Source organism: Polypterus senegalus, chromosome 10 (genome assembly GCF_016835505.1).
Source record: "Polypterus senegalus isolate Bchr_013 chromosome 10, ASM1683550v1, whole genome shotgun sequence".
Taxonomy (NCBI): Eukaryota; Metazoa; Chordata; class Cladistia; order Polypteriformes; family Polypteridae; genus Polypterus; species Polypterus senegalus.
Window position 1 is genome coordinate 17908386 of NC_053163.1, and position 135012 is coordinate 18043397.

The window sequence follows — 135012 nt, forward strand, 5'->3', positions numbered from 1 at the left end:
ACAGATTTTCAGCCATGGCCAAACTCTTTCCATTTCTTAATGATTGATTTAACTGGATATTCAGTGACTGGTGTTTTCTTGTCTCCAACCCCTGACTTATGCTTTTCGATTCCCTTTTCACAGAGCTATTTGGAATGTTCTTGCATGTTGGTTATGTAGGGTAGTTCACCATACCGGCTGACTGCAAGTTAGCCCCTTCAGATACAGAAATGCATTGAAACCCCAGACAGCTGATCTCCATTGAATTAATTTTGTGACTTCTAGCTGAGTCTAAAAACAAAGCTTCTGGTTTCCTGTTGCTCCCCATTGGACTAATTCTGTGATTTCTAAAACCAATTAGTAGCACCAGTGATGGTTTAGGTGTGTCATATTTAAAGGAATGAATACTTACAGTAGCACTGATTTTATTCTTTATATTTTATATTCCAGTTCCAGTTAATCTTAAATGCTGCTGTAAGAATTATTACAAGAACAAAAAATACGAACACATGACTCCAGTTTTTAAATCCTTACACTGGCTCCCGGTTAAGTTTAGGGCAGATTTTAAAATCCTCCTTTTAACATATCAAAACTAAAATGGCCAAGGTCCGGCTTACTTGTCTGAACTCATCATGATTTACAAACCAGAATGTACATTTAGTTCTGAAGATGCTGGTCTGTTTATGATGACAAGGTTTATTAAAATAAAAGTGGGAGGTTGTGCTTTTAGCTACAGGGCCTCTAAACTGTGGAATGGTCTGCCTGCTACTATAACAACAACAACAACATTTATTTATATAGCACATTTTCATACAAACAGTAGCTCAAAGTGCTTTACATAATAAAGAATAGAAAAATAACTATTAGAAAAATATAAGAGATGCCCCTTCGGTCTCAGCTTTCAAATCCCAACTGAAGACTCACTACTTCAGTTTAGCATACCCTGACTAGAGCTGCTGATTAACTGTGCATTCTGCATCTCTGTTGCTAGTCATTAGCATTAAAATATAAGTAATATGGTAGTTAAAATTTGCTACTAACTCTTTCTGTTTTATCTTGGTAGAGTAATATATATTGCTCTACTTTCCCCTATTGTATTATTAATATGTAGCCTTAGAATGCCTAATCTCACAGACTTACCACTGTTTATAAGGTATTATTGTATATAACTTAACCCCACCTTCCCTCCTATATCTACTGTATAACCTCAGGCAATTAGATGTAGTAAAAAGACAAGCAGGAGTTAAGTTACACATAAAATAATGTATTACTGATAATATTCATAAATAATAACAAAATGCAAAGTACATTTGAATATTGGCAACCATACAACCTGATAAAATGATGTGTAATTCAGGTGGCACAAAGACTTGAAGTTACTTAAAATGTCTCTAGTTAAGGCATCGTTGGTGCTCAGCTTTCAGCCACATGTTTTGCCTAGATTACAAATAAAGACATACAAAACATTTATTAAGTTATATGCAAAATCTTACATCACAACACTCACCTATTCTGTTTCTCTTCTCAGTACTCAAAAGTGGCACTTGGTGCCATGGCCCACCTGCCAATTTGTTTTGCCTGCCTAAAGTAAAGTCATCTCTGATGAAGGATCGCAGAAATTGTCGGGTAGAGAGGTCCTTTCATCAGATTGCCTGGCCCAGTGCTGACTCAGCCCCGGAATGGCCAATAGGGGGAGGCAGCTTGATGGACAAGGTCTCCAGGACTCTGAACAAATGCAAATCATATTATGTGAAATCATCTACTGTTGAATTCTGCTCTGCACTTTTAATATTTCTATTATATTGAGGATTACCTGTGTTCTGTTATGTGTATTATATTGAATTTACCCCCTTTGTTTTGACACCCACTGCACGCAGGGCCTGTTAAACCCATTGCGGCACTTCTTGTGCAATTTTGGGCTTTACAAAATAAATTGTATTGTATTATATTCAGACCATTTTGCAGAGATCTGTTGTCACTTTGACGTTATAGAGTCTTTTACTGTTGGTCAGTGTCGACAAAAATCCAAAATCCACTGTGATTCAATGTTCTATAACAATAAAATATGAAAACTTCCAAGGGGGAGAATACTTTTAATGGTCACTGAAGTACAGTCAATCAAATTAACCAGCAAATCTTTGAGAAGTGGGTGGAAAAAGCCGTGCCCAAAGACAAACCCACTTGAACAAATGAAGAACATGCAAATTTGGACCCTGGTCCTTCGAGCTGTTCATCTAATCCATATAAAATTCCTTTTGGAAGTCGCAGAACTTTATGGTACAACAAGAAGCCCAGACAGATGGCAGCTCAACCCTGACTCACCCTGCCTGATGGCGCACAGCGGATTCACAGAACTGGCAGAGCCCAAGCCGGAGGAGGGGAGCAAACACTTCTTACAAAGTACTGCTGACGCAGAGACGCCAGACATGACTAAGATGAATCCTTCAAGTTCAGCGAGGCGGGTAACAGCAAACTACATGTTAAATCACCCTGATGACGGTGAAGAGGAAGACTGACCAGGTAGCAAACTTTTCTAGCAAAATTAAAAGCCAGATGGTTGATAGTTTCAAGCAGGGCATAGGAAGAAGAGGAGGCCACAAAATGAAAGAAGGAACAAACAAAAATGGAAAAACATTAGGTGGAACTGATAGAATTTGGAAACTCCACAGGGCACTCCGGTTCATAAAGCCTCCAGAGCAGCCTGACCTGTCTGTGTGGACGAGTCCAGTCCCGCGGCTCTGCTGGCGACAAAGTACAAGCAGCTTGAATTCCTAGGCAGGTATCCAAAGCTCCCATTTCTCAGAGCTCTTGGCAAGCGCCTGCTGAGAGTCTGAAAAAGTGATTCATCTTAGCTTTTTTATGCACGTGATGTCTTGTTGATAGGTTAGAAAGAAATAGACAGCTTAGTTTAAGTTCAAGCAAGGTGGCCTACCAATTATAGGTTTCAACGACAAATAGATTTAAAAATAAAAGAGTCCACAAAATCCATCCGTCCTTGTTAAGTTTGTTTATCCAGTTCAGGGTCACTGGAAGGTGGGACTTGATATGGCAACACTGTGCACAAGGTGCAACCCCAAAACCTCTGTAAGGAAACTTTTTACACCCACACCCACATTCTGCCAGACAGGGTCAGTTCATTGAGATGAGTGCAAAATAATAATCTTATGGTCCTGTCACATTACACATCTCTTCCAGTGATTTTCAGTTGTAGACTTTATTTGCATAATCTTAGCTAGTCAGAGGTGGTGACATCTCGTGAATTCCAGTTGTGTAGCCTCAGTCCAACCAGTCTGCAACCCACCCCGACAAAATCAAAGAGGTTATAAGTGACAGGAGTGGGCTGTGTGCGTGTCAGAGTGGAGAATCTATGATCTCCCTATGCCTATAATGGAGTGACAAGGAATTAGGAATATGGGTGTTTTGGACATTGTAAACAAAAGAGAGACTCGGGTGCCTGATATCTTGCATTTCGCCAAGCATGACAGAATGAAAAAGAAAATTTGGGTAAGGATTGATGCTGAACTTACCATACATGTAAAGCCTTCAGAGAGGCACCGGTTCTGTCAGGCAGCATGTCATTGGTTATCAGATAAAGGGAGGAGCTCACAATACTTTGGAAATGTGAGTCTGTGCCGGACGGTCATTACGCAGTCATCTCGTCTGATATACCCGCGGTTTAGTCATGTAATATGACATGCTCAGTCAACAAGATCAGCGAATGCAATTGACAGGTTTCACTTGCTGCATGGAGTTGGCATGTTCTACAGTTATCTGTATTCAATAGAGCTGGGACTGGAGGATATACTGGAAGCACCGGACACAGGTAAATTAGCAGTACATTTACATAGGGTTAAATTGGAATTATTAGTAAGCCTAACCAGAACATATTTGAGGGTGTAGGGGAAAACATGGGAGTATCCAGAGGAAGACCTAATTAGACACTGAGATAATTTGCAAACTGCATGTGAGCAAGCTGATGATGGGAGAGGAAAACAGAAAACTGCATTTGTGGGACAGCACTGTTGCCCACTGTGCCACTATATATTTACTAGCCGACGCTTGCCGTAGCATACGGCTGTGTAAGAATAGTAACGGAAAATGGTGAGAAAGGAATTCAGAAATCAAGAAGAAAGAGCTCCAGATATTGCCATGTATTGATAGTACTCCCGATTTGTTGTGATAACTCGACTTGCTTTGGAAAGAACAACAGGAAGAACGTCTTCAAATCTGTCCCAATGTGATGCAATGAAATCTACTGACCTATGTCATAGTGAGAGTGCATTGCCTTCGTCAACTATTTGTGTCAAGAAATAACTCACTGATAGGAACTGGCAGTTGGCAGATCCTAGAATACAGATGATGTTGTACAAAAACCCGTCGACAGAGAAGATACTGTTGTTCATTTTATAACACAGGCTTAGGAAGCAACCGTCGCAGTATAACGAAAATAGCAAGGAGCGAAACCAATGCCAATGGTCGAGAGAGTACCTTCCTGTAGCAGGCTACGGAAAAGACTACCAGGCACAGACATGGCTGAAGTGAAAGGTCACACGGTCAGGCTAGATATAGGGTGGTGACATGACACCAATAGGGTCATGAGAGAGGAGCGGGGACTGCGGTAGTCCGAAGGAGGAATAGGAAGTGAGAAAAGTGGCATGGGGGTGTATGGGAGGCCGCAGGCAGCATGGGGAAGGGTTTGGAAGAGGAGGAATAGGAATCGAGAAATGCCATGTGGACTGCATGTGTGGGGGGTTGGGGGGACCGGGTTTGAAGTGAAAGCAGGATGAACCAGAAGAGAAATATATATAAGAGATATCAAACAGACTTTGCCCATTCTGCTGCTTCAATGTTTTCATTGAATATATAAGGAATAATATATTCTACAAAATATAAATAATAACATTAACATTCAATATGCAATAGTGTCACATCTCACACATTACATGTGGATATGAGCATATGTTAATAAATTGGGACTCTGGTCTTCTGGTCCCTGCCATCCAAGGACCTTCAGTTGAGAGTTGTCAAGTTGTTTGTACTGTATACAGGCTGAGTATCATCTATCTATCTATCTGTATCCTGACTCAGGAATCTAGCTTCGTAGAGTATTTCACGAAACTGTGTTTCACCGTAAGCCACATTCACACCATTAGCACATAATACACTATATGGACAGAAGTATGTGGACATCCCTCCAAAATATTGAGTTCAGGTGTTTCATTGGTGCATAGAATCAAGCTTATAGCCATACAAACATTGGCAGTAAAATAGGTCATACATGGCACTGTCATAGGATTCCAGAAGTCAGCATGTGACATCACTGCTCTGATAGATCCTTCCTAGCATACTGTAAGTGAAGCCATGAAGCAGGAGACCATGAAAATTCATAGAGCATGGCTCCCGAGTGCAGAAGTGTATAGCACATAAAAATTGCCAACCCTCTGTGGCATCACTCACAACCACACTACCCAACTGCCTCAGGAAGCAACATCTATATAAGAACTGTGTGCCAGGAGCTTCATGAAATGGATTTCCATGGCCGAGCAGCAGCACACAAGTCTAAGAACACCATGCAAAATGCCAAGCTTTGGCTGGAGTGGTGTATGGACTATGGAGCATTGGAAACATGTTCTCTGGAGTGATAAACTACTATCTGGAAGTCTGTTGGGTGAATCTGGGTTTGGCATATGCCAGGTGAACACAATCTTTAGGACTGCAATAGTCCTACTGCAAAGTTTGGAGAAGAAGGGATAATAGCAGGGTTTGGACAAGGCCCCTTGGTTCCAGTGGAAGGTCTGGTTTATGCTATAGTACACAAAGAGATGTTGGACATTTGTATGCATATAACTTTGGGCAGCAGTTTGGGGAAGACCCTTTACAAGATGTCAGGTGTTATCTCTGACCTCAAATGACACCAATCTTTAACCTTAATTGTTAATGTTAGGGAACTCTAAATTGGTCCCAGTGCAAATGTGATAGTGTGTGTGTCTTGTCCAGTTTTGCCTCCTGCCTTGTGTCCAGTACTAGTCAGGTAGACCCCATCCATCCACCCATTATCCAACCCTAACCCTAATATCCTAAATACAGGGTCACAGGGGTCTGCCGGGGTCAATCCCAGCCAACACAGGGCGCATGGCAGGAAACAAACCCCGGGCAGGGCATCAGCCCACCGCAGGGTGCGCGCACACACACACACACACACACCAAGCACACACTAGGGACAATTTAGGATTGCCAATGCACCTAACCTGCATGTCTTTGGACTGTGGGAGGAAACCAGAGCCCCCAGAGGAAACCCACACAGACATGGGGAGAACATGCAAACTCCACGCAGGGAGGCAGCTAATGCTCCTAACTGCGAGGCAGCAGCGCTACCACTGCGCCACCCTTCCGCCCCCAGTTCCTTAATTAGGTTAAACAGGTTTAAGAAGGCATGCTTCTTTTTTTTTGCCTGTATGGTGCAATAATTAGCACTGCAGCTTCATGGACCAAACATCCCAGATTTGAATCTTTGTGGACTTGACATGTTCTCCCCATGTCTGCTGTGATTCTTCTCCAGTTTAAATGCAATTATAAATTTACCCCATGTGGGTGTGTTTGCGGAAAGGACTGGCACCCCACCTAGTGTTATGACCCACGAACGGGAACTTATAAAGATGTGAGGAGCATTTGGCTAAAGCAGGCAGAATGGGGTGAGGGGGTCTCTCATTTTTTTCCATTCACGATGAATTAAAGGGTTAAAGCAGAATCATTTAAAATGCTGCATATATTTTACAACCTGGTTGGCTAAGGGCATGGGCAAAGTGGCGCCAGCCTGCCTATCAAACTAAAGAACTAAGCCTAAGCTGGCAGTTGGCTACAAACAGAACATAAAGCACTCAAGCTTGAAGAGCATACACAATGGTTATTAATATTAATTATGATTTACTATTAAAAAATGCCTAAAGGATTGTTGATTGTGGTCCCAAAGCAATGGCAAGCATCTTGTTACTTCCAAGTAGGGGCAGTGCCTCATTTTTATGCGATTCCCGAGTGACTGTTTAGTTTTTCTGCTTGCACAAGTGAAAATAAAGAAATAAATAAATCATCTCAGCAATTGCTTATAGTGAAGGAAAGGCGTGGTGGGCTTCAACTCGACTGTTCATTCTGAAGATGGATGCCTGTGAGGAAATGGCTTTGTGTTAAGTGGCTCAGGGTAGGAAGCTCAGGTCACCTATAAAGTGATAGATGTTTAGCAGCTCATATCAAGTAAATACATCGGCAATGGACTGGCAGACCATCCAGGGATGGTTCCTGCTTTCTGACCCAGGGCTTCTGTAATTGGCTGTGGTCTCCCACAATTCTCAGTTGGATGAAACACATGTATGAGTAAAGTAGGCACTGCACACCAGCAAAGAACTGTCAGCACATTCAGGGCAGATGCAGTTCTTGCTTTCTGATCTGGTGTTGTTACAATCAGCTGTACTCCGCCTTAAGCTTGAACGGGAATGGACTGCCGGACCTCCTAGGAATGTTTTTACCCTTCTGATCTCATCCGACTGGGTCTCTCAGTTGGACTAAGTGGGTTTGATAACACTGGCCAGAGAGCGCAGGAGTACAAACAAGTGAGAGGGAGAGAGTGTGGGAGTGCGCGAGCAAGCGAGGGAGAGAGAGCACGAATGAGCGAGCAAGAGAGAGAGCGCAAGCAAGCGAGGGAGAGAGAGCGAGCGAGTGAGCCCAAGCAGAAGAAGTAAACATTACAGAATTACATTTCCTCATGTATGACGCGCACCTGATTTTCTAATGCTAATTTTCGGGAAAAAATGTGCGTGGTACAAGCGTAAATACGGTATTTCATACCAAAAGTATAGATTTATGATGCAAACTTTCCACTCATTTCAACACACAAGAAGCTCCATTTGTAAGACGTCTGAGAGTGGGATATGCCAGATAAGATTCCAATAATAGTCTGCCATCATGTGTGCATCCCATTTTCCTTTGTATCTGGTTTTCATTGTTTTTAAGTCTTGGAGAAATCTTTCACCTTGCTCTTCGCTTAAGTCACTAAGGTTCTCTGGAAAGCGATCTAAGTGACTATGCAGATAATGGACTTTTGACTCTCATGTTACAGCCAAGCCTGTTGAAATGAATGAGCATATCCTCTACTAGTCGTCTGCCTTCTTGTTGCCATGAAAGTTTTTCACAACAAGAACAAATGAAGGCCTGGCATATGATTAGAGTTCTTTTATCGATGCTGTTGTGATGTGAAATTTTGCATACAACTTGATAAATATTTTTTATATCTTTATTTGTAACTTAGACAAAGCAATGTAATATTAGTGTTACATTATAGATAATAACAGCAATGGTTTGATGGTTTAAGAACCCCTTCCCCCTTTTTAGGAATGAGACTCTTTGTACTTTTATGACAGGGTTGGGGGAAGTGCCTCAAACAAGTTTGGCGAATGTTTCTCTGCAGTCAACACCAAAAGGAAACCCTGGCTGCCTAACTGCCAAGCTTTACCTTAACATATGGTTTGGGGGGCAGGTGTGAAGGTATTCTGTGCCCCATTAGTCTGAAGTATGGCTGTTTGGAACTGGCTTGTATCAGAAGCCTTTAAGTACCATGACATCCTATTGGCTCTAGGGGTTGGACAGAACATCTATAAATTTGCTTGCTTTACCTCCCTCTCTCTCTCTCTCTCTCTCACCAAATGATGAAAGACCATCTCATTAAGACCAGGAACTGAAAATGACAACACAATGAAGAGCACAGCTCGGCAGCCATATTGAGACAGGCATGCGGCCTGTTCTGAAGAAAGCTGACCACAAATGATGCCTTAACTTAAGACATTTTAAGTAACTAACAAGTCTGTGTGCCGCCTGAAACTACACATCCATCACCATTTATCAGGTTGTAGGGTTGCCAATATTCAAATGTACTTTGCATATTGTTATTATTTATGAATATTATCAATAATACATTGTTTAAATTGTAACTTAACTCCTGCTTGTCTTTTATTACACCTAGTTGCCTGAGGTTATAAATGTAGAAGGGAAGGTGGGAGAAGTTATATACTATAATTCCTTATAAACAGTGGTAAGTCTGTGAGATTTGAGGCATTCTGACAAAGGCTACATAATAATACAAAAGGGGAAAGTAGAGTAAAATAATACTCTATCAAGACAAAACACATGTTTGGGAACTGGTTTGCGATCAGCCGCTCATATACTTGAAGTATGGCTGCCAAAGATGAAGGTTTGGTTAATATTAAACTGGTCTTAACAGATCTCATTCCACAAAACAAACAATCACACAGGCAAACATGGCAGTTTTAAAGTCTGAAGAAAGCTGACCACAAATGATGCCTTAACTAGAGACTTTTTAAGTAACTAACAAGTCTGTGTGCCGCCTGAAACTACACATCACCATTTATAAGGCTGTATAGTTGCCAATATTCAAATGTACTTTGCATATTGTTATTATTTATGAATATTATCAATAATACTTTGTTTAAATTGTAACTTAACTCCTGCTTGTCTTTTACTACACCTAATTGCCTGAGGTTATACATGTAGAAGGGAAGGTGGTGAGAAGTTATATGGTACAATACCTTATAATATACTGCACTCCTCTAGACCCTCTACTCACATGACTGTGCCCCCAATCACCATAGCAACAAGATCATAAAGTTTGCGGATGACAAGACGGTGGTCGGACTCATCTCGGGGACAGGGTGAGCTGGCATACAGGGACGAGGTGGAGTGGCTGTCAGAGTGGTGCAGAGTCAATTACCTGCTCCTCAACACCATAAAAACGAAGGAGCTTGTTATTGACTTTAGAAGAAACAGAACTGACATCCAGCCACTCATCATTGGCGGGGCTTCTGTAGAGAGGGTCCTGGTATTCAGGTTTCTGGGCATTGAGCTGGAAGATGACCTGGCCTGGAGCGCCAACACCAAGAAGCTGCCAAAGAAGGAACAGCAGAGACTGTATTTTTTGAGAATCCTCAGAAAGAACCATTGCCCCAAAAATCTGCTCCTTGCCTTTTATCTCTGTTCCATCGAGAGTGTGCTTATGTACGGACTGTGTGTGTGGAACGGCAGCTGCACTTCCTCAGAAAGGAAAGTGCTCCACAGGGTCATCAGGACAGCAGAGAGAACAACTGGTTGTACCCTCCCTACTCTGGAACAATCTACACCTCCCGATGCCGCAAAAAAGCAAAAGAATTTTCACAGGATTCATCACATCCTGGTCATTGCCTCTTCCAGCTTTTGCCATCGGGCAAGAGGTACAGGGCAATGAAAACCAGGAGAAACCGCCCTAAAAACAGCTTTTATCCAAAAGCAATCATGGCCCTGAACTCAGAATAAAACCGTTCCATATCATTCTCCCAACATGCAATATAGACCTTAAGTCGACCAGCAGTGCAATTTGTACATTTAACCAGTGCAATTTTTACATTTTGTAAATACTTTTATTACTATTTAGTTTGTTATTATTTTGTCTCTTCTTGTCTTTTTAACTCTTATGCCTCACACTGAGTCGACTGCACCTTCAATTTCGTTGTTCCTTTGTAAATATGACAATGACAATAAAGATCGATTTATCTATAAACAGTGGTAAGTCTGTGAGATTTCAGGGCATTCTGACAAAGGCTACATATTAATAATACAAAAGGGGAAAGTAAAGTAATATATTACTCTACCAAGACAAAACAGATGCTATGAAATGTGGGAGATTTATAAGTTGTCTGATCTGTGGACCATCAAAAATTCCTGCCTTCAGTTTTTCCATGGTAAATCCAGGTGACTTACGTGCTACGTATGCAATGTCTTTATTCAAAGCCTTTACAAATTATTTCATCAGGCCTAGCTATATATGTAACAGTGGCAATATGATTCTATCTCGTGCTACCAAAAGTTAATTGATTACATTTTTCCCTCCAACCACCATATATTCCCAAGGCCAATCTATTCTTGCCCAATGTTCATGTTTAGCTCTACTATCCCAACGGCATAAAAAGCAAGGATATTTTGTGTAGTCACTTTGTTGACCAAGAAAAAAATTAACTATCTTCAAGTCTACACAAATCACCCATTGATGTTCTTGGTAATTTATCGTTTCCATGACTGAAGAGATGGCTTTGTACTCTTCTTTCATCTTGGTAGAGTGACCAATTCAAACATATCTAAGAAACTAGAGCTGATGCTGTCTATCAAATGCAATTTTCTGAATCAGTGCCCCAAATAACCCCAGGAACAAGCCTAAAAACCAAGACGCCAAGAACTTATTTTTTTTGTTGTTGTTTGGCTGTGTAAAGCATTTACTCTGCATCAGTAGATGACCAATATCCTGTACAGGGTTTGTTCCTACCATGTGCTTGGTGCTGCAAGAACTGGCTCTGACCTGCCAACCTGGAATTGGAAAAATCCAGCATTCAAAAATGAATAAAGAGCAAAATCAGTTTAATTGAAATATACACTATACATATATATTTATTAAAAAAAAACAAAAAACATGAGCATTGTTGTTGTAATGGAGTACGACCACCGATAATGGAAGACAGGACCACTTTGTGGGGTCATTGTTCTGAATGTTTCATATGCATGCACTGAGCAGGAGTCCCTTTCACATTTCTCTAGCATGGGTTCAGATCATACATTCTTACCCTATGAAATTTTCTAAAATCCTGCAGTTTAGAATTAGTTTCCTGTACGTCCCTCTTTGGCTAGGCATGAGTTCACAATTGTTGAAATCTCAGTGGGCACATCTCATGGTCTGTTGGCTGCAGTGATCTGGAATTGCATAGGAGGTGATGCAGTGATTCTGAGGCCGAATGTTGTGAACCTCTTGGCCAGTATTGTGTTCAACTCTAATTGGCATCACACCCATTAAAATAAGGATGAGTACTTTGAGGGTGTGCCAGTCATCACCACGTAAAAGATGCAAACTCTGAGATTCATCACAATTTCAGAGATGAGGACTTTGAGGCTATGCCAGTCATCCCCATTTCAAAGTTAAGGAATCTTGAGGGTGTGCCAGTCATCACCATTTTAACGATGTAGACTTTGCGGTCTTTGTTATCAAACTATAAGTGCCCAGGAGGATTACCCCACTAAGAATCATCTTGTACCTTCTGGTTTCCACATGCACTGGAAGCAGGTTAATCCAAGGGCCTATTCCTCTTGACCCAGGGGACAAATCTCATTTAGATAAGTAGATTTGATGAAATCTGAAACAAAGGGTAATTGATTTCTGAGGCTGTCTGCTCTAGGTGAGTCTGGCTATCATTTTATTACAGGCCCGGGAAGCCAGGTATAATGGGAAGAGCTGGTAAAACAGTTCATAAAAATGAAGTGGCAAATTTGACCCTTAGTTTTCAAAAAGGAACATGGGGTAGTTTTGCAAATGTTCACATCCCTTCCAAATCTTCCCTTTTTCATTCAATACATTCTATGGGCTAACAATTTCGATGTTGCCAATTTTACTGTTAACAAATAGTATGTCCGAAAAATAAAATATCATAAAACCACTATCCAAAAAGACAGAATGCATTAAAATTAAGGCAAATTGCTACAAAAAGGGCGGAGCCTACCCTGACAGCATCCAATCAATGGCCTACACCTTACCAACATACTCAGTGTGCAGCCAAGGACAAGAAAGGAAAATATTTGGGTAGAAGGAATTTGTTTCTTGAAGAAAGAGCCAAACTGCACAGCCATCTTATGACTTCATGAGGTAACCAGCCGCTTGGCTGTAGACGTCTGACAGTTAATAATTTAATAGTCGATAGGAGAAGGAAGACGGGCAGAGAGACAGAGAGAGCAGGTGATAGTGTGGCTCAAAGAGAATACCATTCATCCCCTTGTTATCAAAATGCCTGAAAATAATGAAGCTGAAAAGGGAAGTAGTTGATCATCTTTTCCTCCCGGGCAAAATCTTGAGCTTATGCTCATGTGTGTGATGTGCCCATTAATCATGCACACACACACACGTGTGTCACAAAGTGGTTCATGGCATAAGCTGACATATGATCCATCTCATTTAACATCTTTCTGGTGTAGAATCTCCCATCAAGTCAAGGATAAGAAAAAAAGAGAAAGTACCATTGCTGGAAATTAAGGGAAATAAAGATTTGAGGGATAGTTTTGGGTAGGAAATATGCACGAGTTCAACAAAGGAGTCCAGTCTGGTTGTCTAGGAGCACTTCCACACGCAGACTGCCAAGCTCCCTCCAAAGAACATATACAACAAGTTCTTGACTTCATGGGTAATTTCGAAGCCGAAGCCCTCCCCGATGACTACATGCCATGAAGACCCAAATTTCTTGTCCATCGTCTCCTTGATCATCTTTGCAGCATTCTGGGGAGACACAAATGCCCACATATACATAAATTAAAGCAAATTTTGGTAGGTCAAAATTTATTGGACTCTGATTGTGACCCTGTTTATTCCAAACATTTTTCCTGTCCAGGGAAAAGAGCGGTATTGACATAAAAGCAAGCTAATCACCAACACCTGGGGCATCTCAATGGATGAGTACTAATTTTCTCAAACTAAATAAGGAGAAATCGGAAATGTTAGTGATTGGCAAAAATGGATATAATGAGGTTATCAGAAATAAAGTTGATCCGTTAGGCTTAAAAGTCAAGACAGAGGTAAAGAATTTAGGGGTAATTATTGATTCTGACCTAAACCTTAAATCACATATTAATCAAATTACCAGGACAGCACTTTTTCACATAAGAAATATAGCAAAAGTTAGATCCTTTATAACTTTGCAAGGTGCTGAAAAATGATTTCACGCTATTGTTTTTCGTTGACTAGATTACTGCAACGCACTCCTCTCAGGACCACCCAAAAAAAGACATCAATCTAGTGCAGAATGCAGCTGCCAGAATCTTAACTAGGAAAAGAAAGTCCGAACATATCTCTCCAGTTTTGATGTCACTACACTGGTTACCTGTGCCAATACTTTAAAATACTGCTTATGGTTTATAAAGCCTTAAATAATCTGACCATCCTATATCTCAGAATGGCTTTCACCTTACACTCCAAATCGTAATCTTAGATCTTCAAATGAGTGTCTGCTTATAATTCTAAGTCGTAAACTTAAAAGAAATGGTGAGGTGAGCTGCTGTTATGCACCTAAAATCTGGAATAGCTTACCAATGGTGGACCACTTTAAAAAACTGCTAAAAACACATTACTTTAACATGGCTTTCTCATAGCTTCATTTTACTGTAACCCTGATATTTTCTATCTGAATTAATTTTTTTTTACATGGTTCCGAAATCCATACTAACCCCTACTTTCTCTGCTGTTCTTTTTCCAGTTTTCTCTGGTGGCGTTCTGTGCCACCACCACCTGATCAAAGCACTGTGCAGTCCCTACATCGATGGATTGAAGGCCAGAGGTCTACATGACCATCATCATCTAATTATTCTACGTGAAGCCTGAAAATCATGAGGACTGATTGAGATCATTGATGGTAGGTAGAATGCTTAGAGGGGGCCGAGTGGTCTCGTGGCCTCGGAACCCCTGCAGATTTTGTTTTCTTTCTCCAGCCAACTACAGTTTTTTTTTTTTGTTTTCTCTGTCCTCCCTGGCCATCAGACCTTACTTTATACTTTGTTAATTAGTATTGCCTAATTTTATTTTTTTATTTTTTTTTTCTTTCTTCATTTTGTAAAGCACTTTGAGATACAACATTTGTATGAAAATGTGCTCTAGAAATAAGTGTTGTTGTTGTTGTAGTGTGGGGCACAAGATAGGCAAGAAAGATCTGCAAAAAAACATGCATTTAACAGAGGAGGAGACAACCTTGTTAAGAGATTATAAGTTAATTAAACTATAATGCCTAATCATGTGCTATCGGAGTATTCAGTGCGTTCACGTGAGCTTTCAGTCAGACTATCCAAAGAAATACTAGGTTGCTGTGGATTTGTTACATGCCCTGTATTATAAGAAATTAAAGAAACTGTACATTTTTTCGTGAAAACAAAGTGCAAACTAAACATACTAAAGATGTATCACTTCACTCTAAATGTAATTTGTTTGTATTGTACACAATTCAGTAAGGTGAAAAGTCAGTGTGATGCTACAACTCGTAGCCCCAAGTTCATAGAGTATTCATGTGCAAGTACCAACTTGGAAACTTGTACTTACCGTCTGCCCAACAGCATGCAAATGCAATATAAGATCCCACTACCCAAGGGAATTACGCTCCAACAGCATAACTAGCTTTCTAACATTCTTTGTTTTGGCACAGATCATTTGAAAATATTTCTTATAAAATAAATGAACACCTGTCAGAACTTGTGAACATTTTACTTTTGCTGAGCACACGTGTCAGAGTTGAATTTGAACCCTGGTCCAATGTGCACCAAGCATGTGTCTGAGTCTCACATCCTTCTGAGCTTATGCTTAAAAGCCAATGCTGTTATTTTATTATTCACTATGATAAATGCATTTTTTGTTATTTTTATATAACACTTAAGAGAAAATGTTATATTTTAAGGTATAATCATTGTTCCATTGTACTGCGTAAGTAATGGGTGCAGAATTGGCTCAGACACAGGAAGGAGAGGGTGATGGTGCAAGGAACCTTATCAGAATTGGCTGATGTTAAGAGTGGTGTTCCACAGGGGTCAGTGCAGGGGCCGCTGCTGTTTTTAATATATACAAATGATTTAGATAAGGGTACAAGTAACAAGCTGGTTAAGTTTGTTGATGATACCAAGACAGGTGGATTAGCAGATAATTTGGAATCTGACAGAAGAACTTGGATAGCATACAGGCTTGGGCAGATTTCTGGCAGATGAAATTTAATGTTGGTAAATGTAAAGTATTACACATAGGAAGTAAAAATTAAAGTCTGAATACACAATAGGCAGTCGGAAAATCGAGAGTACACCTTATGAGAAGGATTTAGGAGTCACAGTGGACTCTAAGCGATCGACTTCCAGTGTTCAGAAGCCATTAAGAAGGCAAACAGTCACAGGAGGTTCTGCTGAAACTTTTTAACATACTGGCGAGGCCTCATCTGGAGTACTGGGTGCAGTTTTGATCTCCAGGCTACAAAAAGGACATAAAAGCACTAGAAAAGGTTCAGAGATGAGCGACTAGGCTGATTCAGGGCTACAAGGGGATTAATTATGAGGAAAGATTAAAAGAACCGAGTCTTTTCAGTTTAAGCAAAAGAAGATTAAGAGATGACACGATTGAAGTGTTTAAAATTATGAAGGGAATTAGTCCAGTGGATCAAGAGTGTAATTTACAATGAGTTTCCACAATTGTGACGACCCAGAAGAGAGCCTACAAGCCCACTTCCCACACTACCACTTTGAGTTCCTGGAACACACAACACTGAATACCAACTCCAGTGTTGTCAATTTGGACCACTGAGTGACAGAGGCACACTTCTGCGCCTGAAGCACAAGTTCTTGATGATGATAATGATTATTTTTTCTTTCTTTCTTTCTTTCTTTCTTTCTTTCTTTCTTTCTTTCTTTCTTTCTTTCTTAACATCACCCAACAGCAATAAACAAGGTTTTGTACATTTTGGAATCCCAACTATTTTTGCATTTCTGTCTTCTTTAATTATAATGGTCATAAAGTTGTATGTATCACAAATAGGCTAAGTACGAGGGTCATACCAAAATGAATGAGAAACCATTTTTTAACAATTGGAAGTTTTGATGCTTGAAAACCCAAGTAGAATATCTTAATGTACACACCTTAATTTTTTTCTGCAATACAACCATTTTTTGGATACATTTTCCCCATTGCTTTCATAGCATGAAGAAAGCTTATGAAAGAACGTTATTCTAGCCACCCAGAGACACTGACATACACCCCGCTGGATTGCCTCGGTTTGCTTTAGTGTCACCCTTATATCTGGGCTTTTACAATTCCAAATAGATGGTAATTGGAGGGCGCTAGATTGAGAATCTAATAAATGTTTATTTTTTTAAAACACTCATTCTTTCGTCAATTATACCTCAACACATATTCATTCCTCTTTCAGTTACTGAAGCCTCTTCATGAAGTCATGGAAACCAACAGAATGAGCCAAGCATTTTTAAATGTGGTCGTAAGTAATTCACATAATATCAAGCTTAAATCTCTATGACAACACTACAGTCAGCAGCACCATTTTCTCCATGTATCCTATAGTTTCTCAGTTAACTAAAGTGTACAACAGTTCACGATCCCAAGAATGGGATCCTTATCTGTGGTTTCCAATGTAAAAATAGAATACAACAGAAAAAGTGTTGTAGATTTAGCTCCCTGGTTTTAAACCCTGCCCATGGCCACCCCCTGTCTAAAGTGTGCTTCTTTTCCCATTTCTGTGTGCATTTTTCTCTGGGTTCTCCTTTTTCTTTCTCTTGCATCCCAAAGATGAGTATGCTACAATAATCAGTGACTCTAAATTGGTCTTTTGTGGGTTTGTGCAAGAGGGCTGAATTCTGCCTTGTGCCCAAACCGCTTTGAAAGGCTCTTCCCCCTGACAATTTGTATATGGATTAAGTGGCTCTGATAATAATTGCGTTTCCATGCAAGCTCAAAACTGAGATAAGATTTGCAACCCAATTAGGGAAGAAACACGATTTCTTAAAAACCTACATGTGCGAGTACACCTATGGAGTCCTTTCTTGCTCAAACGTTCCAACATCATTAAACTGATCAAATAAAGAGTTTAACATCATCATTGGCTGCCATGAATCTGAAAACAAGCATGGACCCTTTGTCCCTGGAGATTGTAATGTTCATCAACAGAAATATAGTGACTTCTGAAAGTGCTGAGTCCTGAGTACTCACTTCGCAGAGACTAACACAGTGTAATACTGTGCAGAGCACAAAATCCTTAACAGTAACCCACTTAAGTGTTTACACGGCCGAATAACCAGGTTACTACTTATGTAGAAATCTACTTCTGTTAACCTGGTTTCTCAGAAACTAATAACTTGGTTTCTCTAATCAGAATAAGGGCTTACATGGCATTTTAGAAAATTAGGTCTCTGTGAATAACCTGGTTATTAAATCACATGTAAATGCACTATCACACATGTGTGAGTAGAAGGCAACTAAAGGGCCTGAGTAATTGTAATAAAACATCCGACCAGGGTGCGGACTGTCTTTCTCAGTTCCCTACATACCTTTCCCGGGAAATCCTGCAAGGTTCTGGCGCCTCAGAAGACATCACTTTCAGTGCCAACCCCTTTGCTGACATCACTTCCGAACCAGAAAACATCACTTCCGGTGACGGGGGCTTTCCTGACGTCACATCCGGTCCAGAAGACATCACTTCCGATTCCAGCCCTTTTGCTGATGTCACTTCCTGTATGGGCCTTTAACGCCTCCATTTTGATCTATGATAATCAGTTCTCTTTGGGACTCTGTTCTATGCACATCGTGCTCCTAAAAACGCAAATTTTGTAGCCAGGAAAACAATATACGGGTGGCTACCCCAAATCTTTATGATGTCTTTGTCTAATTCTTATCACGGCACCAAATGTTGTGTTATTTGTAAATGAAGCATTATTTACTGTTTACAGAGATAATTATTATTGTTGTTCTACTGTGGTCTCAGAATTTTTTACTTTTGTATATAGCAGGATGTCAGGAAGGGGTTGATGAACAGGAATTTAAGTCATAATAAAGCAATTCTTTCTGCAAGATGAAGAAAGTAAAATGAAATACAGCTCAAATTAAATTTACTTCCGTTTGGGGTAGAAGGTTCTTGTTTTTCAGATAGGAAACTTTGCTTTGTAACTAACTAAAACCAATCCTAAAAAAAGCTGCAAGTCATCCCACTTCCTGCTGAGCCAATCACAAATTTTGATTGTAAGAGAGTTTATAAACACCCCATGTATTCACTGTGAGTTCTGAAGTGCTTTGATCCGTCGAACTGTGAACTAGCCTTCTGCCGAAGCAATTACCCGATTAACTGGCCTCTGAACTTCTGTGGCGTTCTTCATTTGCACCACTTTTAGGGGAGGGATGGCAATGCTTTAGAGGAGGTACCCAGACCGCTGATCATCCCGTTAACGAAGAGAGCTTAAGCAAGATGAGCATTGTTATAATTGCCATTCACTGTAGGTCGGAGCCAGAATCTTTATGTGTCAAGTCTATAACAAAGGAACAACAGTGCACGGTGTATTACTGGAACTCAAAAACCCTGCTAGGCACAGCATAGGATTATTATCCTTGGTGATATTTTTGATGGCTTGAGACTCTGAACGTTTCAAATTGTTGTTTTTGTTTTCCACTTTCTTCATATTTCTTTTTGCTCCAACTCTAGCCTGTGTTTTTTTTTTTCTCAAATCAAATTTTATTTGTCACATACAATTAAACATATAGTAGAAAATTTAGTTAAATACTTATCAGGTCTTGAGGTATGTGCGTCTTCTTCACTCTCCTCTCACTCTCTTTTTAAGTTTTTCTCACTCTTTGTGCTCTAATACAAAATCTGCAACTGCTGCCTAAACCTTTTATACCTTCTCGTATACAAAGTATAGGGAAAGTATTGGAATCGTCCAAAGATTCGATGTCAAAATTTTGATGAATCTTGACATTTTAGACCTCCCTCACTTTGTCATATATGAAGTATAGGGAAAGTATTGTAATCGTCCAAAAATTCCATTTGAATTTCGACAACTTAAGACTTCCTTGAGTGCGAAAATACCATTTTTGGGATTATACGTGTGTGTGTGTGTATATAAACATGATAACCTGAGCATGTTTTCACAGGTCAACCAAATTTTGCATGCAAATATTAGGTACAAAACGTAGATTTCTATCAATGTTTGGGCTATTTCCGCTAACCGGAAGTGGTACTTTACCTTTTATTCATGAAGCTGCAGAGTCCAATTTATTCAACTTTACATTTATAATAATTGTTCACTATATTATTAACTTAATTTGGTTTGTTTGTGATGGTTCTTTAATGTAAATCATATAAAAATATAATCATTGTCTTGAGGTTTACTCCTCAAATATCTATCTCCATATCTGAGTATATGAGAATGTCTAGGGGAAGCCACTCCCGATTTTATTGAATGTGAACTGAATTATAAAGGGCTTCTAATTTCATTCTGCCACTAATTGCAAATCTACATCCACTCCTAGTCATAGTCCAACTTCCTCTTTCGTTACTCTTTGCTTAGTGTAAACATTAACTTTTCTTTCACTTCTTTTGGCTTCTCATCAGTGGTTAATGTTATACGAAGTATAGGGAAACTACTAGAATCCTCCAAAAATTCCATATTGAGATTCTGATGAATCTTGACATTTTAGACCTCCCCGAATATGTCTGTGTGTGTGTATAAACATGATAACCCGAGTACACTTTCACTTAGGTCAACCAAATTTTGCATACAAGTATTAGGTACAAAATGTAGATTTCTGTCAACTTTTGGGCTATTTCCGCAAACTGGAAGTGGCACTTTACATTTTATTCATGCAACAACAGAGTCCGCTTTATTCAACTTTACTTTTATAATAATTGTTCAATATATTATTAATTTGATTTGTTGTTGATGGTTCTTTGATGTGCATAATATAAAAATATTATCACTGTCTTGCGGTCTTTTCCTCAAATATCCATCCCCATATCTGAGTATACGAGAAAGTCTAGGGGAGACAACTCCCGATTTTTATGCAAGGCTGCCTTCAAGCCCTTGACCAGTCAGTCAGTCTGGGAATGAGATATATAACAGTCTATTCCTCGTAGTTGGGACCCGATTTTTAAGAACATCACTTTTGCTTATAAAAATCCAAATCATCAATGTATATATTTCAGATTTCCGCATCTCATGTATTTCACCGTCATAAATGTTTTGCTTTGGGCCTTTCTAATATTTTCTATTGTTCTCCTAAACCCCAGTTTTATTTTTTTTTCACCATACACTATATGGCCAAATGTTTATAGACATCTGACCATCACACCTATGCGAGAGCATGTTGGAAATCCCATTCCAAAACCATGAGTATTAATATGTAATTGGCTAGCCTTTGCTGCTATAACAGCTACTGCTCTTCTGGGAAGGCTTTGCACAAGATTCTGATCTGTGTCTGTGAGAATGTGTGTCCATTCAGCCAAAAGAGCATCTGAGAAGTCAGGTACTGATGTTGAACAGGAAAACCTGTCTTGCAATCAGCATTTCAATTGATCCCAAAGATGTTCAAAAGGGTTAAAGTTCAGGGCTCGCTACAGACCACTTGAGTTTCGTTGACGTTTTTATGATCATCTTTGATTTGCCATAATTTGATAACCTAACAAGTAAGCATCGATGGGTATGTACTTCAGTAGAGTACGGACTTTGGAAAGTTCTGTAGCATGTTAAGTAAGTAAAGAGAAAATAAATCTAGGGCATGAAGTTGAGTGTTATCTGCAGCCTGTTGTCAGTAGAGGTGCGGGATTGTCCAACACTTTAGTAACATAGCATCAAAGACACGGAAGAGCTCCTTAAAAATACCATTGTTTTATCATTCTCAAATATTGTGTTTTGATAAATGGGACGATCTGGCCAGTGTCAAGAATTATTGTTATTATTATTATTATGTACATTTAAGATACAAACATACATAAATACCTTTCCAATCTTTCTGTTTTCCTGGCTTTTCTCTTTCTGTTTTATTTATTGTTGTCAAGAATCGGACAATCAGTTACAGATTGTAACGTGACAACATAATTGTTTTGAACCTCTTAATCATGTTGAGAGTAATGGTTGGGGGGCTAAACCTAAGTTTAAGTTACCAGGTTTAAGGCAGAGTCCAGCCCTGAACATTGCGCTTCAGCAATAACTCAAGCCTGTATCCTTGCAGGCAAAATGATGCGAATGTGCTCTGAAAGTATAAAGTCGTGATGTGTTCAGATGATTTCTACACCTAAAAGCTAAATATTAGAAAATCTTGCATTTTAAACATGTCAATAAACTTCTCCAGTTTCAGGATGCCGAGTTCAAATTACAGATAGGACACTGTCTGGCTAAAGAGATACGCTCTCCTCGTCTTTGGGAGATTTATTTTTTTGGATAGTCCATTTCTTCTACACACATCCCAAAGATGGACATGTCAGGTTAAATGGAGACTCTGAATCAACCCAACGTGACAAACTATGCATGTGCCTGAGAGCGTGTTCTGCAATGGACGGTTGTCACATCCTGGGTTTGTTCCCTGCTGCTGAACTGAATGATGTGGTGTCACACACATGCGAATAGGAGGCAGCTATAGGGCTTGAGTAATGCTAATACTACACCAGACCAGGGGGTGGCAGGGTGTACTGACTGTCTTTCTCAGTTCCTTGCAGGTCAGTCCCAGGAAATCCCACCAACTTCCGGTTCCAGAGATGACATCACTTCCAGTTCGGGCCCTAATGACGTCACTTCCTCTATGGACCTTTAAAGCCGCCAGCTTACCTCCAGTCTGAAAGTTCTGATTTGGACTTGATCTTGCGAACACCCTTGTTCAGATAGTTAAAGTTTTGCAGCTGGGTTATAATATATGAGTGGCTGCCCCAAACTTTTATGATGCCTAGAGTGGTTGACTTATCACAGTGGATTTAAGAAATGTAACAGTTCAAATAAGTCTGTATGCTCTAAAGCGTTCATTTTGCAAACCTGACCCCCTACAATCTCATTTACGTCATATTCAGTATTACAATAACTAATGTGAATCACTTTAGTTATACATGGTAACAAACTAACATAAAATAAACTCATCGAATGCCCTACAGACAAAATGGAGGTTTACCTCATTGTTTGTAGCAAATTTTTCACAGGCGGTGACGCACAGTTCCATTGTTTCCACCCTCATTTCTTCTGGCATGTCTGTGTGCTGCAGAGGTTAAAACAATAAATAAATAAACTATTTATATGCTCAGCACATGACTTCCCCACATAAAGCTTTACCTTTAGCAATAAAATCTTACAGTCCATCAATCCATTTTCTAAACCCACTTTCTCCTGAGCCGAGTGTGCACCAAAAACACAATCATTCTCTCTATAGTGCATCTACTGCAGCAATTTTGCTCAAAACCAATAGGCTTCTAACATCTGGCAAAACTAATAACTGGGTTGAGATCCTTTCAAACTGAGGTATTTGCTTTTGAATTATCCTGTTCATGGAACCTCACTCTGAACCACATATACACTGACAAGTCGCTGGAAGTGGTCAAACTGCATTCGGGGAGGCCTAAAAAGTGCAGACCTGTTCAAAAGTCTAAATTCTGAACCTGTAAATACTAATACACATGCACTATACCTTTCCAAGCTTTGGCTCACAGGGAGCTGGAAACATTTGCAACAGCACAAGATGCAAGGCAAGAAATACCTTAGCTCATTGCTGGGCAGGATCCATTCACATTAACACAAGTCAGGTCAGGTCAGGTTAGGTTGGGGAGCATGCGCTGCCACACCCACCACATGACGAAACAGCTCAGGATCTTAAGACCAAAGTGCTGCCATGCAGCGGGCGACGCCTTAGCACCACACCAGTCTGATCTCCAAAAGGCCTGACCTCATTGGCTCTCCAACGGTTTCGACTCTTTCAGGGATGGGGTTCCCCGAGGGCTTTCCCCCATCAACTATCCCCTTCATGATGCAAGCAGCCTTCCACAGCTGCAGCAGAGGAGTCCTTTCTGTCGTCTCACAGCTGTGTGAAGTTATTTTTACCCGCTGGCTGGGCTGCCAGTCCTACCACCAACCCCAATGATTTCCCCGCAATTTGGAGGACCGCTTGCAGGGCCGGATGCAGTTTAACGCTATACCCAGGACAATAACACTGGGGCCAATATGAAATCACAGAGTTAACCAGACATGCATGTCTTTAGAGAGTTTGGAGGAAAACCTAAATACCCTTACAGACAACAACCAGAGGTGTGACTGGAATTCAGGACAGTGCTAACCACTGTACCACCACACCAACTTTATATTTTATGTATCACTATAGAAGGAACTTGTGAATCATCCACAAACTCAAATAATGCAATGAGGGAGGAGGCTAACATTATTTTAAAAATGGGGTTTATAACAAAGGTATGATAATAGAAGAGAAAAAGGGGACAAATTAAAACTTTTTATGTCTTATTGGGCCTACCAACATAGGGGACGGTCTGTTAATACTTTGTGAGGTGTCAAGTCCACTCACCGACAAAAACACAGAAAAGCAGTTGCTAAATCTTCACCTCCAAACTCACTAGTCTAGTAATTGAAAGGGACGAAAAAATCCACCTAAAAATTATCTTTTTTTTTTTTAAAATAAATATGTTACATACCCAATGTAGATTGTACTGACAATTTTAATCTCACGTTTTCATGTAGAACAGAGATAAAGTTTGTGCCATGATGGGTGTCTATGGTGACGAAGTACTCACATGAACTCAGAAAAGATGCAATTGTGAGGAAAGCAAACTTGCAAGCCAAAATCTGACATCTCGATATTTTCTTCTAAATTTTATTTTTGAAGAGAACACCACAATAAATTCACTGAATTTTAAAAGTCTTACTATATTACTTGAATAGAGTCTAACATGACAGGCAGGAGAAATCAAACATTCATAACACATTGAAATATGACAAAAATGACATTGAAATCCATTCACGCATCCAGTTTGAAAACCTTTCTTGTAATTTCATGGCCATGGTGCTGGATGAAGGGCTTGAACTAACCCAGGACTGAGATTCACTTAATCAGAACCTTTTAGTTTCCAAAGAACCCAACATGTCATTGGTAAATGGGAGAAAAATCTGAATTTCCCAAGAAAGACTCTCCTGGACACAGTAAGAACATGCAGACTTCACACAGACAGTTACCTGCGTGGGATTAAAACCCACAACTTTGAAGCTGTGAGGCAGCCACTACACCAATAATACTGTATACCATCTCACAGAAACATGATAGAATTCTTTTTTATTTCTATTTTCCCCTGCCTGCAGTGTTATATATAAAAGCTGGTATATTATAGCAGCCAACCAAAGCACTGCCCCCATCCCCAAATCCAAAGCCTGTTTTCGCTTTGGCACAAACGCTAATGAATCTCATGACAGCTGAGCCTTGCATTTCATGGTAAGTGTGCCATTTTTAAAACTGAAACCATTTTAAAATCTGATTACACTGCAATTTAAAAAAACATTGTCTACAGTGAGCAGCATGTACACTTTATGCCTCCCTAATTGGCAAATGGTTTTAGCATAACAAAATGTAACACTCTCAAACCTGCTAAATCCAATTCAGGGTCGAGGGAGTGCTGAAGGCTAAAAAAAGAACATCGGATGTCTCTAGCACATGACGTTCCTTACATAGAACTGCAATTTTTTAAAAATTGTCACCCCGGCACAACAGTTTTCCTGTATAGACTATTTAACTGCAGATACCATCTCTCTCTCTTTTATATATATATAATATATGGTTTTGCGACTTCTCTCATTGCGCTAAGTATCATAGTTTGCTTGCAGGAGCGATATATTCACGCTAATCTAAGATAGAGGCTGCGGGCCAAGGGGAGAGGTGAAGCATTACGTCAGGAGTGGGCAGTCGGTCTACCTCTGCGTTTTGGAGTGTACCTTGCCTCCGCTTAGCTAGTGATACCTTTTAGTTTATTAATTGTTAAAGTTTGTCCTGCTTCACTACTACATGGGCCTATACAGAGGTACAGGGTCTACTGGGGTGATGTTGGTCAAAATTAGTAGGCTTCCAGCTTTTTGCAATGTTAAAAAAATGGGCCAAGTTTCATTCCAACTAAGTAATTACATTTTCATTTAGTGCCTTCATGGATTTCAAAACTGACACACAGAAATTAGTCAAATTGTCCTCAGAGTTGCCATATCTAAGATAATGTTCACATTTTGAGCCTTACATATTTTATATTTTATTTTATACATATAAAATCCTAAACCTAAAAGTGCAACGGTGACATTTTTATGTCACGCTTTAAATCAGGCTTATTTTAAAACCTACATATATATGTTTGGTATCATTCTTTTCAGAATTTATCGAATTTTAATGTGATGTTGATAAATTTTCAGATTTTTATTCCGTTTTTAAATTATAAACTAGAAATATCAAGAAATCACATCCCCTGAGATGAGACTTTGTGCCAAAAGATTTAACCAGGCCCAGGGCCGGAAATAAAAAACAAAGAGGACAGCTGCTGTACAGGCTTTTGAATGTTTGGAGCACTGTGCGAGATACAGATCATACAGCATGGCAGCAGCAGCAAGCCAGCAGCTGATCAAGTAAAGAGGAAGTAAAAAAAAAAAAAAAAAAAATATATGTTTCCCATTGTATTACCGTTTAAGAGGGGGTTTCAGAGGAGCGACAGCATGTCCTTAGGGTGCGTTCAGCCCCCCTCTTCACAACGTGAGAAGCAAAGACGCAAGGTGGCTGAAAAGAAAATCAAGCAGAGGGGAACCCCATAGTGTGTGTGTGTGTGTGTGTGTGTGTGTGTGTGTATATATATATATATATATATATATATATATATACACACTCACCTAAAGGATTATTAGGAACACCATACTAATACGGTGTTTGACCCCCTTTCGCCTTCAGAACTGCCTTAATTCTACGTGGCATTGATTCAACAAGGTGCTGAAAGCATTCTTTAGAAATGTTGGCCCATATTGATAGGATAGCATCTTTCAGTTGATGGAGATTTGTGGGATGCACATCCAGGGCACGAAGCTCCCGTTCCACCACATCCCAAAGATGCTCTATTGGGTTAAGATCTGGTGACTGTGGGGGCCATTTTAGTACAGTGAACTCATTGTCATGTTCAAGAAACCAATTTGAAATGATTCGAGCTTTGTGACATGGTGCATTATCCTGCTGGAAGTAGCCATCAGAGGATGGGTACATGGTGGTCATGAAGGGATGGACATGGTCAGAAACAATGCTCAGGTAGCCCGTGGCATTTAAACGATGCCCAATTGGCAGTAAGGGGCCTAAAGTGTGCCAAGAAAACATCCCCCACACCGTTACACCACCACCAGCAGCCTGCACAGGGGTAACAAGGCATGATGGATCCATGTTCTCATTCTGTTTACGCCAAATTCTGACTCTACCATTTGAATGTCTCAACAGAAATCGAGACTCATCAGACCAGGCAACATTTTTCCAGTCTTCAACTGTCCAATTTTGGTGAGCTCGTATAAATTGTAGCCTCTTTTTCCTATTTGTAGTGGAGATGAGTGGTACCGGTGGGGTCTTCTGCTGTTGTAGCCCATCCGCCTCAAGGTTGTGCATGTTGTGGCTTCACAAATGCTTTGCTGCATACCTCGGTTGTAACGAGTGGTTATTTCAGTCAAAGTTGCTCTTCTATCAGCTTGAATCAGTCGGCCCATTCTCCTCTGACCTCTAGCATCAACAAGGCATTTTCACCCACAGGACTGCCTCATACTGGATGTTTTTCCCTTTTCACACCATTCTTTGTAAACCCTAGAAATGGTTGTGCGTGAAAATCCCAGTAACTGAGCAGATTGTGAAATACTCAGACCGGCCTGTCTGGCGCCAACAACCATGCCACGCTCAAAATAGCTTAAATCAGCTTTCTTTCCCATTCTGACATTCAGTTTGGAGTTCAGGAGATTGTCTTGACCAGGACCACACCCCTAAATACATTGAAGCAACTGCCATGTGATTGGTTGATTAGATAATTGCATTAATGAGAAATTGAACAGGTGTTCCTAATAATCCTTTAGTTGAGTGTTATATATATATATATATATATATATATATATATATATATATATATATATACACACACACACACATATCTATGGTATTCACTCAATAACTACTTTTTTTATTTTTTTTATTAATTTTATTGCACTCCATACAAAGCAATCAAGTTTTTACAAAAAGAAAAATAGAGTTAAGAACAGATCGATCCCCACCCTTGAGAGAGAGAGCAAGCCGAACGGCATAAAATTTTACAGCTTTTAAACATACCTAAATTAATAAATTCTCTATGCTTCATGAACTTATTTTAAAATATTACTGATTAGATCCTGCCATGTTTTGAAAAAAGTCTGTACGGATCCTCTAACTGAGTATTTGATTTTTCCAATTTCAAATAATATAACACATCGGTTTCCACTGACTTAAAAGAGGAGAGTTTGGGTTCTTCCAGTTTATCAGAATAAGTCTGCGTGCCAACAGTGTAGTGAATGCAATCACAATTTGTTTGTCTTTCTCACTTTAAACCCCTCTGGAAGAATCCCAAACACAGCTGTTAATGGGTTAGGAGGGATTGTGAGTCCAAGGCTGTCTGACAGGTAATTAAAAAAGTTTGTCCAGAATATTGTTAATTTGGTGCAGGCCCAGAACATGTGACCCAGTGAGGCTGGGATTTGGTTGCAACGTTCACAGGTTGGATCATGCCCTGGAAACATTTTGGAGAGTTTTAGTCGAGACAGATATGCTCGATATATAATTTTGAGTTATATAATTGTATGCTTTGCACATATGGAGTTTGAGTGAATTCTCTGCATTGCTACTTTCCACTCCTTTTCTGATATATTAATTGAGAGATCTTTTTCCCAGTGTCCTCTTGGATCTTTGAAAGGGAGGGATTGTAAAATGATTTTATATATTGTAGAGATGGAGTCTAAGTCCTTGAGATTGAGCAATATTTTTCCAGCATGGATGAGGGTGCAAGATGAGGAAAATCTGGAAGGTTCTGTTTAACAAAGTTCCTGATTTGAAGATAGTGAAAGAAATGTGTAGCTGGAATGTTAAATTTGGAATGTAATTGTTCATAGGAAGCAAAGACGTTGTCTATATAAAGATCTCTAAGCAAGTTAATTCCTAATTTTTCCAGATATTAAAAACTGCATATGTTTGTGAAGGTTGAAAGAGGTGGTTCTCTTGCAGAGGTGCCACAGATAGAAGCTTCTCCGTCTTAAAATGCTTTCTACATTGGTTCCAGATTCTAAGTGAGTGGAGCACAATTGGGTTATTTGTATATTGCCGATAGCGTGTGTTTATTGGAGCACAGAGCAGGGAATACAAAGAAGTACTGCAGGATTTTACTTCTATTGCGGTCCAAGCCTGTGTATGTTCTTCTATTTGTGTCCAGGTTCTTATCGCCTGTATATTTGCTGCCCAGTAATAAAACTGGAAGTTAGGTAGAGCCATGCCACCTTCTGCCTTTTTTCTGTAAGGTCGCTCTTTTGATGCATGGATGTTTTGAATTCCAAAAAAATGAGGATATTGTTGCCTAAAGAATGATTTATTAATGTATATTGGGATGTTTTGAAATAAAAAAGGAGTTTAGGAAGAATATTCATCTTAACAGTGTTAATTCTTCCAGTTAGTGTGAGATGAAGGGTTGACCATCTATGCATCTAACTACTTTATTAGGTCTACTTATCTTGTACCAGGTATAACGTCCCTGTTGCCTCTAAACCTCAGTTTATTTGAGTCATGGATTTGACAAGGTGCTGAAGATATCCCCTAGGGATTCCAGCCATCACACAGTTTGGCTAAAGAATTTGCAAAAATTTCCACTTCACTGCAAAAGTGCTCTACTGAAGTGAGATTTGGGGACTGTGTAGTCTTTTGGAACAAGCTGAAGTTGCTGGCATGTTCATGTAACAAGCTTGAGATGATGCATGCTTTGGGACTTGGCATATTAATTATTGGAAAAATAATTATTAAGTGGCAATTAAGAGATTCATGTGAAAAGCAACATTGCTTAGGCCGTACTGTGCCACTAAAACTGGTATTCGGTGACCTTAGGTGTTCCCCACACCACTATAGTACCACCATCAGCAGTCTATCTTGTTGACGCAACACAGGGTATATGCATCAACTTATGCTGCTTACATCAAATCCTAAACCCAAAATCTGCATGTCAAAAGAGAACTTTGAATTCATTAGGATGGGTGATATTTTTACAAATTTAGAACCTAAAAAGCACTCACTGTACGTATGAAGGTAAAGTAGTAAAAAAACACAGAATTAGTTTACACTGAACTTCATATGGGTGTCAATGTGGTACTGAAGTGAGAGCTGCTTCAGAGTTTTGACCAAATCCCTGCCTGCTTATCTCCTTCCTGGGCTTTGCTCTTTCTCACCACATCTGTGTTGCTGTTCTCCAGGAATAAAGTCATTCTCTACTCTATTAAAGACACACATGCTGAATTTATTGGCATTTCTTAAACTGGTGGATGGTAAGCATACTAGTGTGCAAGAGAGAGAGAAAGGTTAGGAGCCCACACTGATACAGTGCATTGCCGCACCCACCACACGACAAACCAACTCAGGATCCCAGATTAGGACCTAATTGCAGCCATGCAATGGGTGATACCTCAGCACCACACTAGTTCAGGTTACTCAAAAATGTATGGGTATCTCATTCTTTCCACCTTGAGCCAGATTCTGCTGAGACAGGCAAGCTGTAGTTCTGAAAGACAATATTCAAATCGGAAAAATGGATACATGGAGCATTTTCACATGATCATCCACTTAACCAGTTGGACATATCCCAGCAAGACAGAAACTACAAATGGACAATGAGCCAGTCTACACACCAGTATAAAGTCAAAAGAATTTGTTTAGCCAGAGATACTTAATGATCAGAGTACTCAGAGGACTATCCATGAAGACACGGGGAGGAGCTGCTTTACCAAACCCCAAAGATATGCAGCTTAGGCTGAGTGACACCTCTGAATTGGTATACTCTCTATACAGGGAGATGGAATGGATTATTTTCTGTCTTGCTGCTGAGATAAAATCAAGTGACCTGTGACTCTGAACTGGATTATGCAGGCTTTAAAATGGATGGATAGACAGATGACTTCTGGAGAACAAGACCATGACAATACATTCTGGCAAAGTTATACAGTAGTCCAAAGTAAATGAAAGTCAAGATTGCTTGAGAGAAACAGAAACTTCAGTACAAGGAAGTTTAGATTTTATGCTGACCCATGAAAGAATATGATCTGATCCTTCTTGCTGGGCTCATGTCCAGTGCTGTACAACCTCTATTACAGTGCAAATGACTAGAATGGGGAAGACAACAAAACTACCTTAAAAAGCATGAGAGAGAGAGAGAGAGAGAGACAGAGAGAGTGAAAAACAGAAACAGAGAGGGAGGGAGGGAGAGAGAGAGAGAGAGAGAGAGAGAGGGAGGGAGCAGAAAATAGAGAGAAAAAGAGGGGGAGACGGGGGGAGGTGTCCATCCGTAAACTGTGCACTCTACTGTGCAACTGAGAAACACAATCCAAAGTGGGCCAGCAAGCCCTCCTTTGTCCAGTACTGTGCCACCTCTATTACAGTCACACTTTGTGCAAAGGACCAGAATGGGAAAGACAATAAAACTACCTCAAAAACCATGAGGCAGAGAGAGAGAGAAAGAGAGAGAGACACATGTAAAAAGAAAGAGACACAGAAAGAGAGAGCGACAGAAAGACAGAGAGACACGTAAAAAGAGACAGACACACACAAAAAAAGAGAGAGACACGTAAAAAGAGAGAGACAGAAAGAGACGAACAATGAGAGTGTGTGTGTGGGGGGGGGTTAGTGATGTCCAGCAGTAAACTGTCCACTCTACTGTGCAACTGAGAAAAACAATCCAAAGTGGGCCAGCAAGCCCTCCTTTGTCCAGTGGCGTGACCACTTACCCGGATGAGAGGGAAGCTGTGCACTCTCTTGTAATCTGCCTCTTCTTTTTTTGGCTCTGTCGGCTCGGCCATCCTACAGACAACTGAAATAAGCACATAAACTCGTGATTTTTATCAAACAACAAAAAAAAAACACCAACACCTCTATCTCCCCATATACACATGCACAGAAAATTTAACAGATCTTCTAAAAATATGCTAAAGGTGCGTTCACAGCAATGACTCAGATAAATGTAGCAGTACATAAAAAAAAAAGAATCCAGCCAAGGCACACAGCGACATGGCACATGCAAGCTTCAACTTCACTTTCACCTTGATGTGGGCATGCAACTTGCAACTGCAGTACAAACCATGTGAAGGGCTGGCATGCCGGGATACATCCAGTGCTGCCAGGTTATATTCTTGCACCCTACAACTATGAATTGGGGCTCACCAAGTCTAAGAATGTTATATTAGAGGACTCTCCCAAAGGATATGCAATCTATCCAGGGTTGCAGTTGGGGTTGGCTCCAGCTCACCGCATCCTTGGATTGCATTACGTACTGTAGGTTTAAGAACATTACGTTATGTTAAAGTACAGATTGTACCCTGTGATGGACTGGAGCCCAGTTCTGGGCTGGCTGCCATCTTGTGCCCAAAAGTGTACCAGCTCCATGTAACCCAGGACTGTATAAGTCATTTAGAAAATGGATGGGTGAATAATAAAACATGTTGTAATATTGCAAAATAGAATAAAAAACTTTTTTTTTTTTTTTTAACATTTTAAGAATCAAATTTACTCTGAAACACTAGCGGGCTGCACAGTCTAAAACTTGCAGTGACGGAGGAGTACGTGACATGGCAACAGAATGACTACACATGATGCTGTGGCTGGATTTTTTTTTCTCATGGCACGCTGAAGTCAGATCTTTTGGGGCCCAAAGAAATACACCAATTTCAGTTTCCCCAATCTCTTTATTTCAAGCCCACTCCAGCAGCACCCTACATAGGGTACCAGTCAGAATGCCTCCAACGTAGCCGAACTGAGCCAATTTAAAACAGGCAGACAACCCAACCTGTCGGATCTGTAACTGAGGTACGTAAAGATAAACCCACAAGGAGAGAATTCTAAAGGAGGACTGCAGAACTTAGAAAAGAATACACTTGAGCACAGGCATTCTCTTTAAGTTCAACAATGAGATCTCCTTTAAAATTTTAAGAATAAAATTCACCGTGCAGTCAGTTCATTCAAATATCTCAAATCTGCGGCCCGTTTACTGAATGTGTTCAGTTTGCACATTCTCTCAGCGTAAGTTTTCCTTAAGTGTCTCGAGCTTCCTCACAAATCCCACCAACTTGCTGATGAGGTCGTTTGGCAACACTAAATCGACTTGGTGTGACTACGCCTCTGCCATACTGTCTCTTTCTCCAGGGTGTGAGCCATGAGGCAGCAGCCGTAGCCACCCCAACAGCGGGAATCCTATTGACGGCTAGTGATCCAAATAATTACCTGGTATTAAATTCTTAACTGATTGCAAGGCACCTTTTCAAAGCATCATGATGCACCAACATTGATGAACTGAAAGCCAGAAGTCTACGTGACCATCATCATCAGGTCCTTCCATGAAAACCCTAAATCCAAAGAGGACTGTTTGACTTATGTTAGGTAGATTGCCCAGAGGGGACTGGGCGGTCTCGTGGTCTGGAACCCCTACAGATTTTATTTTTTTTCTCCAGCTCTTGGAGTTTTTTTTTTTCTGTCCACCCTGGCCATCGGACCTTATTTATTCTATGTTAATTAATGTTGACTTATGTTTATTTTTTATTGTGTCTTCTATTTTTCTATTCATTTTGTAAAGCACTTTGAGCTACATTTTTTTGTACGATTATGTGCTATATAAATAAATGTTGATTGATTGATTGATCCCGCAGTTGGATTGGTAACTTAACCTCATTGCTCTTTTGGATTTATACAGCATCTTTTGATCCCTGATGTGTAAATTCTGTCAGGTATATGTCAAATATCCCCCTAGATCCTGTATGCCAATGGTGGCTTTCTTGATTCTATTATGTAGATTTAAATTTGCAGTTCAATTGACAACCACCAATGCTAAATGGTGTAACATACTACCAACCCACCCCAAAAAATTAACATCTTTCAAAACTCAAAAACACAAATAAAAAAAAAGTAGGCGCAATAGCCATAATGTAGACAAAATTTACTGTAAGCTCTTACAGACCGCAGAATACCTTCAGCACAAAGCTGATTCACACACCAGGCTCTAGGAGGCGCTAGCACAGGCTTCATTTTAACAATAGATACTGCAATATCTCTTTTGCTCAGGCCATTTTTTTCTATGCAACTTTAATGAGCTGAACTAAATTATATATTATTGAATGCTATTTACCTGGCCGTTTTATCTTAAATTTATTATGTGCACATTCTGTGCTAGAAAACTGCAATTATTTCATTGAGATCAATTAAGTATTTAATCATCTATGTAAAAAGTATATTTTTCTTCATTAAAGATATTAGATATATTCCCTTACATATATAACGAACAGCTGATTGATAAGGCTAATTAAATTATACTAAGTAAATATGTCAATCAGTGGTTTAAATAATACTAAGGAGTTTATCAGCAGGCGGCACGGTGGTAGCACTGCTGCCTCGCAGTAAGGAGACCTGAGTTCGCTTCCCGGGTGTGTGGAGTTTGCATGTTCTCCCCGTGTCTGTGTGGGTTTCCTTCGGGTGTTCCGGTTTCCTCCCACAGCCCGAAGACATGCAGGTTAGGTGCACTGACGATTCTAAATTGTCCCTAGTGTGTGTGCCCTGACCGTGACTTGCACCCTGTGTTGGCTGAGATTGGCTCCAGCAGATCCCCGTGACCCAGTAGTTTGGAGATAGCAGGTTGGATAATGGATGGAGTTTAGCAGCCAAGACAAATGTTTTGCTTTCTTTTAAAATAAGATGGAATCTGAATATATTCTTGTTTAACATGTTGTTGGTTGGACACTGAAGTCCATCTGTCCAGGATCTGGGGATCACCATGCACAAATATTGGGCACAATATGAAATGTTCTGTTTCATACTGCTGGTGTATTCAAGTGGGCCCTAGGAAATCCAAGTACGTCCTCTTAGTTCATTACGTCAGCTGTTTGGAAAGTAACAGAACACTTTTTTTACTCCCGTAAAAAATGACATCGGCCAATCAGTTTGGTTCACTGTTGGTAGTGAAGAATTGATCAAAAGTTGGGATAAGAGAATACAGAACATGTGCAGCGGAGAAAGAAAACGAACTGCCCCTACAGCACTTGGCTATGGAAAAGATGGTAAAGGGAAAGTATATCTTTAATGAATCGCATGGAACTCACCATAACACTTCCTCGCAAGGAGTCGCAGTGCTGGTCACGGAATTACTTCATTGCATTGCAATAACCCGAACGCACTAAATGATCATCTCCGAAATATGTGAAAAGAATCCAGATCTGATTTATCCAGCAGATCATTTACCACCCTCTTATAATCTTATTCCAGTTAGATTTTATCAACAGTACCTGTGACAAGCTTTGATAGTTACACCCCTTTCGTGGAGGGTCAGTATTGAACGTTTGGTCTCAAACACTGGTGTATGTGTTTGCCGGAAAAGGACTAAATAAATGTTCATTTAAAGTTCACACAAGTCTGAGAGTGCAGACTTGGACAATGCGATGAATTCCAAAAATACCCATGCGAGCGAACAAACCAAACAATGGTGGACCAAAATGCTAGAAACTTTTTCAAACTCCCCATATCTCTAAATGACTTTCCTGCAAACGATTCGATCACAATCAATAATGAAGAAGAAAAAAACACAACATCTGGATTAACTCTGATATTTGTGTTGCTCTTTCTTCAGAAACACAGCTCGACATTATTGAAAAGTCGCTTCAAAACAATGCACACTGCTAAGAAAAAAATAAATTCGAAAAATAAATAAAGCATAACTGCCCGTTGCACATACCTGAAAATTATTTTTAAAAGTACGTTATGACTGATCCACAGCAGCTACCCTCACCAAACGAAGTTTACAGCCAAAATCTTTTCAGGGTTCTTGCGGTTCCTCGTTGTCAGGGAGACGTACCAACCTTAGCAACCACGAGCGGCGAAGTGGCCCCGCCCTACTTTACAATTATTGGCTAAAACCGAAAGCGAACCAGAAATTTCACTTTATGTTTGGATAAAAAATCTGTCTGTCTACCTTCGTCTCGTTGAATCCCGCCCAGGGGCCTTTATCGAGTCCGGAATCTTTTTTTAGGAGGTTACAAAAACGCCTGTATAGATTGACTGTTTGGCGGAGACTTTAAAACCATTTAATGTTCCACATGGCTTTTTTTTTCTATGGTTAGCTTTGATTTTTTTTATCTGTCACTGTGTACGCGAAAGTCAGACTTAAGTGGCACTGGTCATGTCGGACTTAACTGCCCTGGATTCTGAGTCCCAAATGTATAAATCTCGACACAGCGACGCGGGTGACCATGGAAATTGTAAAAAGTGGACAAACGGAGAGCTAAACTAAATGTGATTTAAAAGCAGGTGCTTCCCTAACAATTTAGTGGAGGGATGAAAGTTACGCTTGATTCTTTATTGTTATGGTTAATTATATTTAAAGATATACTTCACTGGTTGTGTGAAATGTCCATAAAAATGTTAAAAAGGTAGCTGAGGAAGTCTTTTAGAAAAGGCACAGGGTGCCATACATAGGTGACTACATAAAGCATTTTATCAATCCAGTCAAAATACTTATTTTAAGCCTGGATCAGAATATCTTTTTAGTGATCCCACTTATCACTTAAAGTTGCTGAGCTTTTTCTTTCCCATTTTGTTTTCTAGATGATTCCTCATCCACAGCCTTCCGCAAATTACAAGTCTGTGTTTTTATGTGTATTTGTGCATTTTCAAAGGCGATTTTCACATTTTAGAATGTTGTGACTATTACTTAATTAATCAATAACTTCTGTTTTTATTATTCTGTCTTTATTGACAAAAAAATTAGATCTAGACGAGCATCACAACACATCGGCCTGGTAACAAACTGGGTGAGAAAACTGAAAAGCATTTGAGTTTCCTCCTTTGAATTTCAGATAGAGGCTTCTGAATGAATGTTTGGAAACTTAAAATCTTCTGTCAGTACTGTATAATCTTTTAATGCATGTCTCTTATTTGATTAAATAATATGTTATTACCAGAATATCAGAATCTGGCAGCCTATAGTACACTCCAGTCACTAAATCTCTGGAAGTCTTTCTTACTAGCGTAACCCACAGTGATTCTGACACGTTCTTTTCTTCTGCCAGGATATTATTTTTAACATATTGTATTGCCCCCCCCTTTCTGTCCTTGTCTATGTTACCTGATGCACATATAGCCACTAAAATGGTATTCCTCTCCGTTACTCTTATCTAGCCAATGTTAACTTGCACCGGCAGAGAGATGTCAGACAGACAAAACAGGCAAGAGAGTCCTTCAGATTATACTAAGGAAGTGGCAAAAATAGAAGGAAAGTGGGAGATGCACAATAAAAGATTAATCATTCCACCCTTCATAATGCTGTTATTAAGGACCCCTGTTATGGGACCTTTTGATTACAATTTGGGCCAACAGTCTGGCAAGAATACCTGTGTCTCCCAGAAGGCGCCCTGGGCAGACAGCCCTTGAGGTTCTGTAGCAATATGTCTGGCCTGGATGTGTTTCGGAGGAGACCAGAGGTGAGATCAGACTGTGTTCATGTGCTATTGGACAGTTGATAAATATGAGTTTCCCAGTCACAAATTCCATCTGATCATCCAGTAACGACGTGTATCCACTTTGTTACTACACATCACCAACCTCGATGGACTAGCACCCTGTTTGGGGGTCTGTTTCCCTACCCTGCCCCATGTGCTACTAGAATAGGTTCTGGCCCTTGTGACCCTAAATTGAATTCAGCAGGTCTAATGTACCCCTCACATGCAATGAATCATTGGCAGTAAGATAAAATATTGACATAAATGAAAGAGCACAGGGTTTCTTCAAAAAGGAGATGATTTTAAAAAATCTTTTAAGGTGAACCAGCTTATTTCTTATTTTTTTTATTGCTGATTATGCATTTCTTATATATGAACGTCTACGTGCTTAAGTGTGTCTGTCTGGCCAAGAAGTGCAAGGCTACAGCATGAAGCTCAAAGAAAGCGACTCTGTCACCAAAGTGAAAACTCCAAGAAGAGAGAAACTCGCTTAGCTGCTCATACATAAGCGAGGTGAGCACATCGGCAAAATGAAACCTCCGAGAAGAGAGAAACTACCTTAGCCACTGACTGACAATGGAGGCAAGCACATCGACAAAACGAAAACTCAGAGAAGAGAGAAATTCGCTTAGCCACTAATACACAAGTGAGGCAAGCACATCGGTCAAACGAAACCACCGAGGAGAAAGTAACTTGCTTAGCCGGTCATATACAAGTGAGCCGAGCGCATCGGCAAAATGAAACCTCTGAGGAGAGAGAAACTCGCTTAGCTGCTAATACACAAGCGTGGCAAGCACATTGGTAAAATTAAACGTCCGAGGAGAAAGAAACTCACTTAGCCGCTAATAGACAATGGAAGCGAGCACATCGACAAAACAAAACCTCAGCGGAGAGAAAAACACGCTTAGCCACTAATGCATAATCGATGCGTTTGATTTATTTGAAGTGCCAGAATGTATGGTTTCTAGGAGCCTGGGAGTTTTACACCACGGGCTTACACATCTCTTCTCTCTATTATAAAAAAAAAATCTTGGGATGAGACAAGACTTTTCCCGGCGACGAGACGTGATCTTTTGAAGAGAGACAGAAAGACACTTTCACATCCCACGTGACGGTCAAGTCACGTCATAATTACAACCTTTGGAAGCAAGTCCCATGAGGCGGTGACTTTTGCAAGTCACGCCCTACTTCCAACCATTTTCAAACCCTAACCTCTCAGTTGTTGGAATGCTTTTGGCAGACACACTTCCTGTGCTCTCAGCTCTTAAATATTTTATACGTTCTAGATGACACGTCAACGACTAAGTGAAGAAGAAAGAGCAGAGCTTCGAAGACAGACCTAAAAGCATTGGAGAGAAAAGTATGCAAAAAAGAACAAAAATAATCTATGTGCAAATTCTGAAAATAAGGAAAGTAATAACCAGACCGTCCCGTGTAGACTTTGTACCAAGAGATTTAACCACACCCAAGGCCAGAAAAAGACAAAGTAGAATCCATCCATCCATTATCCAACCTGCTATATCCTAACTACAGGGTCACGGGGGTCTGCTGGCGCCAATCCCAGCCAACACAGGGCACAAGGCAGGAAACAAACCAAAAAAAGAATGTCGTACAGAATTCAAAAACAACAAGCCAAACATGCAGCTCTCCAGCAGCAGCAGCAGAAAGAGAGCAGATGATCCGACCGCATCTCATTAGCGTGCATACAGCCCATACAGAAGCCTCCCCCCCACTTCATAACGTGAGCAGCGTTACATGCGTCACAGGAAAGAGATTTAACCACACCCGGGACAGGAAATAAAGGACAAAAGTAGAAGTAGATGACAAAGTAGAATGTCGTAAAGAATTCAAAAATGTTGGCTCGATACACATGCAGAGCAGGTTAGAAATAATGGAAGTAGGATAATTTGAAAGTCTCAAAAAAATGATAGTAAAGATTGTATTAGCACAAACAAACGGAAAATATTACTTGGTGAAATAACGGAACAGCGAAAAGAGATTGAGAAGTGTTTGAGGATGTCTGGGGAAGAAGAGGTAGGCAGTGAGACAAAAGGACAGCTGCTGTACAGGCTTTTAAACATTTGAATTGCCGCATGAAATGCCGATCACGCGACACGGCAGCAGCAGCAAGCCAGCAGCTGATCGAGCAAAGAGGAGGTAAAACATTATATATTTGTTTTCCATTGTATTATCGTTTAAGATGGGTTTCGGAGGAGCAACCGCATCTCCTTGGGATGTGCTCAGCTCCCCTCTTCACAACTGTGCATAGCACAGGTGGATGGGATTTTGGCGACCAAAGTGAACAGGGGGCGAAACCTCCTAGTCTAGTACAATATAAATGTTAGCAGACTAGAACAGAGTAATCTGTCTTGCCAGCTCACCAGGGTTGGCATTGAGTTAAGGCACATCCATCATGATGGACTCTTAGTTGGTTTTCCTGCCTGTTCAGGCTGCCTGAGTGAGAGTTCGCTTGGCCACAACCAATAACTGCCCCTCCCACACCCCCTCAAAAAAACAGAGTTTTCCTGACACAAACTTAAAATCTCAAGCACTTGCCTGGAATGGTTAAATCAAAAGTGCTAATTGGTAAGCGGCCTTATACATCTTTTGAAATTTTGAAATACCATCTTTATGTTCAGAATCCTGAAATCTGAGGACGCTCATTTCTCTAAGTCTACAAAGAGCACTTAAATTCCAAACCACTGGAGATTCTGCACAGAGGCTTTTATTTCAGTCCATGTGGGAGTCAGCCATCGCACCGAGTGCCCATGGAGGTCACAGTCCATTTATGAGATTCAGTTTATTTTTTGCCCTCCCCACTGACCCACATTCTGCACTTTCCCAACAGCCAGATGTGCCCTGCTGAAGTCAGTGCAGAGTGCGGGATATTCATCTAATGTCTGCATCAGGATTAGAGATTAATAGAAGTAAACGGCTTTCAAACGGACCTCAGATTCTCCAATGTTTATTGATTTCTGCATGTTTAATCATTTTTATGCTAGATATTAAAAAAAAAAACCATAAAACAATGCTATGGTTGTTATTTTTTTTGGTAGAGCGAAGCTTAATCTGCATCCTAACATCAGGTCACAAAATTTATCCTATTTAAGACATTCTTCCAAATTATTGTTGCAGGATTATCATTCCATATTGGATCAAGTTCATACTCTAAAATGTTAAGTTCAATCATTCATTGAGGATGCAGTCTCATTCGCTCTTCATCACCTCCATGTTCAAAAGGCCTCACTTTGTTATATCATCACAAGTGCTTACTTTTCTGCCAGTCTTTGTCTTCACTTACGTCTAAGTATATAAAAACAGTACCCAGCTATGCCAGTCCTACCAGCACATTAAACATGAAAACGCATCAATATAGACTAAAAATAACACGGTGCTAAATTATGAATGTCTGGGACTGCAGCCATCTTGTAAGACAGGCATGGATGAGCTGTGAAAGGCCCAACTGTTCCTTTTTCTACAACAAAGAAAATCAAATTTTGTATTTCAGCTGAAGAGGACTTAAAACCAAGTCTGGAGATTCTTTAGGAGTTTTTACTAAATTGTGGAGCTGAAATATGCATACGTTTTCTGAATCCTTTTATTTCAACACAAAGTTAAAAGAAGCTGGAGCTAATCCCTACAGTGTAGAGTACTAAGGCAGGATGCCAGTCCATCACAGAGCGCGCTCACCTATAGCATTCAAGGTTTGAGCTGCCAATTAAATCAATCTGTACACCTTTAGGATATTCAAGGTTCAAGATAAAGAATCTTTATTGGTCTTTTGTAGAAATGCACAGTCTGTAGGAGATCTTACTGCATCGTTACAGCTAGACACATGAAATGTAGCACAGGTCACCCATGAAAAATATACGACAAAACGAATGTAAGACAATACAAATACAATACAGAACATTTACATGATTAGCTACAACATTAAACCGCCTGCCTATTGTCATAAATACGACAAAAGTGCCACAAAAAGGTTTGCGGCAGCCACCCATATATTATTCCAGGCTGCAAAAATGAATATTAATAAGTTACAGAAGTGTACAGACTGGAGTCCACAACAGAACTGATTTGCTAGGACAAAGGTGGCGGCTTTAAGGGAGAGTGGAAGAAGTGATGTCATCCATAGGGCCGGAGCTTAGAAGTGGCATCATTGGGGCCGGGGACAGAAATGGCGACATTAGTTGGGTTCAGGAAGTGATGTCGTCAGTGGGGGCGGAACCGGGAGTGATATCACCAGTGGGGAGGGGGGCTGACACCTCTGAGACCAGAACCAGAAGTGATGTCAACAGTGGGGTGGGGTGCTGACACCATTGAGGCCAGAATCGCACGTGACGTCACCAGTGGGATGGGGGTCTGACGCCATTGAGGCTGGAACCTGAAGTGACATCACCAGTGGGGTGGGGGGTTGACGCCATTGAAACCAGAAGTGACATCACCAGTGGGGTGGGGGGCTGACACCATTGAGACCAGAACCAGAAGTGATGTCACCAGTAGGGTGGGGTGCTGACGCCACTGAGGCCGGAACCAGAAGTGATGTCACCAGTGGGGCGGGGGCTGATGCCATTGAGACCGGAACCAGAAGTGATTTCACTTGTGGAGTGGGGTTCTGACACCATTGAGGCCAAACTGGAGTGACATCACCAATGGGGTGGGGGGGCTGACGCCACTGAGGCCTGAATCGGAAGTGATGTCGCCTGGGCCAGGTGGAATTTCTCGTAACTGGCCTGCAGAGAAGTGAGAGAAAGTTAGTGCACTCCGCGACCCCCTGGTGCATTGCTCTCATTCAGGCCCTTTAGTTGCTTCCCATGTGCACATGTGTGACAATATATAAAACAAGACCTCTGAAGATGTCTTGTGGTATCTAGCAGAGCAGATCGCTCACCGCACATCAGCTGTAAGATGGTGAAGTGGTGAGAGACATAGCCAGTTAGAGAGAGGGGTCCAGAATGACCAGACTAGCCAACTTTTGCTTATCAGTCAGGTAGAACTTAAACTATTGGTGTACAGTGCCAAAGGTACCCAAAATGTTCTCCATCCTGGACAGTAGAATGTGTATGTAGTATCAAATGCTGCATTAAGGTTGTAGCACCGACACATTAATGTATTTTCCTGGATTGTTTTTTGTCTTTCTGTTGCGGTGTCCTTGATATAAACCCTATATAAATATAAATATATAAATGAACAACTCAATTAAAAAGGCAGGCTCAGTTGTAGGACACAGTCTGGAACTCTTGGAGGTTGTAGCAAAGGAGAGACTTAAAACAAAACTGCATGCCATTATGAGCAACACTACACATCCTCTCTCTGGCACACGAACACTGAGGACGTTCAGCCAATGAATCGTTCAGCAGAAGCGCGTCAAGAAACGCCATGGCAGCTCCTTTATACCAACATTTTTATGTCTAGGTAATGCCTCACTGTGACGATGACTGCCATATCAGAAGTCTTCTTCCTTTTTAATTTTTTTTTTTGTAGTCATTCTGATGTGTGTTCAGACCTTAGTGTGTGCGTATAGATTTATTCATGTACTGAGTTATCTACCTATTTATCTCTCTCTATATAAAATCCAACATCTGTCTGTCTGTCTGTCTGTCCGCTTTCACAAGAGAACTACTTAACAGATTTAGATCAGGTTTTCTTCTGTCATTTTCTTGAACATTACAGTTGGATTTTATGACTTCTGTCATCGTCCTAAGTATCATAGTTCACCTGCGGTACCAATTTACCGAATCCGAGAGAGACGCCATGGGCCAAGGGGAGGCCTCATCACTCGCACGCCAGGCTTGGGGAAGATCTTACCTCAGCTTAGCTAGTGAATGACAAAACTACATAATGGATTTAGATTGGGCTTTTTTCTAGAATTTGCTTGAACATTCCAATTGATTTTGTAACTTCACTCATTGCGCTAAGAATCATAGGTCGCTTGCAGGAGCGATATATTCACACTAATCTGAGACAGAGGCTGTGGACCAAGAGGAGGGGGAAGCGTGAAGTTAGGCAGGGCCCTCCTCACTGTCCTTTTTCACTAATACGCGGGCGGAGCTGTGGGGCACGGCTAGTGTATATTTATGAATTTAAAGAGCTTCTGTGAAAAGCCAAATTTTCCACTGGGGGCAAATACAGTTCTATCTATCTGACCCTTTCTCCGCCCAAGCATGTAAAAAAATTGGAAGGAGTAAATCAGGTATTTTGGAAAGATGGCAACAATGAAAACATTCAGAAACATCTCCTAAAGCAGGGATCTCAAACTCCAGTCCTGGTGGGCCGCAGTGGCTGCAGGTTTTCATTCTAACCCTTTTCATAATTAGTGATCTGTTTCTGCTACTAATTAACTTTTTTTGAATTCATTTTATTTAACTTGCTCTTGAAGAGGCACCCTGCCCGGGGTTTGTTTCCTGCCTTGTGCCCTGCGTTGGCTGGGATTGGCTCCAGCAGACCCCCATGACCCTGTACTTAGGATATAGCGGGTTGGATAATGGATGGATGGATGCTCCTGAAGATTGATAGATAGATAGATAGATAGATAGATAGATAGATAGATAGATAGATAGATAGATAGATAGATAGATAGATAGATAGATAGATAGATTCTTTATTAATCCCAAGGGGAAATTCACAACTCACAAACTTTAATTGTTTCTTTTTCCATAATTAGCATCCTAACAATAATGAGGTACAAAATGAGCCAAAATGTGACCAGAGAACTGTGACCATCATACAATATCTGAAAATGAAAAGGGTGGAGGTCTGAAGAGAGCTTTTAGAAAAGAGAAAATCAGCAATTCTAGAAATGTCTGCTATTGCACAATGAGAGCAGCAACAGGCCATGGAATTAATGAACGGTTTTAATTAATAATGAGATGGCTTGGAGTAAAATTGGTTGGAGTTTGAAGCCCTGACTTAGTAGGTCTTCTGTTGGCTCACTCACTTCACATTTCATTTCTGTTTAAGGAAAGAATGAAGAAATTCAGAAGAATAATTCCATGGAACAAATCAAGTGTTGGAATGAAAATCTGCAGCCACTGCTGTCCTCCAGGAGTGGAGTTTGAGCTCCCTGCTTTAGGAGATGTTTCTGAATGTCTTCACTCTTGCCATCTTCCCAAAATGCCTGATTTACTCCTTCCAATTTTTATACATGCTTGGGCAGAGAAAGGGTTAGCTAGATAGATAGATAGATAGATAGATAGATAGATAGATAGATAGATAGATAGATAGATAGATAGATAGATAGATAGATAGATAGATAGATAGAACTGTATTTGTCCCCAGTGGTTAATTTGGCTTTTCACAGATCCCTGTTCTAAACTGTGATGAATTAGGGGAGAGGAACAGCAACTCTGATACTGGACAGAAAGGCCTCCATCAGTTTATTACAAGTTGAGTAACTGCTGAGTTAGGAGACCACAACACACTCAAGATACCCTTAGACAGAAAAGGTAAGAGAGACAGGGTTGAAAATACGTCTCACTCACCCAGCATATGGGATCTGCGTCATTCACTGTCACTGTCGTCTGTTAATTCTTTGAAATGAGCCAGCTGTCACACTGGTACATGAACAGTTTAAAAAACACAAACAAACAAATAAATAAATAAAATGGAGGTGTTAATCTGTGTGAACATCAGTAGGGATTAACTGGTCAGCCCAACCACAAACCCATTAATGTGATTGGATTGTTTGAGGTATCAGAATCCCAAATCCTGGCCGATCCCATCACAGCTTATCGATTTTCAAAGCTTGCAGTTCCCTGTAGCAATGGCGAAAGTGAGGTCCATCAAAGTGAGGAATGGAAGAGAAGGAGGAGGAGAGGATGCCAAAGTGGAGCAGGCAGAGTGGCACTTGCAAACCCACAACTGTTCATGCTTCCTTTTCTGGCACAGACAGTTTTGTTTTGCCATCCTATAGCATGGCTGATTATTCTGCTTGGATCAAACGGTGGTGCTCACCCGTCAGTCCAGGCTCCTTTACCTGCTTTGCTTTCTCACATCCCTACATGAGCAGACAGACAGCTTCCTGTTTTTCATTTTTGCGATGTGCTTGTACACATAATGACATCCAATACAGGAAAAGAGCAAATCACAAACCAGAAGATCACTATGGAGTGCATGGAGGAAAGTCACATGTTCATTATTCCTGCCTGGCTGTAGCCACAAAAGGCCCAATATAGCCAAGTGTGTAGATATTTTATTCTACGCCCCACCAAGAAAGTAAATAATTAAATAGGCTGCAAAAATGAAAGCTACTTTGTTCAGACATGAAATGAATATTTCATCAGCATTTGTGCCTGAGATTCCCTACACTGTACTCTGTTATGTTGTGCTCAAGGAGGTAAGAAGGAATGAGACACAGAAAAGAGAAAGAATAAGAGTGTAACAAACTGTCCAGGGTCAGAAATAAACCACAAATCAGCCATTGTGCTGCAGCGCCCTAGCGAAGGAGATTTACCACAAGCTCTCCAGTAAAGAAACTGAACTGTAAAAAGTGGCAGGCTGGTGTCTTTAAACATTTATGGTATCGGACACTGTACATAAGAAATATGTTGGAACCTTCGGCAGAATGTGACTTAGACTTCAAGTGGTCTGCCCTTGGGATTAGCTTTATTTGACGTGACAGGTGTAGCAGGCTCCATCCCATAATCCGTTCTGCTAATCTGCCATTTGTACATAACTTCTGCTTATCTACTGGCAAACCTTAAGCCGTCTGCACTTCAGCGTTTAGGTATGGCAGTAGCTGGTCAGCAATGTGAGAGCTGACCCTGGAAGATGAGGCAACAATGGGAGTTGGGCTTTCAGAGAAAAATTAAAAAGATCTCGATAGATAGATAGATAGATAGATAGATAGATAGATAGATAGATAGATAATTTTAATAGATAGATAGATAGATAGATAGATAGATAGATAGATAGATAATTTTAATATAGTAGGCAAGATAGATAGATAGATAGATAGATAGATAGATAGATAGATAGATAGATAGATAGATAGATAATTTTAATTTTAGTATAGTAGGCAAGATAGATAGATAGATAGATAGATAGATAGATAGATAGATAGATAGATAGATAGATAGATAGATAGATAGATAGATAGATAGATAGATAGATAGATAGATAGATAGATAGACTCCTCCTCCGCAGCTTCTCCTGCTGCCACCACGCTGACGAAGCCCCACAGACTGGCACGTGTCTGCCACCGACACGGGTCCGGGCCGTCCCTACCTGCAACAGAGAACGTAAGTCCGACCCCACAGAGCCAACCACCGTTGCTGCTGCTGCGCTGCACTGCCCACAAAATTAATTTTAATGATGGGTCCCCGCCTTGTAACAGGCGGAGAGTTCCATCTGGAATGCCTGTGGAGAACAGCCCAGACACAGACAGGTAGACATCACTGATTTCAACCCACACACGTTTATTTACAATAATATTTACAAAGGTGCACACACGATGCAGTGCCGCAGCACCAATCACCCTCAGAGCAGGCCCTCAACACAATGCCTTTCTCTTCTCCTGACCGCCTCCACTCCTCTCCTCTGAACTCCATCCTCTTCCACCCGACTCCAGCCAACGAAATGGAGGGAGTCGGCCCCTTTTATACCCACCCGGACGTGCTCCAGGTGCCTCCCAATAATCTTCTGCTGGCACTCCCAAGTGAGGCGGAAGTACCGGCTGCGCACCTGGAAGTACTCCGGGTGTCCCTGGTCTTCTTCCCCCCAGCACTTCCAGGTGTGGCGGAAGTGCTGAGGGCCAGGGCTCCTCAGGCATTGGGGCACCCCCTGGCGTTGACCACAGGCCCCTGTAGGGTTGAGCTTCTATGCTCTGTTCCGCTGGTCCCCAAAGCCACCAGGGCGGCTGCCCCCTCGTGGTCTGGAGGAGGTGTAATCCCTCCTCAGGTCCTTCTGGGCATCCCGGCTGGGTGCCACCCCCAGCCGCTTGCCACACTCTTCACAATATTTCATCACAGCATTGCACATGAGTTGGTAAACTAAATAACTTGAAGCGTTTTAAGCTGATTATAAAGCTGACCAGGCACTTACAGTACATTGGCAGTGGAATATTAGGATATCCAGGAACTGTCCATTCAGATGTTTACCCCCATTTCCCTGATAATACCTTCCATTCTAACCACCACCTTAAGCATGCTGCCCCCCACACTGTGGCAAGTGTTATTATTTTCCAGGCCCTCTAGCACATACGGAGCACACTTGCACATTAATCCACAAAACTTTATTTGGATTCACAAGCAATGTTGGCATCCCGGGAAGTTTGCAGTTATTCTGCACCTTAGAGATGCAAAGGGTGCCATGTCAGATAGAGTATTAACCAAGTAGGAAGAAGAATTGTTTTTCTTGCTGCTAGTACCCAGTACCGTTGTGTTTTTCCATCACATCTCCCAAAACACACAAACCGCATTTTCAACATTAAATCATTTCATTAACAACCTTGTCAGGTTTGTAGTTCTGCCCGGAGAAGTAGTGGAAGGTGTCGCTTGTGAATCTGCCCTTTGGTAAGGTGAGGGTGGGCACATATAGACCTGTATTATTAATTTTAGTATAGTTGGAAAGACAACATATATAGAGAGATACTCTTTGAATATAGTAAGCAGGATATCATAGATAGAAAGATTTAAATTTTAGTGTAGTTGATAGGACAATACAAACAGTATGATGTATCAGGCTGAACTCCCACTTTCAAGAGCCAGTTCAGTTACAGAGAAAGCACAACTTTACTCAGACAGAATCAACTGTAGTCATGCACAAGTCTCATATCTCAAGGTAATAAAAACCTTCAGAAGTGATTGGTTGTCTTGCACAATCACTTCCTTCCTGGGCTGGGGATTTTTGTGTCTTGCAGACCACTCACAGAACTTGCAGCCCTGCCCTTCTGCACCTTAAAGGTTCTGAAGACAACACCTTTCCATTCTTTTAAGACCAAAATAGACTGAAGTGTCTCTTGAAGTTTATTAACTTTGCTGTTGTAGATCTCCAATGCTGTTTCGACAAGTTCAAGAATAAAATGTGATAAAAAGGACTAAGTTAAGTTCAATATGTGCAATTTTGAACCCTATATGTAAAAATTGATCGATTAATAAATACTTTATACAGTATATCCTGTGGAGCCGACCCGGACACAGACAGGCGGACATCTTGTTTGTCACCACCACACGTATTTTATTTACAAATTATTTACAATAACTGGTCACTAAGACCCAGTCCAAAGTAGTGCACAAACCCCAAACACAGTCCTGGCCACACAATGCCTTCTTCTCGGCCGCCTCCACTCTCCTCTCTTGCCTCGTCCTCTTCCACCCGACTCTAGCCTCAAATGAAGAGAGACGGCCCCTTTTATATTCTCCCGGATGAGCTCCAGGTGGTTCCCGGCATTCCCTTGTTGGCCACGCCCCAGCGTGGCGGAAGTGCCGGCTGTTCTCCGGCAGCTCTCCGGGTGTCCTTCCAAATCTTCCCCCCAGCACTTCCTGGTGTGGCGGAAGTGCTGAGGTAACAGGTCCCTAAGGCATTGGGGCGCCTCCTGGCGGTGACCACGGGCCCCTACAGGGTGGGGCTTCCATGCCCTCAACCCGTGGCCCCCAGAGCAACCAGGAAGGCGGCCCCCACATGATCCAGGGTGGGCGCAGACCCACATCCGGTCCCTCACGGCATCCCGGCTGGGTCGTTGCCTCTGGCATCCCTTACAATCCCCAAGTGGAAACATAGCCTTTATAGAAGGTCCAGAAAAACAGAACTATTATAATAGACAATAACAGCCCTTCCTTGAAAACATCCATCCATCCATTATCCAACCCGCTACATCCTAACTACAGGGTCACAGGGGTATGCTGGAGCCAATCCCAGCCAACACAGGGCGCAAGGCAAGAAACAAACCCTGGGCAGGGCACCAGCTCACCACAGGGCACACACACCCCAGGGAAAATGTAGTTTCGCCAATGCACCTAACCTGCATGTCTTTGTACTGTGGGAGGAAACCCAGACAGACAAGGGGAGAACATGCAAACTCTACGCAGGGAGGACCCAGGAAGTGAACCCAGGTCTCCTAACTGCGAGGCAGCAGCGCTACCCACCGCGCCACCATGCCGGCCAATGGAGATATCCATCCATCCATCCATTACCCAACCCGCTATATCCTAACTACAGGGTCACGGGGGTCTGCAGAGGCAAATCCCAGCCAACACAGGGCACAAGGCAGGAAACAAACCCCAGGCAGGGCGCCAGCCCACTACAGTCCCTTGAAAACATACAACAAATTACAAAATAGAAGAAAAAAGTGTTTCTTGATACATTACTGCTCAATAATTTGTTGGCTGAAAGTACTCAATGCTAGTGTGTCAGAGAAAGGATGTGGATGAAGCATTGTTCCTAATGGCCATCCATCTTGTCTTTACTGTCTCCTCCACTGCTACCTCCAGTGTTCCATAACTGAGCCTGCCTTCTTTATCAGCTTTTGCAGTAGGTGGGCATCTCTCAAAGTGATGCCACCGGACGAGTACAACGCACTGGCCATCTCAGACTTGTAGATCGTGAAGGTGGTGGTGGCTGCAGGTTTTTTGTTCTGACCCAGTTTCTTAACGAGAAGTCCGCTTTTGATGATGAAGCACTCAATGCCTCATTATAGTGGTCTCACTTGTTCACATTTTCCATCCTTAATCATTCACTTTAGTCTGAAACAACTTCATTCACTGTTTTCAAGTGCTTCTTATTTGCAGTAAGATGCAAACGACAAAGGAACCAGAAGCTCTCCATCTATTTTGTCTCCTTACACACTATGTTTATTGATTGTGAATTATTTGGTTTAATAAAACATTTGGAAGAAAACTAAAGATAAAAATCGGGAGTGGTCTCCCCTAGACTTTCTTGTATACTCAGATACGGGGATGGATATTTAAGGAGTAAACCGCAAGGCAATTATTATATTTTTATAATAATTAAAGAACCATCAACAACAGTTCAAATCAATAATATATTGAACAATTATTAATGTTGAATTCAAGTTGAATAAATCGGACTCTGCAGCTGCATGAATAAAACATAAAGTATCACCTCTGGTTAGCGGAAATAGCCCAAAAGTTGATAGAAATCTACGTTTTGTGCCTAATACTTGCATGCAAACTTTGGTTAACCTAAGTGAAAGGGTACTCAAGTTATCATGTTTGCATACACACATACAGACGTAATTCCAAAAATGGTACTTTCAGATTCATTAAAGTCTAAAACATCAAAATCGATCAAAATCTCAAAATGGGATTTTGGAGGATTCCAGTATTTTCCCTATACTTCATATACAAGAAAGTCAGGGAGGTCTAAAGCCTTGAGTTTCATCAAAATATCGACATCAAATTTTTGGACGATTACAATACTTTCTCTATATTTTGTATACAAGAAAGTAAAAAAGTGAAGGAGTGAGAAATACTCATCTGTTTATAGCTACAAGTCATTTGGATCATATCCTTGGAATATAAAACAGTCTATGATAAACTCAGCGACTGTGTATGTCAACAATAATGTTTTAAAAATCCAAATAACTTTCCAGATCTTCATTGTAAACGGTTTAAACAATGTTTTCCATGCATGTTCAGTTAACCATAATCAATGAATTAACATGCACCTGTGGAATGGTCGTTAAGACCTTAACAGCTTACAGAAAGTAGGCATTTAAGGTCACAGTTCTAAAATCGCAGGACATTAAAGAGACTTGTCTACCGACTGTGAAAAACACCCAAAGAAAGATGCCCAGGGTCCCTGCTCATCTGCGTGAACGTGCATTAGGCATGCTGCAGGGTGGCATGAGGACTGCTGATGTGGCTAGGGCAATAAATTGCCATGTCCGCACTGTGAGACGCCTAAGACAGCGCTACAGGGAGACAGGAAGGACAGCTGATCATCCTCGCAGTGGAAGACCACGTGTAACAACACCTGCACAGGATCGGTACATCCGAATATCACACCTGCGTGACAGGTACAGGATGGCCACAACAACTGCCCAAGTCACACCAGGAACACACAATCCCTCCATCAGTGCTCAGACTGTCCGCAATAGACTGAGAGAGGCTGGACTGAGGGCTTGTAGGCCTGTTGTAAGGCAGGTCCTTACCAGACATCACCAGCAACAACGCCGCCTATGGGCACAAACCCACCTTCGCTGGACCAGACAGGAGTGGCAAAAAGTGCTCTTCACTGATGAGTCACGGTTTTGTCTCACCAGGGGTGATGGACGGATTCGTGTTTATCGTCGAAGGAATTGAGCATTACACCGAGACCTGTACCCTGGAGTGGGATCGATTTGGATCGATGGCTAGGGCCATTCCCCCCCAGAAATGTCCAGAAACTTGCAGGTGCCTTGGTGGAAGAGTGGGGTAACATCTCACAGCAAGAATTGACAAATCTGGTCCAGTCCATGAGGAGGAGATGCACTGCAGTACTTCAAGCAGCTGGTGGCCACACCACATACTGACTGGTACTTTTGATTTTGAGCCTCCCTTCATTCAGGGACACATTGTGAAACATTTTTAGTTTATGTCTTATGGTGTTGACTCTTTTAGTGTTCATACAAATATTTACACATTAAGTTTACTGAAAGTAAAAACAGTTGAAAGTCAGAGGACGTTTCTTTTTTTGCTGAGTATATAAGAATGACCTGACATGGCAGAGTTAAAACTCTAACAAGCTACGGAATTAAATTAAACTGATTGTTGGTAAGGATTAGTTTATAACTGAGCCACTGGTTGAAACACAGTCCTGCAGCCACTGCGACCCTAAAGTTCTGACGTTGCTTATAAAAGCTGAAGAACATATAAAGGATGTCACAACCCACAGTAAACTATGCAGTCTCCATGTAAAGAACAGCCTGCTCTGACCTTTCTTCTGCAGTTCCTCATTGTTGCAAGGCCTGTCCAGCCTGTTATTGATGTGGACCCCCAAGTATTTGTCTCAGTGTACCAGTGGTGAGTGCATCAGGAGTCTTTTCTTTATTTAGCTTGAAGCTATGCCTTTGGATAAACAATGTCCAGGCCAATTCTAAAGGGAGGTGATTGGCTGTAGGGAAACTCCGCCTCCCACTCTGTAAGCATGTGATGAAGGCCTGGAGATTGGTTCAGTGAGCTTGGAGGGAGTTGGGACAGGAGGAGAAGGCATCAGAGGAAACACACAGAGAATAGTCAGAGAGAGAGAGAGGTAGACTATGGCTGTTAGAACCTGAGCTGATACACCACCCTACTCAAACGTTGCTTTTAGCTTCAGTCCAAAAAGGTTCAAATGGCTCCAATAAAACAGGCCATTTTGTTTTGTTTTGCTTGTACTCTTCAGGATTATGGGGGCTCATTGATTCTTTGTTAAATAAAAAATATGTATAAGGGTAAATCTTCTTTTTTTATTATTTTAATGTACAAAATACAAACTTCAGATTAAGAAAAAACAGTTTTTCATGCCACGGTAAAGTAACAACACATTGACAAACAGCTCAAGTCCAAGCATATTTATTTCATTTCACCGTTTCACTGTGTGGTGCTGTTACCGTTCTTTGGAGAAAGTGTCCAAAAAAAGCAAAAAGTGAATAAAAACATAAAAATTCTTACAATTCTTACAAGTTGGCACCTGAGGTGCCAGCAATATGTACACAATGATCACAGAGTACTGTACAGATAAATTACATTAATCATGACTTATTCCTTTATTATTTTTTTTAACCTTAACATGTTTTAAAAGTGATGTGCCCTTTTCTGATTGAATGACAACACGACAGAACCTCATCCAAAAAATAGGGCATCTGGGAAATCAAATTAGAGTGTCATTCAAAAACCTCAACATGATAGATAGATAGATAGATAGATAGATAGATAGATAGATAGATAGATAGATAGATAGATAGAAAACACTATATAATAGATAGATAGATAGATAGATAGATAGATAGATAGATAGATAGATAGATAGATAGATAGAAAAGGTGCTATATAAAATATGTGCTAGAAAATGAATAACTAATACTTTGATTAATAGATAAGTAGACCTTATACTGTATAGTATTTTTTGTTATTCAAGGCTTAAGATAGGTCAATTCTACATATCTTTTACTTTCCCTTTTCTAACCATGAGTCTTGTTTAGTACCTTTTAATATCTTCCAGAAAAACAGATTAATTTCATGTAGTGCTTTTTTATTAAGACTCACTGGAAATAGATTCTAACTATCTTTTGTAAGCACCTTTTGTATCCATGTACTTTATGTGTTGCAGCCTTTCAGAGCAGGCTAATATAGTGCCATTACCTTCATTACCTAAACCTTTCTATAGTTTCCACATTGCCTTTTATATCCACTTATAATATATGATTCTTTTTACATCTACCCAATAAACATATAAATCTCATATAGCACATTTAATCCAAAGCTTAAGATAGATTCTAATTATCTTATGTTGCACTTTTTCTATCTGTATGTTTTATATCATCCCTTTCATATGTCATGTATTGGAGACATGTATCAGATCATATAGTTCCTTTCATTATCTAAGGCTAAACATACATAAATAATATTTATCTGTTACATTGGCTTTTGTAACCATGTATTTTTATGGTGTCTTTCATTACTATCAGATAAATATATCAAATAGTACCTAGATAGATATTTTTAGTGTAGTAGGCAGGATAGATAGATAGATAGATAGATAGATAGATAGATAGATAGATAGATAGATAGATAGATAGATAGATAGATAGATAGATAGATAGATAGATTGACTTTCATATGTTGTTTTCCACCTCACAATATTTCATCACAGCATAGCACATGAATTGCTAAACTACATAACATGAAGGGTTTTAGGCCGATTAGATAACCGACCAGGCACTTTCATGGGCGGTGGGATGGCAGAATATCCAGGAACTGTGCATTCATTCATCTACCCAAGTTCTCTGCCAAACCCCCTTCCCCATCCTCACAACCCCCAGATGACCACATTCAGCCTCCATCCCGAATTGCTGTGACGAGAGTTATTAATATTTCCCAGGCTGTCTAGCACATAAGAGGCACACCCGCACATCCACCCACAAGAATTCTATTTTTAGTATAGTAGGAAAAATAGATAGATAGATAGATAGATAGATAGATAGATAGATAGATAGATAGATAGATAGATAGATAGATAGATAGATAGATAGATAGATAGATAGATAGATAGATAGATAATAGCTCTCTCCTAAGCACATTGTATTTTATAACCTGCTTTTTCTATTTGTCAGATAGACAGAGGCCCAATGACAGAACTCTGAAATATTATATTGTCAGGTGATTTCCCAGTCGTGTGTCAAAGCCACACAATTGACTGCCCTGGTTTCTGGACCAGAGTAGAGCAGATCTGATTTATTTGTCACCTTCATGATTAGTATAGTGCACTGTTTCAGCCATAACTTTACGACCCTCATTTCCCCTTTGCAGCACTTCTTCCTGATACTGTCTGCCTTTCTCCTTATCAGGAGGAGTCTGGTGTCACTTCTACAAATAACACCATTTTTCATTTCTGTCCTGCCATTTTTCTAACACTGTTTCCAACTCAGAGATTTATTTTCCTTGCAACAGTACAAGATAAATGTGTTGTTACTGCATAAAGGCATTAGCAGTGTCGATAACTGGAACGGTACAATTCTAAAGACGCACAAGCTAAAACAGGTTTATTTCATTTCAATAACCAGGACTTCTATGTATTAAATCACGACTCAGCCTGATTGTATTCACAGTACTTTAGCTACTGGTGTTTGCTTTAAACACATTAAGAAGCACAAAGTTGAGAAAGAAGTCAAAAACGACCATATTTGGCTCACTAACCGTAACACTTGCAGTGATGGTAAAGGCAGCTGGTGCACTACACGCGTGAACAAATCTCACTTTTCACCACAAAAATTGAAGCTGCAACATTCAACCATCTACTGACACTGTGAACTTGGACAAAAGTGTTCACAGCTTGATTTGGTTATTACTGGCACTGTGCTCTCAAATAAAAAGTAGAAAAAGGAAACAGTCATATTCATCAATGAAATTAGAATAATGGGTATGAGATCACTTCAAAAATTTTCTGCACTTTTTGTGTCCAAGCCATTTTTGGTGAGAAGGCCCGCTGAGACTTTGCATGGTTAAAAGTCTTTGTCTGCTGGATTGGTGTCCTGCTGCCCATCTGTATGTTGTTTGCAGGGCTTTGCGTTGTGAGAAATGTCAAGGTGAGCATTGAAAGAGTTTAAAATCACACCTAGTTCTACACACAATATGGGAAGAATGCGTTACCTTGCCAGAGTGGATAGATGTCAGCGACAGACACAGCATAATCATCATGGCAGCCCACAGCTAAAAAGCTGTCACTGCGGAAAGTGGATGGGGTGGAGACAGATATGGGTGGAGTCAGATGTCAGGCTTTTACAATATGAAAGGAGGTTTTACCTTCCTTAAATAGCAAATGTCTAACATCTGACTCCACCCACATCCGGCCGTGCTCAATCCAACATTCCACCAGAGGGTTACATGATAACATTAACCATTGATGAGAAGCGACCAAAAGTGAAGCAAAAGTTAATGTCTACATTAAGCAAAGAGCAATGAAAGAGGAAGTTGGACTATGACAAGGAGTGGATGAAGATTTGCAATTGGTGGCAGAATGAAATAAGAAGCCCTTTATAATTGGGATCACACTCAAAAAAATCGGGACTGGTCTCCCATAGACTTTCTTGTATACTCAGATATGAGGGTGGATATTTGAGGAATAAACCGCAAGAAAATGATTATACTATATACATTAAAGAACCATCAACAACAAGTCAAATGAAATTACAGGTAATAATATATTGAACAATTATTATAAATGTAAAGTTGAATAAATCGGACTCTGTAGCTTCATGAATAAAAGGTAAAGTACCGCTTCCGGTTAGTGGAAATAGCTCAAAAGTTGATCTAATCTGTTTTGTACCTAATACTTGTATGCAAAATTTGGTTGATCTAAGTGAAAGCATACTCAAGTTATCGTGTTTACAAAAATAGACACACAGACGTAATTCCAAAAATGGTATTTTCACACTCAGGGAGGTCTAAAACGTCGAGATTCATCAAAATCGTAAAATGGGATATTTGGAGGATTCCATTACTTTCCCTACACTTTGTATACAAGAAAATCAGGGAGGTCTAAAACGTTGAGATTCATTAAAATCTCGACATCGAATTCTTGGACATTAGAATACTTTCCCTATACTTCATATAGGAGAAAGTAAAAGAAATATGAAGGCATTCAGAACTTGTAGATGACTGGTATGAGTGTATTGAGAAAGTTTGACAATATACTAAAATAATGAACTTGAAATATTACATTAATCAAAAAAATATAAAAAATAAAGTATAGAATTTTTTGAAGGTCTCTCATAGATAGATAGATAGATAGATAGATAGATAGATAGATAGATAGATAGATAGATAGATAGATAGATAGATAGATTGACTTTCATATGTTGTTTTCCTCCTCACAATATTTCATCACAGCATTGCACATGAATTGCTAAACTACATAACATGAAGGGTTTTAGGCCGATTAGATAGCCGACCAGGCACTTTCATAGGCGGTGGGATGGCAGAATATCCAGGAACTGTGCATTCATTCAGCTACCCCAAGTTCTCTGCCAAACCCCCCTCCCCATCCTCACCACCCCCAGATGACCACTTTCAGCCTCCTTCCCGACTCGCTGTGATGAGCGTTATTAATATTTCCCAGGCCGTCTAGCACATAAGAGGCACACCCGCACATCCACCCACAAGAATGCGGTTGGATTCACAAGCAGTTGTGGCAGCCTGGCAAGCTTGCAGATATACATCACTCTAGGGATGCAGAGAGAGCCATGTTAGATAGTATGACAACAACACATGAAAAAGAAAAAAGAATTGCTTTTCTTGCTGCTGGTTCCCAGTACCATTGTATTTTCCTTCACATCTCCCAAAACCACACAACCCACATTTTCAACACTAAATCATTTCATTAATAGCCTTGCCAAGTTTGTAGTTCTGCCCAGACAAGTAGTAGAAGGTGCTGCTTGTGAATCTGCCCTTCAGAAAGGTGAGGGTGGGCGCACGTGGGCCCATATGTTTAATTTTTTTTAGTTTACTTCTTCATCTGGTTGGCCCCTCTGACGGCGCTCTTGGCAGGACTCAAAGGGCCATTTTGTGGCCCCTCCAAATACGTCAATATGCCTGTCGTCCCATGACGCCACGTTGCCCATGCTAGTCTCCGTGCAGTCGGCCAGGCTGCGTATCTCAGAGGGGGTGAGGACTCTGTCCCACAGGTTGAATTGGGCAAGCTCACCTACCAGGGCTTGGGTAGCATCAAAGCGTCCTCCAAGTGTATCCTGCAAAAGAGGAGGAAGAAATCAGTGCCATACATATGCACCAATGCCTCAGACACTTAAAATATGTGAATGACTAGCTCACAGTAACTTATCCATCTGCCATTTCATTTCTTAATATGTCCAATCTAAACCAGAGACACAGACAGCCTGGGACAATGTGTGACATCACAAGGCATGTTCATACACAAACCCCAAAGTTCTCAAAAAGTAGGTCAGTTTAGAGCCACCAGGTAACCAAAGCGTTGATTGTGTGAGAAAACAGAAGTGGTCTGAGTAAAGCCCATGTAGACAAAGAGAAAACAGGCAATACACATTGAGCATGTCACAATTGCAGCACATTTTAATTTTCTAATAATTGTTGTTTATCATGTAGCTAATTACTTTTTATAACTTTAGTTCTTTACAATAGCAAGACTGTTGCATCACCATTTTGGATTTTTGATTGCTATTTACACCATGTCTAACTTGGAGGACTGTCCCATGTACAGTATACATGAGCTTGTGACATTGTGGTGGCGGGGTCACATTGTTTAGTCATCTTATTTACTTAACTGTCCGATATTTACTTTGATAAACAAAAGATTGTTATTTCTTTTTCTTTTAGAGAGAGAGAATTTTTCTTTGTTTGGCAGTTATTAGCTTGGTTTTATTGCTTCTTTTTGGCATTTTAACCCCAAACCAAGAATGTTTTTTCTCATACTTTTTTGCTCTATCCATTTTCTGTTTATTTTCTAAATGTTCTGCTATGGTGAAGTTTGCTAGTTGCAAGCCCGAATTAAGACCCTGCCCTAACGGCTTCTGGGTGACTTACTGTAGCTCCTTAACTTAGTTGAACATATGTGTGTAAATCAGAAACTAAAGGCAATTTCAAAATTATGCAGTGATCACAATGGACAGAAGTTGAAACAATAAAACACGTTTGAATGGGTAGTTCGAACACAACAGAGCAAGCACAATGCTCTGACATTACTCAAGGTGAAGGCAAGCTCAAATAAACATGGTTGTCAGCTACCAAAAAATACAAGGAGAACGTTGATGCACTGATGTGGGATTGCACCACTGTTGAACAACGTGCTTTGGGCTGAGGGAGTCAGACCTGCTGGGTATTGCCTTTTTTTGGAGTAGTCGGCGAGATTATATAATTAGATATATAGATAGACTTTAATGTTAGTGTAGTTGGCAGGATTAGATAGATAGATAGATAGATAGATAGATAGATAGATAGATAGATAGATAGATAGATAGATAGAAAAGGCACTATACAGTATAATAGATAGATAGATAGATAGATAGATAGATAGATAGATAGATAGATAGATAGATAGATAGATAGATAGATAGATAGATAGATAGATAGATAGATAGATTTCAAAATGTTGCATTCTTCTTCACAATATTTCATCACAGCATTGCCCATGAGTTGCTAAATTGCATAACTCAGTCTGAGCTGAGGGCAGAGGAAAACCACACGGGAACAAATCTTCATATTAATAAGATGGCTATTCAATTTAGGTTTATGTGTTTTTCCCCAGCTACCTATTGTTATAGTTGAAGCATATAAAGAAGAACTTGATTCATAAATAAAACATTTAAAATCAATTTTGTTGTTCCAGAAAAGACTAAATGAAAACAAATGTAAAAATACAAATGCCTTTGATACCTGTTCCTGTCCCAGAATGAGCACTCCTCCTGGTTTGATAGGATGCCAAGGCGCCAGGTTCTCCCCCTTTCCTTTCAGTTCTCCATCCTGGTAGGCTTGCCAGACTCCATCCCGGATGGTCCAGGTCACGCAGATGTGGTGCCAGTGTGCATCTGCCAGCTGCAGTGGGAGCTGAGCCACCTGGAAACAGGAAAAAGAGAGCAGAGTTGAACCTCAGTATGTATGTCAGCTGGACACTAAAAGAGGCATCAGAAGAAAAATAAATCCTTTTGAATTAGGATTAAGGAGCAGTATAATTAGAAGCCAACTGTATGATTCTGCCTTTTGGTAGGTTTATCTGGCACCTACTTTCAGGCACCACACCTTATTGCAGCCTTTTTGTACAGCAACTCTATCTTTTTTTACTTTGATAAACTTTATTGTTCTTACTAATTATAATTTATATTAATTATCAATGTTAAGTTTTGTCCTATGGCTTCCTGTTATAAATTGCTATGATTTTTCAATAGATTTAAAATAGCCAACTGTGTGATTGTGCCTTTTGGTAGGTTTACCTGGCACCTACTTTCAGGCACCACACCTTATTGCAGCCTTTTTGTACAGCAACTCTGTCTTTTATTTTACTTTGATAAACTTTATTTTTCTTACTAATAATTATTTTTATTAATTATCAATGTTAAGTTTTGTCCTATGACTTCCTATTGTAAATTGCTATGACTTTTTAATAGATTTTTAAATTTAGGATATGCTGCGGTCATCGCAGACCTGAGCTTCGGCTCTTCTGAGCTGCCTTTCTGAGGAACTGTGAAGTTCAGAGATGTCACAGGGAGAGCATTGAGGATCTGAAGGCCACCTTAGATCTACAACATCTGAGAGTGTAAGCGACTCTGAGGAACGTAAAGTGGGGTATATTAAATAACCCTGCACTTAGTTGGTAGCCCTGCGATCACGGCCACCTAAGGAGCTCTGTTACAGCTTATCAGAGGAACAGCTCGAGCAAAGATGGCAGGGGTGAAGATCCAGAGTGGGGATAAAAGTAAGCTAAAAGTAAGCTAGGCAACTCTATATTGCTTTTTAACTTGAAAGAACTATCACAACTCATAGAGAGTTTCAATAAGTTTAGGTGTTGTAGTATTCTGGGTATTGCAGAGTAGAGAGAGAGGGGTTGGGAACACTGATACGGCTCATTGCCAAACCACCTCAGGATCCCAAATTAGAATCTGAGCACAGCCGTGCAACGGTTTACACCTCAGCACCACACCAGTTCGAATGGAGTGGAACAGAATGAGGCTTTTTTTACAGTGGCTTGAGTGCAAATCCAAATTTTCCCTGTAAGTTGGAGGACCTGCTTGCAGGCCTGGATTCAGGTTACTTTCATACCGAGGATGGAGCAATTGCAGGTTAAGGGCCTGTTAAGGTTTAGGATACCCAAGTATCCCCATATCCACGTTGACGTTATGTGTGAATGTCACCTAGGCAGATTTTCACCTTCAAAAGTAATTAAGTCACCGCACATCTTCAGAAGGTCATGTCCTTATCATAGCAGAGCTATTTCAATAATGGCAGGATTTATATTATTTTAGTTGGAGGTGTGAGACGGCAGATGGAGCTTCTAATTACAATGCCTGGCATTTCAGGATTGTCAAGCAGATCTTGTTACGTCTGTATTCTTTTTATGAGGATCTTGTGGGACCTTCATATTTAACAATCAAGATGACCAATACATTTATAAATAGTAAGTTTTTCCGGATGACAATTAAGTCACCAGTTGAATTGTTAAGTCGAAGATCTTGCTGCATGCTGTGGTGTAAATCTGCTTATATACACAGTACAAATCACATCCATAGCAACAGACAGGCTCAACAAAAACAAGAAAAATATTTCTGTAATGTCACATTTGTTATATAATTTGTTCTTTGGTATGCAATTAATTGCTGCTAGGTTATGTCAAATATATTCTGAGATATTTCAAGTAGGGAAGAGAGAATTTTCAAGGTAAGGTTATTCTACTTACTAATCAATGAAGATATGATGCATGTTGATTACCCCATGCAAGGATGAATTTCAAAATTTTCAGTACATGTAACAATAACGACCATGTAAACCCATGATGTTACATTTCAGAGCATGTGCGTTGAACCATTGAGATCTTTCCATATGCAGAGAAGATTCAATATGGAAAATAATGAAATAGTGCAGTAGGGATGAGGTCTGGGTGATGCAAAAAGGGACAGGAGATCAGCAACTAAATCACATCCGCCAAACAAAACTTGGAATTTCTGAGTATGAAATCAAAGTTAAAACCTAAGACTAGACATGAAAATGGCATAAAAACAGCAACATTCAGCATCCTAATGACCACACTAAACAAAGGACGATGCCATCAACACACAACCTGCCACTTATAAAAGATAAACATCACACAAATTAAAATGTTATAATGCCCCACAAGTGTGTAGTAGTGACACCTGAAATATAAAAGTAGGACACCTGATGACATCCAAAGAATCTCACATGGGCCCATTGGTGACTTTAACTTTCCAGAATGACAGTCCACCTGCTGTTAGCCCTCATCTTCTGGGGTACACTTCAGGATGCCCACAAGCCCTAAATGGCATTTATTTCAAATTAATTTCAGAGCAGCAGACAGGCAATTAAGTTTAAAACGACAACTTTATAGAGTCATTAACACAACCAAGGGCCAATAATATGAGGTATCATTTTAAGAACTAACAAAACCAAACAACTTTTAAATAAATAATTAAAGAGAAAATAGGAGAAGGGAACAACAGACGCAGAGAATAACCCAACGCCCGGGACCTGTGCAGCCTTTAAATTGGGCTGATGATGGCAGCACTGGGAGGCCCCGCCCCACTAGGCTCAACATACAATATAATACTGTAGAGGCAATTCTATGAAGTGGACTGTAGATTATTGCCCAGAAAACCCGATGGAGGCCAGATAACGGTGCATACTTCATGCAGATATTCCTTACTGCACTGCAGCTTTGTGGGGTCAAGCACTGTCCTGTCCAAACTTGTTGGACTGATTTTGCACAGGTGTTGATGCTGATCCTGGTTTCACCAGGGTACAGAATGTTGTTTCTCACAATGTGAGAGTCCTTTAGGTGCCTTTTTGCAAACTCTACATGGGCTTCCATGTGTCTTTTAATGAGGAGAGGCTTCTGTCTGGCCCTTCTACCCCAAAGTCCTGATCTGTGGAGTAGTGCCATGATGGATGTCCTTCTGGAAGTTTCTCCCATTTCCGCACAAGTTCTCTGGAGCTCAGCCAGAGTGACCATCAGGTTGTTGGTCACCTATCATTCTAAGACCCTTCTCCCACAATTGCCCAGATTGGCTGAATGGTCAGCTCCGTTCGATGTTAAGAATGGTGTTCCACAGGGGTCAGTGCTATATATTTTTAATATATACAAATGATTTAGATAAGAATATAAGTAACAACCTGGTTAAGTTTGCAGATCATACTAAAATAGGTGGATTAGCAGATAATTTGAAATCCGTTATATCATTACAGAAAGACTTGGACAGCATTCAGGCTTGGGCAGATTTGTGGTAGATGAAGATTAATGTCAGTAAATATAAAGTATTACACATAGGAAGTAAAAAAGATAGGTTTGACTACATAATGGGTGGTCTGAAAATCAAGAGTACACCTTATGAGAAAGAGATAGGAGTCATTGTGGATTCTAGTCTAACTAATTCCTGACAGTGTTAAGAAGCCATTAAGAAGACAAACAGAATGTTAGGTTACATAGCGCCTTGATGTGTGGAGTACAAGTCACAGGAGGTTCTGCTCAACCTTTATAACTCACTGGTGAGGCCTCATCTGGAGTCCTGGGTGCAGTTTGGATCTCCAGGCTACAAAAAGGACATAACAGCACTAGAAAATGTCCAGAGAAGAGTGACTAGGCTGATTCAGGGATACAGGGTATGACTTATGAGGAAAGATTAAAAGAGCTGAGCCTTTGCAGTTTACGAAGATTAAGAGGTGACATGATTGAAGTGTTTAAAATTATGAAGTTAATTAGTCCAGTGGATCGAGACTGTTATTTTAAAATGAGTTCATCAAGAAAACAGGGACACAGTTGGAAACTTGTTAAGGGTAAATTTCGCACAAACATGAGGAAGATTTTCTTTACACAAAGAACAATAGACACTTGGAAGAAGCTACCAAGTACTGTGGTAGACAGTAAGTCTTTAGGGGCTTTCAAAACTCGACTTGAAGTTTTTTTGAAAGAAATAAGTGGATAGGACTGGCGAGCTTTGTTGGGCTGAATGGCCTGTTCTCGTCCAGATTGTTCTAATGTTCTAGAAAAAAGTTGTTGTTGTTCCAAACTTCTTACATTTAAGAATGATGATGAACACAACATTCTTAGGAACATTCAGTGCTGTGAGAAGACATTTTTTGGTAGCCTTCCCTGATCTGTGCCTAAAAACAATTCTCTTTTTAATCTCTGCAAACAATTCCTTTGACATCATGGCTTGGTTTTGGTTCAACTGTGGGACCTTCAATAGGCAGGTTTGTGTGTCTTTCCTAATCATGTCCAATTAATTGAACTGTCCACAGTTGGACTCAAAACAAGGTGTAGAAACATCTCAATGGTTATCGGCAGAACGGTGTGACTTGTCAGTCAAATCTTCATCAAAATTCTGTTTTAAGTTTATCATTCTGGGGTATTGAGTGTTGCTTACGTTGCTTACATAAAAATGAATGTAAGCAATTATAGCAGAAGGCTGCAACAGAACAAAATGGGGTAAAGGTGAAGGGTCTGAACACTTTCTGAATCCACTGTAACTGGTTAATATTGTGACAATTTCCATTTTGTGTTTGACATAGTCAATCAGGTGAAGGTGATAAGAAAAGCAGTCAGACAACCCCTTCTGTGGATTTAAAGGAGGACGGCAGTATTACTGGAAAGACAAGAAAGCTCTGTACAATTTGTTGAACGTTCCCCGATTAGCAGCGGTGATGCAGCCACAGTAAATGCTTCACCTTTGCACAGCCGGACCTTTGGAGGCTGCTCTATCATATAATGATGGATCTTTTTATTAGTAGTAGGAGTGGGGTCCAGCAGTAATGATTTTCCACAAACCCTAAATTCATACTGGCTGACAAGTTACATTAAATGTTAGACAAATTACACAAGCACTTGCACTTGCACATCCCCTCATTTTCAGCTCTGGCCAACACAAGCAAGAAGCTCCCATGCATTGCCCACCTTGTCATTAATGAGCAGCTCCACTGGATTGTGTACTCCTTGGAGGAGGACGATCTCGTTGGCCTGTCCAGGAACAGAATAAGAGAAGGGCGTCCCGATGCCAGTGGCAGAGCGTGGAAGGAGCCACAGGCAAGCAGTGAAGGCGTACAGCTCTGGAATGCTGTAGCGGACCACTGCATACATGTAGTTGGTGCGCACAGGGAAGGAGATCTTGTAGCCTTCGGGCAGCTTGTATTCTGAGGCTGGAAAAAAAAGACAAAAACATAGCTTGTGATGGGCACTTGAAATGCTAGGTTTGGAGCAAGGAAACAAAAAAAATCAAAGAACCCTGGAGAAAAATCCCAACTTTGAATTAGAGGAGTGGACCTAAGGGTCTTCCTTATATTCTTGTTACTATCTTTTTCCATGGTGACTTACAGGATCAGAATACAGGTCAGGAGACATGCTCAGAGTTGTACAGTGACCTAAACATGGAGGTTGAACTGGCAACCTTGTGCAGTGCAGTGCCTTAGACCACCAAAATACACCGACTGCCTTCTGATGAAGAGTACACAATAATGAGAGAGACACCTCACTAAGAGTGATTTTGCCATGCTGGACACTCACACTGAGAAAAACTTGCAAAGGATTATTTTTGCCAACGTTCCCTCGGGAAGATTACCCTACCTTTCTCCAGCTCAGTCACTCGATGGTGCAAGGTGTTGAGCCCCTGGTCAATCTCGTGTCGATTGTGTTCCGAATCTTTCAGCAAGGAGGTCCTCTCTTTTTGCAGCTGGAGCATCTTTTGTTGCAGCTGACCTTCTAGATCTTCCACCTTCCAATGCAGTGAATCAGCCGGTGGCCAGGGGGCTCCAGGGAGGTGAGTGGATGAGTTTGCTTGAGACAGCAAATCCTGCTGTGAAGTGAAAGGAAAGACAAAGATGAAGGAATGAGAGAATGTGAGGACGGCCTTCTTGTTGGTCACTGCACAGGATATATTGATGAGGAGAGCATGATTAGATCAAGCAGAGAAAGGTGGTTGAATTATTATTATTATTATTATTATTATTATTATTATTTCTATTTGTCATGTCTTAGCCAGGGTTCCTTCCCTGGTTGAAGTTCAAATGTATGCTTTGTGTCTCATTTGTCCATTTTGATTGCTTTATTTATTTTGATTATGTGCATCTTTCTTAATTTTCGATTTATGCTTTGCACCCATCTTTACCATAACCTATCATCTATAGGGGAGGAGTGAAAGCTTCAGGTTCATCAAAAAGTTTGATCTCCAGTTTTCTATAGATCTCGACGTTTTAGGGTCCCTTGATACTGAAAACATCGTCATCTCGATGATGGCTGTGTGTGCGTGTCGCAGTTTCTTGAGGACAGTCAAAAGCTAAAATGGCTGAATGTAAAATACCAATTTTGAACCATAAACCTGTTATGAGATGCCAATGTTTTGAATATTTTTTGTGCCACTGAAAGAGGCAGCACTCTAGAGCAGGGGTGTCGAACTCCGGTCCTGGATGGTCGCTGTGGCTGCATGTTTTTATTCGCACTCTTTTCCTAATCAGTGAGCAGTTTTCACTCCTTTTTCCTTCATTTTAGTAGCCCTGTTTTTAAGGATTCAGTCCTCTCAGTTGATTCGTTTCTTCATTAAATGACAGCCATACAAAAATGAGAAGTGAAACGAGCCAACAGATGAACAGCTAAACTGGGGCTTCAAACTCCAACCAATTTCACTCCAATCACTTTCTTAAAGAGAAGCTGATTTTTCTTGCTGTTAATTAAACCCGTCATTTAATTCCATGGCTTGTTGCTGCTCTCATTCTGCCACAGCAGACACTTCCAAAACTGTTGAGTTTGTGTTTTTTCTAAAGAACATCCTCACAATGTGTTGGTGACCTGAGAGCTCAACCTTACTGAGACCGTCACGTTTCTTTATTTTCAGATACTGTGGTTAGCGGGTAACATTTTGGCTCATTTTGTGTTTCGTTATTGTTTGGGTGTTAATTAAGGAGAAAGAAACAACTAAGGGGCTTGAGTCCAGTTAATTAAAATTAAGGCAAAGGAAGTTAATTAGCACCAAAAACTGGTCATGAATTAAGAAGATGGTTAGAATGAAAACCTGCAGCCACTGCGGCCCTCCAGGACCGGAATTCAACACCCCTGCTCTAGAGGAACCCTCAAATACTGTAATTCTGCAATTAATTACCCCATATAAAAAGTGTTGTCATTTCTACAAAGTGTGACCAAAATGTATCAAAATTCCCTTAAATGAAAGTCTGTAGTGTGCACTTTAATCGTGTTTGAATTGTTTGATTCGTAATTTTAAACTGAGAAGCAGAGGGGGAAATCGAGAAAAGATGTGTCTTTGTCCCAAACATTATGTGTATAAAGATTGATTAGGCCAGTGGTTCTCAAACTGTGGGGAGGGCCCCCCTAGGTGGGTATGAAGTAACAGAAAGGGGGCGCGAACATGTTAAAAAAAGAAACCAAGAATCAAAAATATGAAAGAAAATCTATTGAAACCAAAATAAATTAACTTAAACTACATTCTGATACTAGAAAAATAAACATAGAGTTAGATAAATGTCGATAAAAGTTAAGTACGTATAATAAAATATGCATCTATGATATATCATTAATTAAAAAAAAACAAATTGGTATTAGTGGGCTCCTTTCAAAAAAACGTTAGAGGGGGCGCGATTAAAACTGTTATGAAAACTTGGGTCTCAAATTTTTAAAGGTTGAGAAACGGTGGATTAGGCTGTCACACACGTGCACATGGGAAATAGCTAAAGGGTTCAAATGAAGGTAATTATACACCAGACCAGGGGATGGCAGAATGCACTGATACCTTCTTTTTTTCATTGGCAGACCAAACATGGAAAATGTCACCTGGATTTGATGACACCACTTCTGGTTGCGCGCCCGAGGACATCACTTCCAGTTCCAACCCCAAGGATGTCATTTCCGGTTCCTGCCCCGATGACATCACTCCCCCTGCCTGACTTTAAAACCGCCATGTTTTCCTGTCTGTTTGTTCGTTTTGTGGAATGAGATCTGTTAAGACCAGTTTAATTTGAACCAAACCTTCATCTTTGGCAGCCATACTTCAAGTATATGGGCGGCTGACCCCAAACCTTTTCCTGTGTTGTCTGAATCTTTTCACAGGGATAAATACATATCTTAAAAACACAGGGCAGTTTAGGTTTAATTGTACTTTATCTAGTGATTAGTCTCTTAAAAGATTTGCAAAGAACTTGGCTTGTCATGTGTTTTGTCTTGATAGAGTAATATATTACTCTGCTTTCCCCTTTTATATTATTAATATGTAGCCTTTGTCAGAATGTCTCAAATCTGACAGACTTACCACTGTTTATAAGGTATTATAGTATATAACTTCTCCCACCTTCCCTTCTACATTTATAACCTCAGGCAATTAGGTGTAGTAAAAGACAAGCAGGAGTTAAGTTGCAATTTAAACAATGTATTATTGACAATATTAATAAATAATAACAATAAGCAACGTACATTTGAATATTGGCAACCATACAACCTGATGAATGGTGATGTGTAGTTTCAGACGACACACAGACTTGTTAGTTACTTAAAATGTCTCAAGTTCCATTTATCCATCCATTTCCTAACCCGTTGAATCCGAATACAGGGTCACGGGGGTCTGCTGGAGCCAATCCCAGCCAACACAGGGCACAAGGCAGGAACCAATCCTGAGCAGGGTGCCAACCCACCACAGGACACACACAAACACACCCGCACACCAAGCACACCAAGTTAAGGCATCATTTTGTGGTCAGATTTCTTCAGAGCAGGCCGCATGCCTGTCTCAATATGGCTGCCCAGTTGTGCTCTTCATTGTGTTGTCCTTTTCAGATCATGGTGTGTGATGGTCTTTCATCAGTTTGGTAAGAGAGAGAGAGCGAGATGAAGCAAGCAAATTTATAGGTTTTCTGTCAACCCCTACAGCCAATAGGGCATCATGGTACTTAAAGGCTTTTGATACAAGCCAATTCCAAACAGCCATACTTCAGACCAATGGGGGAACAGAACACCTTTACACCTTCCCGCCAAACTATGTGTTAAGGTAAAGCTTGGCAGTTAGGCAGCCTGGCTTTTCTGTGGGGGTTGTCTGGGAGACTTCAGCAGAGAAATATTAGTCAAACTTGTCTGAGGTGTGGCGGCTAGAACCGGAAAAGGGGGGTTTAGAGGTCAGTGTGAGCTGAAGATACATCCTGCTACATTGTTGTCATACATAAAACATTGACTAATGGAAGAAAATGAGAAGAAAGGGTAGCACCTGGACAGGACTGGTGAAGAGGCCAGAGGAAGGGTGTTGGCTTCTACTCTTCAAAGCCCTGTTGACCCAAAAATGCCACAGGAAAGTGTGAAATGGATATAAATATGAGGGCAAATCTATCGTTTGTTCCCTCCACGGCCGCTGAAGCTCAAGGCCCTGCCAGAAAGACTGACCAGCTTGGTACGTAACACGAGAAGACATTCCATCTGAGCACTAGGCACATTGGCTCCATGGCCTTTAACAAGAAGCACTGCAATCTATCCAGGGTGTATTTGGGGTAAATGCCACAGCAATATGTAACAGCTTTGCTTCAGCTATAGGCATATTCCAGGACTTTTTTTGGTTATACTATAACAGCGGTTCTTAAACTGTTTGGTTGTGTGGGTGTTACTGAAGCTTTACAAGGGGGGCATCGAATAAATGAACAAGACATCGAAATATTTTTTTTCAGAGTTTGAACTCCAACTGACAAAATCTCTAATGTAACGCAGTCACAGCGACACAGCTATGAACTAACTGACGTGCACCGCCACTGCTGCTGCTTTCATAGTCCTGTATTTTCAATCCAGAAAGTTTGATACGTATCGGCATCTGTTGTGAACATTCAGGTAACAGTAGATCAGGTGATAATGCGGCGCGACTGCACCACATTGGCAGCACAGCCAATATCGCCAAATTGAGCTAAATAATTTACTGCGTATTGGGTTATTCTCATGATACAATTAACAGTGGTATAATATATGTCAGATGAAAATACGTTCGTCTAGCGCAGATTGACTTCATCTGTGTCCTCGCTTACGAGATTTTAAAAAATTAAAACATATTTAATAGTTTCTTTACATAAAAACTAATTATATAAGAATAAATAATTTATTCTTTGCTTTTGGGATTAGAATTACTACCAAAAAGCACACATACATTTTAACAGTTATTAAAGCACTATAAAAAAAATAAATTGCAAATATTTCATCGAATTTAGCCGAACACATGCAAATCTTATGAAAGTAAAAATGATAGGATACCACGACACCGCACGAGTATCATACCTTTGTTAGTTGTATCAGGGGTTATTCTCATCTATCTTATATTATGCAGGGGGTGTAGAATTATTCCAGGTATAAAAGGGGGGGGCGCAAAATACGAAACTTTGAGAACCTCTGTACTATAATGAGTGAATTAAAAGTTGTTCCCGCTCCCCGGCTTGAATGAAGTACCCTCTATTAACTGTCTCTGGGCAGGTTATTGATCAAGGACACAAGCAGTCAATCCTGGTTTGGTTTGTTTATGATTGGCATCAGTGAAAGATAGAGTGCATCCGGAAAGTATTCACAGCGCATCACTTTTTCCACATTTTGTTATGTTACAGCTTTATTCCAAAATGGATTAAATTCATTTTTTTCCTCAGAATTCTACACACAACACCCCATAATGACAACGTAAAAAAAGTTTACATGAGATTTTTGCAAATTTATTAAAAATAAAAAAATTGAGAAAGCACAAGTACATAAGTATTCACAGCCTTTGCCATGAAGCTCAAATTGAGCTCAGGTGCATCCTGTTTCCCTGATCATCCTTGAGATGTTTCTGCAGCTTAATTGGAGTCCACCTGTGGTAAATTCAGTTGATTGGACATGATTTGGAAAGGCACACACCTGTCTATAGAAGGTCCCACAGTTGACAGTTCATGTCAGAGCACAAACCAAGCATGAAGTCAAAGGAATTGTCTGTAGACCTCTGAGACAGGATTGTCTCGAGGCACAAATCTGGGGAAGGTTACAGAAAACGTTCTGTTGCTTTGAAGGTCCCAATGAGCACAGTGGCCTCCATCATCCGTAAGTGGAAGAAGTTCGAAACCACCAAGACTCTTCCTAGAGCTGGCCGGCCATCTAAACTGAGCAATCAGGGGAGAAGGGCCTTAGTCAGGGAGGTGACCAAGAACCCGATGGTCACTCTGTCAGAGCTCCAGAGGTCTTCTGTGGAGAGAGAGAACCTTCCAGAAGGACAACCATCTCTGCAGCAATCCACCAATCAGGCCTGTATGGTAGAGTGGCCAGACGGAAGCCACACCTTAGTAAAAGGCACATGGCAGCCCGCCTGGAGTTTGCCAAAAGGCACCTGAAGGACTCTCAGACCATGAGAAACAAAATTCTCTGGTCTGATGAGACAAAGATTGAACTCTTTGGTGTGAATGCTAGGCGTCACATTTGGAGGAAACCAGGCATCGCTCATCACCAGGCCAATACCATCCCTACAGTGAAGCATGGTGGTGGCAGCATCATGCTGTGGGGATGTTTTTCAGCGGCAGGAACTGGGAGACTAGTCAGGATAAAGGGAAAGATGACTGCAGCAATGTACAGAGACATCCTGGATGAAAACCTGCTCCAGAGCGCTCTTGACCTCAGACTGGGGTGACAGTTCATCTTTCAGCAGGACAACGACCCTAAGCACACAGCCAAGATATCAAAGGAGTGGCTTCAGGACAACTCTGTGAATGTCCTTGAGTGGCCCAGCCAGAGCTCAGACTTGAATCCGATTGAACATCTCTGGAGAGATCTTAAAATGGCTGTGCACCTGCGCTTCCCAACCAACCTGATGGAGCTTGAGAGGTGCTGTAAAGAGGAATGGACGAAACTGGCCAAGGATAGATAGGTGTGCCAAGCTTGTGGCATCATATTCAAAAAGACTTGAGGCTGTAATTGCTGTCAAAGCTGCATCGACAAAGTATTGAGCAAAGGCTGTGAATACTTGTGGTTTCTCATTTTTTTTATTTTTAATAAATTTGCAAAAGCCTCAAGTAAACTTTTTTCACGTTGTCATTATGGGGTGTTGTGTGTAGAATTCTGAGGAACAAAATGAATTTAATCCATTTTGGAATAAGGCTGTAACATAACAAAATGTGTAAAAAGTGATGCGCTCTGAATACTTTCCGGATGCACTGTATCACTGCCTGATACCTGAGCAATGGATAAACAGAAATAAGTCAAATTGGGGATTTTATGGGTGAACAGGGGTCCCTCTATGACACCCAATAAACATACCAGACAAAGTAATAAACATACCAGACAAAGCTTTGGATTATTGGGGCACAAAAGCTGGAAACCCCATTTTATAATTTAAATTTCTTTCATGGTAAAAAATGGACAGACCACCAATCCTTCAACAATTTTCCTCTAGCAAGTATGGCCTCTATGGGCTCAGGGTGTGAAATGAATTGCAGCTTCTGGTGGCATCTTGTTTTATATGCAGGTGGGGACAGAAGAGGAGGAGCCTCCACCTGAGGGACAGAAGTGACATTATTTTTCACCTACTTGGGAAAACAACATGCAGGTGCTTAGTGACTTCCATCTTTCCCCTTCTGTGTTACCTGCTTCCGCAGGTTCTGTGTGTGGTGAGGACTACGTGAAAAAGTGAAGATATCAGTGTAGTCAACTCTGATGGTGAACACAAATGGAGTTACAGACTGCAGGCTACAGACTGGTAAGTTTATATACTAAGAACGTGGGTCTACCGGTTTGGGATATTTAGGTCTACAGAGAAAAGAGTCATAAAGTGAGAAATGGGGGTAATCAAAAGATCTCAACATGTTTGTAAAGTGCTTCCATACATTGCTTAGAGGATGATAAGATGGACACCATAACTAACCCTGTCCCCCTAAATCATCTTCAAGGCTTAAACGGATGCCTTATGACTCAAACTCTGTTTAATTCTACAGTAACATCTTGCTCTGGCCTATTTTTTTTCAGCACAACCTTTTTCCTCCATAAATGAAACAAGACCACTAGTTGTTTCATTTACAAAATAATTCATCAAATTAACCTCATAATTACAACACACAATTCTTCCCCAAGAGGCTCCAATATTTTTTTGTAGGATTGTCTGTGCTCTATTCAGTATTTCTACAGATACGAGGCACTTCGGGCATCAAGTTCATAAATGTTTTTTTTTTGTTCCAATAAATACACATCATTTTTCTAACTTCTTCCAATTTCTTGCAATCATCTAAGGCTACGGCTACGTTTTCATCATCAGCTGCATCGGATTTTATGGCCGGAGCGCTGAAACTTGACATATTGATATATTACACAAAGAGGCCCCAAATTTCCGTTAATCGCGTTCTCCTCTCCGAGAATGATTTCTATGATATTCCAGACACGTGTTGATCATCCATTTGAATAAATGACCCATTTTCACAGGTGAACCTCTGATACATTACAAAAATGATTTGCTCAGACTGCACTCGTGTGGCTTTCTGGCGGCCTCATTCACTCTTTTGCATAATTACATTTGCTGCAGAGCCCATAAAGCTTTCCTGAATTCTGCAGGACAGGTAATAAAATATTCAATATCAAATTTAAAAAATAACTGAACACAGAGCGAAAGGGGAAAATGCAATTAACAATTATGGCGGCTCTCGCCAAAGCCCGAGTGACAGATAAAATAAAGCGGGCTGACTCTGTACGATTCCATTTGTCTCGCCTGATAGTAATACAGTAAGCGTTACTGCGCCGGGTCACCATTTGAAACAACTGACATTATTTACACCACTTGAATTTAAAGAGATTCAGATTTCATGTAAAAAGTAATCGATTTTAATACACAGTTATTCAATTTATTCATTCAGCTGTTTCCCTTACTTGTACTGTACATACTGTAAAACAATTCTAATAGGCCATTCTACACAGTAGGGTCCAACAAGCCCCTTCAACACAACACAGCATTACATAACAGAACAATCGTCAAATTTAGCGTCATGGGGGCCAAGGCCTATCCCAGTAGCATCAGGATCAATGGTGGAATCACTCACAAATACACACACTCACCCCTTTTATAACGCACTGTACGGTGTTGTGAGTCGTTTGTATCACACAACTGTCACCAGTCTGCGGGAGATATACAAGTAAGAGTCTCATTGCACTATGAGTGCCCACCACTGTACACTTTGTAAGTGTTTTAAATCTATTGAATTCACAACTATAAAGACCCAAAAACACCCAAAATGTCCGGCCATTACAGAGGGCAAGCTCAGGATGATTATAAAATAAAAAAATGTATTTTTCCAAAAATGCCCTGTGGCACAAAAATAAAAAGTGTATTTTAAGCAACAAGGCGATCCAATACAGAATCCAAGAGGTGAAGTTTGAATATGTCCAAACGGTACAAAATAGTTCACAAAAGCAAAAGTGAAGGTTAAATAAAAAAAAAAAAAAAACTAACTGAAAATTTAGAATCTGGGGCTTAAGGAACCCCCCCAAAAAATGAGTGTTCAGTTTTAAGTTAAAGCAGAAAAAGGCCCAATTACAGTCTGGTGGATAAGCATTTGGGCATTGATACAATTTTCATAATTTGGTCTCTGTGCACCACCACAATAGATTTGAAATGAAGCAATCAAGATGTGCTTGAAGTGTAGACTTCCAGTTTTAATTCAACGGGTTTAACATCTCACCTGAAGAAGGGGGCTGAATTGTCTCGAAAGCTTGCATATTGTAATCTTTTTAGTCAGCCAATAAAAGGTGTCATTTTGCTTGACTTCCCACTACATCCAAAATGGCTAACACGGTACAACACTCTAATACTACAAAAACATTGTATTTAGGAAAGACAGCCATTTTTATACATGGTCCTCACATTTTCAGGGGCACAGAAGAATTGAGACAGACTAACATAATCATAAATTTAATGGTCATTTTCAATGCTGGGTGGCACGGTTGCGCAGTGGTAGCGCTGTTGCCTCACAGTTAGGAGACCTGGGTTCAGTTCCTGGGTCCTCCCTGCATTGAGTTTGCATGTTCTCCTCGTGTCTGTGTGGGTTTCCTCCAGGTACTCCGGTTTCCTCCCACAGTCCACAGACATGCAGGTTAGGTGCATTGGTGATCCTAAAATGTGACTGGTGTGTGGTGTGTGTGCCCTGTGGTTGGCTGGCGCCCTGCCCAGGGTTTGTTTGCTGCCTTGCGTCCTGTGTTGGCTGGGATTGGCCTCAGCAGACCCCCATGACCCTCTAGTTAGGATATAGCGGGTTGGATAATGCATGGATGGATTTTCAATGCTTGGTTGAATATCCTTTTGAAGCTTTCTCCAAGTGCTGGGTTTCCATTCTAGTGATGCTTTGCCAGGCCTTTACTGCAGTGGTCTTCAGGTGCTGCTTGTTTGATGGACTTTCTGCCTTTAGTGAAATGTATGTCCAGTTGGGTTGAGGTCAGTTGATTGACTTGGCCTTTGAAGAATATGCCACTTCTTTGCATTGAAAAGCACTTGGTTTTCTGTCACAATATATGTTGGCTAATTGTCCATCTGTACTGTGAAGTGTCGTCCTATCAGCTTTGTGGCATTTGTCTGAATCTGAGCAGACACTATTCAGAACTTCAGAACTCTTCCTACTTCTTCTTCCAGCAGTCATATCATCAATAAACACCAGTCACCGACTTCCATTGGCAGCCATAACACTGCCTCCACCATGTTTAACAGATGAAGTGGTATGGTAAAGATCACGAGCCATTCCTTCTCTACTCCATACTCTTCTCTATCCATCATTCTCATACATATTGATCTAAGTTGCCTTTGTCCAAAGAAAAGTATTCCAGAATTGGACAGGCTTTAAGAAAATGTTTTCTTGCAAAGTCTAATCTGTCCTTCCTATCCTTGAGGTTTATCAGTGGTTTGCTCCTTGTGGTAAGCTCTCTGTCTTTACTTTCATGAGGTCTTCTTTTGATTGTAGACTTCGATTATGATAGGTCTACCTCCAATGTCATGACTTGGTTTTTCTTCACTAAAGACAGAATTCTGCAATCACCCAGCACAACTGTCTTCAGTGGTTGTCCAGGTCTTCTGGTGTTGGTGCACTCAACAGTGTGTTCGTTCTCTTTAAGAATACACCAGATGGTTGACTTGACCACGCCTGGTGTTTCTGTTATCTCTCTAACAGGTTAGCTTTGTTTTCTCTTTTTCTCTGCCTGTTTTTACCTGCATGGTCAGCTCTTTGGACTTCATACTGAGAGTTCTCAGTGACAGCTTATCCAAATGCAAATTCCATACTTGGAATCAATTCCAGACCTTTTACCTGCTTAATAGTTAATGAAATAATGAGGGACCTGCTCACACCTGCCTATGGAACAGCTTGTCTGTCAATTGTCCAAATAGTCCCTGAAAATGGGGGGCCATGTATAAAAATGGCTGCCATTTTTAGACGGGTCATATGATATTTCTGTTAAAGTCTTTGAATTAATGCTGAAAGCCTACACTTCAGTTGTTTAATGATTTCTTCATTTCAAATCCATTACGGTGCCATACAGAACCAAAATTATGGAAATTGTGTCACCGTTTAAATACTTATGGACAGTGTTACTGTGGAACACTTATAACACATCTCATCAGTAACCCTTAAAATTAAACCTAACCCACTAACAACTGGGAGTTACATTCTGATAAATGGACAACTAACGTCATGTACCCCATAAACAAAACAAAGAGCGGAAATATCATAATAATGAAATATATTTAATCTTGGAGACTTAATGTAAACAATTCAGTACAATTAAAACCACCAAAAAAATCAAAGAGAAGTCCCTGGAAAAATGTATGAACTACATAATGTCATCTAAATCGTAACATTCCTTGATTCTGTCAGTCAGCTCAACGGGTTTAGCCATTGACTGCTTTGAACGAGGAGTGGGAGTTAAATCTTCCATGCTACAGTAGTCACCACTCATTGTGAAGCTCAACGTGAAGCGTTTTGCTAATCCACTAGTCACAACCCTCAGTACTTTGCTTGTTTTTATGCAAACACGTGAGGTTCCCCAGTGGAGGTGCTCTAAATTGAGAAATATCAATGTCCCCCCACCAGGTGAATGTCACACTGTCCCTTCAAATCTCTCTTACTGACTGGCACCAGAGAGCCCAGGAGGCTTCAGTGTCTCCTTTCGGTGAAGCTTGCGGATTTCCTGAGTGCTGAGGCACAGATCCCTGACAGCAGAGTCACATCGAGGAGCTCTTCATTTAAGGCCCTGTGCAGAGTTATTTACCTTACAAATCCCGCCAATCCTTATAACTTAATTTGTCAGTAGGAGCCGAGCAAAGAGAATCCTGACTTCATTCACATCATTAGGCACACAGCTGGGAGGCTAGAAAATGGAATTCTATACTTCGCAACTGTAGGTCTTTCTGTGGCTCACAGTACGACTCTGACTAAATCATTGCACCCCTGTGGGCTCCAGCAGCAAAGCAGAACGTTTCTGTACTTTGCGCAGTTAACATAAATCACCTTTAGTTGACTGTTCACCATTAAGGATGTGATTCAGTCCCAGAAAATGCTTGGTGGATTTGTGGAGCTCATCGCCACTTTCATGTTTTTATATTGCATCCAGTTTATCTGTGACAAGAAAGCTTTAATTCCTTCCAAGCTTACTTGCATTGTTTTTAGTTTTGTGAAAAAGGAGAGCTGATGTTGTTAGTATTAAAAGCAAAAATGCAAGATGTAATCGATTACTGTATCCAAAGGGGGGCACACACTTTCTGGGACATAACACATTATTATATAAACTGCAGCTACTACTGTAGTCCTTTATCAATGCTTGTGTGGAGAAATAACACAAGATGAAGAAAGAAGAATACATGTCAGCTGTTACAACTCCGTGGATCAGTCTGATGCCAATGAGTGAGGGTCCTGACTCCTCCCTCATTATTTGGATGATTATCAGTCAACTGTGATGATGGCTGAAGTATACAGTAATCCCTCCTCGAATGCAACTCCCGCGATAGATGAAAATCCGCGAAGTAGAAACCATATGTTTGTATGGTTATTTTTATATATTTTAAGCCCTTATAAACTCTCCCACACAGTTAACATTATTAGAGCCCTCTAGACATGAAATAACACCCTTTAGTCAAAAGTTTAAACTGTGCTCCATGACAAGACAGAGATGACAGTTCTTTCTCACAATTAAAAGAATGCAACTATATCTTATCTTCAAAGGAGTGCGCGCATCAGGAGCAGAGAATTTCAGAGAGAGAGAGAGCGCTCGCTAAGAAAAGCAAACAATCAAAAAATCAATACGTGCTTTTGTGCTTTTAAGTATGCCGAAGCACCGCGATAAAGCGGTATTTTTTAGAGGAGCGTCCGTATCCTCTAGGCAAACAGCCTCTGTGCAAACTCTACTCACACCCCCTCCGTCAGGAGCAGAGAGAGTGAGAGAGACAGAGAAAAGCAAACAATCAAGCACCGCGCGGGAAGCATATCTTATATCATTGAGGAGTTTTAGTTAATATGTAATACATGCTCTGATTGGGTAGCTTCTAAGCCATCCGCCAATAGCGTCCCTTGTATAAAATCAACTGGGCAAACAAACTGAGGAAGCATGTACCATACTGTAGATTAAAAGACCCATTGCCCGCTGAAATCCGCGAACCAGCGAAAAATCCGTGATATATATTTACTTACATTTAAAATCCACGATAGAGTGAAGCCGCGAAAGTCGAAGCGCGATATAGCGAGGGATTACTGTACACCGGATATGCCTGCACGTTTGTGATTTTAGGCCAGTCTTTGTTAATCAGACTGACCAATGAAATGCAGTGTCACACACATGACCATGGGAGGCACCTGAAGCGCTCCCAAAGGAATAATTTTGTGCCAGACCACAGGGTGGCAGAGTGTACTAATCCTTCCTCTTTTACATCGGCAGACCAACCACGGGAAATTTCGCCTGGACTCAAGGACATCACTTCCAGTTCTGGGCCTGATGACAACACTTCCGGTTCCAAGTCCGATCTTTTAATTTCCATTTCCTGCCCCGATGACATCACTTGTCCTTCCCGGCTTTAAAACTGCCATGCTTGCCTAGTGTTGTCGTTCCATTGTTGGACTCAAGTTTGTTGAGACCTGTCATTTGGAACCAATCTTTCATTTTGGCAGCCGGATTCAAGTATATAGGTGACTATCCCCAAACCGCTTCCTGTGTCTGTCCAAACATTTCAGAGCATAAATATTTTGTAATATTTTACCTGTTATGTTGCAAAGAATTTACAAAGTATTCAGACCCCTTTACTTTCTGCACACTTTATTATTGTCGTAAATTTGAAGTTGACAGACTTGCCATTTTTGCCCATCAATCTACATGTGATTACACATAATGGCAATGTATTAAAAATCAAAACCTGAAATCTTATTCATGTAGCTATACTCTTAATTACTAATACAATTAAAGTTCTTCCCCATGACAATTATGTGTATTTATATTCAGATATCAGGTTATATGATTTTACGTTATGGAGGCACCAGCTGTATCAGCGGACCTCTCGGCTCCCTTGTTCTGCTTGAGTTTCCTTAAATGAAATCTGGTTTTATCCAGTTTCTTGGTGAAGCCTGAATTTTTTATGTCAGACAGTAAGCAAAAGACCAGTTCCAATAATGTGACTAATGAAGCTCATCCGGGATTTGAGGTCGACAGCAGAGATGTCCTGGATAATTCTGTAAAATATGAAAAAGGGCTAAATGCACTTTTTTTTTTTAAATTTATTTTAAAGAGATCCACATGCTGGAAAGCTGGTAATCAGGCAGACATGAATAGCTGGCCTTTCTTTCCCCTGGGACTCCAGTAAAGGAGTGTCTGAGATGAGCCGTGGAGAAGGCTAGCTGATGGAGTGGCCGTGCTCGTCTTGTTTTCTGGATTCATGAATGCAGATGAACTGCTGGCTTTGGGTGTAAAGGTCCTTGTTGAGGCAAATGAGATCAGCAGCATAATCCAGTTTAGGGCGCTTTCTCTTTTCAGCTACGGTACCTCCATTAGCATCCTTTGTTGTAAAGGTTATGATTGTATTTGGTGTAGTGTTAAACTAGAAACTGCATTATAATGGGATAAATTGTGCCTACTGTGTAAAACACTAGGGGAAGAAAAAAAAAATGTATTCTAAAATTAAATTAACAATATTTAATGTCATTTTCTAACCCACTTAGGTTTGTGGGAGACTATCCCAGCTAATATAAGTTGCAAGGTAGGAAAAAATCTTGGGCAAAGTGCCAGTCCATCACAGGCCAAACACAAACACACACCATGGCCAATATGTTGTCACCAATTGACCTATCACTCGAAGGAAACCCACACGGAAACATGGGAGGACCTGGGATGTGAACCCTTGACCTCATACTGAAAGGCAGCAGCGCTACCACTGGACCACCAAGCTACCCACTTTGACAATCCTTTAACAGGTTTGTCCATTTCATTGCTGGAGGAGCTTCTATCTAGCTTACCAACACTGGGCACAAGGCCAGCCCTGGATAACGTACATCGTCTGTGCTGGGGCTCATGCTCAGTGTTTGCTGTCATTGCCCGTAGTTGGTGTTGTGCCATTGTTGTGCTAAACTTCCCCATGGGGATACATAAAGATCAATGCTATGATGAAATATTCTGAAGAGAAACACAACATTTCAATGTCAGTCTATCTATCTATCTATCTATCTATCTATCTATCTATCTATCTATCTATCTATCTATCTATCTATCTATCTATCTATCTATCTATCTATCTATCTATCTATCCTGCCTACTACACTAAAAATATCTATCTAGGTACTATTTGATATATTTATCTGATAGTAATGAAAGACACCATAAAAATACATGGTTACAAAAGCCAATGTAACAGATAAATATTATTTATGTATGTTTAGCCTTAGATAATGAAAGGAACTATATGATCTGATACATGTCTCCAATACATGACATATGAAAGGGATGATATAAAACATACAGATAGAAAAAGTGCAACATAAGATAATTAGAATCTATCTTAAGCTTTGGATTAAATGTGCTATATGAGATTTATATGTTTATTGGGTGGATGTAAAAAGAATCATATATTATAAGTGGATATAAAAGGCAATGTGGAAACTATAGAAAGGTTTAGGTAATGAAGGTAATGGCACTATATTAGCCTGCTCTGAAAGGCTGCAACACATAAAGTACATGGATACAAAAGGTGCTTACAAAAGATAGTTAGAATCTATATACAGTGAGTCTTAATTAAAAAGCACTACATGAAATTAATCTGTTTTTCTGGAAGATATTAAAAGGTACTAAACAAGACTCATGGTTAGAAAAGGGAAAGTAAAAGATATGTAGAATTGACCTATCTTAAGCCTTGAATTACAAAAAATACTATACAGTATAAGGTCTACTTATCTATTAATCAAAGTATTAGTTATTCATTTTCTAGCACATATTTTATATACCATACCATACCATACCATATTTATTTGTTGAGCGCTTAAAAACACAGCATTACAACTGACCAAAGCGCTGTACAGTTACAACAAGCAGGACTAAAAGCAAAATATTAAAAATAAACATTAAGAGAGAATTAAAACAGATATACTAAAAACAGGTCAAGGGACCAAATAAAATAGAGACAATAGCAAAAGGCAAGTGGAAAATGAAACAGGTTAAGAATTAAAAGCCAATGTGAAGAAGTGCGTTTTTAGGCGAGATTTGAATGTGGCGACTGAAGCGGCTTGCCTAACCACTAAGGGCAGGGAGTTCCAGAGCCTGGGTGCACAGACGGAGAAAGCCCTTTCACCACGAGCTTTAAAACGTGCCTTGGGAACGGTTAGGAGCAGCTGATCTGTGGATCTAAGAACACGAGGGGGATTGTGACAATGGAGCAAGACACTCAAATAGGCAGGGGCTAGACTGTTTAATGCCTTATAGGTTAGGAGGAGAATCTTAAAATTGATTCTGAATCTAACCGGCAGCCAGTGTAGGGTTTTCAAAATGGGTGAAATGTGTTGGATTCTGCTACTTCCAGTTAGAAGCCTTGCAGCCGCATTTTGAGCCAGTCGGAGTCTAGAAAGCGTGGCTTTACTGATACCAAAAAGGCAGGAATTAGAGTAGTCAAGCCGGGACGTAATGAATGCATGGATTACTGATTCCAGGAGGTGGTTAGACAGAATAGGCTTGAGTTTGGCGATTCGCCTTAGATGGAAAAAGCAGGATTTTACTGTGCTGTTGACTTGAGCATCCATTTTCAGGAACATATCCATTTTGATTCCAAGATTGGAGACAGACGAAGTTACTGGAATGGGAAGAGAAACGAGGCCAAGAGAAACGATAGCACCTTTTCTATCTATCTATCTATCTATCTATCTATCTATCTATCTATCTATCTATCTATCTATCTATCTATCTATCTATTATATAGTGTTTTCTATCTATCTATCTATCTATCCTTGCCTACTATACTAAAATTAAAGTCAATCTATATATCCAATTGTATGATCTTGCTGACTATGCCAAAAAAGGTAATACCCAGCAGGTTGAACTCCAACAACCAAAAGCACGTTGTTCAACAGTGGTGTAATCCCACAGTAGAGCATCCATGTTCATTTCTCCTTGTGTTTTTTGGTGGCAGGCAAACATGTTTATTTGAGTTTGCCTTCAACTAGACTAATATCAGAGCACTGTGGTGTGTTGTGGTCCAACTACCCATTCAAACATGTTTTATTGTTTCAGCTTCTGTCCATTGTGGTTACAGCATAATTTTGAAATTGTCTTTACTTTCTGATTAACCCATGTACTGTATGCTCAACTCTGTTAAGGAGCTAAGTCACCCAGAAGCCATTTGGGCAGAATCAATCAATCAATCAATTAATTAATTAATTAACTAATCTATCTATCTATCCTGCCAACTATGCTAAAATTAAAGTATATCTATCTATCTATCTATCTATCTATCTATCTATCTATCTATCTATCTATCTATCCTGCCAACTATGCTAAAATTAAAGTATATCTATCTATCTATCTATCTATCTATCTATCTATCTATCTATCTATCTATCTATCTATCTATCTATCAGAATATCATAAAGACGTATTCCTTGCTCTGCGCTCCAATAAACACATGTTGTCGGCAGTATACAAATAACTCAATTGTGCTCCACTCACTTAGAATCTGGAACCAATGTAGAAAGCATTTTAAGATGGAGAAGCTTCTGTCTGTCACACCTCTGCAAGAGAACCACCTCTTTCAACCTTCACAAACATATGCAGTTTTTAATATCTGGAAAAAAATTGGAATTAACTTGCTTAGAGATCTTTATATAGACAACGTCTTTGCATCCTATGAACAATTACATTCCAAATTTAACATTCCAGCCACACATTTCTTTCACTATCTTCAAATCAGGAACTTTGTTAAACAGAACCTTCAAGATTTTCCTCATCTTGCACCCTCATCCACTACGGAAAAATATTGCTCAATCTCAAGGACTTAGACTCCATCTCTACAATATATAAAATCATTTTACAATCCCTTCCTTTCAAAGATCCAAGAGGACACTGGGAAAAAGATCTCTCAATCAATATATCAGAAAAGGAGTGGAAAGTAGCAATGCAGAGAATTCACTCGAGCTCCATATGCGCAAAGCATACAATTATACAACTCAAAATTATATATCGAGCACATCTGTCTCGACTAAAACTCTCCAAAATGTTTCCAGGGCATGATCCAACCTGTGAACGCTGCAACCAAGTCCCAGCCTCACTGGGTCACATGTTCTGGGCCTGCAGCAAATTAACATTATTCTGGACAAAAAGTTTTAATTACCTTTCAGATAGCCTTGGACTCACAATCCCTCCTAACCCATTAACAGCTGTGTTTGGTGGTCTTCCAGAGGGGCTTAAAGTGGAGAAGGACAAACAAATTGTGATTGCATTCACTACACTGTTGGCACGCAGACTTATTCTGATAAACTGGAAGAACCCAAACTCTCCTCTTTTAAGTCAGTGGGAAACCGATGTGTTATATTATTTGAAATTGGAAAAATCAAATACTCAGTTAGAGGATCCGTACAGACTTTTTCAAAACATGGCAGGATCTAATCAGTAATATTTTAAAATAAGTTTATAAAGCACAGAGAATTTATTAATTTAGGTATGTTTACAAGCCTTACATTTTACGCCGTTTGCCTTGCTCTCTCTCTCAGGGGTGGGGATCGATCTGTTCTTAACTCAATTCTTCTTTTTGTAAAAACTTGATTGCTGTGTATGTATTGTAATAAAATTAATAAAAAATAAAAATATTAAAAATAAAGAATATCATAAAGAGACATTTGTAGACAGAACAAACCAGTCACAGAGGAATATTTGCACAATTTAGAGAAATGTATTGTCATCAAAAGAAAACAAAAAACTGAATAAATGGGAGAAAAGATTTTAAAGTGTCAGAATGAATATGGTGGATAGAAACCATTCAGGTCATCCAACAAAATCAAGAATGAATAACAGGGTCAAGGTAGGAAAATAGTTTTGTAAGTCAGTTTTACACAAATTGAATCATGTGAGAATTAATTATTTGGGGAAGTGTGTGTGTGTGTTGGGTGTTTCAGGGGGGTAGAGAGTAAAAATGTATACCCAGACTGCCGTTTTCTTGGTTTAACAAAAATAGACATTATATTTCTGATTTACCTTTGTAAAAGAGAGGGTCTGCATGGCTAAGCTGTTGGACTATAAAAAGAAAGCTTCTGATCCTCAGCCAGTCATTGGGGGAAATTTGTAAATGATGCTGTTATTCTGATTTGTAGTTTGATGTGAATATGAAAATATTTATATTGGTGTAATTATTATTTTATTTTATAAGGTTAGGGACACACTTAGACCTGAGCATTTTATTGTACATTAAATTGTGCAATTTTGTATTATGTTAACATTGTCTGCATTAGTTTTCTTTGTTATTGTCTGAAATCTTTAATGTGCAATGAGCTACCTAGTAGGACACTAACTGACCAAGAAAACCAGAATTTAGATGATGTTATTGTATACAGCAAGAGTCCTTTTAAAATCGGGAACCCATTGGTATTTCAGAAATTTTTCATCATCTATTTGTGGTTATTTATGTTACAGATCTAAATAAATAAAAGCTTCCTTCTGGAACCTTCACATGGCCCGTTCTTTTGGACACCAAAGTTGGCTCCCCAATGGCATCGCTTAGTCCAGGGGTCCTCAGTCACAGTCCTGGAGGGCCGCAGTGGCTGCAGGTTTTTCTTCTAACCCGGTTGCATAATTAGAAAGCAATTCTTGCCAATAATTTTATTTCATGGCTTGTCAGTGCTTTAACTCTGCTATGTCAGGTCATTCTCATATCCTAGATTTTCTTCCCCTATCTAAGGATATCATTGAAATGATTTGAAGGCTTTTTTCTCTTCACTTTCCTTCCAAGTACCCAATAGTGAACGATAAATACACACGTGTAAATGGAAACAAGCTAAATGGAGAAATGCCAGTCTCTTTTGTCATTTGCATGTTATTGTTAAGGCAGTATGGTGGTGAAGTGGGTATCGCTGCTGCCTCGCAGTTAGGAGACCCCGGTTCGCTTCCCAGGTCCTCCCTGTGTGGAATTTGCATGTTCTCCCCGTGTCTGTGTGGGTTTCCTCCCACAATCCAAAGACATGCAGGTTAGGTGGATTGGCGATTCTAAATTGGCCCTAGTGTGTGATTGGTGTTTGTGTGCGTCCTGCGGTGGGTTGGCACCCTGCCCGGGATTGGTTCCTGCCTTGTGCCCTGTGTTGGCTGGGATTGGCTCCAGCGGACCCCGTGACCCTGTGTTTGGATTCAGCAGGTTGGAAAATGGATGGATGGATGTTACTGTTAATTAGGAGTAATTTAAAAAACAAGAATACAGCTGTTTAAGACTAAAATAAGCAATAAGGGTTCAAAATCTTAACAAGCAAGACAACTAAAATGAAGCAGAAGTGTCACTTGAGCAATAAATTCTAATTAAGCAATTGGGTTGGAGCAAAAACCTGCAGCCACTGCAGCCCTCCAGGACCGTGACTGAGGACCCCTGGCTTAGAAGAACCACTTTGGCACTTTTACTTTCAAGAGTGCACCTGTAACCACAGGAGGGATGTTCAATGGCACAGTGGCTTTCCAAGCCTGAATCCTCCTACGTGGAGTTTGCACGACCTTTCTTAAAACTCCAGTTTTCTTACTTATCGTTGATTGTGCGGGTTAAGCTGGTTGGGACTCTGTGCTTTGTGCCCTGAGCTCTGTTCCTGTTTGGCTTCTGGTTTATGCCCTATAGCCAGTCCTTGTACTCCCCTCATCATGATCCTAAAGTTAGATTAATTAAATGGGTATGGAAAAATGAATGAATGAGTGAATGAATCTCATAGAGCTTAAAATAGTCTACATTTTATCTATCTGTCTTATGGGCCAACTTGTTCTGGTGCACAGTGTAGAGCAATGGCGCACGTATTTAATAAAATATAAATTATTATTCCAGTCTCTTTATGAAAGTACATAATATGTACTTAATAGAAGTTTTTGACATTTAATATATGAAGTATCATGCGGTAATTATCTATAAATAAGTACATAATAAGTGGTTAATAATGCATTCCCAGGCCTAATGAATTACCTTCTATTCTTCAGTGGGCCAATCTGTCTTTGTGCCTTTGACAGCCAGCTAAAAATGGAAAATTCACAAAAGAATACGGGGTGGGGTAGTCTGAACAAGAGAAAGAGCAAACGGCAGAGTGTGGAGTGAACAGGAGAAGTGAAAGACCGGCGTTACAGAACTTGCACTGTTTATATAGACAACATCTTTGCATCCTATGAACAATTACATTCCAAATTTAACAATTTAGCCGCACATTTCTTTCACTATCTTCAAATCAGAAACTTTGCTAAACAAAACCTTCCAGATTTTCCTCATCTTGCACCCTCATCCATGCTGGAAAAAATATTGCTCAATCTCAAAGACTTAGACTCCATCTCTACAATATATAAAATCATTTTACAATCCCTTCCTTTCAAAGATCCAAGAGGACACTGGGAAAAAGATCTCTCAATTAATATATCAGAAGAGGAGTGGAAAGTAGCAATGCAGAGAATTCACTCAAGCTCCAAATGCACAAAGCATACAATTATACAATTCAAAATTATATATCGAGCACATCTGTCTCGACTAAAACTCTCACTAAAATGTTTCCAGGTGGGAAACTGATGATCCAACCTGCAGGAACGTAATGCAATCAAATCCCAGCCTCACTGGGTCACATGTTCTGGGCCTGCACCAAATTAACATCATTCTGGACAAAACTTTGCACCAGCACATGCAGGTCCGATCAATCTCAATTGATTCACTGGCTTCCTGCAGCGTGTGATTAAGGCCCACGGAGACAGGAGTGTACAGTTAGGTCCATAAATATTTGGACAAAGACAACTTTTTTCTAAGTTTGGTTCTGTACATTACCACAATGAATCTTAAATGAAACAAGTCCGATGCAGTTGAAGTGCAGACTTTCAGCTTTAATTCAGTGGGTTGAACAAAACGATTGCATAAAATGTGAGGCAACTAAAGCATTTTTTAACACAATCCCTTCATTTCAGGGCTCAAAAGTAATTGGACAATTGACTCAAAGGCTATTTCATGGCAGGTGTGTTCAAGTCCGTCGTTATGTCATTATCAATTAAGCAGATAAAAGGCCTGGAGTTGATTTGAGGTCTGGTGCTTGCATGTGGAAGATTTTGCTGTGAACAGACAACATGCGGTCAAAGGAGCTCTCCATGCAGGTGATAGAAGCCGTCCTTAAGCTGCGAAAACAGAAAAACCCATCCGAGAAATTGCTACAATATTACGAGTGGCAAAATCTACAGTTTGGTACATCCTGAGAAAGAAAGCAAGCACTGGTGAACTCAGCAACGCAAAAGACCTGGACGTCCACGGAAGACAACAGTGGTGGATGATCGCAGAATCATTTCCATGGTGAAGAGAAACCCCTTCACAACAGCCAACCAAGTGAACAACACTCTCCAGGGGGTGGTAGATCGATATCCAAGTCTACCATAAAGAGAAGACTGCATGAAAGTAAATACAGAGGGTGCACTGCAAGGTGCAAGCCACTCATAAGCCTCAAGAATAGAAAGGCTAGATTGGACTTTGCTAAAGAACATCTAAAAAGCCAGCACAGTTCTGGAAAAACATTTTTTGGACAGATGAAACCAAGATCAACCTCTACCAGAATGATGGCAAGAAAAAGTATGGAGAAGGCGTGGAACAGCTCATTATCCAAAGCATAGCACATCATCTGTAAAACACGGTGGAGTCAGGCAGTGTGATGGCTTGGGTGCATGGCTGCCAGTGGCACTGGGACACTAGTGTTTATTGATGATGTGACACAGGACAGAAGCAGCCGAATGAATTCTGAGGTGTTCAGAGACATACTGTCTGCTCAAATCCAGCTAAATGCAGTCAAATTGATTGGGTGGTGTTTCATGATACAGATGGACAATGACCCAAAACATACAGCCAAAGCAACCCAGGAGTTTATTAAAGCAAAGAAGTGGAAAATTCTTGAATGGCCAAGTCAGCCACCTGATCTTAACCCGACTGGGCAGGCATTTCACTTGTTGAAGACTAAACTTCGGATAGAAAGGCCCACAAACAAACAGCAACTGAAAGTAAAGCCACTGCAGTAAAGGCCTGGCAGAGCATTAAAAAGGAGGAAACCCAGCATCTGGTGATGTCCATGAGTTCAAGACTTCAGGCTGGCATTGCCAGCAAAGGGTTTTCAACCAAGTATTAGAAATGAACATTTTATTTCCAGTTATTTAATTTGTCCAATTACTTTTGAGCCCCTGAAATGAAGGGATTGTGTTAAAAAATGCTTTAGTTGCCTCACATTTTTATGCAATCGTTTTGTTAAACCCACTGAATTAAAGCTGAAAGTTTGCACTTCAACTGCATCGGAGTTGTTTCATTTAAAATTCATTGTTGTAATGTAGAGAACCAAAATTAGAAAAAAGTTGTCTCTGTCCAAATATTTATGGATCTAATTGTATATATACGAGTCAGCACATAAAAGAAGGGGGAATCAAAGAAAAGGAGAAAAGACATGAGGTTAAAAGACATGAAAGGCAGGCTTGGGAATGATAATTTGGTTCTTGCTGTGACCGTTTAGCAGTGAACAGGAGCCCCGCATGACTAAAAAGTCTCTCACTGGCTGCAAGACGCAGGAAGTTTGTGTGTGGTCATGTGACTGCATGGCTACGTCTGATTGGTGAAACAGTCATGCAGTAGATCCACTGGCAACTTCTCTCTTGCAAAAAATGTAGTTTAATGTATAAATGGAAAAACGTAACGAGTCAAATGTTGCCCAATGTAGCCGAGTAAGAGTAGTGTTTTTTCTTCACAAATGTACTCAAGTAAAAGTAAAAAGTATGGTGCAGTAAAACTACTCTTAGAAGTACAATTTTTTAAAAAGTTACTCAAGTAAATGTAACAGAGTAATTGTAACTCGTTACTACCCACCTCTGCACCCTACTTACAACTATTTTCAAACAAGACCACAGTCATCAAACCTCAGTCGTGTGAAAGCTTTTGGCAGACACACTTCCTGCACTCTCAGCTCTTATAAATTTTATCAGGACAAGAATGTTATACGTTCTAGATGACGCGTCAACGACAAAGCAAAGAAGAAAAAGCATTGACAAACATTTGAAAAAGTCATTTTATTTATTAGAGAGAAAGAAACAATATTCACTCACAGGCAGTTATATGTTGCGTTGTCACGATGTAAGTCCAAACACTGAATCAAAATTCAATGCGATCTTGATGAAAAGTTAACTCCAATTATTGTTTTTACTGAAGTTATAACGTTAAAGTGAAAATAATGCATATGTAACAGTCAGTCAGTCATTTTCCAACCCGCTATATCCTAACACAGGGTCACGGGGATCTGCTGGAGCCAATCCCAGCCAGCACAGGGCACAAGGCAGGAACAAACCGTGTAACAATTCCCATGAAATTACCAATCTCTTAAAATTGTAGATCTGGTAAACCAAACCCAGGGGTGGGAGAGCGAAGCGTGCAGATACGGAGCCCCAAAGTTGATAATAAATTTCGAAAACTTCCAATGGGTGAATACGTTTTATAAGAATCACAGTATTTCTTTCCCATTTAAGTGTCTTCATGACCCCGTCTCCTTTTGGGGGGTTCATCTGTTTAAATCGAGGGCTGGTGGCAGCCCTTGAGCCACTGTCGTGGTCTATGGTGGTCATGGAGCTTTGTGACCCTCTGCCACGAAGAAATGTCATTCAGCACCATGGAGAGTTACCAGGGCAAGCAGTGGGGTTTAGTTCTGTACGTTATAAAGTGGTAAGAAGTGTTCAATCTAGCCTGCGATATCAAACCAGCTAACGGGTTTGCAAGGCCATTATTGTCATAGCGATTTTTTTTTTCCCTCGTATGTGCCAGTCAACATGCAATATGCTATCCTTCTCCGGCGCCATGATTTGTGGGGGTTTATTAACTTTACTTTAAAACAGCGTTTCTCAACCTTTAAGTACTTGCGTCCCGAGTTCTCATAACAGTTTTAATCGCGCCCCCCTGACGTTTTTTGAAACACTAGTAAAATTTATTCCTATATTTTTTGCTGCCAATACACCGCTACAAGTTTAAAATTTCCCTACGAATAGCGAAATTACGCCACATATGGCATTCGTGCCCCCTTTTTTGTTACTTTGCACCCCCTAGGTGGTTGCGCCCCACAGTTTGAGAACCGCTGCTTTAAAACATCAAACCTTCCTTAATTCTTCAGGTGTTTGTCTAACTTCTACCTCGACAGTTTTTAGGAGACAGGAAAATGGATCCTTGTGTGCTGTAATCAATATTGAGATTTTCCAGGCATCCAATTTCTTACAAATAAATAAATAAGCAAATAAGAAAATAAATAAATACAAATCCTCTTGTTATCATTTGTACTCAGAACACCGCTAACATAATGTCACCGTCTGTTCTTTCTGGCAGCTGGTGGTCTTAAAAGGAGATCCCAGCTGCACCACCTCCACATCCCTCACAGGTTCAACTCTTTTAACGATGCATTAGAGAAAAGCCGTCCAGCTGTAACCCTCGTCCAAGGCCACCAGAACTGTACGTGTTTAACTATAAAATATCTCCTTAAATTCTCGCATCCTTGAAATATCAAAAAGAAACCGAGTGTTTCTGTGTGCCATGTTGGAAGTAGCCTACATGACCCTGATGGCGATAATGTCCTGTGACAAAGCAGACGGCTGACAAATTTCTTCCATTAACATCCAAGCTTGTAAAACGGGACTGCAGTGAGAGCTTGTTAGCACTGCTGTGTCCAGCTGGAGTGACATGCTTAGTAAATCATCTAGGAAAATCACGACGCTCTAAGCAGCACAAAATTGTATTTGCTGACATTAAGTCCGAGTGGAAGTAACCGCTTTTAAATAATTTAAAAAGTAATCATCATGAAGCCAAAACCATTCAACCAAAGTAAACCAGAAATGCTGCAGCAGCAAAAGAGGATTATAGAGTAGGGATGGCTATTACTGTCCAAATATGATTTTGTGCGCTTTAAAAACAGACACAAGACATTAAATCAATGAAAGAAATGCTAGAATGGGACATAGAGAAATAATAATGCAAAGAACAACACTGCGTTCATCTCATTTGGGAGTTTATAAAGATTTTGGATAGAGTGGCAGAGATAGTCTTTCTAATAAAAAGATAAACGAAAGAAAACCATCAAACGGTGCAGAAAATCATTACTATAACAATGACAACTATGACAAAAACAAAAGGCAAGAAGCAAAACTCCACAAACCAGAAAAGAAGTTGTTCAGGAATTCAGACATCTTGCACTACATCGCCTCTTTAGTGTTTTATGAGATTGAATTGCCGCTATGAAGTTATACACGCATAGACACGACCCGCATATACATAACCACGCCCTCATATGTGTGCAGAAACGCCCCATATTGGCATAATCACGCCCTCGTACATAATTATCCACCTTTCAACATGTATATAACAACCACGCCCTCAAATATATACTATATAGGCTATATATAACCACGCCCCTGTTCTTGCATATCGTCAAGTCCAGCGTCACGTAGCTTTACAGCAACACACGAAACGGCACGGAAGGAAGCAGGTCACAAACAGCAGTAAAGATTATATGGTAGAAAGCAAAAAAAGAAAACATTTTATTGAATACCTGACATTTTCTCAGCTAACAGTTTGGTCAGGGGTTCTTAAACATTTTAATCTGAGGAGCCAAATAAGATAAAAAAATCGCTATGATACTAGGAGCCAAGAAGAGTAACGGTGCAGTCCCAACGCCTTAACATCAACGACCAGATGAGATGACATTAGAGAAGGAAAACTCGACAGTGCTATCCTCCACAAAGCAATTTCTATTAAATGGAAGAATCCTAATCAACACAACCAGCACACACACACGCACTCACACACAAACTAAATAAGAACAGGATTTCTTTTATTTTCTCAAGCTCTATTTGAGAACTCCGGGTAATATTATCTCTAACACAATTAATTTACCGTTTTTCATTAACATTATTCCAAAATAAACAAGTCGGGTTACTACTAAACCTTCTCAGCTGTCCTAATACATCATTTCAGATTGGACGCTTTTGTCACACATCTCTCTGAATTCAATTGAGTATTCAATTTAACTGCATTTTGGTGCTCAGAACACAATGTTTGCAGTGCTGTGTTGATTCTATTTTGAACTGAACTAACTTTTGTTTATGATTTGTGATTTGATTTCACCCAAAACAAATATATTTGTATTTTTGTTAAATTGATTCAATTTGAAATCCTATCAATTCATTTTATCTCAGCAATCCACAGAAACCGTGACTCAGCTGAAATGTGAACCCAGGTTTCTGGAAATGTGGCACAAAAGTGATCACCATGCATTACAATTCCGTCCTGATATTGAAAATTAATACGGATAGAAAACGGCCTGAGCTGAAGAGCCAGCAGATCTAAAATTTTAGTTGGAGTTTTCAATAAACTGAAAATTGCTGTCGTATTAAGGAATTGGCTGCTCAAAGTTCTGCAACACACATTTCTTTGACACGGTGACCAAAAGCGGGCACTCCAGACACAAGCACACAAAAACAGTACCCAAAAAAAAAAACTTTCACAGGTTCTTCCCCCAGCATACCTGTAACCGCCAGCACAATCCAATTTTCTATTTCCTCCACTCTCCTCCTGGCAAGTCTTGACTTTTACTTTCCAACTCCAACTCTCCAAACAAGGCAGATGGCATTTTTTGTCCTTCTTAATTGGGAGGAGTGGCATCATATCATTAGGCCTAGGGGCCCATGCTAATCTATGTATGTTGTGACTTGATGAGTGGTTGTGTAAGGGGGTCTGTTAAGATGACCCTGCATGTCATTGTATGTCATAAGCACTTCCAGTGCCTTAGGAGGTTTCAGAAAACAGGGAGGTCTTCACACTGGAAGCACCCAAGAGCCCCTAACAGAAATCATCAAAAGATGGCTGCTCTGTTGAACTTTAAGTCCCATGAGACCTGGCGGGTGTCCAAACTGGGATCACGCCAGAGGGGCACTGCCACCTATCACAATGGGGGTTATCCATCTCTGAAACATGGTCTCCCCCAGCCCATCCATTATTCTTTCTGCTCAACTGGGACAAGATCTAGGAACCATCCTGACCAGGCTGCACTTCCATGCACTTTATCCATCCATTATGACCAGGTAAGGTATTACGCTACATCCCAGCTCACAACACACATGGCTGCTGTTGTCACAGTCAACTTCCTCTAAAGATTTTCCATCCATCTATCCATTATCCGACCAGCTATATCCCAACTACAGGATCACGGGGGTCTGCTGGAGCCAATCCCAGCCAACACAGGGCGCAAGGCAGGAAACAAACCCCGGGCAGGGTGCCAGCCCACCACAGCCAAAGATTTTCTGTTGGAATAAAAATTGGTGCCGAACCCATGATGATAATTATAGAAGAAAAGCTAGTGTTTGTTATAATCAAGAGTCTTTTGGGTCTGACTGCCTAAATTTATGCCAAAGCAGCTCCATTAAGCATGCAGTGCATTCTGGGACTGCTAATGTTAAAAGCGCTATGCAAAGAAGAGAGGACATTGGGTCAGAGCGAAGTTGTGCTACAAACAATGAAGTTTCATCATCTGCTGGACATTTTAGAGAAATGAGCCAAGTCTCTGTGGCTGGAAATTTAAGTTTTTTTGTTCATTTTCTTGTATATGTTGCATCATCTACAAAAAGAAAGAGTTTTTCACAAATTGATCGGAAATGTTTACCAACCCACAATAACTCTTTGGTGCATTTCTCCAGTAAAATTGTTATATTGATTAAGTGCATATAGATTCCAGTTCTTTATTATGATGATGGTGATGATAATAGGGTGGCACACCGGCAGCACCGGAACCTCAGGAGTTTGCATGTTCTCCCTGTGTTCAGGTGGGTTTCTTCCCACAGGCTAAATACTGTGCCGACATTAAAATGTCTTGTATGAGTTCACGCTGTGATTCCCTGACACCCCACACAGGCATTGTTGCTGCCTTGTGCCCGATTATTACTGCCCTGCTCCCCAACCTTGGATAAACTGGTTAAAAAAATGGATATATAATGAAAAATAATAAACCTTTTTGTCTGTGCAAATTATTAGGACCATCTGTACATCTGCTTGTTAATGTAATTATCTAATCAGCCAATCACGTGGCACCACCACGCATAACAACTTGCAGATACAGGTCAGCAGGTTCAGTTCATGTCCACATCAAACACCAGAATGGGGAAACAAATCATCATCTCAGGTGATTTGGTCCGTGGAATGATTGCTGGTGCCAGACAGGCTGGTTTATATTTCTGTAGCTGCTGATCTTCTGGGAACTTCTCTCTTCTAGCGTTTACTCAGAATGGTGTGAAAAAAACAAAAAAAAAAAATCCAGCAAACAGGAATTCTACAGGCAGAAATGCCTTGTTGATGACGAGAGGTCTGTGAAGAATGGCCAGACTTGAGTTGACAGAATTTAGATAACCTCTCTCTACAAAAATGGTGAGCAGAAACGCACCTCAGAATGCACAACACGTCGAACCTTGAGGTGGATGGGTTACAACAGTAAAACAAGACCATGTCGGGTTCTACTCCTGTCATCCAGGAACACAAAACTGAAGCTGCAGTGGCCAGAGGCTCACCAAAACTGTACGGATGAAGACTGGAAAAGTATAGCAAGGTCTGATGAATCTCGATTTCTGCTGTTGGGGTTAGAATTAGGCACCATCGGCATGAATCCTTACACCAAACATGGCTTGGGTTATGATGGTATAACTGGTGTGGTGCTTTGTCTTGGTAGAGACTTTCCCATTTTGTATTAATGTGTAGCTTTTGTCAGAATGCCTCAGATCTCACAAACTTATCACTGTTTATAAGGTATTGTACCATATAACTTCTCGCCACCTTCCCTTCTATATCTATAACCTCAGGCAATTAGGTGTAGTAAAAGACAAACAGGAGTTAAGTTACATTTTAAATAATGTATTATTAATATTCATAAACAGGGGGCTTTGCCACCTGCTCGCTTTGCTCACCAATCCCCCAGCCTGCACTACGTACCAGCCAGTTTGCGTCTCTGCCGCTCGCATATGTGGATTTCACTTTTACCAAACAACAGATATTTTAATTCTCATCATTGGGAAGAAACACTACTTTTCCCTGATTGCAACACGAGTTAGACAATCTACAAGTCTCCAACTTAAAGTTTAAAGCCAAACAATATCTACATACTTCTGTCATATCACCTATGCCCATATATTCAATCTCTTTTCGCTGAGTAATAATTTCCATTTGTTAGCGCCAATGTGATCTTTACTATCAGTTTTTTGAGACTTTCGAATTTTAGTACTTTCATAATCTCTAACCTCTTCTGCATGTGTATTGCGCCAACGTTTTTGAACCTCTTTAAGATGTTATACTTTGTCTTTTATTTCCGACCCCACTTGGAGCTGACAGCGCAGGAACTGCATGTCTGAGAATAGCATTCACATGAATGAGAAGTGATTGGACCGTGGGTGAGGCTGTAAATTTTTGATAGGATGGTGGGACTTGTCAAAATCTCTTGGCAAAAAGTCTTATCTCATGGGACCTGAAATTATCTCAGAGAAAGTCTCGTCCCAGTATTTTCTTTTATAATAGAGAATTAATAATAATATGCAAAGTACATTTGAATATTGGCAACCATACAGCCTGATAAATGGTGATGTGTAGTTTCAGATGGCACACAGACTTGTTAGTTACTTAAAATGTCTCTACTTAAGGCCTAGTTTTTGGTCAACTTTCTTCAGAACAGGCCTCTTGCCTGTCTCAATATGGCTGCCCAGCTGTGCTCTTCATTGTGTTGTCCTTTTCAGTTCATGGTGTGTGAGATGCTCCTTCATCAATTGGTAAGAGAGAGAGGGAGGAGTAAAGTAAGCAAATTTATAGATTCTCTGTCCAACCCCTACAGCCAATAGGGCGTCATAGTGCTTAAAGGCTTCTGATATACAAGCCAATTCCAAACAGCCATACTTTAGACCAATGGGGCACAGGATTCGGTGGCAACTGGGCAACAGTCAACTCGGCGAAAGAAAACCCGGCAAAAAGACAAATCGGCGACATCCTTTACCAGTTAGGTTCAAAGAGATTTTTTAATTATATTTAAATGACAACATGATTTAAAATGTTGAAAATAAATTTATATAATTGACAAAGGAACTTTATTCTGCAGATGGAACAAACTCTATCTTGCATTATCTTCTGCAACCAAAATTACTAACCCTTTATATAAATTGCATTGATTGTAATCGTACGATAACGTTATTTAGAATACAAAGCGTGACCTGCGAGTACAGCTTAAGGAATATCTTTACTCTCAACGTATTGGGACTCTCATAAAGCAGGTGATTCTGTAGATTTTCCAACGCTCAACGTTGCCATTTAAATATCATTAAAAAATCTCTTTGAACCTAACTATTACCTAACTGGTAAAGGATTTCACCGAGATGTCTTTTCGGCGAGTTGTCTTTTTGCTGAATTGTCTTTCGTTGTCTTTTCACCAAGTTGTCTTTCGCCCAGTAGCCCCTGAACGGGGGCACAGAATACCTTCACACCTGCCCCAAAACCAAATGTTAAGGTGAAGCTTGCCAGATCGGTAGTTGGCCTCCATGTGGGGGTTGATTGAGAGAGTCCTGCGGAGAATCACTTGCCAAACTGGTTTGAGGCAGTTCCCCCAACCCTGTCGTAAAATTACAAAGGACTGGTTCTTAACCAGGGTGGCGTGGTGGGTATCGCTGCTGCCTTGCAGTTAGGAGACCCTGGTTTGCTTCCCGGGTCCTCCCTGCATGGAGTTTGCATGTTCTCCTCGTGTCTGCGTGGGTTTCCTCCCACAGTCCAAAGACATGCAGGTTAGGTGCATTGGCGATCCTAAATTATCCCTAGTGTGTGCTTGGTGTGTGTGCCCTGCAGTGGGCTGGCGCCCTGCCTGGGGTTTGTTTCCTGCATTGCACCCTGTGTTGGCAGGGATTGGCTCCACCTGTGACCCTGTAGTTAGGATATAGCGGGTTGGATAATGGATGGATGGATGGAAGGTTCTTAACCATCAAACCACTGCTATTCTTATCAATGATAGACATTAGTGCTAAAAGTTACAAATAAAGACATACAAAATATTTGTCAACTTATATGCAAAATTTCACACCACAATATATGAGTAATGCTTTCTTGTCACACTTTGGGCTGAGGTATGCCAATCAATCATCGCTCAAACACCATGTCCTATTTGACCATTCTTACTGACCATGTGCAGCCCTTCATGGCCAGAACTTACACATCTTCTAGTCGCTTCTTCCACTGGGTCACAAAGCAAAAGTCATCGCAAGCTGTTTTGATGAACATGACCATGAGCCCAGTGTTCTTCAGATGCCTTCTCGGCCATCGGATCTGAACCCATAGAACACCAGCATTCATGTCAAAATGCAACAGAATCTCAAAGGAATGCGTCCAACGTCTTGTAAAATCCATGCCAAGGAGAACTAAAGCTGTTTTGAGAGCTAAAGCAGGGCCTACACAGTGTTAGCATGGTGTTGGTACTAATTTGCTCAGTGAGTGTAAATGGAGGTTCTAACATCAGAATATTAATGGAATAAGAATGAATTAAATAGACATATGCCAAACAAGCAACTGTATAGAATAGAATCAGAATCAATCAGGCACCATAAAGAAAATAATTAAAGAAAGCCTGCTCTGCATACTTACAGCCTCCAGTCACATATCCAAGGATTATTAACCTTTTAAATAGTCCTTAATGTGAACAGAGAGCAAATCATCAACCTATTGGAGCTCCTTCTCCCATTAAATAAAAGACAAAGCAGAACATCTTAGGTAGGAACATCCAGGGAGAGGATGAATGAAGCACATCTTTGGAACTCAGCTTTTGGAAATGTCGAGCTCAAGCCAGTATAATGTCACCAGGCTGGACTTTTCAAAGCCTAACACTGCATTATCCAAGCTGCGTAATCCAATTTAGGATCACCAATGCCATGTCACCCCATTCTGGAGCCAGTTTGCACGTTAACATATATGCTTTTACGTCATGTAGTGCGTGAGATCTGTATACATGCATGCATGTGAGGTAGCAGGGGTGACCACTGATACTAAATCAGAGGCGAATACCAATGTCCACTTGTAACATAATAACAAATATTTATAGTTTAGTATTTATTTATTTGACAGCAATTCACAACAGACATAGATTTGCATGGGGTAACTGCCTAGCATGCCTATGCAGTTAGACAGCCCTGTATTGACTGACATAGCCAATGATTGACAGAGCCACAGCTCAAGAAGTCCTGCTCTGATTATTTAACATCTGACCAGATCACAGTCCAAGATAAAGAATTAGCCAGCTCACAGTCCGATTTAAGATCCTGGCTGCGGACTATGTAACACTGCCGGGATGGCAGCGCTGCCTCTGCTGTCTCAGATCTTATAAAACATTCATTACCTCCTCAGAAATACAGTTTTTGAACATTTGTCAGGAAGCCAGTGGCACTGCAGAACAGAGAGCAGAGCACGTTGAGAAGGGGGAGCGGAAGACACAGAGAAAGGAAAAGAGGTGCAAGTGAGGGAAGAAAGGGGAGGGAGAAAGGAAGGAACAGAGAAATAAAAAATCATTAACAATACACCAGAGAGAAAAGGCGGACTGTCACAGATATGTGAAATGGAATAAGAAGAAAGAGGGAAGGGGGTGGAGCAGGGAAAGAAGAATTAGGAAATGAGTAAAGAGAAACTAAAAGATACGGCAGAGAGACTGCAAGAGGGTAAGCACAGAAACAGTAGATAGATAGATAGATAGATAGATAGATAGATAGATAGATAGATAGATAGATAGATAGATAGATAGATAGATAGATAGATAGATAGATAGATAGATAGATAGATAGATAGACGTTATCTGTCCCCAAGGGAACATTAAAAGTTTATTGAAATTCAAGAGAAGTTTGTGGCCTGGCCAGTAGGCTTTAAATGATGAACACTTTACATGGAGGTGTGACCTGGCCAGGATGGTTCTCAATTCTTGTCCCAGTTGTGCTAAAAGATTACTAGATGGACTTAGGGATACTGTCTGTCAAGAGCAGTTTCCTCTCCAGTATACATCTGTCATCGTCCCATTATGGAATCCTGCTACACGGGATTCCCATAGTCCAGGATGACAACCCTGTTGGGGTTCTTGAGTGCTACCAGGGGGTGCAGGGAGAAGACCTCCCTGTGTTGTGGATGTTTCTGCCTTAAGTACTCCCCAGTTCAATATAAAAGGAAGGACATTTAGTACAAGGGAATTCAGTTTTAGTGCTCTCTTGCTTAAATCCACTTTAAGAAAGTAACAGAAGGCTGGCTATGAAATAAATGTTGTGGTCCGGGGATGTCTCAAGAGTTGCAATAGCAACAACTTGAAAAGCACAAACAATTTACTTCATGTACTGAAGAGGACATTCAGATGAGTTTCTGCACAAACTCATCACACAAGGGTCAGAGCGGACATCTGATGACAAAGCTGCTATTTCATCTGCAGCTCAGCTCCACTCCTTCAAATTGTAGGGCTCTTTATATATCGAATTTTATTTGCAGCCAGTTTCACATGTTGCTCCAGGAAATGACAAATCAATCCATGTATCTGAGAACATGTATTCTGTAGGCAACACTCAACATAACAATGTGGCTTGACTGCATTGTACACTTCACTGGAAAAGGTAGTAAATAGGGATAGCCAGCCAAAGCCTTACTCACACACATGGAGAACAAGTAAACTCTACAGAATGGGACTCGAGGCTCTATAGTTTTTCATTTTTTAACAGAACAAACAAAAAAAAAAACGCTGCATACTCAAAGCAAAACCCCTTCAGTTCCTTGCAGGTGTTGATTCGTTTACTATTGCTGCCAGCTGTTATTACACAGCATAATCTTTACGCTATTTCATAAGTAAAGAGTCCAATCAGAATAAATTTCTTCTCATCGAAATTCATAGGCTGTGGCAATCCCGTTTTCTGCATTGAGGAAGCACTGGAGTTAAAGACGAGTCTCGCCATTACTGGGCGATCGTGTGATAATTACGATCAATATGCCCTCCCTTCGCACCGCCCTCTGTCTTGTCGATAATGAATCTGTTCAGCCAAGTGGTGGAGCCGCAGAAATACAGCGAGCTGGCAGACCTCGGAAAGTCGAACGGCCTCAGTATTTGTTCCATTTCTTTTTGAAGTAAATCAAATCAAGGTCGCGACGCTGGCCCGAGCTCAACAGGCAATCGCATCGTGCCAGTTTAGGGTAGCTACATGAAAGGAGTCGAGCCCATTGAATGTGGTAGGACAAATATGAAGAAATCACGTGGCGAACGAGCAAAATGCACACAGACAGCCATGTGAACTACAGACGCTTGGCAGCAGGGCTTACTAGATGGGAGATTGATGCTAGAATGGTGCAAATAATATATATATATATATATATATATATATATATATATATATATATATATATATATATATATATATATATATATATATATATATATATATATATATATATATATATATATATATATATATATATATATATATATATATAGTATAATTTCAGTACGAGCAAACAAAGCTGGACAGATAACAGAAGAACCAGGTTTGAATTACTATGCGGCCGATTTCCAAGGCAGTGGCGTACTACACATTGAAGAGTTCTGTTTTCTTTAAGAACCTTTTCAAAGCCCAAAAGACCAACGTCACATACACCAGAATAAAGTGCTTTTCTGTCACGCAATAGCTCTTCAAGGAATAACACAACTCAGTTAACTGCCAATGGAGGGCCGTTATTTATTGATGGGTGTGAATGTAGAGCGACAACAAACAGGAGTACCACAAAGCCACGGGGAGAACGTGCAAACTAAAGCCACTGGCTACAGTCGTGAAAAAATGTCTTCTTAACAACCATGTCTTATTTCGCGCAAGGCTGTACAAAGTGCATTGCTGGGGTTTATTATTGAAGCGCACAGCGCAGATTAGGAGTTGAGCCTTCGTCTGTCACCGAGCAGCTGACGCACTCGGCCTACCTGGAGGGCCTTAAAGCAGAAGAGGGTTTGATGAGCATGCTTAATGGTATATCTTGTTCTGTGTATTCTCTGAACGCCTGGAACTGATTCTGTCTAATAAACCAAACCTGGAAGGAATGCAACGTGGCACCCTCACCTACTCGCCCCGTGCCAATGTAATTTTTGAATCGATTCGTTAATTCATTTATTGTCTAACTCCACCCTTCCACCCATTTTCCTAAGCCGTGTATCCAGGGCAGGGACGCGGGAGTCTATCTATAAGACAAAAGCTGGACGGGATGCCAGTCCGTCGCAGGTTGAACACTCACACACAAACACCTTAGGGCCAGTTTAGCAACGCCAAACTGCCTAACCTTCATGTCTTTGGACCGTGGTATTATTCTAGGTCGCTGCTGTCCCTGATAGAAGTGTAGAAGACACACAGGATGGTTTGCTAGCTATCGCAGGACCCGCGATGAATCCAATTTAGATATGTCGGTGCTGTGAAATTTCGTGGTGAGACAGCATTTCACTGACATATCTTGTTAAATGAATCTGTAGACACCCCCACTTGTGCTGAATGACTAAATTCGTATTGTCCCCCAGGCCCCAGCACCTCGGCTCCATTGAACAGGACGCTTCTTGGGCTCAGCTAAACGCACCCCTGCCGAGAGGAAAAGAAGATCCCATGGCTCGGGAAGCAGTTTGGGGCGGGATGGAGTTCAGAAGGACGAGGACTGGCTGATCTGAAATTCTAAACCCGCCCATATATGCCCACGCCCTCAGATCTTCGCCCCGCCCCGTCCCGCGGGGGCTGCGTGGAGCGGAGTCCCGTCCAAAATGGATTTGATGTGCTTATTTTCATACAAGCTCTTTAAAAGCACAGTTACAAAAGAATGCTTGTGTGGTTCTTTATGGAAGAACCATTTCTTTCCATGAAGGATTCTTTGGGTTTTGAAAAGGCTCCTAATAGATGAACTAAACAGAAATCTTTAATGTGTAGTGGGCAGCCTAGAAAGATACTAGCAGATCAAGAAAAAATTAACTTAGCCTATGCGATTGTATGCAGCTGGAGTCCTTTTAAAATCAGGAACCCAATTAAATATCACAAATCTGTTATCATCTCATAGTTATTTATGGAACCTGTCAAAGATCTAATAAGAGAGGTTCTTTCTGGACCCTTCATCTAGTCCTTTTGAGAACCAAAAAATGGTTTTTCTTGGCATTATTTCTCAACCACTGGGTCGGGCGCTGGTTCTCGCCGGAGGGTCGTGACTTGCTATTGTTTATATTGATAGTGGGTCGTAGTAGGTCAGGATCGCGCTCGATTAGACAGGTTGACCACCACCTGGTGACTCGAGAAGACACTTATAAAGGATAAAGCGGTTAGCTTTGAAGAACGACAGTTGACCCTTGATTACTAAAAGTATGCGTGAACTTCCAGTGATTAAGAATAGGATGAAACTCGCTTGAGCATTATTATTATTATTATTATTATTATTATTATTATTATTATTATTATTATTATTATTATTATTATTATTATTGTTGTTGTTGTTGTTGTTGTTGTTGTTGTTAAGATAGATAGATAGATAGATAGATAGATAGATAGATAGATAGATAGATAGATAGATAGATAGATAGATATTTGGTATAGTAGGCAAGATAGATAGATAGATAGATAGATAGATAGATAGATAGATAGATAGATAGATCTTTGTATTTCATTTGTCTCGACCCTTTTGCGGCACAGTTCGGCAGAACGAACCTCAGCTAGTAGTCTCCTATTCTTGGCGTCACACACAATTTGAAACTGACAAGCGAACACTCTTTACGTTATTCCATAAGCTCCTCCATTGAACTTCTGCTTTACGTTTTTAACGCAAGAGCGGTTTTGATATTTTAACATACTAATTCTCAATTCACAGTATGTGTAAAGTTTAAAGAATCGCCGAGGCAGCGTGTACAAAACACTCTAAAAAGCGAAAAAATAAATGTTATAAACAGTTGAACCGCCGCGTCCATTAAGGCACATGTTGCGCTCACGAGCATCCGCGACTTTCAAAGAGGACATATAAAATGAAATGCTTGTCTTCTGAATTTAAGAGTGAGGGAATGCAAATTACAGTTCAGCATAGCCGTATATGAAAATTTAAAGAATGGCTACAGAGAGAATATGCGTTCTTATAAGAGCGCAAAGCAAAACCTCGAAATTACATTTGTGAACACAGGATTTCGTCCCAAGGCGTTTCAAAATGTCAGACAGGCGCATCTCGCCTGTTAATTGAATGTATAGTTCAACCAGACGACGTGCCTCACCTCTCAGATTGTACAGTTTTGGAAATGACTGGTGTCGCGGGTTTTACTTCTAAAGGTAATTCAAGTTAGTGTTAACAGGTTTATACACTTTAGTGGGTTTAGTCTCTTGGATATTTCGTTCTATTTTACAGAAGAACAAGATATTTTACAAACGAGTGGAGACCATGCAGACCACCAAGCTCGTTTGTCTGATAGCTCAACTGTCCTCATATCTCATCCACTTAAGGGCTGTCAAGGTTTCTGCTTTAATTATATGGCTCGGATAGTTTACCATGACATACAGCCGTGTAACAATCAGGGTGGAAAAGGGACGGAGCAACAATGGGCTCAAGGGAGGAAACAGCCGGGGACCAGACGCCGCTCAGGCACATGCACGCGGTTACTTTAAAATCTCACATTAACACCAAAATAATAAAATGAGAGCTCACATAAAATTATAAGTCAGGTTAAAACTCAGAAAAAGGTCAGATAGTGTCGTTAAGCGACCTAACGGGCAAAGCTTTAGGGACGGGGAGAGTGTACAGCCAGACAGACACCAGAATGTGCGACATGCAAGCAATTAACTGGCTGGATAAGTCTTTCTTTCTTTCTTTCTTTCTTTCTTTCTTTCTTTTTCTTTCTTTCTTTCTTTCTTTCTTGTTGATCACAGAGTAAATATTACACGGAACAACACTCTGAAAGACAAAAGTGCCAAAAATAGTTCTTCAAAGCTAACCATTTTTTGGTTATCAAATCACCCATCCAAATGTAGGTTCCAGAAATTATATATACATATATTAATTACATCCTTAACAGGTTCCATATGTAGCCTTACAGTAAATAGATGTTTTGAGTGTAATCCCAGCGTGTTCCTTAATCCCAGCGTGTTCCTGATTATCAAAAGACTCTGTCTGCAGTTTTTTCTTGACCTGTCAGTATCCTGCTAGGGACCCTATAAAGATTTCTGTTTTATCTTCAAATTAAGTACCCCTTTCAAAGCCCACAGAGCCAATTACATATGCAAGAAAATGAAACGGTTCTGCCAAGCAATTGGTTCTGCTAAGAATCACACAGCCTATTAAAATGCCATTAAATAGCCGCTATTCTTAACTGAGCATGGAACTGCACCGTTTCCTCCCCTTTACATTTCCTGAACAAACAAACATGGACAAAAATGGAGCAGAATAAAAGATAGCGATAAATCTTCTAATCAAAGAGCAGAAATTAAGAACCAATAAGCTATTGTATATACGTACAAAGCCAACCTGCAAAATATACTCGTCGAGACAAATAAGCCAATCCGTCAATGCGACGCGTGCGCGCGCGCTGTTCCGTTAACTGCAGAGTGAGCTTCTAATTGGCTGGAGCGAAATAAAGCGTGGAGGGAGCCGAAGATTACGACTTTATTGTCCTGAAACCGGGTCTATACTGGAGGCCTGTCTAAAACTAATTACACAGGAGACCCGTTAGCAAACAAGTAACGCATGATTTTACTGTACATACGATCCCAATTCTATAAGAGAACAACATTTTCCCAAACCAGCCACACGAAAGTTCCTGAAAGAACCTTTATTTATTTGTATACGTAACAAGTTCATTGATTATTATTACTTATTATTTGACGGATTTATCCAAAACAGCAATACAATGGATTTAATTTCTGGAGCACAGGCAGGTGAAGTGCCTTGCTCGGTATCACACAATGTCGGTAGCAGGATTTGAACCCACAACCTCAGTGTTTAAAATGCGCTAACCACTAAACTTCTTGCCCTGATGATAATACATTTGTGAAATCTCAATAAGTTCCTGATTTTTAGGGACTCTTGCTGCGTATAATGACACTAGCGGCGTTCAGTATTCTACTGAGTAGCCTAAGATACATTCAAGATTTCTGTTTTCATCCAAGCGTGTCAAAACCCAAAGAACCAGTATGATATGCGAAGATTTATTCCCAGGGCGGGACGATTCTTGGTCACGCAATGGTTCTACGAGGAACTACTTTAGAACCGTAATTTGTAGGAGTGTGGATGGGAACAAACATATCAAAGCGCTTTGGACGGAACGGGTCTCGGTAGGCGCACACTGAGTTTGACCGAGCGAATGTAATGACTGAAGCAAATACTAAGGATAATTAAAGCAGTGTTTTAGGGGAGTAGGAGCAAAACTGAACAGATGGCAGAAGAACCAGGTCTGAATTATGAGACATATTTCCAAGGCAATGACGTATAACGTACTGCACGATTTCTGTTTTGGAAACTTTTCAAAGCCCAAAGAACCGATATCCCATGCAAAGAACCCTTCCCAGAATGGTAATAGCTCTAGGAGGAGCCACATAAGCCAGTAAAGCGTCATTAGAGAGTCGTTATTTATTGACGTCCATCCATCTGTGACTACGGAAGGAATACAAATCAGAGTACTAGAAAGCCACGGGGAGAACTTGCAAACTCCAAACAGACAATTCACTGGCAAAAATTAAAAATGAATACAGGAGGGTACACACAAAGTTCTAGAATTTCCTTACCTGGATTATTGAGCATGCATCGAGGCAAAGTTGAAGAGACAGCAGAAGCACCAGATATGAATTATTACAGTCTCATAAATCAAGGTGCCAGAGTGGTCCTTTAGACTGGGGGAACCACTTTTTGGTTCTCAAAGGACCCATCTACATGAAGGTTTCAGAAATAACCTTAATTTATTTAGGTCCACAACAGGCTCCATATTATATATAACCATGGACAGATGGCAACAGATTTGTGAAATACCAATGGCTCGTGATTTTATAAGGACTCTTGGTGTATGCAATAACACAGGCTAAGTTCAGGTATTCTTGGTTTGTTGGTGTCCTGCTAGGTAGCCTACCATACATGAAAAGTATTTTTTTTTCCCCTAGATATAATAGTTTTTCAAAGCACAAAAAAACAACTTCATATTAAGAACCCGTCCCAAAATGAAATTGTGCTTTATCAAGCAATAGTTCTTCGTGGAACCACACAACAAAGAATTATAAAGTGCAATTAAAGAACCAGTATTTTAAGAATATATTGAAATGATATCCAAGACAATGACAATGCTAAACGTCTATGTTTATGCACTTATTTGTATTCTGCTGAAGTCTCGTTTCTTCAGTCTCCATGTGTATGCAAATCAACGTATGCACAATTAACCCGCCAGGTTCCTACTACGTATTTACATCTTTTATATTGAGTTTAATATCGCCGACCGCATAAAAATGATAACTGGCAATGTAAACTCCACCAGGGCTGTGGTATACTTTTCCCTACATAAAATCATTTTTATTACCCTTTTTTTTTTTTCAAATACATCACTACCTTTTATTTGCACATTGCAGACGACTTTAATGAATAAATGACGCCGACGTTCGTACGCCCGTAATATTGTAGCCTCCTTAACGATTTAATGGCTCATTGACCTGCACTCTCCGAAGCGCTGTCCTCTTTTTCATCTAATCGTAGCGGCCTCTCCCGCGTAATTAGAGTAATAGACCCCCCTCTGACTGGACCATTTGCACTTGTTTAAACATATTGCTGGTCACCCGACATTGACTTGCTGCTAGAGGTTGCCTTTAATCAAACAAGACGTGTAAATTGATTTGACTATACGTGCGCGGAGAGCTTCGGTTTGAAGGTGATCGGAATAAAGATTAGCACGTGGAGCCACGGAGAAAGAAACTGGTGGGCTTCACCATGTTTCGAAAATGAGGCCCACCAAAATTCAACTTTAAGTTGATGTAATCTTCGAAGACCCTAAAAAGAGACGGATTGATCCTTTTGTTTTGCGTAATTGTTTCATAAAGCACCCTACTGGCAAGAAAACGCTAATTACGTTTCTTACGTGTATAGCGTACCGCTATAAGCAAACACCTGCATTACTGAAGTAAACGATTGTTTTACATATCCCCAAATACTGTTAAGACGATTAAGACAAGCTGTAAAACTGTTTTCATTGGTGGTGGAATTACCTCAAGTTTCTCGATCCGGTCTTTGAGATGTCGGGTGGCTTGCTCCAGTTGCTCCACCGCCCGAATCGTGTGCAAGTTGGCAGCTGGCTGGGGTCGATCTCCGACCATCCGACTCGTGTCTCTCCGTGAACCCCAGAGAGCCGCCGCTGTGCCCCCCAGGCTTTTTCCATTCACACTTCGCTCCTCTAGTCCATTTTCACACTCATTCAGTTTGTTCGTCAGCTCCCTGATTGTCTCCTGGTCATTTAAAATCTGGTCCTTCTGTGAGAGGACGGTCTGCCGGAGCTGATCCGCAGTAGAGCGGAGGTAACCGTAGTCTTCCCCCGAATAAAGAGTCGGGTCATCCGATTGAGGCTGTTTAGAGTCCTGCTTCGATTTGCACTGATCGGCTGGAATCGGCGTGCAGATCATGCGACTAAAACTGAACTGTTGCTCCGGTTGGTGTTGACCGCTCAAGACGTTGAAAGTAGGGGCTTCGGCACTCAAACCGAAACCCTTACCCCGGCCCAAACCCTGCCCTCCGTTGGCCGCTTCAGTACCATGGAGAGCGCTCAGGTAACCCACCTCAGGGGATGAGCCAGAGTGCTGCATCGTGGCCGAGGACAGCGATTCATTGAGGTTTGACGACGGCGGAGGGGCTTTGCCGAAGCCGGGGTAAACGCTGGCGATGATGCAGATGATTGCCCCGAGGAACGCCAGCATTCCCGCGGCGAGGAGAACAGCGAGAAACTTCAGGGTGACGGCTGGTGTGGGACGATCAGAAGAGAGAAAGCTTTCAAATTTCAGCTGTTTTTAAGGTTAAGAAGAGAAGTAGACGGAGATCGCGTTGGAAAAAAAAATTACCTTATTTGCAACCTGAGCATGAACAGAATGTGCACGAGAAAGATCATCCCATACAAAGGGGGTCTAATCAGTGAGCTTGCTGCTAGTGCGCGTAAGTAAATCGCACAGCCGTGCTGGAGAGTCGTGGATTTCAATTATTCAGCAGCTCTGCTGAGTTTGCGCTCTCTCTCTCCCTCTCTCTCCCTCTCTCTCTCTTACTCACTTAGTCACTTCCATAATGGAGGGAGAGAGAGAGAGTAAAATGCGAGGATGAAGCCTACAGACGAGTAATTCGACATGAAGAGGGAGGGCACAGGAGGGCGACAGATACAGAAATACGGATCAAGATAGAGGAGAAGTAAAAAAAAAAGTGGGGGGCGGAGAGAGTAAAACCCCTCCCAGCCCTCATAATCTACCAACCTATAGCGGATAATTTAGGGCATCAGATTTAGCAATCCTCATTGGGGTCTACGGCATCTAGGTCTTATTGTGTGCGTGAGGCGTTTTAACCCTTTTGTAGTCATTAGGCTGCTCAACTCGAGTAACCAGTAAGACGTCTAAGTCATTCCGTCTTAGAAGAAAAGCTCGTTAATACCCGCAAGAGGATGGCACTGGGAGCTCATAGGTGATTTGAAAGACATTGACCAGGGGCGGAATGACAGAAAGGCAGGAAAATGTCAGTCATTTTCTAACTCGCTTAATCCTAAACAGGGTTGCAGGGGTCTGCTGGAGCCTATCCCAGCTAGCATTGGGCGCAGGGCAGGGACAAACAAACACACCCAAACCTCCAACCACACATTAGGGCCAATTCAGCATCGCCAGTTCACTGAACCTGCATGTCTTTGGACTGTGGGAGGAAACCTGAGAAAGACAATGCAGATATGGGGAGAACATGCAAACATCACATGGGGAGGACCTGGTGAACGAACAAGGCAGCAGCGCTACCACTGCAGTACAATGTCAGTCAGTCAGTGTCCAATCCGCTATTTCCTAACTACGGGGTCATGGGGGGGGGTCTTGCTGGAGCCAATCCCAGCCAGCACAGGGCGCAAGGCAGGAACAAACCCCGGGCAGGGCGCCAGTACACCGCAGGGCACACAAACACCCACACACCAAGCACGCCAATACACCTAACCTGCATGTCTTTGGACTGTGGGAGGAAACCCACGCAGATATGGGGAGAACATGCAAACTCCACGCAGGGAGGACCCGGGAAGAGAACCTAACTGTGAGGAGGCAGCACTACCACTGCGCCACCATGCTGCCCTACAGGACAATGTGCTACTGATAATCCAAAATCAGATTCTGAATTTAGAGGAAAAGCTTATATATGCTCAAAAATTAGGAACGCTAAAACTGAGTAAGACCTTCGTTTTATTCTCACAAAAACCCCAGTTCTTTGTGGTATGGATTTCATAAGATGTTGGAAAACATTCCTTTGAGATTATGGTCCATGTTGATATATACAGTGGTGTGAAAAACTATTTGCCCCCTTCCTGATTTCTTATTCTTTTGCATGTTTGTCACACAAAATGTTTCTGATCATCAAACACATTTAACCATTAGTCAAATATAACACAAGTAAACACAAAATGCAGTTTTTAAATGATGGATTTTATTATTTAGGGAGAAAAAAAATCCAAACCTGCATGGCCCTGTGTGAAAAAGTAATTGCCCCTGAACCTAATAACTGGTTGGGCCACCCTTAGCAGCAATAACTGCAATCAAGCGCTTGCGATAACTTGCAATGAGTCTTTTACAGCGCTCTGGAGGAATTTTGGCCCACTCATCTTTGCAGAATTGTTGTAATTCAGCTTTATTTGAGGGTTTTCTAGCATGAACCGCCTTTTTAAGGTCATGCCATAGCATCTCAATTGGATTCAGGTCAGGACTTTGACTAGGCCACTCCAAAGTCTTCATTTTGTTTTTCTTCAGCCATTCAGAGGTGGATTTGCTGGTGTGTTTTGGGTCATTGTCCTGTTGCAGCACCCAAGATCGCTTCAGCTTGAGTTGACGAACAGATGGCCGGACATTCTCCTTCAGGATTTTTTGGTAGACAGTAGAATTCATGGTTCCATCTATCACAGCAAGCCTTCCAGGTCCTGAAGCAGCAAAACAACCCCAGACCATCACACTACCACCACCATATTTTACTGTTGGTATGATGTTCTTTTTCTGAAATGCTGTGTTCCTTTTACGCCAGATGTAACGGGACATTTGCCTTCCAAAAGTTCAACTTTTGTCTCATCAGTCCACAAGGTATTTTCCCAAAAGTCTTGGCAATCATTGAGATGTTTCTTAGCAAAATTGAGACGAGCCCTAATGTTCTTTTGCTTAACAGTGGTTTGCGTCTTGGAAATCTGCCATGCAGGCCGTTTTGCCCAGTCTCTTTCTTATGGTGGAGTTGTGAACACTGACCTTAATTTAGGCAAGTGAGGCCCGCAGTTCTTTAGACGTTGTCCTGGGGTCTTTTGTGACCTCTCGGATGAGTCTTCTCTGCGCTCTTGGGGTACTTTTGGTCGGCCAGCCACTCCTGGGAAGGTTCACCACTGTTCCATGTTTTTGCCATTTGTGGATAATGGCTCTCACTGTGGTTCGCTGGAGTCCCAAAGCTTTAGAAATGGCTTTATAACCTTTACCAGACTGATAGATCTCAATTACTTCTGTTCTCATTTGTTCCTGAATTTCTTTGGATCTTGGCATGATGTCTAGCTTTTGAGGTGCTTTTGGTCTACTTCTCTGTGTCAGGCAGCTCCTATTGAAGTGATTTCTTGATTGAAACAGGTGTGGCAGTAATCAGGCCTGGGGGTGGCTACGGAAATTGAACTCAGGTGTGATACACCACAGTTAGGTTATTTTTAACAAGGGGCAATTACTTTTTCACACAGGGCCATGTAGGTTTGGATTTTTTTTTTCTCCCTAAATAATAAAAACCATCATTTAAAAACTGCATTTTGTGCTTACTTGTGTTATATTTGACTAATGGTTAAATGTGTTTGATGATCAGAAACATTTTGTGTGACAAACATGCAAAAGAATAAGAAATCAGGAAGGGGGCAAATAGTTTTTCACACCACTGTATGACTTCATCCCGCAATGTCTGTAGATTTGTCAGTTGCAGGTTCATGCCGTGAATCCCCACATCCCATAGTGTTCTATCAGATTCAGATTAGTGACTGGAGTGGCCACTGAAGAACACTGGACTCATGGTCATGTTCATGTTAGCCAGGTAGAGACCACTTCTGCTTTGTGGCATGAAGCATTATCATGGAGAGAGGCACTTGGTCAGCAAGAATGTTAAAATAGACATTCTAGTGATTGGTAATAATAGGCCCAAAGTGTGCAAAGAAAACATTCCCACACCATTACACCACCGGCACCATCCTGGACTGTTGGCACAAGGCAGGTTGGGTGCATGGATTCATGCTGTTGGCACAATAACCTTATATCAAACACCAGTCAAGATTCATCAGACCATGGTTCAATTTTTGTCTTACAATTTGTCTCCAGCTGTCTAGTTTTGGTGAGCTCAGGGTCCACAGTGTAACAACATGATGTGCAAATAGTAAATTAAAAATAGAATAAAAATTTTAAAATTTATAATTAAAACACAAACAAACAAGACAAGACATTGTGCAAAGATAGGACAAACAAGTAGCAGCAATATTGATGTGTAAGATATGTAATATAATAAGTAAATAAATAATAAATAATAGATATAGATAATACAGAAATTATCAGTGTATGATAATAGTTGTTTAAGACGTGTGTAAACAATGACAGGTCAGAATGTTTCATAAATCCTTAGAGGTCAGTATGAGATTTTCAGTTCTTTGCAGGATAGTGGTTTTCATGTATAAAAGTTCTGTTTTGTAGAGGAGGTTGAGGCCGTGTGGAAGGTCCCAGGGGGCAGCCTGGTGTTAAGGAGTCTAACAGCTTGGGGGTAAAAACTCTCCTGCAGCCTCGCAGATTTGGCTTTGATGCTGCAATATCTTCTCTTGGATGGCAGAAGTGTGAAAAGTCCATGTGAGGGGTGTAAGGGGTCCTGCACAATGCTGCAGGCCTTGCGGACACAGCGTTTGTAAAATATGTCTTGTAGTGAAGGGAGAGGCACCCCAATAATGTTCTCTGCTGTCTTCACTATCCTTTGCAGGCGCTTGCGTCGGATATGTTGCAGTTGCCATACCAGACAGTGATGCAGCTGGTCAGGACACTCTCTATGATGCCTCTGTAGAACATGGTGAGGATGGAAGGGGGAAGACGTGCTTGATTCAGCCGCCTCAGGAAGTGTAGTCTCTGCTGGGCTTTCTTGATTAGTGATGAGGTGTTATGTGTCCACGTAAGTTCCTCAGTTAAGTGCACACCGAGGAACTTGGTACTCCTAACAATCTCCACATCTAAACCGTTGATGCTGAGCGGGATGTGGGCAGGACGTGATTTTCTGAAGTCCACGATTATCTCTTTTGTTTTGTCGACATTGAGAGATAGATTGTTGTCTTCACACCATGCGGAGTGAGCCTGTGTCCACCGCAGCCTCAGCTTTCAGTTCTTGGCTGGCAGGAATGGAACTCAACGTGATCTTTGGTTGTTGTAGTCCAACTGCCTGCTGTAGTTTCAACATTTTGAACGTTCGGAGATGTCTTTCTGCTCTGCACAATTGTAGAGACTGCTTATCTGAGTTAGCGTCACCTCAACTTGAACTCTTACCACTCTGGCCATTCTCCTGTGACCTCTCTTATCATGACAACAGAACTGACGCTCACTGGACATGTTCTGTTTTACACAGGCTTCTCTCTAAAGAGTGTTGGGTGTGAAAATCCCAGGTGATCAACAGTTAGAAAAACACTGAAACCAGCGTGTTTGGCACCAACAATCACACAACACTCAAATCACATTTTTTCCACATTCTGCTGTCAATGAGAACATTAACTGAAGCTCCTGACCTACTTCTGCATGATCGTATGCTTTGTGCTGCTGCCATATGACTCGTGGATTAGATCATTCCATGGATAAGCACGGGGCACAGGACGTGTTTCTAAGAATTTCCCCAATGAGTGTATGAGTAGGGCCAGCGCCACCATTAAGGAGATTTAGGTATTAGCCTAGGGTACACATCATAAGGGTTGGGATGGGATGGGATGGGGGAGCACTGTTGGTGCACTAATGTCTGGCCTATAGATAGATAGATAGATAGATAGATAGATAGATAGATAGATAGATAGATAGATAGATAGATAGATAGATAGATAGATAGATAGATAGATAGATAGATAGATAGATAGATAGATACTTTATTAATTACAAGGGGAAATTCACATACTCCAGCAGTAGCATACAGATAAAAAAACAATATTAAATTAAAGAGTGATAAAAATGCAGGTATAACAGACAATCACTTTGTATAATGTTAATGTTTACCCTCATGTTGGAATTGAAGAGTCTCATAGTGTCGGGTCTCCTCAGTCTGTCAGTGGAGCAGGACGGTGACAAAAGTCTGTCGCTGAAGCTGCTCCTCTGTCTGGAGATGATCCTGTTCAGTGGATGCAGTGGATTCTCCATGATTGACAGGAGCCTGCTCAGCGTCCGTCGCTCTGCCACGGATGTTAAACTGTCCAGCTCCATGCCTACAATAGAGCCTGCCTTCTTCACCAGTTTAACCAGATGTGAGGCGTCCCTCTTCTTTATGCTGCCTCCCCAGCACACCACCGTGTAGAAGAGGGCGCTCGTCACAACCGTCTGGTAGAACATCTGCAGCATCTTATTGCAGATGTTGGACGCCAGCCTTCAAAGGAAGTATAGTCTCAATATAACTTAGAACCTGCACTGTGTAGGAGTCATCTGTCTTATTTACTTCACTTAATCAGTCATCAATATTTAATTTATTTCTGTACAGCGCTCTTCATTGACCAGCACGTTTACAGGTAAATTTAAAATAACAGAAATTACAAAATGTGCACACTAAAACTACAGGTTATATTGAAATCACAGTGGAGAAAGTGATTTCAAAATGTAATTTAACATCTAGTGGCGGACGTTTTTGGGGTCCTGAAGCTTGAACTGTTATGGGAGCCACTTCGCAAACAGCTACAAGGTCAATATTACGTTATATGCCGATACGATAGATAGATAGATAGATAGATAGATAGATAGATAGATAGATAGATAGATAGATAGATAGATAGATAGATAGATAGATAGATAGAATATGGTCTGAACACACACGCCGGAATGACTAAAAAGTAAGAACATTAAAAAGAAAGTAAAGAACATTTCTGACTTGGCTGTCACAGTCACGATGAGACATCGTACAGTCATGGAGTTCAAGTGTCGCACTACTTGTTTTTCATGGGGGGGTCTATAAGTTCTTCCCGGGTTTGCCTAACTGGTTAGGTTTTCTAAAAATTGGCCCTCTGGGTTTGTGTGTGCATTCGCCGTGATGGACTGTAAACCTTTCACGCAATATGCTAATTTCTGCCAAGTTCCAGAACTGGATCTAACAGGTTTGAAAATGTTATGTGAGAAAAAAAAGTGATATTTCACTACTCTAAAAACTCGGGTTCAACACTTTTTTTCTTTTTTCCCCTTTGAGGTGTTTTCCTCTCATGTGCGCATTTGGGCAACTGCCCTTGCAAAACTGTCCAATAATGAATGCGCGTCTGTGCGTGGGTGCGACTATCCAACTAAGTTCGCCTTTCTATGTAATTACTATTATTCATTATCATTATTATTCGTTAGTTGCATCTCACTCGCTGGTCCACTCAGGTGGTCGATCAGTGTACCCCGATCATTTACGTGTCTAAGTCTCCATAAATACAGTTGTGACTGCGAGCCGTATTAAGCAGGCAGACGGAGTGAATAAGCGCACACGTTTTTAATCAAAACGGACGTTAACGAATTCATGGAAAAGGTTCAATTATTTTTTTCCACGCATACGGTGACACGCATCCGCCAAGCTTCTGCGCAAATCTCACTCTCTGACGTACATTACTCGTTAATAAAATATCAATGAGCGTAAATTCATCTTGTGGTAAATCTTCATTTATATAATCTTTTCTATCATGAAGGAATGCCGTGCCAGGGCTGCCAGTTTAGTGATGGGCTTAAATAAAATTATCTATCTATCTATCTATCTATCTATCTATCTATCTATCTATCTATCTATCTATCTATCTATCTATCTATCTATCTATCTAAGCAATTATTTATTCCAACTATGACCGAGCTCAATGCATCAATCACAGTGAACAAAAGAATCCTGTTAACACTCTGATTTCTAAGCCCTTTCACTTCCACACAATTAGTCATTCATACAACGAAGCCATTTCTTCATTTCTTGCCATAGGCAGCATTTCCTGCGCTGCCGTAGATAAACTGGATCGCTACTCGGATGACCATTAAAATTCAATTACAGGTGGATTCTTTGTATCCTGAGTGTCAGTCTTTAATGCTGTCTTGTCTATTTTTTTTTTTTTAACAATTTAAACTTAACTGAGTGCCGTTGTAAGCCGGTTAGCGGCTAAGCTCGGCTCCACACTCTTCTAAATAACCTGTAGTAAAATGCGCTACTGGGTTCTGTGGTCCTCATTGAACTCTTGCTTGACAAAGAACAATTTCATTAAGGGTTCTTCGCATCTGAAATTAAATCTTTGTGGCTTTGAAAAGTTTTCTAATATGTGGAGAAAGCATAAATCTTTAATAGAAGGCTACCTAACAGACACTAACTGATCAAAAACACTTGATCTCAGCCTCGGTTGTTACCTGCAGAAAGATTGATCTTAAAATCAGGAATCCATTGGCACTTCACAAATCTGTTATCACCTACTCATGGTCAGTTATGATGCTGCTTTCTTGGAACCAAAAATGGTCCTCGCAGAAAAATACGCATTTGAGGCGTGACATTGTAAAAAAAATAATATGGCCAGTGGGCTGTATTGACAGGCCTTCGTTCTTTTTGCCTCTGACATTTTTGTTGAAAAGACCAAATGCAAAAGTTGATTTTGTATAATGGCTTTATAATTAAGACTTAAGGATCAAAAATTAGCATCGTTTAGCATTAAACTTGTCATTATGTCAGGCATCTGCAGTGATGGTGTCAGTAATTTTCATGATTTTTTTTTTTATATTAACCATATAAATTATATGTAAGCCTTTGATCTAATAGGAATACACCTCGATGAAATCGACATATAATGATGTTCTCTTAACATTTACCCATGATGTCTGGTTCTCAGTTATGTAAATAAGTTACTTGCACTATTCAATTAATGCTCAGCATCCGTTTTTCCAGGGACACCCTGGTGACAACAGCGGGAACGAATGCCAAGTCTGGAATCATCAAGTTTTTGATGGCGGTGAACAACAGAGGATGTGTTAATGTAAGCCCATTTATGCCATTTTAAGGTCTCAGTCACAATGTCCTTTAGTTAAAGATCTCGTTATGTTTAAAGTGTGTATGCTTAATTAAAAAACCAGGCGTCTTTTAGCTTGTAGGACAGTCTGAAACAGCCGAGGTGTTTAGAGAAGAGTGCCGAGTACGCGACACAGCCGACGTTTCTTTCACATTCGGTTACAGTTGTATTGTTTAAATGCATATGCTGTGGTTTATTGTTTTAAGCTAATCCTAACGCATATTATTATCTTTTTTTGTCCAATCATCACAGAATGTACTGTACTGCAAACCCTCAATAGAAGCACGTATTGTTAGTCAGTAAGTGTACCACCTCACATCTACTACGGAAAGGGTGTGGCGTGGAGGTGGGGCAGCGGTATGAATGGGGTCTAGTAAAGTGGGCTGCACACATGTACCTTACCTGAGCTAAGGTGTTTTGTAATGCACCGGCACCAGCCACACACATCATGAAATAAACCCTGAGAAGGAAAAATGTCAGTTTCGCCCGTCAAAGTCGAGAGGGCGGGCTCTCGTGAATTCTGTTTTTTGATTGGTGAATTGTCAGTGACGCGGACGCTTGAAGTCTGTGGAGGATTTAATTGCAAGAAAAGTTACTCAGAATTACTACACAAGGTGACAACTTTCTCTAAATTCGAGAAACTTGGAATTCATCTTGAGGAGTCTGCTCCTGACCCTTACTGTAATTAGCCGATGATTCACCAATCGTAACTCCTATTTTTTGAGTGGTGAATTTCTGGCCATCGAGTTGTTTCTTTTATTGGTAGTCACCACATGGCAGATACAGACACCTGAGAGGATGATTGAATTGTAATTACATAATCGGTTCTTGCACTGGTATCAACCTTGGATGCGCTCGGTCACCACTCTGCGCGTGCGCTTTGATTGTCCTGAGAGCCCTGTGACTGTACACGCCCCCCCACACTGACAATTCACCAATCAAAATACAGTGTTCTCACTAGAGCCCGCCCTCCACTTTGACGTGTGAAAATGACAGCCGTATTTCATCCTTCCATTCGTTTTGCAACCCGCTATATCCTTAACTACAGGGTCACGGGGGTCTTCTGGAGCCAATCCCAGCCAACACAGGGCACAAGGCAGGAAACAAACCCCGGGCAGGGCGCCAACACACCCCCCCACACACCCCAAGCACACACTCGGAACGAGTTAGCATGTATTTGGACCAGGGGTGCCCAACTCCAATTCTGGAGGGCCGCAGTGGCTGCAGGTTTACATTCTAACCCTTTTCTTAATTAGTGACCTGTTTTTGCTGCTAATTAACTTCTTTTGAATTCATTTTATTTGACTTGCTCTTGAAGACTCAGACCCTTCAATTGTTTCTTTTTCCTTAATTAGCAGCCAAGCAATAATGAGATATAAAATGAACCAAAACAACTGGTGTCTAAAGTACAATATATGAAAATAAAGAATGGTGAAGGGCTCACTTAGAAAGAGAAGATCCGCAATTTCAGAAATGTATGCTATTGGACAATGAGAACAGCAACAAGTCATGAAATTAAAGAACGGGTTTAATTAACAACAAGACTCGGTGCCTCATTATGTAACCGGTTGGAGTGAAATTGGTTGGAGTTTGAGGCACTGACTTAGTTGGTCTTCTGTTGGCTCCCTCACTTCACATTTCACTTCTGTTTGGATGCCATTTAAGGAAAGAAATGAAGCAATTCAGAGGAACGATGAAGAAATTCAGGGAAGCATTTCTTAAAAACCAAGTCAATTAAAATGAATTCAAAATAAGTTAATTAGCAGAAATAACAGATCACTAAATTAAGAAAAGGGTTAGAAGGAAAACCTGTAGCCACTACGGCCCTCCAGGACTGGAGTTGGGCACCCCTGATTTGGGAGGAAACCGGAGCACCCGGAGAAAACCGACACAGACACGGGGAGAATATGCAAACTCCACGCAGGGAGGACCCAGGAAGCGAACCCGCGTCTCCTAACTGTGAGACAGCAATGCTACCCACTGCGCCACCACCGTATTTCATGTTGTGCGGATTGTCACTGAAATACATGAAGAAACAATTAAATTCATGAAGAAATAACTAACAAAAACATATTTCATGACAGATGTAAACATTTATGCTAACATATCATTGAACTTTAATGTATTTATTGTCACATTTCACAATAAATGTGTTTATTTGCATACTTATTTACTTGATTTTGTTCGGAGTATTCCTTCACACGTTTGCATGTCATAATTTAAATTTTAAGATCCATGATGGTTAAGGATAAACTGAGTTACTGTAAGCACGGTAGAGTATTGGCGGGTCAATATACAGTGGTGTGAAAAACTATTTGCCCCCTTCCTGATTTCTTATTCTTTTGCATGTTTGTCACACAAAATGTTTCTGATCATCAAACACATTTAACCATTAGTCAAATATAACACAAGTAAACACAAAATGCAGTTTTTAAATGATGGTTTTATTATTTAGGAGAAAAAAATCCAAACCTACATGGCCCTGTGTGAAAAGTAATTGCCCCTTGTTAAAAATAACCTAACTGTGGTGTATCACACCTGAGTTCAATTTCCGTAGCCACCCCAGGCCTGATTACTGCCACACCTGTTTCAATCAAGAAATCACTTAAATAGGAGCTGCCTGACACAGAGAAGTAGACCAAAAGCACCTCAAAAGCTAGACATCATGCCAAGATCCAAAGAAATTCAGGAACAAATGAGAACAGAAGTAATTGAGATCTATCAGTCTGGTAAAGGTTATAAAGCCATTTCTAAAGCTTTGGGACTCCAGCGAACCACAGTGAGAGCCATTATCCACAAATGGCAAAAACATGGAACAGTTGTGAACCTTCCCAGGAGTGGCCGGGCGACCAAAATTACCCCAAGAGCGCAGAGACGACTCATCCGAGAGGTCACAAAAGACCCCAGGACAACGTCTAAAGAACTGCAGGCCTCACTTGCCTCAATTAAGGTCAGTGTTCACGACTCCACCATAAGAAAGAGACTGGGCAAAACGGCCTGCATGGCAGATTTCCAAGACGCAAACCACTGTTAAGCAAAAGAACATTAGGGCTCGTCTCAATTTTGCTAAGAAACATCTCAATGATTGCCAAGACTTTTGGGAAAATACCTTGTGGACTGATGAGACAAAAGTTGAACTTTTGGAAGGCAAATGTCCCGTTACATCTGGCGTAAAAGGAACACAGCATTTCAGAAAAAGAACATCATACCAACAGTAAAATATGGTGGTGGTAGTGTGATGGTCTGGGGTTGTTTTGCTGCTTCAGGACCTGGAAGGCTTGCTGTGATAGATGGAACCATGAATTCTACTGTCTACCAAAAATCCTGAAGGAGAATGTCCGCCATCTGTTCGTCAACTCAAGCTGAAGCGATCTTGGGTGCTGCAACAGGACAATGACCCAAAACACACCAGCAAATCCACCTCTGAATGGCTGAAGAAAACAAAATGAAGACTTTGGAGTGGCCTAGTCAAAGTCCTGACCTGAATCCAATTGAGATGCTATGGCATGACCTTAAAAAGGCGCTTCATGCTAGAAAACCCTCAAATAAAGCTGAATTACAACAATTCTGCAAAGATGAGTGGGCCAAAATTCCTCCAGAGCGCTGTAAAAGACTCATTGCAAGTTATCGCAAACGCTTGATTGCAGTTATTGCTGCTAAGGGTGGCCCAACCAGTTATTAGGTTCAGGGGCAATTACTTTTTCACACAGGGCCATGTAGGTTTGGATTTTTTTCTCCCTAAATAATAAAACCATCATTTAAAAACTGCATTTTGTGTTTACTTGTGTTATATTTGACTAATGGTTAAATGTGTTTGATGATCAGAAACATTTTGTGTGACAAACATGCAAAAGAATAAGAAATCAGGAAGGGGGCAAATAGTTTTTCACACCACTGTAAATCTGTCACGTTCTGAAGTCTACTGTACTGCTCCACACAGTCCCAGCAGGTCACTTAGCAGGAGAACTTCACAAATTGCAGAAGTTAGTTGGGGGTTGATGGGGTCTTACATTTATCACCTCCTTTATTATCTGCTTTTTCCCTGTGAGAGACTCAGAGTGACAACAACAGACAAGAGTGAAATGTAAGGACATGAACCGCAGATTTGGGGATTTGGGAAGTGCATCGACTGGGGTCGTCTGGGGCCCTGACCTTAAAAGAGCGGTCAAAAGACGCTCTTCGGGTGAAAAGGATGATGCAGGAGATCTGCTGAATACACGCAAGGTAAGAGGAGGCCACAGCAGAAAGAAAAAAAATAAATAGTGTAATGAGTTAATCGGCTTATAGGGGCTTGCCCACTGTCAGGCAGGAAGGGAGCTATCTATCCTCAATGGGCGGAAGTGCTCAAGCAGAGCAGACCGGACCACTTAGACCAGACATTAGCACCTGAACAGCGAAATCCGACAGAGAAATCAACCTTTTTAGGAAGTGTTTGGACCCCTTCACTTTTTTACATCGCATTAGTCGTCTTGTGCTAAAACCATTTCTTGTTTCCCTTCATCAAACAAAACTCAATCCCCTAGAAGGACAAAACAACAATAGAATTTTAGAAGTTTTATTTTAAATAAGAATTATATATATATATATATATATAAAAAACACCTCCATTACAGACAGCTTTGTCGAAGTCCCCTTTGCCAATGATTCCAGCCTTCGAGTCTACGCGGGTTAGACGTGACAAGCTCCACACACCAGGATTTTCTGCCATCCTATCAGCTCTGTCATGTTGGATGGAGACTGTCAGTGAACACAGTGGGGTTTGCACCACATCGAGTGACCCCCTCTCCCCCCCAAAATGACTGTCTATAGAATAGTGTGCACCACTACCGAAGCATCCCGGCCGGGCAAGGGCCCCACTATATTGCATAAAGTATTGGGACCCCCCCACTCACTGAATTCAGGTGTTCCAGTCACTTCCATGGCTACAGGTGTATGAACTCAAGCCCCTCAGCATGCAGATGGCTTCAGCAAACATTTGTGACAGAATGGGTCGCACCCAGGAGCTCAGTGAATTCAAGCCTGGCACAGTGATAGGATGCCACCTGTGCAATAAGTCCATTTGTGACATTTCCTCGCTCCTAAATATTCCACTGTCAACTGTCAGTGTGGTATTATAACAAAGTGGAGGCAACTGGGAACAACAGCAACTCAGCCATGAAGTGGTAGGCCACAGAATGGGGACAGTGCATGCTGAGGTGTGCAGAAGTCACCAACTTCTAGCTACAGACCTCCAAAAGCTCAAGAACATTGCAACATACAAAGAGAGAGAGCATCATGGGTGTCCATGGCCGAGCAGCTGCAGCCAAGCCTGACATCACCAAGTGCAATGCAAAGCATCAGATGCAGTAGTGTAAAGCCCACCAACCGTCACTGGACTTGAGAGCAGTGGAGACACGTCCTCTGGAGTGACGAATCTGGCTAGGAGAACAGGACTCGCCTGACTGTATTGTGCCAAGTGTAAAGTTTGGGGTTTCTGGGCTTGGCCCCTTAGTTCCAGTGAAAGGAACTCCTAATACTTCAGCATACAAATCCATTTTGGACAATTTCACGCTCCCAACTTTGTGGGAACAGTTTGGGTAGATGGCAACATGACTGTGCATCCACCAGTGCACAAAGTGAGGTCTGTAAAGAAATGGAGGAGCGAGTTTGGTGTGGCTGCACAGAGACAGCCCTGACCTCAACCCCATAGAACACCTTTTAAGTGGACACTGCGAGTGAGCCAGGCCTTCTCGTCCAGCATCTGTGCCCGACCTCACAAATCCTCTCCTGGTCACAAATCCCCATCAACACACTCCTACACATGTTCTCCTCGTGTCTCTGGGTTTCCTCCCACAGTCCAAAGAAATGCAGGTTAGGTGCACTGGCGATCCTAAATTGTCCCAAATTTGTGCTTGGTGTGTGTGTGTGCCCTGCGGTGGGCTGGGCTGGTTCCTACCTTGCACCCTGTGCTGGCTGGAATTGGCTCCAGCAGACCCCCGTGACCCTGTGTTAGGATATAGTGGGTTGGAAAATGACCGACTGACTGACTGACGCTTCTACACATCTTGAGTTGAAGATGTTGAAGCTGTTAGAGCTGCCAATGGTGGGCTAACTCCATATTAAAGCGAGTGGCATGTCAGTAAAGTTCATGTGTGTGTAAAGGCAGGCGTCTCAATACTTTTGCCAAAATAGTGTACTTGTTTGTAATATGGAGACCAAAGCTACACACAATATTCCAGGTGAGGCCCTCAGCAGTTTGTTAAAAAGCTTAAGCATTACCTCTCTTGACTTGTGCTCCTCCACCTCATATCCTATTAGCCTTCTTAATCGCTCCTGAACTCTGCCTGGATGTTGACGGGGTGAGTCCACTGTGACTCGCAGGTCCTACTCATCAGGTGTCCTTTCAGGTTTCAGATCTCCCATTGTGTTTTCAAATCTAACATTTGTACTTCCTACGTCTAATGCTTTACATTAACATACAGTGGGTACGGAAAGTATTCAGACCCCCTTCAATTTTTCACTCTTTGTTATATTGCAGCCATTTGCTAAAATCATTTAAATTAATTTTTTTTCCTCATTAATGTACACACAGCACCCCATATTGACAGACAAAAAAAAGAATTTTTGAAATTGTTGCAGATTTATTAAAAAAGAAAAAACTGAACTATCACATGGTCCTAAGTATTCAGACCCTTTGCTCGGTATTTAGTAGAAGCTCCCTTTTAAGCTTATACAGCCATGAGTCTTCTTGGGAAATATGCTACAAGTTTTTCACACCTGGATTTGGGGATCCTCTGCCATTCCTCCTTGCAGATCCTCTCCAGTTCTGTCAGGTTGGATGGTAAACATTGGTGGACAGCCATTTTTAGGTCTCTCCAGTGATGCTAAATTGGGTTTAAGTCAGGGCTCTGGCTGGGCCATTCAAGAACAGTCACAGAGTTGTTGTGAAGCCACTCCATTATTTTAGCTGTGTGCTTAGGGTCATTGTCTTGTTGGAAGGTAAACCTTCGGCCCAGTCTGAGGTCCTTAGCACTCTGGAGAAGGTTTTTGTCCAGGATATCCCTGTAATTGGCCGCATTCATCTTTCCGTCGATTGCAACCAGTCATCCTGTCCCTGCAGCTGAAAAACATCCCCACAGACTGCATTGGACAAGTGATGAGCAGTGCCTGATTGTCTCCACACATACTGGTTAGAATTAAGGCCAAAAAGTTCTATCTTGGTCTCATCAGACCAGAGAATCTTATTTCTCACCATCTCAGAGTCCTTCAGGTGTCTTTTAGCAAACTCCATGCGGGCTGTCATGTGTCTTGCCTCTCCTCAGTGTGTGGAAACAACCAGGTACTGCTCATCACTTGTCCAATACAGTCCCCACAGTGAAGCATGGCGGTGGCAGCATCATGCTGTGGGGTGTTTTTCAGCTGCAGGGACAGGATGACTGGTTGCAATCGAGGGAAACATGAATGCGCCAAGTACAGGGATATCCTGGACAAAAACCTTCTCCAGAGTGCTAAGGACCTCAGACTGGGCTGAAGGTTTACCTTCCAACAAGACAATGACCCTAAGCACACAGCTAAAATAACAAAGGAGTGGCTTCACAACAACTCTGTGACTGTTCTGAATGGCCCAGCCAGAGCCCTGACTTAAACCCAATTGAGCATCTCTGAGAGACCTAAAAATGGCTGTCCACCAACGTTTACCATCCAACCTGACAGAACTGGAGAGGATCTGCAAGGAGGAACGGCAGAGGATCCCCAAATCCAGGTGTGAAAAACTTGTAGCATATTTCCCAAGAAGACTCATGGCTGTATTAGCTCAAAAGGGGGCTTCTACTAAATACTGAGCAAAGGGTCTGAATACTTAGGACCATGTGATATTTCAGTTTTTCTTTTTTAATAAATCTGCAACAATTTCAAAAATTCTTTTTTTTGTCTGTCAATATGGGGTGCTGTGTGTACATTAATGAGGGGAAAAATTAATTTAAATGATTTAAGCAAATGGCTGCAAAATAACAAAGAGTGAAAAATTGAAGGGGGTCTGAATACTTTGCACACCCACTGTATATTGAGCACTTTAACCAAATAAATATATATTCAAAAATTGACTTTAATGGAGACTAGGGGCCTCTGCCCCCTGCTCACTTTGCTCGCCCACCCCCGGGTTTGGTTTACCGGATATACAATTTAAAGAGATTGTTATTTTCATGGGAATTGTTATATACCGTTTTTACTCGTGTACTACGCACCCTCGTGTAAGACGCGCACCCTAAATTTTTCAAAGAAAATCGCGAAAAATTGTTTTGCCCCGTGTACGACGCACGTTGCGATTGTATAGGAACCGTTTAGAGAGAGAGAGCATAAGCGAGCGAGCCCAAGCAAAAGAACTAAACATTACAGAATTACATTTCCTCATGTATGGCGTGCACCTGATTTTCTAATGCTAATTTTCAGGGAAAAATGTGCGTGTGGTACACGCGTAAATATTATGTACAGTATGCATTATTTTCACTTTTACTTTTAAACTTTTGTAACAACAATATTTGGAATGAACTTTTCTTCAAGATCGCATTGAATTTTGATTCCGTGTTTGGACTTACATCATGACAATGCAACGTATATCTGCCCGTGAGTGAATATCGCTTCTTTCTCTCTTAATAAATAAAATGACTTTCTCGAATGTTTGTCCAGGCTCTTTCTTTTTCACTTTGTCATTGACGTGTCATTTAGAACGTATAAAATTATTGTCCTGATAAAATTTATAAGAGCTGAGAGCGCATGAATTGTGTCTGACCAAAGCATTCACACGACTGAGATTAGATGATCGTGGTCTTTTTTGAAAATAGTTGTAAGTAGGGAGTGACTTGAAAGAATCTCAGGTTAAAAGTCTCCATCTCACGGGACTTCATACTGCAACAACGTTTTTGGAATGTTAATTCTCGCTGGCAACACGAATTAGATGATCTACACGTCTCCGACTTAAAGTTTAAATCTGAAAAATATATTTGATCTCCTCTCGCTGTTCCATTATTTACAAAGTAATAATTTCCGTTTGTTTGCACTAATGTGAGCTTTCCTAGCCTTTTTTTGAGACTTTGGCATTTTCGTATTTCCATTATCTCTAACCTGCTGTTGCATGTGTACCGCGCCAACATTGTTGAATTCTTTACGATGTTCTACTTTGTCATCTACTGTTTTGTCCTTTATTTCCGGCTCCCCAGGTGTGGTTAAATCTCTTTCTTGCGGGTCATATAATGTAGTTCGCATTTTGAAGGGGGGGCTGAACGCACGCTAAGGAGATATGGTCGGATCATCTGCTGGCGAGCTGCATTTTCTGCTTGTCGCGCTGCGGGTCGATCATTTAAAAGCCTGTAGAGCAGATGTTCTTTTGTCTCACAGCCTTGTCTCATGTGACATCAAAGTGTCTTCCGAGATGATCATGTCTTGTCTCCCTCCCAAGATTTTTTTTTTTTTTTATAATAGAGAGATCTAAAACTGAAGGGAATGTGGCCCAGCCTAACTTGCTGTTCTGTTACTAGGCTACAAATTTTCACATGCTAAGACCTCAGAAGCTGGATAAAGTTTCACAACCCCTCACCGGCTTAGTTCACCAAGTGAAGGTAATCTCACTTAGATGTTCAGTGTATGCTTTGATCTGTGCTCCAGTCGATGCTTATTTATTTATGTTTTCTTTTAAAGATCAGGACGTCAGACGAAGGTCCACCTTCCAGCAGGACTCAAAGCAAAGACAACACAGACGTGGCTCAGGGACAACTCTGTGAATATCCTGGAGCTGCCCATTCAGAGCTGTGTGGCGAATCTAATGAAGATATCTGAAGACCCCCCTGTCCACTCAGTTAGCATCACCCAGTGTGGTAACCATGGACAGACCCACACGACCCTGGATGAACGGAGCTTCCTAACCGAGAGCTCATCACGCATTAAACAAAGCGGGACATAGACATCCAACCAAGAGTGGCGCTTGGGAAGTGGCAAGTAGGGAGACCGCCCCAGGCCCCGCACCAAAGGGGGACCCGCTTTTGAGTTCTGTGGGTCCCGCTCGAGCAGATTTATCAAGCTATTTTCTCCAGTCATATTTTGATAAAGTCTGCATGTTACCTTTCACAAATTTAGCTGAATACTGTAACGAGAAAATCTGGTGTATGTTGACATTATTTTTATTAAAGTCACGTGCAAGTTTATACAGTCCACACATACCGGTAACAGCGTTTGACGTAACTGGCCCCTTCCCCACGTGGGGTTGATCAGCCCTAGGCCACCCGCACACACCCCTAAGGCCACCTCTGGGTACAGCCATTTAATGCAGCACCATGATATTCACTATCCATGCCATGTGGACACTCTTGTCGTTTCATCGTCCTGGCTACGATGTTAAACTGCATCCGGTCCTCCAACCTGCAGGGGAATCATGGAGGGAGGTTAGCAGGATTGGCACTCCAGCCCCCGCAGATGTGAGATGACAGACAGGATTCCTTTCTGCTCTCCACAGGAGTAGCTCTGCTGCATAGGAAGGCTGCTCACATTATGAACAGGGTGAGGGAAAGCCCCCACCCCCCGAGTACCATTCCCGGAAGAGTCAAAACCATAAGAGAGCCAAGGGGGTCAGGCATGTTGGGGATCAGAACTGGTGTGCTGCTGAGGTGTTGCCCACTGCATGGCAGCAATCGGGTCACAATTTCAGGCAAACCACCCAGGTAGGCGCATGATGATCATCTTCCTCTGCTGTCTGAGGAGCTTCATAAAGGACCTGGGGAGAGAACTTATTCAGGACATTATCTCCTCCTGGAATGCTAGAGGGCAGCTTCCCAGCTTGCATTAGGGAGCATGGAAGTTCAGCCCTGCTGGGGCCTGTGGCCTCCGCCAGGGGGTACCTATTATGTTTGTTGAGCCCTGTTTGGGCAGCACTCCCACCACACCTGGTAGTGCTACCAGAAGGAGGTCACTGGACACCTGCAGGGCTTCAAGGTGTCTTATTAAAGGAACCAGCTGCCACTACTCAGTCGGGTGGGAGCGGATGAAGCTTGAGGAAGGAGTGGAGGTGGTAGAAAGCGAGAGAAAAGGACTGTGAACTGTGTGCATTGGCGCTCTGGGGAGCGAGGAAAAACCCCTTCCCAGCTGAAAACAAAAGTGTGTTGTGCGCTGCACCGGTGTCTCTGCTTGTCCGTGTTGGGTTAGGATGGGTGTAGGCGCCCCCGTGGGCTTCAAGCATTTGACTTTTGTGTAAACTGTAATTAGCAGTGCACAGTTAAAACAAGAAGCAGCATTAGATCAGGGGTTCCCAAACCTTTGGACATCAAGTACCACCTGAGGTTAAGTGAGTTGCGTTGCGTGCCACCCGCACCTTGTTGAAAGGAAGGGAGAGCTGTAAAGGGGGGAAGTTCAGGTCTAAACCGCCCCGAAATCTGAAAAAAAGTTAAAGAATTGGAAGAAATTATGCATAAAATTAATGAAAAAATTTGTGCATGTACATAAATTGATAAATTCCGTCCCGAAACTAAATCCTGCCTTCGGCCTGTATGTGACGCAGTTACCGAAGACGAAATGGCATCGGCTTTGTGCTTAGATCTAGTGACTACGATGCGATACAGCCGGCGGCAGTGCACGTATAACAACAGACGCGAGTGGTTTCTGTGAGGCAGACTTACCGAAGACTAAATAGTGTCGGTGTTGTGCTTTCATCTAGTGACCAAAAGCTCAAACAGTGAAGAAGTAGAAGATGACTTCTGCGAAACGGAATTATGATAACGTTAAATGCACTAAATACTGATTCGAATAATAGGTTTTATTTATTCAGATGATGAAATTTCACACCACACTAAATTTGGGAATCCAAGTATTATTGTATTTAAACAGTTTCATTGGTTTTTGCTCACAACAGGCTTGTCATAAAGGATTTTGCACTAATAAATTAAATTTCAGGGGCCGCGATGCGTACCACCTGAAAAGGTTCCGTGTACCACAGTTTGGGAGCCACTGCATTAGATCATTCACTATTTAGGCTTCCCAGTAAGGTTACTTTGGGCTATCAACTATCCAGGATGTCCCATTAGCTTACTTTGTGTCCCAAATGTTTGGGATGTCCCTTCAACCCACATTAGCCACCAAACCTTTCAGGTTGCGCTCTTAGCCTACACTAACCCATCGATTGTCCAGGTTGACCCTGTCCGTATATCTGGGGGGTCACCGGTTATGCACAGGTTGTTAAATTCAGGGCTGTGGAGTCGGTAGATAAATGCTCCGACTCCTCTGTATGTATATACTATGCAAATGTATTTTCTACATCCATTGAAGGAAAGGAAGGCAACATACATGTCATTTCACCACAGAACTACTGGCTAGGAAGCCAACACTCTACTATAATGCCAGATTAAAGACAAACACAATTGATTGGCGGCGAGATTGCGGGTGTCCACATGGACGGGCAGATCCAGCTTGCCGAAAATCTCGACCACCGCCCCCATCCAAAGTAATGTGATGCCTCTGTCTGCTGCAGTGGCTGTCTCCTCTGTCAGCCAGCCGGAAGTTTAGTGCATTGAGTCACTCACAGGCCATAGCTGATCAGCAGAAAGAGCCTCTGCTGGAGACCGGTAGGGAGATCTGTGTTCTCGGCTCCTTCACTAGCGCATAGCGAAGGGGAGCCGACGGAGCTGAGAACACACCAGATGATTTTTCAGGCGTTGACGCTGATGACTCGTTGAACGGCCAAAAATCGGCAGTGCATCTGTAAATGTATGGGGGGCTTTAGGCTAGGTTCACAGTTCCCTGTAACAGTGGAACACGACACAATGGAAAGCGGTGCCGCACCTTACCTGTGCATTACATCCCATATAGTGACGCATACAGTCAATGAAAAGCATGCTTCATGGTTACTTGACATGTTCGTTTTGTGGTAACATTATGCACTGCATGCACTGGGCTTTATTCTTACAGCAGAGAAGTAGTTCATTATGACTGTTTGTGAATTGGGACCTTTCAACTTACTTTTTTAATTCCCATTTAAATTTAGTAGCAGTCGGAGTCGGTTAACTTTTGTCCGACTCCGACTCCAGGTACCCAAAATTGTCTCCGACTCCACAGCCCTGGGTAAATTATCCTACTTTGGGCCCCGGTTGTTTAGGTTTCCCCTGTTAGCCTGCAGTTGACCATCAATTACTCAGATTGTCCCATTAGCCTAGTTTGGGCTCCGATTTTTCAGGTTTGACCTCTCAGCCTGCATTGGCCCATTGACTGTTCAGTCTGTTCCATCAGTTTACAATGGACCACCGATTGTCTGACATGTCCTCACCAGCCTGCCCTAAGCGATTGGTGGGTCTGGTTGTCACTATCCGGCCCCCACACCCTTCTTCCATTTTGAGCTTTTCTTCCAATTACACAAGTGGTTTATTGTAATTAATTTAGTTCTTTCAACTTGTTTTTTTTTGTTTTTTAATTTCTTTTCGCTTAGACAGCAGGGACAGCTCATAACTTCTCATCTCCTTCCACTCGCCATACCAGAGCAGCGCCAGATTGTGAATCGATGTCCTCTAATCCAGGCCTCCAGATGTAAAACTGACCTCATTACATGAGGCATTAGCACCAGAGCCCCTTGGTCATCAACCACTAGACATGTTCGCTAAGCAGATGAGCCGCGACACGATCAAGCTGTTTCACAAGGCTTTTTGCTGCTTCACCTCCCACCAATTAGGGGAAAAGCAAAGTAGAACATTTTTAAGAATTCTGCGTCATCCTCTTAATATTTTTGATCCTTAAAACTGAAGCGATAGCTTAGGGCTGATCAGCGTTGACTGTTAAAGCTCGGCCTTAGGGGTGAAGATATGGGGGTAGGACTTGGCCTCCATGGTGTCAACTGCCTCTTCACAGCTCCTGGATCCCAATCCTAGCCTGGTCATTGTATGTGTGGAGCTTACATTCACTTTGCACCAAAAGTGGGGTAGCTCTCAATCTCTTCCTAAAGCTATACATTATCTAGTGAGTATGAGAGTTAAAAGTTTAAGGCAGCACAGGTGAGCATGGCCAGGGATAAGCCGACATCCCATACTCACCCTAAAGAGAAACTGGATTAGGCAGTTATGTAAATGCATGAATAAAAATGAAAACAATAATCATTTGTGAAGTCGATTCTCAGCAATCTCATACGCAGCCATGCAGTGGCCCCGATTAGCCAGTCTCACACACATGAAAAGCGTTGTGTATCAAAAGAAAGCAGTGCTGGGGATTAATGAGGTGCGGATTGATCTTTTCCTCAGAGCTACAGCTTCAGATGCTTATCATCCATCTATTATCAAATCTGTTTGAGCTACACTAGCTCTCACCTCCGTGTTTTCGTTTTGTCTTCTAGTTTAATCTGTTTAAATGCAACAAATGACCTACAATAGCGAAAAGCTAAGCAGTAAACTGCCAGTGGTTTAAATTTTAAAGTTGATGTTAGCAAACACTGAAGAATGGGCCTTCATCAGGGAACAACTAATAAGATACAAACTACACAAGTTCTGCTGAAATTAATGTGAATTAAGCCTTGCAGTTTGCACAGGTGTCACAATTTATGTTGATTACTTAAAAACCTTCGGTTTTAAAGCCAAATTGGAACAGAATTACTAACTGTCTGTAGTATAGAACTCGGGCAATACTACATAGAACAAAAAACAAATGGCAAATAAAAAAGAAAAATCGGGAGAGGTCTCCCCTAGACTTTCTCATATACTCAGTTATGGGGATGGATATTTAAGAAGTAAACCGCAAGACAATGATTATATTATGTACATTAAAGAACCATCAACAACAAATCAAAGCAATAACATATTGAACAATTATTAGAAAAGTAAAGTTGAACAAATCAGACTCTGCAGCTACATGAATAAAAGGTAAAGTACCACTTCTGGTTAGTGGAAATAGCCCAAAAATTGATAGAAATTTATGTTTTGTACCTAATACTTGTATGCAAAATTTGGTTGACCGAAGTAAAAGTGTACTCAAGTTATCGTGTTCACATACATACACACACGCACACACACACACACACAATTCTAAAAATGTTATTTTCGGACTCAGGGAGGTCTAAAACGTTGAGATTCATCAAAGTATCAACATCAAATTTTTGGACGATTCCAATAAATTCCCTATATTTTGTATATGAGAAAGCAAAAAATAAAGGAATTATTACGTGTACCAAATATTAGGTAAGCACTATTATTCATGTCATTTAAGATGTTGAACTGCATATGCCTTGTTAGCCTGAACTAGGGTTCACAAAAGTGATGGATGTATAAAGTTGACTGTGGTGGGATACCTCCTGCTCACAAGGGCTTTTCTCCACGTTTTCTCTACATTGACCAGGCTTGAGCTTTGACTGGCATCTTATGCACTGCTGACTCCAGCTTTAAAAAAAAAAAAAATCGGGAGTGGTCTCCCCTCGACTTTTCTCGTATACTCAGTTATGGGGATGGATATTTGAGGAGTAAACCACAAAACAGTGATTATATTATGTGCATTAAAGAACCATCCACAACAAATCAAATCAATAATATATTGAACAATTATTAGAAAAGTAAAAGTTGAATAAATCGGACTCTGCAGTTGCATGAATAAAAGGTAAAGTACCACTTGCGGTTTGCGCAAATGGCCGAAAAGTTGATAGAAATCTATGTTTTATAGCTAATACTTGCATGCTAAATTTGGCTGCCCTAAGTGAAAGTATACTCAAGTTATTGTGTGTATACAAAGACACCCCTAATTCTAAAAATGGTATTTTCGGACTTGGGGAGGTGTAAAACATCAAGGTTCATCAAAATCTCAAAATGGAATTTTTTTTAGAAGATTACAATACTTTCACTACACTTCGTATACGAGAAAGTCAGGGAGCTCTAAAACGTCGAGATTCATAAAAATCTCGACACTGAATCTTTATACTTTCCCTACACGAGAAAGTAAAGACAGTTAGGGAAGCATAAAATAATTCACCCTGCAAACCCTTTACTCAAGTGTTGAGACATTTTGTCCTTATACCAGACCAGCTGAAGCCACCATTTAATGTAACCCTTTATCTTTGGGGGTATAGGAGGAAAACCGGAATACCCAGAGAGAAAACAACAGAAAGACAAAGAGAAGATGCTGGCCAGGCTAAGATTTGCAGACTTCTGAAACTGTGAGGCAGCAGAGCTCACTACTTGGCTACTGTCCTGCATGTGACCCTTTAAGAGATGACCTCCTTGCAGTCCACCAGCACTCCAAAGGGGTTGGCCTGCAGTCAGCATTTGGGCCGAATCTCTCTATAGACTCGAAACAGTATCTGGATATGTACACCTTCTAAGGCCGTGTATACAATTTTACACAGAATTTTTACAAGCCTCCGTCTCCCCAGAGATCCAATGGATTTCCCTTTTACACCCCAACCTAATTTCCACTGAAATTAATACAAGAGTGTTTTTTTTTTTTTTTTAATACATTATAGGTTTGTTGTTTTTTGCTGCTTGTTTATTTTTGATTTTTATTTAACGGTTTTAAGTGCTGTTACAATAAACATGAGCAAAAATACAATGTTGTACATCAAGGGAACATTATTTTCGGCATACTTTTTACTCCGAATCTTTGCAGATAACAGAATACAGTAAAAAGCAACATACCCTTACCAAATACAGAACAAAGTAAACTATGACTCACAAGCGACCGTCTGCAGACAGGTCAGGGAAGGCTTTTGTCTTACAGTTCACCCAGCTGCAGGCTGGATTAGTTCAAACACTGAGCCAAGGCCATCTGCCTAGAGACAGAAGAGACGAGAGAGAGATAGAGCAAGAGAAAGAGCAGAGACATGGAATGGCGGATGACATAACTGGTATAAAGCAGTTTTAAAATAATGTTGGAGTCGGCTTGAAGCTGCTTTGCTTTGGAAACCTTTAGGCTTGTATTTGTTTGACTTAACAGTTTTGAGATAATCAGGACACATGCTATCAGACTGCCGGTAGGTGAGTAACAATTTAAGAAAAATGTTTACCAGTTCTCACCAATGAAAGCAAGCACTGACCACGTGCACATCCCCTGGATTTTAGCAGAGCTGAGGGGTATTCTTGGTTATTCTACTCTTATACATCAGGCTGAAAAAAGGGGCAAGCAAGACAGCACACCATGGAGAGAAATGACTACCAATTTACACACAATTCACTTCTAACAGGTACAGCCAAGATTTGTGATCTATCGGAATGCACAACACCAACAAAACTACCCTTGGGCCAAATGCCACCTTATGCTGGGTACAACTTGCTAAGAAAATAGTAAATAACAAAACGCATTAAAATCCATTAAATTAAGCATTTTCGCATTAACAGAAGGTTCGTCATACCGCAAAGGGAAACCTTAGGGTATTAAATGATTAAACATTTTAAAAAATTCCCAGTTACGTTAAGACAAATAGAGAAGAATCTGTAATGATTTAAATGTGTGGGATTAACACAAGGGCAGGTGTGCATTTTGACATAGCTGTGGCATAACACCAAAAATATATAAGAAATGTGGAATAAAAAAGAAGAAAAAGGCAAAAATGGGACACCTCAGCATGAATAAGAAAACTGCAGTCCTGTAAGATTGTAATACATTGAGGACAGTACTTTATGGTAATACACATAACAAGAATGGCATTAGTTTAAAAGAAAATAAAAAAAAATGAATTAGCTGAAGCTTTAACAGCTTTGACTTGATATATACAAATGCACACAAATAGGGATATTGTAATTGATGAGAATATGCTTATATAAAAATTATAAAACTCTTTAGGCATGGGTATATATATATATATATATATATATATATATATACACACACACACACACACACACACAGGGCAAACCCATGCACACTGCCCCACACTTGAGCACAGGGAATGTATCACGGTCCAATATTTAGGGAAACCAAGGGGGAGGACTGTTATAGGGCCACCAGCACTAAACTCTGTTTGGTTTCCTATCCTCGAATGAATGAACACCCACACGAAGAGCTCCAGTGTCACTTCCAGAGAATGAACTGTAGCCCCACCCCTTCCTTCAGGTGCATTATTTACAGGGCTCGCTGACTAAAGTCGGCATTCATTTGACACGAGCTACCAGTAAGGTTGGAGCTCTAGATGGCAGCTAAACTTTTGAACATTTGTGCTGTATTTTGCATTTGCTTTTTC

The 135012-nt window shown here is 41.0% G+C and overlaps 2 protein-coding genes across 3 annotated transcripts; both read right to left on the minus strand.

Moving 5' to 3' along the window:
• Positions 1-11439: 11439 nt before the first annotated feature.
• LOC120536870 (dynein light chain 4, axonemal) lies at positions 11440-35700 on the minus strand. Of its 2 annotated transcripts, XM_039765407.1 has the most exons (5): positions 35577-35700; positions 32027-32135; positions 31594-31676; positions 22721-22804; positions 11440-13324 (listed from the first exon to the last, which is right to left on the minus strand). In XM_039765407.1, the coding sequence occupies exons 3-5, from the start codon at positions 31663-31665 to the stop codon at positions 13160-13162; spliced, it is 321 nt and encodes a 106-aa protein (XP_039621341.1). In that variant the 5' UTR covers positions 31666-31676; positions 32027-32135; positions 35577-35700; the 3' UTR covers positions 11440-13159. The 2 variants fall into 2 exon arrangements, with proteins under 2 accessions (XP_039621341.1, XP_039621340.1); XM_039765406.1 differs by lacking the exon at positions 32027-32135.
• A 20669-nt stretch (positions 35701-56369) lies between these two features.
• On the minus strand, positions 56370-108748 carry nptxrb (neuronal pentraxin receptor b). The gene is made up of 5 exons (XM_039765364.1): positions 107629-108748; positions 65287-65515; positions 64621-64862; positions 59382-59561; positions 56370-57721 (listed from the first exon to the last, which is right to left on the minus strand). The coding sequence occupies exons 1-5, from the start codon at positions 108328-108330 to the stop codon at positions 57473-57475; spliced, it is 1602 nt and encodes a 533-aa protein (XP_039621298.1). The 5' UTR covers positions 108331-108748; the 3' UTR covers positions 56370-57472.
• Positions 108749-135012: the final 26264 nt, after the last annotated feature.

Bases quoted from the DNA above. Each gene is read 5' to 3' on its own strand.
- nptxrb (XM_039765364.1), bottom strand. From the start codon at position 108,330: ATGCTGGCGTTCCTCGGGGCAATCATCTGCATCATCGCCAGCGTTTAC. The intron at 59,562-64,620 runs GTGGGCAATGCA...TCCTGTTTCCAG, and splicing joins AGCTGCTCATTAATGACAAG to GTGGCTCAGCTCCCACTGCA. The intron at 57,722-59,381 runs GTATCAAAGGCA...CCTCTTTTGCAG, and splicing joins TCATTCTGGGACAGGAACAG to GATACACTTGGAGGACGCTT.
- LOC120536870 (XM_039765406.1), bottom strand. From the start codon at position 31,665: ATGGCCGAGCCGACAGAGCCAAAAAAAGAAGAGGCAGATTACAAGAGA. The intron at 22,805-31,593 runs GTAAGTGGTCAC...TAACCTCTGCAG, and splicing joins ACAGCTTCCCTCTCATCCGG to CACACAGACATGCCAGAAGA. The intron at 13,325-22,720 runs GTAAACCTCCAT...GTGTCTCCCCAG, and splicing joins AATTTGCTACAAACAATGAG to AATGCTGCAAAGATGATCAA.